Genomic DNA, 144,179 nt, shown 5'->3' with positions numbered 1-144,179 from the left:
CTCCCGTGACCGCATTTTACCCAGCCAGTGCAGCCGAAGTACCACTTGTTGCTGTTATACTGCAGCCACTAGAGGTGGATTTAAGCCAGCAATGTAAACATTACAGGTTTAAAACGACAGGGCCACGAACAAATATTGTACAAAGAAACAGAAGAAAAGATATTAAGGGATAGAAAGTGTGAATATATATATAAAATAACTGTGGATAATATCAGCTGGTTTATAAAAGATTGCTCAAGTAAGAATCAATTTAATATTGAAATCTTTATGCAATATAAGTATATGTGTTGATACAAAACCCAGTTAAATCATAATCAACAAAGTAAAAAAAAAAATATATATACAAAAAAATGAGAATCTCCCAAACTCCCTCTTTATACTGTTCTCTTAAAGGAGAACACTAGTACCTCCTAAATAAAAGTATCCCCTTTAAAAGGGAAAGACATCTCTCCTACATACAAATTATATATAATGGTTAACTAAGCTCTGCACAAATAATTATTAAAGGAAGTACACTCCATAACCGCTTCCTGAAAAACAAAAGTGGAAAAACAAACAGAAAATAAAGGAATATAACGTTTTAAAATAAAGGAAGAAGAAAGGTAGGAAAAGAAAAGGAAGAAAAAAAGCTGATAAATTGAAGTATTATTATAACCACTTCAGGGAAAAGGAAATCTATAAGTAAAGAAAAGAAAAAGAGAAAGAGAAAGAAAAGAGAAAAAATAAAAGCTGACGAATATTCTCTACATAACAAAGAAAAAAATCCCCTTAATGAAAAGATAAGTAAAATCTTTAGAAAAACATAAATACAAGTAAATCTAACAACAAAATATAAAACAACAAGCAAGCAATAACAGTAAATAACAGAAGTACCTAAGTATAACTCTATCTGCCAAGCACCATGGCTTGAAAAAAGGACAACGATAAAGACAAAAATCCCACTACAATTACTATACATTCAACTAAGCAAATTAATACTGATTACTCTCCAAAAACATCGTCTTCAGAACTTAAGAGAAGATCTTATGCTAATGAACCGATTTCTTCCAACGTAGAAATAGATCAACGTATTTATAATTAAAGAACCGGTATTATCCCAACAAAATATCTCAGAAATGTTAGAAGGGCTATATAAAAAAATCAAGTACAACTTTAAATCTAACATGCAAGATCTAAACAAGGAAGTTTCTCAGCTTACAGCAACTCTATCTACACAGGTAGATGTTCTTAATAAGATCCAATCTGATTACAATACACTCCTAATGTAAAATGAACAAGTAAATAAGAGAATGAAATATCTGGAGAATAAAGTAATATATTTGGAAGACAGAGAAAGAAGAAAAAATTAAAAAATACGAGGGATAAATGAAGATATTTCCTATGACCATCTCAAACTATATCTACAAGAGATTTTTGAGTCCTTGATAGCCCCTGAAAAGCTAGATCATCCATTTGACAGATACCATTGAGTTATTAATTCTAAAACAACAGATAAGAAACTACCAAGGGATACCTTCGTTCTGTTTTCTAGCTATTATACAAAAAATTTAATAGCTCAAGCGGCAATAAAGAAAAAATAATTTTGAGATAAATATAAATATATTCGAATATTTCAAGATATTTCCTATGCAACTAGGACAGCATGATTACAATTTTCAGAATAGACACAAAATTTGAGATTTAATCAAATAAGATATAGATGGACATTGTCCCCTATACAGACACCCAGGCAATCACACTTTCTCACAGTGGAGGTATATATTCCTTTTCAGACCCTAAAGATCTTCACAAAAAGCTTAATCTATGGAATATCGTCAACAAGAAGATTTAAGAACTTAAGAATTTGAGACAAGGAAACGATATTGTATTGAACAAATTATATTTAGTTGTTTTTTTTATCAACATGTGGTTTAAAGGTCACAATTAAGAGGTGGGCATAAAGAAAAACACATAACTTAATTACATACTAGTAAATAATAATAGAAATAACACAACATGTTTGATAATTATGACACTAAATTCTTAAATAATTTATTAATTAGATAAGATATATCCTACTTTTGTAGAAGAGATTAATCATATAATATACACCATTATATACACCACTCTGGGAAACCAGAGCTAATTAGTAGAACGTTTTACTCACATACTAGTTTATAAAGGATATATGATGGTTACTGAATCATTAATCTTAGTAACACAAAAGACAAATAAGATTTGAATTGTTAAGTCACAAATATAAAACATACAACTAGTAATTAATTATTATAAGAAGAAGGCACTTATTATTAATATCACTTTTGTAGAAGGGAATAACTATATATACACCTAAATTTAAATACTTCATTACTGGTAACTAAATATAATTAATGGAAAGTGATATCTATATATCAGATGACAAAGGACGCACTTTTATGAGTAAGGTAATATTGCCATTATTAGAACTATCATTGTAAATTTAGTGAGCTTTCTATATTTTTTTTTTACATTTTTACTTGCCTGCTCTAATCCAGAATTTGATAAAATAACTATAATTACTAAATCTCAACCTAAATCTTACCTCCCACCTAAATTCTAATTCATATTTAAAATATATCAACTCAGCACTCAAGGTATTCCTGCGGCGGCAGCAGGGTATGAGTTGCAAAATGTTAAATTTAAACAGCTCTGTAACGGAACCGCTGTCACCCCGACCGGGTACCCTCCGCTGACCAAGGTATTCCTGCGGCGGCAGCAGGGTATGAGTTGCAAAATGTTAAATTTAAACAGCTCTGTAACGGAACCGCTGTCACCCCGACCGGGTACCCTCCGCTGACCAGGGTCCAGCTTCCAGTAGGTGGACCTCTCCGAATTCCAGAGAGCAGGAACAGGAACAAGCTCTTAGCAGAGCTCAGCGATTATACCCTGGGGAGTATAGTGATTATAGCAATCCCCAGAGTGTAGTTCTCCAATCCCCGAAACATGAGCCGAAACTTTATGAAGGTACAAGATGATCTGAGGTGCTGGCACACCCAGTCTGTTTTTTATTACAATCTTTGCCAACACAGGACCACCCATCTCAGTTACAACCCACAGATTCCCTCCCCTTATCCTGGGAGGTAACACAATTACACATACAGTTAAAACATACTTTTTACCCAACTTTCATAACTCTAAAACCATACATCCAATCTCCATAAATTACATATTCACAATCAATCCATTCAGGGGAACAACATATTAAAAAATGGCACGAATCAGACCAGTAGTTCAAAAGTTAAGGGAAAGTCCTTTGTGACCAAATGAAGCATGGCTTTTCTTCCCCAAACAAGTTCCACAGAGTCTCTATCCTGGAGATAATTGGGAAGTAATCCAATTATCTCCAAGGACAGAGGCAAAACTCTATTAGCCACATGGCAGACAAAGGACAATAAAAGACATAAAAATACATACTGTTACATTTATCACATAGAATCTACACATTTACAATTTACCGAACACATAATAGCATACATAATATTGAAGACAGCCTGAATGCAATCTGCTACACAGTCTTAAAGGGACATTGTTCCTAAAAGTCATAATATGTCCACGGATGTTTTTTAAAGGGCCAGCAGCAGCACCATACAAATCCAATATGCCCAAATGTTGCACCTGAAGGGCCAAATCTCCCAGGGACCATAGTCAACAGGTAAGAGGCTGGCAATCAGGCTCCTCCAACAGCCAGGGGTAAAGGGCAGCTTGTCACCAATAAACCCAGTGACAAAAGGCATTTTGTCACAAGCTCTATGTATGTGAGAATGATATGTAGTGTGAATGGTTTAGTTTTATATTGTTTTAGGGTTTTCTGGGTAGAGAGGGAGACTCAATTAAAAATGCTTAAGATTAAAATCATGTCAGTAAAGTTTGCTAGTCGCTACATTGAACGTTAGAGGTTTGAATATTCCTCAAAAAAGAGTTTGTTTATATCATCTTTTAATACAAAAAAATTTATATCATCATGATTTAGGAGACACATTGGATCAACGGCTATAATAAAATCTGGAAATTTAATAAGTATCCAAATGTGACCATGCAAATGTGTTAGGTTCAAAGAAGAAAAGAGGAGTTGCAATTATTATATCAGATAAGATCAAAGTTGAAGTAATACATCAAGTTTTGGATGAAAATGGACGTTATCAAATTCCTAGTAAATCTATATAATAAAATAGAACCTATGATATCTGGCAGATTAATTATAGGAGGATATTTCAAGTATGTCCCGCCTAGGCCCTTACGCTCTACTGAAGACTTACGTATATCTTTTGTTCGTACTCCCACCTCTGATGCTCGCCTTCAAGACTTCTCGAGGGCTGCCCCGTTCAAGGTGGAACTCACTTCCCTTCTCCATTAGATGCTCACCCAGTCTCCACTCCTTCAAAAAAATCATTAAAAAACGATTTATTTTAAAAGCATATCAATTAAACTGTTAATAGCTCCCAAGTGATTCCTCTCTTGCAACTGTCATTAGTTTAGTACTATCCTTACCTTTTTGTGTCACTTTACCCCACTCCCTCTAGCAGGTAAGCTCATTGAGCAGGGCCCTCAACACCTCTGTTCCTGTGTGTCCAACTTGTCTGGTTACAACTACATGTTTGCTCATCCACCCACTGTAAAGCATTGCGGAATTTGTTGGCGCTATATAAATAATAACATAATAATAATAGTGTAGTTAATTCCAAGTTAGGTAAAAACCAAAGTTATAAAGTTTCAGAAAAATCTGTAAATAGAGCTATTAATACTGAATTAAAAAAATAATAATATCTAACTCTTTATACAATTATTGGCGTGTATTACATCCAAATGACTGTGAATATACTTTTTTTTCTGCGGTCCATGAATCATATTCCCACAAAGATTATTTTTTAACCTCCATGAATGGTCTTGAATATTTAAAAAAAAAAAGTGGAAATAGGATCTATAATCTGGGTGGACCACACTCCAGTATCTCTGTAGATTAGTAATAATAACAATTATAAGACTAGAACAAGATGGAGGTTAAATGAAATTTGTTATCTTCCGAATCATTGAACAAATGAGTTAGAACTCAAAATTGGGTACAATCAAAAAATATATATATATAATAGAACCTGAAAACTGTGTATATATTTATTTAAAGATCATTGTGCCGGAATGCCCTAAAGTAACATGGACGCAAGTGAACCGGAAGTGACGTTAAGGTAAACGCCGTTTACATTCTCTTCAGGTGTATAGCTGCGATTGACCAAATGATTGTAGGAACATTCGGATTGGATAATCAAAATTTGAATGGACCAATGGAGAGTTGCAACTGGATATTTAACAGACAGAAGGAAGCAGTGAAGAGATCAGACCAACTGAGGTAGCCCAAATGTCAAGGAGCTCATGTGGACAGTATTTGAACATTTTATACTTTTTTATACTTTCTAGTATTTTTTGTATATTTTAGCTAATTTTATTTTAGTTTGTTGGAAATAAAGTACTATTATAGTCCACTTTGACTACCATCACTACTGCTTCTATATTAAAGCGGGTGGTGTCCCCTATACAGACACCCAGGTGATTACACCTAGAGCCATGCTTAAAAGGCTCTATAAAAGATGAGCAACCATTTGATCTACATATCTATATTCATATTAGTCCTAATATACTTCACCAGAGAGTTCTTTGTATCTATCTTGTATCTATCTTTTGAGGATTACCATCTACGCAACAAAAGGGTAAAGTGCCACCAGACAGCACAGAAACGTGTGTGATTTGAGCCTGTCCTAGCGTAGGCTCTAATAAATGTGAGTTGAACCCATTTATTTATAATTTCTCCTAAATTATTCTCACAGTGTTGTACTATATGACTTTTTTCCTTTTTCTCTTTTATATACCGAAAATATACCACATACATATTGTATGTAAGTAACCTACTTTGGCACTTATATCACTTGAGCTCTCCACTTCAATATATTTCCGAAGAAGGGTCCATGGCATATATTTTTTTACTATATATACATATAATGTCCAGCATATTTTATTAAGACGCTTTTTGCTCCTTTAATCCTCACTGGATATGCAGTCAACCGTTCTAGATTTCTCCAACACTTCTAGGAAGGTAAAAGGACCAGAAAGGGGGGGGGGGTGGCAAGGATCCCATCCCCAGTATCGAGTCCTCCGAGGAGTCTGAGTACCCGTCCATGTCTGCAGCCATCTTGGGCCTGCCTGCTCTGTGGGCCTGCCGGAGTAGATCCCCTATGTTCATGCCCGCTTTGGGCTTGTCGGGCTTTTGCTTTTTCAGCTTGCGGCCCATGACCACTATTAGCACCTGTGGTCTGATTTGCCAGCTGTGGTAAGGGGTTTGAAATTGCCAAAATACAGCGATTGTCGGAGCTCATCCGACATGCTTCCGTCTCGATCAGCAGCTTGGCCCCGCCGCCCTATTAAATTCTAATTATCCAATACCGAAGAAAATAATTAAACCTACACCAATACATAAATGGGAATCTGAACTAAATATTGTCTTTCCAATGGAAGATTGGTTCAAAGGAATTTCTCAAGTGTCTCGTACGATCCACTGGTTTTCTATAATGGAATTGCATTATAAATTAATCTACAGATGGTATCTGACTCCTACGAGTCTTAATACAATCTCTAGAAATAATTCAGATAAGTGTTGGAGATGCCATCTAGAAAAAGGTACTATAGCACATATTTGGTGGGAGTGTGAAGAATTAGAAAAAAATACATCTGAAATTAAGTCCTGTTTACGAATAATATTTAATTGTAATAAATTGACTCCATATATGTTCTGATGGAATATAGATTTCCCACAGTGTAATAAAGCACAAGAATATTTAGTAATACAGATACTTTTTGCAACTAAAATAGTAATAGCTCGAAATTGGAAAACCATAAATTAAAAATGAACAGCTATATATGATCAAATATTATATCAATACAAAATGAAACGCAGTTTCTTCTTAGTAAATGGTACATTGGAGAAATACTAGAAATATTGGGAACAATGGAAGAAATATAAAATTATGCAACCATATAACCCACAAGATTAAAATACCTAAACTACCTCTAACTATTCTATGCAATATAAATAACGAAGCTTATGAGATTTCATACCTCCCCTCCCCCAGACACTTATGTATGAATGGATGTATGCATGTATGAGAAATATATTTGAAATAATATATGTCTACATACTGTATTATACACTGTAAAATTGTACATTATTCATATGTGTTAAAATCCGCATTATTTAATAAAAAAATAAAGAAATATTATATGAATAATGTCTATGTATGAGAAAGAAAAACTTGTAAAAAAGAAAGAATTTATAAACCAAAAAAAATGACAGGGCCATTTCATTGAGATAGCTTTGAGATTGCTATCCGGGCTCCATTTGGGGGTCGTTATTTTATGGTATGTTATATAGCTAAGTGTAGAACTTTTTAGCAATATCTTCTCATTTGTGTGCTAGGCGCCCATCTGTGTTCCTGGTTTTAGAGATATATATCAACTGATGCCTTTGTTGCAGTGCCTGGGCCAATTGTCTGCAACATTTGTTGCCATCTTGGTAGTAGCTGTGTTTAGTTAGCTAGTTTACGTCTACAGGGAGTGCAGAATTATTAGGCAAGTTGTATTTTTGAGGATTAATTTTATTATTGAACAACAACCATGTTCTCAATGAACCCAAAAAACTCATTAATATCAAAGCTGAATATTTTTGGAAGTAGTTTTTAGTTTGTTTTTAGTTATAGCTATTTTAGGGGGATATCTGTGTGTGCAGGTGACTATTACTGTGCATAATTATTAGGCAACTTAACAAAAAAACAAATATATACCCATTTCAATTATTTATTTTTACCAGTGAAACCAATATAACATCTCAACATTCACAAATATACATTTCTGACATTCAAAAACAAAACAAAAACAAATCAGTGACCAATATAGCCACCTTTCTTTGCAAGGACACTCAAAAGCCTGCCATCCATGGATTTTGTCAGTGTTTTGATCTGTTCACCATCAACATTGTGTGCAGCAGCAACGACAGCCTCCCAGACACTGTTCAGAGAGGTGTACTGTTTTCCCTCCTTGTAAATCTCACATTTGATGATGGACCACAGGTTCTCAATGGGGTTCAGATCAGGTGAACAAGGAGGCCATGTCATTAGATTTTCTTCTTTTATACCCTTTCTTGCCAGCCACGCTGTGGAGTACTTGGACGCGTGTGATGGAGCATTGTCCTGCATGAAAATCATGTTTTTCTTGAAGGATGCAGACTTCTTCCTGTACCACTGCTTGAAGAAGGTGTCTTCCAGAAACTGGCAGTAGGACTGGGAGTTGAGCTTGACTCCCTCCTCAACCCACAAGCTCATCTTTGATGATACCAGCCCAAACCAGTACTCCACCTCCACCTTGCTGGTGTCTGAGTCGGACTGGAGCTCTCTGCCCTTTACCAATCCAGCCACGGGCCCATCCATCTGGCCCATCAAGACTCACTCTCATTTCATCAGTCCATAAAACCTTAGAAAAATCAGTCTTGAGATATTTCTTGGCCCAGTCTTGACGTCTCAGCTTGTGTGTCTTGTTCAGTGGTGGTCGTCTTTCAGCCTTTCTTACCTTGGCCATGTCTCTGAGTATTGCACACCTTGTGCTTTTGGGCACTCCAGTGATGTTGCAGCTCTGAAATATGGCCAAACTGGGGGCAAGTTGCATCTTGGCAGCTGCACACTTGACTTTTCTCAGTTCATGGGCAGTTATTTTGCGCCTTTGTTTCTCCACATGCTTCTTGCGACCCTGTTGACTATTTTGAATGAAACGCTTGATTGTTCGATGATCACGCTTCAGAAGCTTTGCAATTTTAAGAGTGCTGCATCCCTCTGCAAGATATCTCACTATTTTTGACTTTTCTGAGCCTGTCAAGTCCTTCTTTTGACCCATTTTGCCAAAGGAAAGGAAGTTGCCTAATAATTATGCACACCTGATATAGGGTGTTGATGTCATTAGACCACACCCCTTCTCATTACAGAGATGCACATCACCTAATATGCTTAATTGATAGTAGGCTTTCGAGCCTATACAGCTTGGAGTAAGACAACATGCATAAAGAGGATGATGTGGTCAAAATACTAATTTGCCTAATAATTCTGCACTCCCTGTAGTTTCGGTTAATTGAGTCATAGTTTTGGGGGAAAGAAATTGTTTATGTTCATGATCTAGTTGTTGTAGTTTGTGTAGCAATGTGTGAATTTCTGTGTTTTCTTTTTTTTTTTCTTACCTTATTTTAATAAATTCCCAACGGATTACGCATTTATGTGCATTCCAGAAAGTGAGGAGTGACAAGTGATTGGTGTAGTTTTACGCAAAATAGTTATTAAAGGCATCTTTAATGCATCATTGTATCTCTGGAGAAGTGAGGAGATATTTGTTTAGCTCCAGAAGCGATTGAATAGTTGTGATGCCTCTGGACTTGTGGAGAGAGTAATCATTGCGTGGTCTGACCACGTGATGGGAGCGATGGATGTGTGAGAGAGTAGGTGCAGATGTCTATGTGTAAGAAGGAGGAGATCTATGTGCAAATAAGATTGTTTGGCGTGGGTTTTGGACATGCCAGCAATCAATGAGTTTATGAGAATGTAGTAGGGCCCTTATTTTACATCTAAGTTCAGTCGTGCGGTGACTGTCAAGTTGTCTAGCCGTGGGTCCAGTGTAATATTTAAGTTGCTTCCCAGTATTGTGATCCCTTCAGCAAAAGTTTCTAATGTGGTCAATATGTGGGATAGGGCATTATGTTGTTTAAAGTTAGGGGGTAGATATTCACAAAGATGTCCGTCTTATTGGCAATCAAACCCTTGACAAAAAGGAACCTCCCACCTGGGTCTGTTTTACTGGAAGAAGTTCAAGGACTTTGAGAAGAGAATCACGGTGCATCTTGACTTAGCCTAGGTGTAGTTGATGTAATAGCCTAATGGGAATCTATGGTTCCTAAGTACAGGGGTATTTGGGCCTTTAAAGTTAATTTCCTGGATAAACACCACCGAGGCTCTGGCAGCATAACATTTTCGTAAGGCACACGCCCTCTGCTCCGGGACATTGAGTTCCCTAGCATTAATCGAAACAACGTTTAGCTTAGACATTTTGGTGTAAAAATTGTGTGAAGCCCTATGAATCCAAGGTGTGCAATTGCCTGATTCGGGAAAACGGGGATAAGAACTAAAAGGCTAAAGTGACCACAAACAAGTATATACAAAAGGAAGAGTATGACATATTTGCAAGAGCAGCATAATCCTAATGTAACTATAGTCGAAATGTAGAATCAACATTAACAGTAAGTCTAGACTGTTTGGGGGTAAGGAGATGCTGGATGTTCTCAGGCCAACATGCGGCTTAAGAGCTTCAGGTAGCACTAGGCTCCTGAGTAGTGAGATTCTGGGATCTGACTAGAGATTTGGTCCCCTGCAGGGCGGCATCTATGTGCTCAGATCCTGTGGTTTTACAAGTGTATCCCATGCTACCATATACCAATTTGCAGAGATCAAAGCGACATTCCCACATCCCATCAAAAAGAACCGCTCTGAATTCCAGCCCTGGGTGAGTCGCAGAACCCCCATGTACTGGTTGGTCTCTCGGCCCAGCCGCGGCGACCTGGAGCCCCATCCCTCCATGCCTCACAACAGCCCCCCCCCCACATGCCCCACACATGCTCTCCTATCACGTATCACCCAGCCCCTCCTCCCCCTCTCCCCAAAGAACCTTGTACCCCCGGGCTGGACTCAGCCAGTGCTGGAATTCGGAGCGATTCTTTTTGATGAGATGTGGGAATGTCACTTTGATCTCTGCAAATTGGTATAGTGATATCAATTGCTTATTGACTATTATGAAGATAATGATTCACTCATGGTGAGCATAGCATCCATGTCTTTCGTCGGGATGACACCATTCAGGGGCATAGTCCTTTTTTAAGTTACAAAATGGTTTGCATTGTAATTGGGCTTATACTTCCTAGGTTCAACTTCAGTGGTCTGGGTGGGTTTTGGGTTTTTAGAGCACTGGACCAACTTTGTGCTTGGGTACAACCTGTATAGTCATGATGGATTGCACCTAAATGGAAGAGGGTCTGCTATGCTGCGGGATAGGATGGCTAAAAGGAGGAGACTTTAAACTAGTGGTAGGGGGGGAGTGACATAGATATCTACAAAACTTAGATATGACAGAAAGGAGATGGGCTTTAGCTCAGCATAAGCAGGGTTGAGATGGGGGGAGGGGCAAGACTAGAACAGGAGAGGTATACAACAGCAATAAAAAATTGCTAATGATAATATTAAATGTATGCTTACTAATGCAAAGAGCCTAACTAACAAAAAGGGGAACTAGAGTCAATAGCATACACTAAGCAATATGATATAATAGGCATAGCAGAAACATGGTGGCATGAGACACATGACTGGGCAGTTAATTTAAATGGGTACACATTATTTAGTATGGATAGGAAAAACAAGAAGGATGGTGGGGTATGTTTGTATGTGAACTATAAGTTAAAGTCAAATCTTAGGCATGTGGAGTGTGATGAGGAAAATGTGGAAACTTTATGGGTAGACAGGGCCGGACTGGCCCACCGGGATACCAGGAAATTTCCCGGTGGGCCGTCGGCACCTGGGTCTGGGAAGGCAGCTTACTCACCTGTGGCCGCAGAGGGAGCGCTATTGGCAGCCGCAGGGGGAGCTGGCTGTTCTGTCTCTGCTCCCCTGCCCTCGCGCGCTAGAAAGAGACCGGGGCCAGAATATGAGGTCATATGGGGCTGGCATAGATTTTTGGCTATGAGTTTTGGAGCTGGCATAGATTTTTTTTCCAGGGCTGCTTTGGAATCCCCAGTCCGGCCCTGTGGGTAGATATCTGCTTGGGGCAAACAAAGATAAATCAATTATTGCTTGGGATATGCTATAAACCACCTAATGTAAATATTAATGAGGAAGTACTGTTAGAGCAAATTGGGAAAAGTGTACATCTGGGTAAGATGTTATATATTGGAGATTGTAATTACCCAGACATAAATTGGGATAGAGGGACTAGTACTTCAGCATGGGGAATCAGGTTTTTGAATGTTATAAATGACACAACTGGTACAAGCACCAACTAGAAAGGATGCGTGTCTGGATCTTGTTATAACAAACAATAATGATCTTTTGACCAACATTCAAATAGGGGAGCATTTGGGAAATAGTGATCACAATATGGTATTTTTTTAAATAAACTCAAAAAAGCAAAAGCACGTTGGGTATTCTAAAATTAATAATTTTAGAAAAGCCAATTTTAGTAAGATTAGGGCGGTTCTACAACATATTGACTGGCATAAACTCCTTAGTAAAGAAACCACTGAGGATTAATGGAATCTCTTCAAACAAATATTAGAAAGGTACATTTCTCAGTATGTACCATTGGGTAATAAATATAAAAGAAACAAATTGAAACCGATGTGGCTCAGTAGGGAAGTAAAACAAGAGCTTAAAAAACAGAAAAGAGCATTTAAAGCTTTTAAATCAGACAAATTAGATACATCCTACATAAGATATAAGGAAGCCAATAATGCTTGCAAAAAGGCAATGAATTAAAGCGGCTAAACTAGAAAATGAGAAATTGATAACAAAAGAAAGCAAAACCAACCTCAACAAATGTTTCAAGTACCTCAATTCTAAAAACAAAAACAAAAAATGAAAGTATAGGTACAAGGGAAACAGAGGTGGGTCTGTTAGTTAATGGAGACCAGGAAAAGGTAGAACTTTTAAATAACTATTTTTCTTCATTATATATTAATGAGGATCATATGGCAAGAGATTGCTGCAAAAAAACTTGCAGCTAACTTGTAATTGGATGACTCAAGACAAGGTGCTACAGCAGTTAAAGAAAATTTATGTAAATAAAGCTCTGGGGCCTGACAGTATTCACCCACAAGTACTTCAGGAGCTAAGAGGGGAAATAAGTGACCCGCTGTATTTAATCTTTCAAAATTATTTTGTTTGAGGAATTGTACCAGAGGATTGGAGGAAGGCAGATGTTGTTTCTATATTTAAAAAAAAGGTTCAAAATCCTTGCCTGGAAATTATAGACCTGTGAGCTTAACGTCTATGACTGTGAAAATATTGAAGGGCTACTAAAGGATAATGTTCAGGAATTCATTGGGAAGAACTTTGTTATTAGCAATAATCAGCATGTTTTTTATGAAACATAGGTCATGTCAAACTAACCTAATTGCATTCTAGAAAGTAGAAGTATAGATCAGCGTGTTGCAGTAGATGTGATCTACTTGGATTTTGCCAAGGCATTTGAAACAGAACCTCACAATAAGTTAGTGTTCAAGCTAAAATAAATTGATCTAGATGAATATTATTGTTCTTGGTTAGAACATTGGCTTAAGGATAGTAGAAAGAATTGTCATTAATGGTAAATCCTGAAGCTGGACAAAAGTAAGTGGTGTACCTCTTGTGGCTGTTCTACTGCAGCCACTAGAGGTGTGTTTAAGCCAGCAATTTAAACATTACAGGGTTAAAATGACAGGGCCACTGCACGCAAGCCACTTCATTGAGATAGCTAGTGGGCTATCTGGGCTCCATTCAGGGGTCGTTATTTTATGGATCTCCCTTACACGTTAACTGTTCCTTTGTTCCCTGTTGTCGATATGGGCAATTTAGTCCTGCTGTTTTGATACCTGCTGCCGGAGCTCTTCCACCACAGTGAGGGTTAGATCTCATTCGTCCTCAAGGTCTATTACTCTAGCTCCCAGCATTTCCACCCCTCCACAAATGGAAGTGATGTAATTTCGTTTCGAGGCCTCCATCTCTCTGAACATTTCCATAATATTAGCTTTTGTGAGGAGTCTCTTTAGTAGAGATTGTATGTCGCCGTCTGTCTCTATATTTTATGAGTCTCCAGAGTCAGAGATATTGTCTCCACCGGCCTCCGCCATCACCCTCATTTTCTGTTTCCACCAATAAGTGCTTCACTTGCGTTTCTATTTCGCCCACCGGGCAGTTGGGCCCATCCTTTGCTGTCTTTTATTGGGCATAACACGGTAGTATCTCAGTGCTGTTACAGTGCTTATCCCCTCGTGCCGTGGAGCTCAAGCCTTATGCGGCCATCTTGATTGCTAGACGGACACCCCCCAATGCTATATGTTATTTTTATTAGGATTACCTGCCAGATCAAGAATTTATGCATATTTAAAATATGAGAAGTGAGCATAGCCAAAATGAAACAGGAATAAAATTATTTTTTTTCACTCAGAATTGTTTGCTGTATAATGCAAAGATATTAGCAGGAACAATGTATTTAACTATAAATTGTGTTTTTTACACTTGGGAAATTACAGATTGGGCATAAAAGAACATGCGTCAAGCTGTCATATTGAATATACAAAGAAAAACATCCAATTAATGAGTGCAGAGTGAGGGCCCTAGTTGTGTTTTGAATTCACAATTTCAAATAGTCTTTTGTAACATTATAGTTACTTTTCATTTACTTCCAGTTGACAGAGAATATGGAAGGGGAGCACATTTTCTATAATATTAATGAATATAGTAAAAAAAAAAGTTAACAAGATGAATGTAAAAAACACAGTTGAAAAAGTCACCATGACATTGTATGTTTTCTTTTTAAAATGTTCCACCTTACAGCCCACCTGCCACTTCCCTCTTAGAATGTATCACCTTGTAAAGAGAACAACATTTTAGTTTGAAAATGTTCATTATTGTAAACTATTATGTTGATGTTATTCTCTTTCTTGAAGCATACACTTTGGATTTTATTAAAAGTGGTGTTTTTTGTTTTACATTGGATTAACATAACTAATAATAGAACCTTTGGGATTTAGCCTTTAGAATCCTGTAGCCAGACTTTGTTTGATTTTATTGATGAAAGAAATTAAATAAAATCAGGATTATAATATAATACTAGCCCCAAAGAGTTATCAACTCAACCAAACTTCTGCTAACACCAAAATGTTTCACTTTTAGAAATTGACCAGTTCATCAATATGCCTTAGTCAGCTGGTAATAGTCTTATAATGTGGAAATATATGGGAGCACCTAATGTTTAGTCATGAAGTGGTAAGCTATTCAAGCGTACATGTCATTATAATCATTTACTACCACATGACTTGAGTAATAATTGTCTCAGGTCAGTTTCAGCATTTACAGCTGAGTTCTAAACTGCCTTAGAAGTCATTTTAGCACAAAAAAAACTGTACATAAGGATGTTAATCAAGTATGTTTCATTTACTGAGCATGGCCCAGTAGACTTTGATTATTGTTTCACAGTCCCAAGCTTCAAAGACTATAGTGACTTCATATTCTGGAATCTTGGGCACAGTCCCAAGCTTCAACGTCTATATGTGACTTCATATTCTAGAATCTCTGAAAAATTACTCTGGTTTTGGAGATGCCGGTTATTATTATTATTTTTATTATTATTATTATTATTATTATTATTATTATTATTATTATTATGTTATTTATATAGGGCCAATAAATTCCGCAGCTCTTTACAGTGGGTGGACTTTACAGTAGGTAGAACTCTACCTGCATCATACCAAATGTAAAGTTTGGTGGCAGACAGATATTGTCATATCAATATATATTATATTATATTAATTTGTATTAATAGCCAGACTCATTATGTGATCATTAATATTTGAACATTTGCAGGGGCAGGGTCTGACTATCATGGTGAAGAGACTCATTACGAGCGAGCTGACTACAGACTTATATGGCTTGAGTGGCACACACCAAGTAAAGTGTCAGCTCCTTGACTAATTCGACATACTGTGAAGCAGCTGGCAACCTGTCAGGAGCTTGTCCACTCCACTTCAGCAAATGAGCTTAGTGAGCACAGGGTGGGAGAGGCGGCTGATCTCACAGCCCAGAGGTTCCCCCTAAGCAATTACAACACAAGAGCCCCGTAGCCCCCCCTCCCTCCTTTGGACCAGTATGGGTGCACCTGGTCCATACCTGGGAGGCTACCAGGACCTGGCAGGTTTAGGAAGGGAGACCATCACAGCTGGCAAAACCAACAGTAACTCACCTTATATGGCGGAGTCCGCGTGGCTCCCAGCCCCAAGCAACGCACGTCATGATTTTAGGATCCGGCTGGACAGAATCTTTGCCAACTTCTGGCAATGGCTGGAGAGCAAGATTAGTAAGCTCCAGCATGGAGATGACCTCCAGGGGCTACAAGCATGACCTCCCAAGAATCTCCTGCTCCGCTTCCAGCGACGGACGTAGCTCTACGACAGGTGCGAATCTGACAGCTGTGGAGATGGCAGAGACACTCTAGCCACCACAACATCATAGAGGCAGGACACCACATGGCAACATACCAGCATGATCTGCAGCCCTATCCTGCTCCATCTAGAGTTTTAAATTTTCCGCAGAGGCATTTAATATCACAGTCAGGCTTCTGTGTACGCACCAATCTGAGATACTTGTGGCCTTCACCTAGGCCCGTCTACCTGATGACTGCCTTTCCGAAGTGTAACTCTGGTATCCCACAGAGGGGTATGGGAAGACTTGGAATTGGGAATCCTGCTGGCTTGTCTATTGCCTCTAAAATTTTTATTTTTATTTACATTAATCTAAAAGCTCCCAAACAGTGTGATTTTATTATTTTCATTAAGCTTTAGATCCGCTAAATGACAAAAGTTAAATGTTATACATGTGATGCCTGATAACTGATCATGGTTCTGGGGGGCCTCCTGGGTGTATTGATATTTACAATATCCGTGTCAGGGACACAATCCTTGTATGAAAGCTTACTTACATCTAATGTTCAGACACGTATGTTATTTCTGCTTATTTTAATTTACAAAAAAATGTGCAGACTCCTTCAAATGCCATCAAATGTTGGGTCATGTCTTCAGTTGCACTTGCTATTGAGGCATTGCAAGCATGTTTTGTATCTTTGTGCACAACAAAAATAAAGATTTACAAATGTTATGTATGTTTTCAACATGATCTAAAGGAAAATTTTATAATTAATGTAATAAGGCACCCTTATACTCTCAATATCATTACCCTATGTGATTGCATTCTGATTCACTGTGGGTGCACTTTCACTTAAAGGGACACCATAGGCACCCAAACCACTTCATCTCATTTAAGTGGTCTGAGTGCACTGGCCCTGTCCCCTTAACCCTTCAATGTAAACCAAAACCAGCAACGAGGGACCTTCGTGCTTGAATCAAGTAGGTGTCTAACCCTTTTTAACATTTTTTGACCCTTTGATTGCCACAAGGAGATGGGGGAGCAGAGTGACACTATAGTCTTAGGAATACAGGATTGTATTCCTAACACTAAAGTATATTGCTAACTGTATTACACTATGTTATATTTTTCCTCTTCTAGGTTACAGCTGTATCTTTTTGTATTTGTGATATAGATTTGATTTTGGGGGGAGGGGTACCTACTGGGAAGGTCACTAGGGGTTGCTTGGTCCTGCCATTCTAAGAAAGGGTACACATAAATAATATTTGTTGTGATCCAGGTTTGTTCTTACCCTTTCATGACAATAACGTTGTTCACAATTTAACTGAAAAGACACATTTTGATAAATAACACAGTAGTTTATAGAACACATGAATTGAAATGGATTTGCAATTCCATTTTTATTTTATTTTTTTAATTTGAAATGTTTTATTGTTGGTAAATGTATCACCTCTGCTTATGTGTCTATATTGATCTATTGGAGATTAGTGATGTCGCGAACATAACATTTTCGGTTCGCGAATGGCGAACGCGAACTTCCGCAAATGTTCGCGAAAGGGCGAACCGGGCTAACCGCCATAGACTTCAATGGGCAGGCGAATTTTAAAACCCACAGGGACTATTTCTGGCCAAAAAAGTGATGGAAAAGTTGTTTCAAGGGGACTAACACCTGGACTGTGGCATGCCGGAGGGGGATCCATGGCAAAACTCCCATGGAAAATTACATAGTTGATGCAGAGTCTGGTTTTAATCCATAAAGGGCATAAATCACCTAACATTCCTAAATTGTTTGGAATAACCTGCTTTAAAACATCAGGTATGATGTTGTATCGATCAGGTAGTGTAAGGGTTACGCCTGCTTCACAGTGACAGACCAAACTCCCCGTTTAACGCACCGCAAACAACCGCAAACAGTCTATTTGCACAACCGCAAACTCCCCATTTGCACAAGGTTGGATACCAAGCTAGCCATTTCCCGTTCCTTGTCCTCACTGATGTCATTGAAGGTCTCTCTTCCTCCACCCAGCCATGTACAACACCAAGGGTCCCCGAAAGGTGACAACAAGCCCCCTGGGTCGCCTGTTGTGTTTGGTCTTCCACCTCCTCAAAGCCACCTTCCTCCTCTGACTCCTCTTCTTCAGACTCCTCTCTCTGCGTTGCCTCTCTCTGCGTTATTATAAGGTGTGTTAAGTAGTACTATTCCTATCAGTTTAATCCCTGTTACGTCCCCTATCAGGGGACGTGTATATAAGGCATCGATTTTAGGAAGCGGGAGATGGAAAAACATGCTTGGTCGGTCCTCCTACTTCAAATTTGGGGCACTGTGCATGCAATCTAATGTGCCACCAGATAGGAGTGGTGTGTTAAGTAGTCCCCCTCATCAGGCCTTTTTTAGTTGAATGTATCGCCCACTGTCAGTCCCTTCGGGATCCATCCCTCATTCCTCTTAATAAAGGTGAGGTAATCTAGACTTTTTTGACCTTCTCAGTGACTTCTCTTCTCAGTGACAATACCTCCTGCTGCACTGAAGGTCCTTTCTGACAGGACACTTGAAGCGGGGCAGGCCAGAAGTTCTATCACAAATTGGGTTAGCTCAGGCCACAGGTCAAGCCTGCACACCCAGTAGTCAAGGGGCTCATCTCTCCTCACAGTGTCGATATCTGCAGTTAAGGCGAGGTAGTCTGCTACCTGTCGGTCGAGTCATTCTCTGAGGGTGGACCCCGAAGGGCTGTGGCGATGCGTAGGACTTAAAAAGCTCTGCATGTCCTCCATCAACAACACGTCTGTAAAGCGTCCTGTCCTTGCCGGCGTGGTCGTGGGAAGAGCAGGATTACTTTCACCTCTTCCCCTGTTAGATTCCCGTTGTGCTGTGACATCACCCTTATACGCTGTGTAAAGCATACTTTTTAATTGATTTTGGAACTGCTGCATCCTTTCCGACTTGCCGTAATTCGGTAACATTTCCTGCACTTTCTGCCTTTACCGGGGGTCTAGTAGCGTGGACACCCAGTACAGGTCGTTCTCCTTCAGCCTTTTTATACGAGGGTCCCTCAACAGGCACGACAGCATGAAAGACCCCATTTGCACAAGGTTGGATGCCGAGCTACTTATGTCCTGTTCCTCATCCTCAGTGATCTCTCTGAAGGTATGTTCTTCCCCCCAGCCACGTACAACACCACGGGTACCAGATAGGTGACAACGAGCACCCTGGGATGCCTGTTGTGGTTGGTCTTCCTCCTCCTCCTCAAAGCCACATTCCTCCTCTGGCTCCTCTTCCTCACAATCCTCTTCCAGCGTTGCCGCAGGTCCAGCAAGCGATGCTGATAAGGCTGTTTCTGGTGGTGATGGTTACCACAACTCTTCCTCTTCATGCTCATCTATGGCCTGGTCCAGCACTCTTCGCAGGGCACGATCCAGGAAGAAAACAAATGGTATGATGTCGCTGATGGTGCCTTCGGTGCGACTGACTAGGTTTGTCACCTCCTCAAAAGGACGCATGAGCCTACAGGCATTGCGCATGAGCGTCCAGTAACATGGCAAAAAATGAAAATGACCACACACCTTCCTGGCCTGCTTAAGGACATCCTGTAAGCCTGGGTACTTATGCACAAAGCGTTGTACGATCAGATTACACACATGTGCCATGCACGCCACATGTGTCAACTTGCCCAAATGCAATGCCGCCAGCAAATTTCTTCCGTTGTCACAAACCACTTTGCCGATCTCCAGTTGGTGCGGAGTCAGACACTGATCCACCTGTGCGTTCAGGGCGGAAAGGAGTGCTGGTCCGGTGTGACTCTCTGCTTTCAGGCAAGTCAACCCCAAGACGGGTGACACTGCCATATCCGGGATGTGGAACAGTACCGGTGGAGCTGGGGGGGTGCCATTGATGTGGAGCAAGAGGCAGCAGCAGTAGAGGACTCAGCCGAGGAGTTTATGGAAGAGGATGGAGTAGGAGGAGTAGAGGAGGTGGCAGCAGGCCTGCCTGCAAGTCATGGCGTTGTCACCAACTCCTCTGCAGAGCCACGCATTCCATGCTTGCCAGCCATCAGCAGGTTTACCCAATGCGCAGTGTAGGTGATATACCTGCCCTGACCATGCTTTGCAGACCAGGTATCAGTGGTCAGATGGACCCTTGCCCCAACACTGTGTGCCAGACATGCCATTACTTCCTTTTGCACAATCGAGTACAGGTTGGGGATTGCCTTTTGTGCAAAGAAATTTCGGCCGGGTACCTTCCACTGCGGTGTCCCAATAGCTACAAATTTTTTGAACGCTTCAGACTCCACCAGCTTGTATGGTAAAAGCTGGTGGGCTAAGAGTTCAGTCAAGCCAGCTGTCAGACGCCGGGCAAGGGGGTGACTTTGTGACATTGGCTTCTTACGCTCAAACATGTCTTTGACAGACACCTGACTGTGGGCAGATGAGCAGGAACTGCTCAAGGCGAGAGACGGAGGGGCGGATGGTTGAGAGGGGGCAAGGAGGACAGCAGTGGTTAACGTGGCTGAAGATGCTGGACCAGGAGGAGGATGGCGGCTTTGAGTTTGTGTGCTGCTTGTACTCATGTGTTGATCCCATAGGCGTTTGTGATGTGAGATCATGTGCCCTCGCAAAGCAGTTGTACCTAGGTGGGTGTTGGACCTCCCACGACTCAGTTTCTTTTGGCACAGGTTTTCAGAGGCAGACACACAAAAAAAAATGCCACACTGCTGAGCTCTGCAATGACGGCATTCTGGTGGTGGCAACAGCATGCGTTGATTGGCGTGCTGTTTGGCTGACCCCGGGTGCCGATGCATGCTGTCTGACTGTGCCACTAGCTCCTTGCGACGACCTCCCCCTGCTTCCAACTCGTCTCCTCCTCCTCCTCTCTGTCTCCCAATCTTAACTTTCCCCCTGTTCTTCTTCTCTTCTAGCAGGCACCCACGTGACATCCACGGACGCATCGTCATCATCAACCTCTTCACTTGTATCTGACAACTCAGCAAAGGAAGCAGCAGTGGGTACAACATAATCATCATCACACCGTACGTGTATAATGCTGACTGACTGAGACATATCCCTGTTATCTACATCCTCTGGCAATAATGGTTGCGCATCACTCATTTCTTCCAACAGATGTGTAAATAACTCCTCTGACATACCAAGTGAAGCGGCTGTGGTGCTAGTGTTGGTGGTGGCGGCAGGCGGGCGAGTGGTAACTTGAGAGGTGCCCGAAGCTAAGCTGGAGGAGGATGGTGCGTCGAGGTTCCGAGCGGAAGCTGTAGAAGATTGGGTGTCCTGTGTTAGCCATTCAACTATGTCCTCAGAACTTTTCAAGTTCAGGGTACGTGGCCTCTGAACACTAGGCATTATTCTAGGGCCAAAGGGAATAACAGAACCACGACCACGACGGCCCCTGCGGGGTGGCCTGCCTCTGCCTGTCATTTTTTTTTCGATTAGTGGTACTATGCGTGCAAGCTACTATGACAACAGATATGAGTGGCACTGGTGTGACACTGTGCCCTGGCAGGCCCTGAAATGCACACTCGTGAAGGAAACTGACTGGTATTATATTACAGTCCAAAAAGTTTAGTTTTTTTTAAATGCAAGCTATTGGGACACCAGTAAGTGAGTGGTGGCACTAGGCAGGCCCTGAAATGCACACTAGTGAAGGAAACTGACTGCTATTATATTACAGTCCAAAAAGTTTTTTTTTTTTAAATGCAAGTTATTGGGACACCAGATATGAGTGAGTGGTGGCACTGGGCAAGTGGGCACAGTATACGCTGTGAGCCTGACACACACGCTGGCAGACAACTAACTGCTATTCAATCTATTACAGTCAAATTTTTTTTTTTTTTTTTAAATGTACACTACTGTTACACCAGATATGAGTTGCACTGGTGGGACACTGTGCCCTGGCAGGCCCTGAAATGCACACTTGTGAAGGAAACTGACTGCTATTATATTACAGTCCAAAAATGTTTTTTTTGCTAAATGCAAGCTATTGTGACACCAGTGAGTGAGTGGTGGCACTGGGCAGGCCCTGAAACGCACACTAGTGAAGGAAACTGACTGCTATTATACTACATTAAAAAAAGGTTTTTTTTTGTTTAAATGCAAGCTATTGTGACATATGTTTCAGTTATCACACAGCTACCTTGTGCAATAGCCCAACCATTTAAATCCAAGCATCAAAAATCTAGACTATTTATGTGTTCTATTTGATTTCCTCTATTCTATCTGCAAAGTACAGTTCTACATAATATAATATATAGTCTAAAAAATGGATACATAAGTTGCTGAAATATTGTATAACTTTATACAATAATTATATGCACAAACAATTATGAACTATGAGCGAAAAGTTTTGTTTCAGTGTATGTGACAGATTACATAGGTTATGATCATCTACTTGATAAAAGTGTAGAAATTATCATGTTTTCATTTTACAGAACCTGCACCTGGGTAAAGACAGTAGACTAGATCCCTCTAGGAAACAAACAAGCATTTTTAATAAACACTGGCACCTTTTAAAAGAAGATTATATTATGTAATCTCATACCAGATAAACCAAAATTAATATTTAGAGGAGCTCCTAACTTAAAGATGCATTTAACAAAAAATTACACAAAGGCCACCCCAAGGTTTTTATAAATGTAATTTTTGTATGGCATATAAAAAGACGAAGCCAACATCCAAAGTAACTACTGTTTTTAAATCTAACAATACAGGTAAATCCTATAACATTGAATTTATCATCACCTGTAACAGTAAAAACGTTATTTATCTATTGGAATGTCCTTGCAGGTTCCAATACATTGGTAGAACCATAAGACCATTAAAAGTGAGAATAGCGGAGCACTGCAAGAACATAGAAAATGGTTATGTTCACCACTCTGTCTCATCATATTTTTGTACACATGAAAAAAAAAAACAACAACTTATATTCACGGGAATTGTTATTGTAAAAAATCACTGGAGAGGAGGAGACATCGTAAAGCAAATCGGGAAGACAGAGATGAAATGGGTGTACCATTTAGACACCCTACACCCCAAAGGTCTCAATGTAGACATCAATGTATTTAATTTCAGATAATCAGTGGTGTACAACCTGCCTGATGGCTTCCCATGCTCTGCCTCACTGCCGTGCTCCATGTGGAGCAACCCAGAAGTGATCGCTCCGGGGAGAGCGATCACCCGGTGTTCTCCAAAGGCCACTGGCAGTGAGGGGTATTGTAGCGAAGCCTCAACATCGAGGTATTGCTGCAATACCATTAGAGCTGCTGTAAGCGAACATGATCACTTCCAGCGCTCTAGCTTCTTCGCGCGTACGTATCAGGTACGTCCGCGGTCCTTAAGGACCGTTTTTTGTCGGACGTCCCTGACACGTCCATGGTCACTAAGGGGTTAAAAAATAAATAAATAACAAATAAGAAAACATAAATAGACCCCTCTCCATTGCAGTAGTTCCAAGGACGTTAGCCCTGGGGAAGAGATTCTGCTTAAAGACAAAAATAGACTTCTTCATAAAGATTGTATATAGAAACTATGCTCTGGGACCTGCCAATGTATTCTTCCTCTGATTATTTCTTATTGTTGCTTGTTGAATAGGGTTTCTTCTTGGATGTAGGTTATGTATTGAATTTAGTAATGCTTAATCTTGTTTAATCTAAACTGTGATTCAAACTATTGTACTTATTTGAATGTATTGCTTATTGTGCTTAATGAGATGTAGCTTTTTGTGTCTTTTGCATTGTATTGGTGCATAATGATTGCATTTTTTCCCTCAAACCCATGAGTTAACTATTGTCTCATTTTATTTTATTGTATTGTTTTTCATGCACAATTATGTTCTAGCATACTCAAAAAACACAATTGTTTTTGCATACAATATATCTATATACTAATTGTATTCACACTTCTCTGTGTATTTTATTTGTGACTCAGTCCTTAAAGATTAGCCTTAATTTTGTAAGAAATGATCACCCTCTTACAATAGTATCTAAAAACCTGTGAAGTTATGTAAAACTACTTTATTGCAACAGTCTGGTTAGAGCAAAGGTCTCAGAACATGGAATATGTAAGAGGCTTAATTCCTCCCTGCATCCCCTGCTTCAAGTCTATTATAATCTAAGATTATAAAATAAATTTTCACTGATCTCAACAGGATGTTTGATGGAGAGGTGTTATCCTGGGAGGAATAGTGTTGTTTCTTCACTTTAATGGTTTAACCATGAAAATATGTTTTAGGGCCTAGCCTAGTATACCATGGGGATGAAATATATTTGTGAAAAACTAAAATAATGCTTTGAAGAGCACAAATGAGATGTGTGTGATGTAACAGAACCAACGCTGTATGCTCTCTGACTCCAAGGGTGATATAAATAATGTTTTTCATTCTTGTTCTTTTGTGTTGTTCTATCTTCAGTTTTTGGGTGGCTGTAATATGTTGGTTTCCTGCCTTAACTTGTCCCAGTTCATTTTCTTCTTGTATGTAATCCTCTCCATCTTCTGTGCAAAACCATTGACCTTGTTTGTGTAAGTTTCTCTCCTTAATAATCTTCTCTCATACCATCCACTTTAGCAGGTGAATTATTAAGAAGGAAGAAGAAATCAAATTTGTTTTCTACATGCAGAACTTAAGAGCTGTATACCAAGTCTTCCATTGCAAAATAGATTTTGTTCTGCTCTGTTTGGTCTTAACAGACTAAATATCCTAACAGAAAGGGTTATGGGTAGAGGATCCAGAACTTCACAAAATGCATGTATCAGTTTATAAGTTCTAAAACACCCGGTGCTCACTGGATTATCAATAGCGGTGCATCAACTCACATGGCATCTAATATTCAATTATTTGATGCATTTAATGCAAGTGCAAATGGAACCATGTGTCTAGCTGATGTAAACTCAGTTATAATCAAATATACAGGTAAACTGAAGCTGAAATGCAAGAGTAATAATGGATACAAAATGGAGTCATGGAACTAAAGAGCCGATCTCTAATGGACACTGAAAAAACTACTTATGAACTATGGCATGGAATAAGTATGGCACCTTAGAGTATTTGGATCCAAAGCATATTCTTATGCGCCATGACAGGGGATAGCTAAGCTAAACTCCAGAGCTGAGGGGATTTTGGTTGACTAAACTCCACTATGCTCGAGAGCTGAGGGAACTGTAGTTGTCTATGATCCAAGATGTTTACGGTACAAAATACCAAACTCAGTCTCCTATAATGTCCACAGACTTAACATCTGTGAGAAACGCTTCCGACTCCTACGCGACCTAAAAACATACCATGCATCACTGGCATTTATCCAAAAAACACACTTTCATGAACAACGGGTGCCTTCCCTGCGGGACCGCAAACTTTGCGCTGGGACTCTTTAATAACAACCCACTACGCCACACCCGTGGATTGGGAATACTGTTCACCAGATGGATCCCCTTCACGAAACAAGACACGCTCCGATGCCCACAGGGCAGATACATCTTCGCAAAAGGAACCATTCATGACCAGACATATACTTTTGTGAATATATACGCTACAAACAGTACCATATCCTCCGCACAACCCTCACCAACTTGATGGCGTTCACGGAAGGCACCCTGATCATAGACAGGGACCCCATCCTCCCCCTACACCACCAGGACACCTCCACGGACCTCACACCGATGCCACATAACAGACATGCAAAGACGCTTCAATTACTCCACCACCACCAACTTACAGTCTGCTGGAAAGTGCTGAATCCAACGGCACGGGACTATACATTCTACTCCATGACACATGCCACCTACTCAAAGCTGGACTACTTTCTCCAACCCTACTGCCAACTGACTCTCCTCGTAGAATCAAAAATCCTGCCCATGACCTGGTCAGACCATAACCCCATCCGCATACGGCTCAAGTCACCTCTATTCAGACCCTGCCAGGTGTCCTGGCGCCTCAACGAGTCTATCCTTGCTGACCCCGCCCTGGTGGCTGCAACCAAGCAAACCATACAGGATTACACCACCAACCAGACTGGTGACACAACACCCTTGATGTGCTAGGAAGCACACAAGTGCTCAGAGGGCATTTTATCGCACTCTGCTCGGAGTGGAAAAAGACACACACTTAGGCGGTAACGGACCTTAGCAAAGACATAGCACTACTAGAAAACCAACACAAACAGACACTGGAAGCATCAACATACAGAGACCTCCTTCTTAAATGCACTCACCACACACCTGAACCATGCTATGCAATGCTCATTACAACACTTCCAACACCTGATATATGAGCACGGGAACAAGTGCAGCAGACAACTGGCTAATCTGAAAAAAACGCAGAACCCAACTTTACATCCTCAAGATTAAAGATACAACTCAGTGAATTCACCACCTCCCAGATCAGATCTCTGCTATGTTCCTCCAATACTACAAAGACCTCTACAATATACATCAAGGAATGCAAGACACCGAAGCACCCAGCAGGAGCAAAGCCACACACACTTACCTAGCTATGTCCGGGCTACACCAAATAGCTGAATTCAACCGCAAAACCCAAGATGCCTCCATCACACCGGAGGAACTAACACTCGCTATCAAGAAGGCGAAGACAGGCAAGTCACCAGGACCAGATGGTTTGTCTCTACTATACTATAAGACCTTTCTGCCAGACCTCTTCCCGAAGCTGCACGCAGCCCTGAACTCCATCCTGGAAGGGGTGACCCCCTTCGGCACAATTTACAGTCACAAACATTACTCTCCTCCTGAAAGAGGGCAAAGACCCGAAGTCTTGCCAACGCTACCACCCGATCTCGGTCCTCGATGTCGACGTCAAGCTATTTGCCAATGTTCTAGCCAACCGCCTACTCCCAAGACAACACCATTCGGTGATGAACCTGATCTCCGTGACCACACAATCCAAACATCAGTCCCTACTCCTCTCCACAGATGCCGAGAAGCCTTTTGATTGGGTAGACTGGGGATTCCTGTTCGAAACACTCTGGAGCCTGGGCATAGGACCCAAATATATTCACTGGGTGGAGGCACTCTACACCAACCCTGACGGCACGACTACAAATCAACAGGGCCCTCACAGACCCATTCCAAATCCATAATGGAACATGCCAGGGCTGCCCCCTGTCCCCCCTGCTTTTCGCACTAACACTGGAACCCTTCCTTAACAACATCAGACGCAATGAGGCAATATACAGACTGAACATAGGCCGGACGCACCATAAAGTCCTGGCCTACGCGGATTACCTCCTCTTCATAGTGCAATGCCCGGCCACATCACTACAAGTGATTACGACTGAATTTGAGATGTATGGCCACGTCTCTAACCTACGAATCAACTACACTAAATCTGAAATCCTAGACCTTACCATCGGATACCCTCAAAAACAGGCACTTAGACATAGCTTCCCCTTTCACTGGTGCACAATCCAGATGCGATACTTGGGGATATGGCCATGCCAGACCCAGCAGACCTCTACGCCAACAACTTTGCTCCACTCCTTAAAACCGCATAGGTGGAACTACACACCTGGAATTCATATTACCTTTCCTGGCTTGACCGAATAAACGCTGTTAAGATGACCCTACTCCCCAAACTCCTCTTTGTCTTCCAAACTGTACCAATCACGGCACCCAAGAGCTTCTTCACCACCATCCAAGCGGCAGTCTGCAAATTTGTATGGAAAGGCAAATCCCCCCGAATAGCCCATTCCCAACTGACACTACCCAAACGGTGGCCTAGCCCTCCCAGATTTCAGAAAGTACTACCTGGCGGCACACCTCACAAGAATAATCAGCTGGTCAGTGGTAACACGGGACAAACCCTGGGTACAACTGGAGGCGGATAGCACCAACTGTGACCTCAATGCCCTGCCATGGATCACAAAGGAAGCACACAAAAGCATCAACCACGCAAACCCATTCGTGAAAGCCACTCTCCGTATCTGGCACCAAAACGGTGCCAAATACTACTTTAGACTGACCCCGACCTCTTACTACCTCTGAGAGGCAGCCTGGACTTCCTGGCAGGAGACGCTCCCACGCACGGTGAACAGTAACATGTTACCCCGAATGGCAGATGTGCTATCAACCCCGTTCGCAATCCGACCGACAAATTCCTTGAACAATGACACACATTCCTACACACTATGGCGAGGGAACAAATATCACACTACGCGCACTCGATCCCCCAACAACCATCCCTAACCCGGGACTGCACAGAGTTCGAGTCCCTCTGCTTACAAGACACCTCCAAAAGCGATATCCCTGATCTACACCTCGCTGGCAACGGACCGATACCTCCTCGCGCCACCATGCATCAGACGATGGGAGGTAGATTTTGACAAAGCACTCACAGACGCGGACTGGGACAAGATCATCACTCATGTCCAAAAGGGTACAGGAAAACACAAAGTTTTCACGAGATGGTACATCACCCCTGCCGCCCTCCACGCACGAGACTGCTCGACGCCGGCCACCTGCTGGCGATGCGTAGAGGAGAGTGGAACTTTCCTCCACTTATGGTGGGGCTGTGCCCTCATCCGACCATTCTGGGAAACAATCGGCCGACGAAACCAAACCACAGATCCCGGCCTCTTTTCTTTTACACCATACGACAATTCCCACACCGGCATATAAAAGAACTGTTATTCCAAGACTCCTCAACGCAGCAAAAGCTACAATCCCCATATTCTGGTGATAGGTGGTGGTGATAGATGGGTGGAGGAGGTAGAATACACATGGAAATTTGAAGACCTGAAGGCAACTACAATGAATGCCAAAGAAAAATACACAAAAATATGGTTCTACTGGCTGAAACATATCTCCACTAACGAGTTCATGCAACTTCTGAATGCAGCATGAACACCTGGAAGAACAAACAAGAGATGCCTGGATGACTACTCCCTCCCCTTTTTTTTTTTAAATTGAAATTTAAATATTTTTTCTACCTCTCTCCATCTCCCCCCTTTCTTCTAAATCCCACCCATACCAGACCCCCAACCAGGACCCGACACACAATCCTGACGCGAACCGCACCACAGACTCCCCCCAAGGGGACAACTAGTCCAATTTGCAGACAATCACCACAAGCACTGCACCAACTTCTGATACCCACTCTAGAATTACACAACTCCGCACCACAAACACCTCACAGCTATATGAGCAACCCATCGCAAACACAATGCTACCCATTCATTAGAGACCAGCCACCTAACCTGGTACCGACAAACACGGATTCCACACAACATACGTTGCCTTGCAAAACTATTCACCCTCCTTGACTTTTTACCTATTTTGTTACATTACCGCCTTAAGTTCAATGTTTTATTAATCTGAATTTTATGTGATGGATCAGAACCCAATAGTCTAAGTTGGTGAAGTGAAATGAGAAAAATATATACATAAAACTATTAGAAATAGAAAACAGAAAATTGGCATGTGCGAATGTATTCACCCCCTTTATTATGAAGCCAATAAAAAGCTCTGGTGAAACCAATTACCTTCAGAAGTCACATAATTAGTGAAATGGTGTCCACCTGTGTGCAATCTATGTGTCACATTATCTGTCATTACATATACACACCTTTTTTGAAAGGCCGCAGAGGCTGCAACACCTAAGCAAGAGGCACCACTAACCAAACAACGCCATCAAGACCAAGGAACTTTCCAAACAAGTAAAGGACAATGTTGTCAAGAAGTACAAGTCAGGGTGGGTTATAAAAATATATCCAAATCTTTGATGATCCCCAGGAGCACCATCAAATCTATCATAACCAAATGGAAAGAACAGGGCACAACAGCAAACCTGCCAAGAGACAGCCGCCCACCAAAACTCATGGACCGGGCAAGGAGGGCATTAATCAGAGAGGCAGCACAGAGACCTAAGATAACCCTGGAGGAGCTGCAGAGTTCCAAAGAAGAGACTGGAGTATCTGTACATAGGATGACAATAAGTCGTACACTCCATATAGTTGGGCTTTATGGCAGAGTGGCCAGAAGAAAGCCATTACTTTCGCAAAAAAAAAGGCAAATTTTGATTTTGCGAAAAGGCATGTGGGAGACTCCCAAAATGTACGGAGGAATGTGCTCCGGTCTGATGACACTAAAATTTAACTTTTCAGCCATCAAAGAAAACGCTACGTTTTGCGCAAACACAACATATCACATCACACAAAGAACACTAGTGAACAACAGTGAAACATGGTGGTGGCAGCATCATGCTGTGGGATGTTTTTCAACAACTGGGAAACTGGTCAGTGTTGATGAAAAGATGGATGTGCTAAATACAGGGATATTCTTGAGCAAAACCTGTACCACTCTGTGCATGATTTGAGGCTAGGATGGAGGTTCCCCTTCCAGCAGGACAATGACCCCAAACACACGGCTAAAGCAACACTTGAGTGGATAAGGGGAAACATGTAAATGTGTTGGAATGGCCTAGTCAAAGCCCAGACCTCAATCCAATAGAAAATCTGTGGTCAGACTTAAAGATTGCTGTTCACAAGCGCAAACCATCCAACTTGAAGAGGCTGGAGCAGTTTTGCAAGGAGGAATGGGCAAAAATCCCAGTGGTAACATGTAGCAAGCTCATATAGACTTAGCCAAAGCAGCTTGGAGCTGTGATTGCTGCAAAAGGTGGCTCTACAAAGTATTGACTTTAGGGGGTTGAATAGTTATGCACATTGACTTTTTCTGTTATTTTGTCCTATTTGTTGTTTGCTTCACAAGAAAAAATAAACCATCTTCAAGTTGTGGGCATGTTCTGTAAATTAAATGATGCAAATCCTCAGACAATCCATGTTAATTCCAAGTTGTGGTGCAACAACACATGAAAAATGCCAATGGGGATGAATACTTTTGCAAGGCACTGTAAACACAACAACAACAAACCGATACGTCACTCAATCACACACAAACTGATCCAAACACAAATGATTTGACTCACGCTCGCACCAGCAAAGCCACTTCAGAGCGTAACCACCAACACGCACAGGATGAAACAGACGACGCAAATAACCACCCAGAAGGCAAATCAAATGTTGCATGTCAGGTCAATTAAGTCAAAAACTTGTCCTTAATGTTATTAAGGATTTCTCTGCAATGTAAAATTCCCAGGTTAAACTATGTATGCTAGCTTATTCACATACATGAACTTTCAAAGAGTTCCACACTTATAGTCCGCTTTGTATAATGAATGCTCTCATCTTCACAATTTAGTCTAAATACGAACACGTTTCTTATATCACATTGCCCTCAGGAGCCTTAGCTTAGGGTCATTTACTATAGCGCACTCAGTTGCAAACCGTATAATACTTACCTTTTGCGGTGGCCTGTTTGTGCCACTGTCTGGGCTACATAGGTGCATAATTGTTACGATTTATTACATGCATTGACACATTACAACATATCACTCACGGGCTAAAACATATATTGAAAGTTATCTATCAGCGAACGACACACCCCCAATGCATTGGATGCTTGTCATAACATACAGTTGACGTTGGTGTTCTTTTTACGCATTGCTACCCAACAACACTCTTCAACATAGTCTTCAACCGCAACTTTTTATTTAAGTGCAGACCAGTTATTGACACGCTCACACTATATGCCCTAAACACATTATGCTCACTCGGTTTGCTTATTTAAATGATCTCTGCATGGGAAACAGGAATATATATATACTTGTCCAGACAAACTGAACCATGCTCTACCCCGGCAAACTTCTGGAATAAAAGGGAATCATGACATGTCTCCTTCCCACCCGTCCAATCCCCAGTTGCTGAAGGGGTGAAAACCCCTTCAGTCACTTACCTGAGGCAGCGGCGATGTCCCTCATCGCTGTCTCCTCCTCCGTGCCGCTCCTCCTTCTGATTCCGTCGGCCGGTGGGCGAGACTGATCCCGCCCACCGGCCGAGGAGACCTAATCCGCAGTGCTCCCCATAGGAAAGCATTGAAAAAGATCTTCAATGCTTTTCTATGGGGAAATGAGCGATGCTGGAGGTCCTCACACAGCTTGAGGACATCCAGCGACGCTCTAGCAAAGGAAATCTTTGCTAGAAATCAGGAAGTTCCCTCTAGTGGCTGTCTAGTAGACAGCCACTAGAGGAGGAGTTAACCCTGCAATGTAATTATTGCAGTTTATAAAAAAACTGCAATAATTACAGTTGCAGGGTTAGGAGTAGTGGGAATTGGCACCCAGACCACTCCAATGGGCAGAAGTGGTCTGGGTGCCTGGAGTGTCCCTTTAAGGGGTTAAGTATGCAAAGTTCACGCATGCTTGATTAATATATTTGTTCCTGTTTTATTCATAGACGTATGTGCCTCTGCGTAGGCGACCATATGCTTCTTCCAGTAACTTGTTTGATGTCTCCATTCACACTGAGATGAAAATAGAAAAACATTTAAAACAAAATACCAAACCCAGAGACAAATAGTGTCACAGTATACGGCGTATTACACTTCAATGACAGTCACCAAAATAGTTACAAAAACTATCCAGATAATGACTTTTCAGAACTTTATGAAGACAGAAAAAGAACAAGATGGGAGTGTTGTTATGGATATATGCAAATATTCCAACTTTTAAGAATGAAAAGTTGGATTTCTTAAACTGTGTACTTTGTTAAGAAATTTTGACAAGTTGCTTAAAATTCTTCTTCTTCTTCTTCCTTCTTCTTCCTTCTTCTTTCTTCTTCTTTCTTCTTCCCAGAGACAGATTTGTGACAAAGAAGTTACTCTGTGAGGCCATTAGCATTTCTAAACAGATGGGTTTTGAGGCATTCTTAAACAATTGGAGAGTGGAGACTAAGGAGAGTCTGATGGGGGTACACATGCTGTTCCAAAAGAAAGGAGCTGCCTGTGAAAAGTCCTCCAAGCGTGAGTTAGCAACATGCTGGATATTAGGCACAAAGGTGAGGCAATGATCGAAGATAACACCAAGACAGAGAGCTTGCAAGGATGGACTGATGCAGGTACCATCAACTTACAGGGAAACCGAATGAGGAGGAAAAATAAGAAGCTCTGTTTTTCTTTAATAAATTACCTCTTACCCAGAGTCAGTAAATATGATGTTTAGAATTTAAGACGCCATCTTGTCCTAGGTTAGTGTAACACAAAGTCAGAGCCTTACCTACGTCATGTCCAGTCTTATGTTTTAGTATAAACATACATAAGATGTCTAGGCTATGACAATAGACTAATTAAGATGTTACCATGTGAAATTACCAAGTCAAGGCTATGTCATGTAATGTTCAAGCTAAGATGGATTAGGTTTGTTTTTCTATTTTCCTAACATGACCTAATTGAGAATCTAGATTATAAATATGAGTGTTTATAAATATTAGAATAAATAATGGTCCAGGCACTCCAGGATAACAAAAATAGCAGATTGTTTGGGGCAAAAGCAGCAATGTTTTGAACCTACCGGGTCTTTATTAAGCTTGATAAAGACCCGGTAGGTTCTAAACGTTGCTGCTTTTGCCCCAATAAAGCTGCTATTTTTTTGTCCCCAAGTGCCTGAACCATTATTCAGTCTGCATATCTTGAAAAGGAGGCCTGGCCAGCCCTGGCTTTAGAGCACCTGGGTTATTTGGTGAGTGCGGTATCCAGTATGTCTCTTGTTATTAATGTTAGAGGCACAGTAGAGAGTTTTGGGTGCAGGGACGCTGCTCCATTTTATCAAGACTAAGAGTTGACTTGTTCAAGAGTGTATGTTATTCAATTTTACTGGTATTGCAAGCATATACTTGCAATTATAAACTCTGCTCTAAATTTGTATAATGGATTATTTCATTTTTATATGTCTATATTGATATTTTTAATTAATAAAATATTTTAAAAGACAAAACTTTATTGCTTCCAAGACAATCCCCATTTTATTGCATTCTCAATTATTTGTATATATTAAATAGAGGAACTCTTACTAACTATATAATATTATAGCTAAGATATCTGTATGGCCAGCCCTGCTACATTCTATGCTTTAAGACTTGATAGTGGTAAATAGGGGAACCACAGCGGTTACATTGCGTAGCTTGATAAAGACCTATTTATAGGTCAAACATTGCTTTGCTTTCATGATCCAATAAGACTGACTATGGCTGAGTGCCTGAAGATTTTTTCTTGTTTTACCATATGTGGTTTGGATTTGCTGGTCCTGTTTTGGTGCACCCAGTTTTAAATGGAGGTGAGTGTGGTTCCTTTTCTTCTGTTTTACATTTTTTTTCTCAGTCAGAAACAAAGGGTTCTAGAACTGTATGAAAGCTTTGGACTACAATATGTTAAAATGATGCCGACACCAATGGAAGTGGGACTGGACTGCAGTCAAAAGGTTTTTTTTAGATTATTTCAAATTAAGACTGTCAGCCATCAACAATCCTAGACTTATAGGATACACTCATGCAGATTATACTGAGGAAATATCACATAATAAGTACATTAGTGGATATGCATTTTTTTTTAAGGAGATGAAAGCTGTGCAAGCTGCAATCAAGCCTTGGTAGCCCATTCTTCCACTGAAGTTGAATATTTTTCTGCTGCTGAGACATGTAGAGATGTCCTATGGGTTGGGCTGAATGTCCCATTAGGCAGAGTCGAAATCTACCTACAGACACCTGTCCTGTAGGTGGCGCCCATTTATAGCACTCATATATATGTGTGGTTTTTTTTTAGCTTAGTTAGGTAGTTCCAGAAGCCTTAACATTTATCCTCTGTAGTCCAGTCAGCCTCTTACGCTTGATAGTAGAGCTGGAGGAACACTTATAGTGGATGTAAAATGCAATGCTGTCCTAGGTGCTCCAGTGTTTGGGGCTGGACCAGAAGAAGAAGTGGTTTCCCATTCCCATTCATATCTGCAGACTATAAGCCTCTTAAAAGATCAAATATCTGGGGACGGAGTCGATGCTGTAGGCAGGCAGGCAGGCGGCTTAACAGGCATAACAGCCGGAGCAAATCGTTTTATTGATGACAACAGTGATCGGGAAGAGGTCCCATCAAAAAGAGAAGAGACAAGGGGACAAATCCATCCTTCTTCATGGCCAAAACGCAGGCTAAGTTGCAAGCAGAAAAGGAAGGCCTCCAAGATAGCGGCCGGGAAGGCAGGGAGAGCCATGAATCTAGGGATGGGGAAGTTTCACTGACCCTTACATTGCTCCAAAAGATTCTCAACACGCAAGCTGAGCAAATGATTGCCAAATTCCATTAATCCATACTAGATCTGAAAACAGAAATACAGGACATTGGCACCCGTACCTCGCACCTTGAGTTCAAAATGGACGAGTTCGCCACTGCTCACAACTCAGTAACTGACCAAATGCTAAAAATGGAAGAACGGCTAGCTGTGTATGACGCAAAACTGACCGACCCTCAGGAACAATCTCCGTCTCTGACGGAGGCTGTTTTGCACACTGTGCCCAGATTTTCCGGCAGACATGTTCCTTCTTGATAGGGTACACCGGGTGGCGAAAGCACGGGCGGCCCCACAAACTACACTATGGGACGTACTTCTTAGAGTCCACTATCACCACATTAAAGAGGCCATACTACGAGCCAGTAGAACTGCAAAGGAATTGTCAGTCGTTTATGCGCAGATCCAAATCTTTGCCGAAATATCGCCTGCTACTTTTGCTCAATGACGGAGTTTCACTCCCATCACTACAGCACTTTGGAAGCAACAAGTGACTTACAGATAGCGGTTCCCCACGCATCTGTTGATAAGTAGGAATGGACAAACTTACCAAGTGAAAAACCCAGAGGAAGGGTATTGTGACGAAACCAATCTCGCCACTGTGCATTGGAGGTGCCTGTTTGCCCACCTGCTGCCTTTAGACTATGGCCCCATGTTGAAACGCTTGATTTTCCCCTGCAAAGACACGACAGCCGGGTCATTCGGTGCTTGCCCTGTTTGAGCGGTGATACCCCAGATAGCTATGCCATGGAGCCCATTCGTATAATGAAAGACTATGGGAAAGACGTTGGCTCCATGGCAATTGAACTGTATGTGTGTGATCTGAGCGCCATTCAGTAATAATGTGCGCTCAGATCTGAGCTATCTGGGGATATGTTGAATGTACCTGTTTTATGCAATGGCTGCACAGTTATATATTTTTATGTATTTTATTGTCTTTTGCTGCCATGTGTTCAATGGAGTATTGCCTCTGTCCTTGGAGATAATTTGATTACTTCCCAATTATTTCCAGGATAGAAGACTCTGTGGAACTGGTTTTGGGCAGAAAAGCCATGCTTCATTTGGTCACAAAGGACTACGATCTATCTTTTGAACCACTGGACCAATTTGTATGATTTCGACGTATGTTTGTATTTGTAGTATGCTGATTCTGAAAATGTAAGTGAATGTGATGCATACTTTTAAAGTTATGAATAATGTGGAAAAACTGTATTTCTCTGTATTTCTCTTACCTTACACATTACCCATTGTGTAAGGTAATTGTATCACAGGCAAAGGGGAGGATTTTGTGTGGGAGTGTCTGAGTGTATTGTATGTGTTTATTGGTTGTTTTGCAAAACCCTGTGGGTGGTACTAATGTGTACATAAGAACAATAAACCCACAGCTCTGTCTGTTCATGCTTGACCCTCAAAACGGAGCCTTGTCTCGTTCTTGGGGGGATTTATTGTATGCTGTTCCAGTTTCACTGCTAGGAGTGTAAACCTATTTTTTCCTTTCGGCTGTTTACAGCATTCGTATGTTTGAGAGCATTCACATGCTTCTCCGGTTCGGTGTATTGGTTTCCACAGTAGCTGTGCCTGTGTCTCTGGAAGGGAAGATCTACTAAATGGCTTTTAACCCCCTTTTTTGCCTGGGGGTGCCGTTACAGGTATACTGTGCTGAGACAGTTGGATACACCATTTGAGAACCAAACATCTAGTCCAAACAGGCCACAGCGCCTATCCCAAGAATGGAAACCAGCGAAACGCTAACAGAAGTTGCTTCCCTGCTGCTAAAACCGCACAACAAACCACGAACTGCATGTAAATACACAAATTCCCCACATCGAAATGTGCTGACATAGGCCAAGCAACAGCGAAGGGCTGATTGATGTGGAATGACTACCACTAGAGTCATAAGAAAAACATGCACTGTACGTGAACAGGCAAATGCCTATTACCAAACTGTGTCGTAATAGACCTAAGAGATACAGTCCGAGACTGATTTACTTTTCCCAAAGCACCAAAGGTGGATGAGGTTCATGGGGTATCACAATTTCCAAGACCAATGATCAGTCTATACCTGAATCTTTTCCTGATTCGCAAAATCAAACTGTCAGCTCGCTACACTTAGATCTTGGCATTGTGCCCCTCATCGAATTCTAAGATAATGTTGGAGCATATTGTTTAATCGTTCGGGGCTGGGAGGACTTTAACTCAGTGATACCGCAATATAGTTGGTATGATAACAACGGAGTGCTGTCCACACATGACAGATGCGAGACTACGGACACGGCTTGGAACCGATTGATACGAAGCAGTGGGGGGAAGTCAAGGGGGCGGCCCTGTATCTGTGAGCATGCTTATCGTGTATTTTGTATAATTCCTTAAGCGCTGCATTCATTGAGAGTTAAACCCCTAAACAATGCCCATGGACCCACGAAACGTGTCATATAGCCCATAGCTAGCCAATACTTACTAATGCTCAGGGGGGGAGTATACATACACCTACCCACTTTGTATGTAAGTGTGGGCCAAAATCAGAATGGCTCATTGGACTTAGTTCTCCATACAGGTCCGGGAAGATAGTGGGGTACCCATGCCCTAGTTCTCAAGCAGGTATAATATGTGATACAGGTCACACTCAGTGGATAAGCACACAGCTGGGGGAGGTCAGATGAAGCAACTAATGTTTGGACAGTGGATGGGATCTGCACTGTAGTTAACAGGGTGCAGGTGGGAACCTTTGAAAATGTTGCCCCTATAACGCATTCTAGGAAGTTTTTGTTATATTTGTGTTTCATATACTATGTTTGGTTATACATTGCCTGGCTGTCTCGTCTGTGCGGAGTAAGCCTTGGTGGCGAACATGCCTGTTTGGTGTCCACCAAATACCCCCAAGGGTGCTGAAAGGTCTTACTCAGCACACTCAAAACCCACTGTAGGTCGCCAGAGGGCGGCCATCCTGATCAAGGTATGACCAGTATTCTTTCCTTCTCTAGGATATCTTCTCTTTGTTACCTTTCCATTTTCTTTTCTCTTTCTACTTTGCTTCCTCTGCAGAGACTACATTTAAGGAGGTTGGAGAGTAGAAGGGACAGATTTAGGAACCACCAGGGGTTGTACACATCCTTCATTACAAACCATGATATTAAAATCTCACAATGTTAAAGGACTTAATGCCGAATTTAAAGGCACACGCTGTGTAGAGAAATTACTCAACTAGAAGGTGACATTGTATGCCTACAAGAGAGGCACTATAAAAGAAACAACAGCATGCTGATTCCAAATTAGAAAATTCCTGCACCAGCTGACTCCAAATCAAAAGGGGATTCCATTTTGATCAGCCTCCAACTAACTTTCTCTCTGATAAAATCCATTAAAGACCCTGACGGTAAATTCATTATCATAGTAGCGAACGTCAATGGAGGCACATACACTATAGTTAACATATATGCCCCTAATGACAATCAGGTTAGTTTCCTCCTCAGTAAAGTATTCCAGAAAATAGAACAGGTACACCAGGACATGTTACTGCTATGCAGAGATTTTAATTGTACATTGGAACCAAATCTGGACTCTTCCTCACAAAAAATCCCTGCCAAGGCCGCACGACTACAGAGGGTAGCAAAATGCCTACACGCACTTTTTGCAGCGCATAACCTGTATGATGCATGGAGGGCGACCCACCCACCAGATAGGGAATATACTTTCTTTTCTGCAGTGCACAATAGCTACACGAGGATAGATAGATGATCAGCCTCCAGGGAATTTCATTGACACAGGTAGAGGACTGCTCCATAGGAAACATAGAATGGTCAGACCATGCCCCAGTCATCCTAGACAAATCTGACACCTTCAATTTTAAGGGTAAACCTCATTGGAGACTAAACGAGTCCCTCCTTCAAGACAATTAATTTACAAACAAGCTCCGAGGACAAATCAGGGAATACTTCTCCACAAATTACACATCGGACGTGTACGATGACACTATATGGCAGGCAAACAATGCGGTACTGAGGGGGCTAATAATAAAACAAGCATCACATGTCAAAAAGAAAGCTCAACTCAAGATTACCCAAAGACATTCGGACGGTGACGGTGATCACCTTTCCTAAACCAGGAAAACCCCCAACTAATTGTAAAAACTTTCGACCAATTTCGCTACCTAATTCGACACTAAACTATTCACCAAAATTAATTGCCAATAGACTCAAGGGAATCTTGCCATCCCTCATTCACCCTGACCAGGCAGGGTTCGTGAAGGAGAGACAGGGGACGGACAACGCTAGAAAGGTAATGGATATTTTGTACTCGATACATAGAAGCCAAATGATCTCCTTAGACGTAGAGAAAGCCTTTAACCACCTAAGCTGGAATTTTCTAGAGGCAGTGCTGCAGAAGTTCCACTTCCCAGCTAGATTTCTGGTTGTGGTCAGGGCTCTTTATAACCACCCAACAGCCAGTGTAGCATATGGTTGCTTTCTTTCGGAGCCATTCATAATAACGAATGGCACACGTCAGGGATGTCCCCTGTTGCCCCTTCTGTATGTTCTAGCTTTGGAGCCACTGGCCATACAATTAAGGACGGAAGCCAAAATAACAGGCATCAAAATTGGACATACTGAACATAAACTGAGTCTATTTGCAGACGGCGTACTCTTGACCCTTACGACGATATTACAGGATTACAGTAAATACTCATACTACAAACTGAACATGACCAAAACCCAGGCTTTACCTATACACATAGAACACGAAACAACACAACTCCTGAAACAAACTTACCACTATGACTATACATTGTATACCTTTGGGGTGAAGATCACCAAAAACCCTCAGGACCTCTTTACGGCCAATTATGGTTAACTTGCCTCCACAATTAGATCAGACTTAAAAAAATGGAAAGATAAACATATAACGTGGATAGGTTGCATCGCGGCATTTAAGATGATGCTTCTTCCAAAGCTACAGGAGTGCTCGAAAATATGCCCTTTCTGGAAGATGATAGCGGAGGTGGTGACGACTGTAACCGGTCAGACAGTGCAGCCGTCAGCTGAATGTTTCCTGCTCTTTATGCTGCCGGACACTCTAATGAAACCCCAGGGTGTGCTCGCCTTCCACATCCTGGTAGCAACAAACTTATCAATCACCAGGAAATGGAAGTCGACCACGGCACCACAGAGGGAGGAGGCGCTCCAACAGGTTACAACTAACGGTATGGTTACGAGAAAATGGCATATATGAGTTCCAGCAGAGTTACTTGCATTGTCATTGTACCGTTACCGCTACTTTGTGATTACTTGTGATCATTAGACTGCAAAAATAAAAGAAATAAAGACGTAAAAAAAAAAGGATCAAATATCTGAATAAAATTAAATACAAATAAATATATTAAGTGTATTCATGCTCATTGACTTAGCATTAAAGGTCAAAATAAATTAATTTTAATAGGATGGCCTTATATAAATCTGAATATGTAATCCTACTCTTCTCTTTTTTTTTTTTTTTTTAATTTATTTGATTTTAGTTGTCAGACATACAAAAACATACAAAAAGACAGTACACACTACACAATGCATTACCATCAACAGGAATATATATATATATAAAGTGCATAATTAACAATTTCTCTCTCCTTTGAGAGGATATTACTGCCTTATCCCTAATTCAAAATTAATCCGCCTATCTTGTACTCAGAAGTGTCATTACATCGTGAATCGATTCTTAGAGTTAAAGTGGAGTTAATTCTATATATGTGAATTTCTCGTATTCTTTTTTTTCGTCTCTCTTTCCTTTCTCTCACTTTCAATGCTCTCTTCTCCTCCCTCTTTACTTCACTCTTTATTCCTCTCTCTCCCAGTGGAGGCACTTCTTAACTATCTTATTTCATGTGCCTTCATTACTGTGATGGACTTAACATACACATAACACTAATATGCATTGCAAAACTCTTCTTGGGGAACATACGTGGGCCGCTGTATCTTAGTCTATGTTCAAAAAAGCAAAAGAAAAATGATGTTATCCTAATTGTTTTGTCCAGGAATTTGTCTAATCAATCTCTCTATTTTTTCCTTCCAGAATTTACTGACTTCTCTGATTTTTGTAGACTGGTACCCCAAGGCCTCCATAGTTAATTGGTATTGGACTTGTGAATATAATTGGTCCTGTGTAAAAATCGCACTACTCTTCCAATTTCTTGTGATTATTATTTTTGTTGCAGCAACAAAGTGGACATATATAAATCTTTCTTTAAAGTGAAGTAATTGTAGGTTTAAATGGAATAAGCCGTTATGCTGACCTCTAGGAATATTTGTCTCTGTAATATACTCCAAAGATTCAAAGGTCATGTACCACAAATTTTTAACTTTACTACATTCCCACCATATATGACCAAAAGACCCCTCTTTTTCGTTACATCTCCAACACAATGAAGAGTTAGAGGTATTCATTTTGGACATTCTGGTGGGAACTAAATACCATCGATTCATTAATTTAAATAATACCTCAAGAAGATTCAGACAGTGGATTATTTTGCCTGTTTGAAATATTACTTGATCCCATTCAACCTTGAAAATCTGTACATTCATTTCGCTACTCCATTTCTGCATATTAACATTCCTACTAGGTGCCTCAATTTGTAGGAGAGCGTTTCTTGCCTTCGACACTATTTGCGGTACATTATCATTTTTTAATAGAGCTGTCAAATTTTCTATTCCCTCTATGGGTCGATATAACAAAAATTGTTGGATAAAACCTCTGATTCTTAGGTAATTATACCACTCCTGCCTGGGTAGCGAATATTCATGTACCAGGGTTTCGAATGGTTTGATTTTATCTCCCAATATTATTTGATTTATAAAGTTAATACCCTTCGTTGTCCATGCACTTATATTTATATCCTTCATCCTTAGATGAATAATATTGAAGTTAAAATTTCCCAATATTTTATTACTTATTCCGCATTTCGTCCTCAACTTTTCCCATTCCATCAGAATTGATTGCAAACAACTATTTGAGGAACACACCTTCTTAATTCTTTCATCTTGTTTGGTTAACCAGATTAATTGGTACAAATTATCTGTTTCTGTCATCTCCTTTTCTAATTGGTACCAACCCAGTTCCTCAGAACTTAAGAGTTGTGTTTTATAAATATGAAACATCATATTAGCTACATAGATTGTATTAATATTCGGAAAATTTATTCCTCCTTTCCTAATTTTCTGCATCAAAAGTTGTTTATTCATCCTCGGCCTTTTTCCTTTCCAGATAAAATTATTTATATCTCGTTGTATCATATATAGCCATGGTTGTGGCATTCTCAAGTGCGGAATAAGTAGGACCATTTGGGAAGTAAATATGAATTGACCAAATTAATTCTACCCCACCAGGACAGTTCAGTTTGTCTCCATATTTTTAATGACTCGTGGGTTGATCTATATGTTTTTAAAAAAATGTATTTGCATTGTATCTTTTAAGTCATCAGTAATCATTATTCCCAGATAAGATATTATGTTTTTGTTACAGTTAAATTTATATTTGTCTCTTATATATTGGCAACATTCTCTAGAGATATTTATAGCTATATAAGTGGATTTATTTACATTTATTTTATAATTTGAAATCAAACCATATTTATCTACCTCTTCCATCAAGGCACCAAGCGATTCGACAGGGTCGGTTAAGGTCAAAATCAGATCATCTGCATATAGATTTAATTTGAATTCTTTCTCTCTATAGCTAAAGCCTTTTATTTGAAGATTATTTCTTATATTAATAGCTAGTATCTCCATTGTCATAATATATAAAATGGGCGATAGGGGGCAACCCTGTCTCGTTCCATTTTTTAGTGTGAACCAGTCAGCGCATATATTTGGAGCCACTGTTCTTGCTTCTGGACCTTCATATAGTGCCAGAATTGCTTTAAGCATCCACCCCTGTATGCCGAACTTTTCCATAATTTTCCTTAAGAAGACCCAACCGACCCTGTCGAAAGCTTTCTCCGCGTCTACTGCCAAAATAAACAGAGAAGTTTTATTCCTTTGAGCTGCATCTATCAAATCGAGTAATCTTCTAGAATTGTCAACTGGATCTCTCCCCTGTATAAAGCCAATTTGATCATTTTTTATAATCTTATCCATGAGTCCCTTTAGTCTATTGGCCAAAACTGATGAAAAAATCTTAACGTCCGTGTTGATTAAAGAAATAGGTCTGTAATTTTCCACCTTTAAGGGATCCTTATTTTCTTTTAAGATTGGAAGGATATTTGCTCTTAACATCTCAGGAGGAAATTTACCTACTGAGACTATTTCATTAAACATATTGGTTAAATGACAAACTATCTGGTTTTTAAAGGATTTATAAAATATATTTACAAAACCGTCTGGGCCTGGCGTCTTATCTGGTTTTAACTTGTTTATTGCTGCCTCCACTTCCTGGACTGTAATAGGAACATTTAACTTATTTCTTTGCTCCTCCTTAAGTTTAGGTATATTGCTGTTACTCAAAAAATCCTCATCATTCATTTTCGAAGGAATTAAATTATACAGGGCCTCATAATATTTATTAAATCTCTCACCAATTTTTTTCAATCTAGATAAACTCCTTCCTCATCCACTATCTTTACTATTTTATTGGAGCTGATTTTATCTCTTAATTTTTTTGTCATAATTCTGTTTGCTCGGTTTCCTTTATAATAGTAATTCGCTTTCAGTTTCTTCATAACCTTAGAGTTTTTTTCTATAAGGAAGTTATTAATTTTATTTTGGATTTTTTTCAGGGCATCTGCATTTAATTTAGAAGGAGACTGCTTATTCTCATTCGAAGCCTTTTTTAATTCCTCTTGAAGTTCCAGAAAAAATTTATTATTTTGTGCCTTATACCTTGTTTGTATACTTATTATATTGCCTCTAATGGTAGATTTAAATGCACACCAATTGTTTGTATATGAAGTGTCATTTGGATCATTTTCAAGAAAAAAAGTTTCAATTTGTTTTTCTAATATATCAATATGGATCTTAGATTTTAACAAATTATCATTCATGCGCCAGGTTTCACGATTAATCCTGGTCCATTGATTTTTCGTCTCCCACATATTAATACTGTGGTCTGACCAGGTATTATCCAATATCTTACAGTATTTGATATTTGATAATGCTGTTATGTTACCCCAGACCATATCGATTCGGGAGTGGGACAGATGCACATGCGAAAAATAAGTATATTCCAATGAGTCAGGATTAATCGTTCTCCATAGATCGAAATAGTCAAAGTTAATCATGTTTCTCTTAATAGATTTCGCTAACTTATCTGTTCTTTTTTGATGTAATAAAGTTACTGTCTTTTTATCTAGTATCGGGTCCAATACACTATTGAAATCCCCAGCTACCAAACACATGCCTATTTTAATAGGTTCCATTAAACCCAGAACTTTTTTTAGGGTTGGGGCGGGAAAATCATTAGGAAGATATATGTTCGTCAGTGTATATGGTATCTCATTCAGTTTACAGCGAACTATTACATATCTACCGTTCTTATCTATAATTTGATGTAATATGTCTACTTTTAGTGTGTGAGAAAAGACTATTGCTACACGTCTTTGCTTTTTCCCACTTAATGAGGAATGTATCACAGTAGGGAATTTTCCACCCCCCCAACCATGATTATCCGTATCTGACCAGTGGGTTTCTTGAAAGAAACCCACTTCTACTTTATTTCTTAGCATGTAGTTATATATTAAAGATTTTTTATTTGCAGTATTTAGACCCTGGACATTAACCGAAATCATCTTAACCATTTTAAATCATAGACCCTAAATACCACTGTCCCCAAGAGAGTTGCAATGCATTTACATAGAACACAAATAGTCCATTTATCATAGACCAAAAATAGCCTTATGGGCAATACACCCAGTCTGACCCAACACAGCCTAGCTCCTAGAGGGTTGTCTTTCAACCTGCCCCCAAAGGGCCATCTATGTCCACGTGATATGATATCTTTAGTTACCATATCTCGGTATTTGTGTCAACGAAAAGTTGACACTTGGTGGGGCGATATAGAATCGGGATGACCAAAAATCCTATCCTATTCCTTAATTTGGTAACACTCTACCATCTCGGATGACTACTTTTCCTCCCTTTCCCCTCTTTTTCTTTTTCTCCCTTTTCCCTTTAAAAAAAAAAAAAAAAAAGAAACGTGATTTATTTACATATATATTCCTCAAATTTATGTATACCCCCACTATATTCGTATGAATTTAAGTCAACTGAAACGCATAGCCAATCCACCCAAAAACTGTATAGTTTTCCCCACAGTGTAACACAATCAATCCTTTTATAGTAATAGTAATAGTTCTTCCCCTACTACTTGTGCATATTACCAATTATCAATACTGTTGGGTTTCTATTACATCAGTGTTTATATAAAAAAAAAAAAAAAAATTTCCTTAAGCCTTCTGTTTCGAAGCTTAGCAATACTACTTAAACCTATAACCGATATACCATTGCTTTTTATAAATTCCCTGTGTAAACTAATACATCCCTCATAGTACTAACTCTTTCCCAGGTTCTTACACGTATTTCCAATATATCTAACTTCCTATTGCATCAGTGCTTATTCTATAAGTGTTAATTGTAAAATTAAAAAAAAAAAAAAAAAAAAAAAATTTCCTTAAGCCTTCTGTTTCGAAGCTTAGCAAAACTACTTAAACCTATAGCCGATATGCCATTACTTTTTTTATAAATTCCCTATGTAAACTAATACATCCTTTATAGTACTAACTCTTTCCCAGGATCTTACACGTGTTGCCAATATATCTAACTTCCTATTGCATCAGTGCTTATTCTATAAATGTTAATTGTAAAATAAAAAAAAAAAAAAAAGAGAGAATCTTCCTAGTCATAAATAAAAATTATAATTGTCCTCTTTCATCCGGAGAGCGTCAGGGCTTCTGCAGTTAATAATTGTTATGTTGGTCCTGGTGTTAATGTTTCTTCCATCCATTTTCTCAACTCGACCGAAGTTGTAAATTTTTCATTTTTTCCTTTCCAGAAGATCCTTAAACATTTGGGGAAACCCCATATGTATTTCACTTCTTTAGCTCTTAACACAATTAATTCTTGATTGAAGCTTTTCCGCCATGTTCTTGTGTGAAAAGATAGATCTGGAAAAATCTTCAAATTCTTAAATCTCTCTTCCAAGACCGGATTATTTCTTAATGAACTAATTATTTGGTTTTTAATATGGAAAGATTGAAATTTAACAATTACATCTCTTGGTAATGTTTCTGCTATATTTCTGGGTCTGGGTAGCCTATGGAATCTATCCAATTCAGAATCTTTTAAATCATCTTGGGATAATACAGACTCGAAATATTCCATTAGAAATTTTTTCAATATAGAGTCAGTGACTTGTTCAGGGATGTTACGAATTCTTATGTTGGTTCTCCTGGAACGATCTTCCAGGTCATTTAATTTATCCTCTAGTTGTTCTACTCTTGATTGCAGATCTGTTGTTATTGACTCCATATGTGCATATTTTATAACAGTTTGCGTCAAGTTATCCTCTATAGATTCCAATTGGACTTTCATGGTTCTCAGTTCTTGTTTTAAATCAGATGAGCCTTTTTGGATGTCTTCTTTAATGCTCTCCTGAAATTTATCCAGGTAATTAATTAAGGTCTCTTCAGTGAGGGGTTTACCCACTTGTGCAGCATGAGAGGGATTGTGGTTGGGAATGGGGGGAGGGGAATGATCCTGATTTTCAGAAGGCAATTGAGATTTATTTTGAGAAGGAGAAAAATAACCTGATAATCTTTTCTCAATAACAAGATCTTTTTTTTTCTCTCTTTCTTTTCTCCTCCTGTGGTTTTCTAGTTGTCATTTTGTGTTATTACTTTATTTTATTTTTATATATTTTTCCTTTCTTTCTATTTTTTTTCCCCCCTTTTTTCTTCACTCTTTAGTATTTTTTTTTTCTGGCTTTATTCCCTCCTCCTTATTTTTCTTTTTTTCCCCCTTCTTCCTTATTATTTATTCTCTTTTCCCATCTGCTTTCTCTGTGCTTTTTTTTTTTAGTTTAATTTGTCTCTTTAACTGTCAGGGAGCAAAACTTTGTTTCTTGTTCTCGGAGAAAAAAAAAAAATGTGTATTCTTTTTTTTTTTGTATATCAGCTTTATTTAGTATTTTATGATCTCTATATGATCTTAAAGCTTCCGTTTTTTTTTTTTACTCTCCTCTCGTATCTCCTTTCTTCTTTGTAATAGTTGTAATAGTTCTCCGTGTTGTACTATCTGCCCTCCTCACGACCCACCACTCTTCTGCCCTCTCACTTCAAATTTTACAAGAGTAAAGAAAAACACAGTCACTTATCTTGTTGCTGCAGTTTTGCGGCTCCCTACTCCTCCTCAAGACCTGAGTACATCTCCAAACCAGGGGCTCCCAGACATCAGCTCAGGCAGCAGCATTCCGTCTTCCAGAAAGAAAAAAAATGTTGAACGTTGTCGCGCATGTGTCGAGCACTAAACAGAGACCCCGGTCGTTGCGATATTGCGGTTGCTGCAGATATCGTCCTCTCGTCCTCTCGAGCGTTCCCACCAGCCGCCAAGAAAGCTCCCGCCGGTCACCCACAACACATCGCCCCTCCTCCTCCGTTGACGCTCACACGCGCCCATGCGCCTACGTAATCCTACTCTTCTCTGCCTTCCCCTTAAGTATATGAAAAATCTCCTGATAGCAAATAAAAACCAAACTAAACATTCAGAATGATGGTCTCCATAAGTGAATGTATTGGACTAAACAAGTGCCAAAATGACAATAATATTTTATTTATCTTTCGTAAGATGTTGAGCACTCTACATTGCATATTATGTAAACTATATGACAATATGTCATGGGATGCAGAAAAGGTAAAGTATATAATTAACATCCTAGTTTGACTTTTTTCTATATAAATTTACTCAAGAATATCTAATCTAAATGATTGTAATCCAATATTTGTATGGATTTCATTACTATTAATACTAATTACATTATAATTATATTACTTATTGATATTACAATTATCTACCTGACTGTTCCACAGTCAGCTTTTTCTGGTTATTATTATTATTTTAATATGGCTGAGCTAGTGCTTAATTAGAAACATTCTTACACATTGTTTCAGACATTCAAATCGAATGCAGGTAAAACCAAGCTATACAGGTATACTGACACATTTTATTCAATATAATATCACAATAACATAAATTACTATGTGAAATAGTTGTATGGTAGAGCAAACTTCAGAATACATATTATTATAATGAACTAAATATAATCAAGAAAAATACATAAGGTTTCCGTGCTGGTTGTATTAAAGGATGAATTAATTAACAAGGTTAAGAGGCAAAACTAGATAGAGCAATAAGCATTGGATCAAACAAATGATTAAGGGGACACTATAGTCACATGAATAACTTAAGCTTAATGAAGCAATTTTGGTGTGTAGAACATGCCCCTGCAGCCTCACTGCTCAATCCTCTGCCATTTAGGAGTTAAATCCCTTTGTTTATGAACCCTAGTCACACCTCCCTGCATGTGACTTGCACAGCCTTCCATAAAACACTTCCTGTAAAGAGAGCCTTATTTAGGCTTTCTTTATTGCAAGTTCTGTTAAGTGATGTACCGAACATAGCGTGTTCGCATTCGCCGCCGCGGGCGAACACATGCGCGGTTCGATCCACCCCCTATTCGTCATCATTGAGCAAACTTTGACCCTGTGCCTCACGGTCAGCAGACACATTCTAGCAAATTAGCAGCAGACCCTCCCTTCCAGACCCTCCCACCTACTGTACAGCATCCATTTTAGATTAATTCTGAAGCTGCATTCTTAGATAGAGGAGGGAAAGTGTAGCTGCTGCTCATTTGATAGGGAAATTGATAGCTAGGCTAGGGTATTCAGTGTCCACTACAGTCCTGAAGGACTCATCTGATCTCTGCTGTAAGGACAGCACCCCAAAAAGCCCTTTTTAGGGCTAGAACATCAGTCTGCTTTTTTTTTCTGTGTAATGTAATTGCAGTTGCCTGCCTGCCAGCTTCTGTGTCAGGCTCACAGTGGATACTGTTCCCACTTGCCCAGTGCCACCACTCAAATCTGGTGTCATAATAGCTTAAGCTTGACATTTAAAAATATTTTTTTTTCACTGTAATAGATTGAATAGCAGTTAGTTGTCTACCAGCTTCTGTGTCAGGCTCACAGTGGATACTGTGCCCACTTGCCCAGTGCAACCACGCATATCTGGTGTCACAATAGCTTAAGCTTGACATTTCAAAACAAAATTCTTTTTTTTCACTGTAATAGATTGAATAGCAGTTAGTTGTCTGCCAGCTTCTGTGTCAGGCTCACAGTGGATACTGTGCCCACTTGCCCAGTGCCACCACTCATATCTGGTGTCACAATAGCTTAAGCTTGACATTTAAAAATATTTTTTTTCACTGTAATAGATTGAATAGCAGTTAGTTGTCTACCAGCTTCTGTGTCAGGCTCACAGTGGATACTGTGCCCACTTGCCCAGTGCCACCACTCATATCTGGTGTCACAATAGCTTAAGCTTGACATTTAAAAACAAAAAAAAATTTTTTCACTGTAATAGATTGAATAGCAGTTAGTTGTCGGCAAGCGTCTGGGTGTCAGGCCTTCAGCGTGTACTCTGCCAACCTCTGCCAGTCCACTTTGCCACTCATATCTGGTGTCACAATAGCGTGCATTTAAAAACAAAAATCTTTTTTTGGGGCGGGGCCTGACTGTGATGGCGGCTGGACGCATTATCAGAGAGCTCCGGGCAAATTGTTGAAATTAAGCGACTTACCCGTACTACCGGGGCTCTCCGAACCAGAAAGCGAGGTTTTGAACGCCAGGTGCAAGGCGACCGGCTCTGCACGATCGGTGGCAGCCGTCCAGCATCAAACCCTCAACGGGTCGGAGTAAGGCTTAACAAGCAGTGCGGAGGGGAGAGGCGGCCGCTCCCTCAACCAAGCTCAGGCAGACCTCTGTACAACCCTTGATGGCACCCTGCAACCCCTTTGGACTGGCGGGGGAGATCCCGGTCCCCACCCTGGAGGCTCACTCCCTCCACCAGGACTAAGCGACCCGGCCTCAACCAATATTGACACCCCACATGGCATAACCAATATGGCGGACACGGCGGACCTCACGCCTGATTATGGCGCTGTGATGCCCAGAACGATGGCCTTCCTGGACAACCTACTTGCCGACTTCTGGGGAGCGCTGTCCCCACGAAACCCAGTACCCGCCCAACAAATCTCACAAGAGCACCCATCCAAACCCGATCCCTGGCAGCCTCGAAATAAGCGTAACACAGAGAAAACACAAACAGGGCGAAAAAGACCAGGTCGGCGGAGCACAAAGGGTGGGAAGCACAGGCCTGCATCGGACAGTGATGCCTATGGAGCCATCAGCCGGAAAGCCAAGCAAGCTGAAGCAGAGAGAGGAAAGCAGGGGACACAGGAGAAGACACTAAACATTATGGACACTCCACCGACCTTTTCTGGGTCACTACACCTCAGGACTCATCCCAACACATGGTACTGTACCCTGCTCATGACGGGCATAGGCTGAAAGCACAGAAGGTCGCCGGACCCACAACCACACCACACACAGTCAGGAGAAATCAACCATCTCTACCTAAGACTGCACCATCTGTTCCACACATCCCCACACAAGCTCCTACTGATATAGTCACTCAAGGTGGTAAATCTCGTTTGCAAAATGCCTTTAAGATGTAACTGTATATGCACCATATATCAAACAGCTACTGCTATACTGAAAAACATGTTCATACATTATAATTACGCTAACATAGTTAACCTGTCAAGCACCAATCAACTTATTTTATGTACTGTTACTTTGACACACACGGCTTATAACTTGTGCCCTAGTATATGTTAGTTAGTATATGCTAAGCAAGCGTGACTCACTCTAGTGTAAGAGATAACAGCTAATAACTAGCCAGTATTACTCATTCTAAATGTTTATATGACCTATGACATCAACAGACTAGCTAATATGCTGACTAAGCCTAATCACAGTTTAAACTTACTCTTCAAAGTCAATTACTTAAGCTGAGTTTTAACGTTGAACCACTAGTTACTTAAAAAGTCTTCTTCATGCCATACTCATGTTATATTATGTCTCTGTATTCGCGCTTGAGACTGCTGTTGTGGCACTCCAAGCTTTGTTGTATTCAACTGCACGACAAAAATAAAGAATTTAACAAAAAAATATATATATTTTTTCACTGCTATAGATTGAATAGCAGTTACTTGTCTTCAAGCGGGTGTGTCAGGCCAACAGCGTGTACTCTGCCAACCTCTGCCAGTGCACATTGCCACTCATATCTGGTGTCACAATAGTGTGCATTTAAAAACAAAAAACTTTTTTCACTGTTATAGATTGAATAGCAGTTACTTGTCTTCAAGCGGGTGTGTCAGGCCAACAGCGTGTACTCTGCCAACCTCTGCCAGTGCACATTGCCACTCATATCTGGTGTCACAATAGTGTGCATTTAAAAACAAAATACTTTTTTCACTGTTATAGATTGAATAGCAGTTACTTGTCTTCAAGCGGGTGTGTCAAGCCTACAGCGTGTACTCTGCCAACCTCTGCCACTGCACAGTGCCACTCATATCTGGTCTCACAGTAGCTTGCACGCATAGTACCACTAATCCAAAAAAAAAAATGACAGGCAGAGGCAGGCCACCCCGCAGGGGCCATCGTGGTCGTGGTGCTGTGATTCCCTTTGGCCCTAGAATAATGCCCAGTATTCAGAGGCCATGTACCCTGAACTTGAAAAGTTCTGAGGACATAGTTGACTGGCTAACACAGGGCACCCAATCTTCTACAGCTTCCGCTCGGAACCTTGACGCACCATCCTCCTCCAGCTTAGCTTCGGGCACCTCTCAAGATAACACTCACCCGCTGCCACTGCCACCTCCTCTTCTCCTCCTCTAGTCCTCTTCTGCTGCTGTGTCTTGCTCCACATCAACGGCACCCCCCAGCTCCCCAGGTACTATTCCACATCCCGGATACGGCAGTGTCACGCCGTCTTGGGTTTGACTTGCTTGAAAGCAGAGAGTCACACCGGACAAGCACTCCTGTCCGCCCTGAACGCACTGGTGGAAAAGTGTCTGACTCTGCAGCAACTGGATATCGGCAAAGTGGTTTGTGACAACGGAACAAATTTGTTGGCGGCATTGAAGTTGGGCAAGTTGACACATGTGCCGTGCATGGCACATGTGTGTAATCTGATCGTACAACGCTTTGTGCATAAGTACACAGGCTTACAGGACGTCCTGAAGCAGGCCAGGAAGGTGTGTGGCCATTTCAGGCGTTCCTACACGGCCATGGTAAACTTTGCAGATATCCAGCGGCGAAACAACATGCCAGTGAGGCGCGTGATTTGCGACAGACCGACACGTTGGAATTCAACACTCCTAATGTTCGAACGCCTGCTCCCACAAGAAAAAGCTGTTAATGAATATTTGTATGACCGGGGTGCTAGGACAGCCTCTGGGGAGCTGGGAATTTTTTTCCACTTTACTGGACGCTCATGCGCAATGTTTGTAGGCTCATGCGTCCTTTTGAGGAGGTGACAAACCTAGTCAGTCGCACCGAAGGCACCATCAGCGACATCATACCATTTGTTTTCTTCCTGGAGCGTGCCCTGCGAAGAGTGCTTGATCAGGCTGTAGATGAGCGTGAAGAGGAAGAGGAAGAGTTGTGGTCACCATCACCACCAGAAACAGCCTTATCAGCTTCGCTTGCTGGACCTGCGGCAACACTGGAAGAGGATTGTGAGGAAGAGGAGTCTGAGGAGGAATGTGGCTTTGAGGAGGAGGAGGAAGACCAACCACAACAGGCATCCCATGGTGCTCGTTGTCACCTATCTGGAACCTGTGGTGTTGTACGTGGCTGGGGGGAAGAACATACCTTCATTGAGATCACTGAGGAGGAGGAACGGGAAATGAGTAGCTCGGCATCCAACCTTGTGCAAATGGGGTCTATCATGCTGTCGTGCCTGTTGAGTGACCCTCGTATAAAAAGGCTGAAGGAGAACGACCTGTACTGGGTGTCCACGCTACTAGACCCCTGGTATAAGCAGAAAGTGGCGGAAATGTTACCGAATTACAACAAGTCAGAAAGGATGCAGCATTTGCAAAATAAATTAAAAAGTATGCTTTACACAGCGTATAAGGGTGATTTTACAGCACAACGGGAATCTAACAGGGGAAGAGGTGAAAGTCATCCTACTCCTCCCACGACCACGCCGGCAAGGACAGGACGCTTTAAAGACGTCTTGTTGATGGAGGACATGTGGAGCTTTTTAAGTCCTATGCATCTCCACAGCCCTTCGGGATCAACCCTCAGAGAACGACTCGACCGACAGGTAGCAGACTACCTCGCCTTAACTGCAGATATCGACACTCTGAGGAGCGATGAACCCCTTGACTACTGAGTGTGCAGGCTTGACCTGTGGCCTGAGCTATCCCAATTTGCGATAGAACTTCTGGCCTGCCCCGCTTCAAGTGTCCTGTCAGAAAGGACCTTCAGTGCAGCAGGAGGTATTGCCACTGAGAAGAGAAGTCGCCTAGGTCAAAAACGTCTAGATTACCTCACCTTTATTAAGATGAATGAGGGATGGATCCCGAATGGACTGACAGTGGGCGATACATTCGACTAAAAAGGCCTGATGAGAGGAGCTGCCTTGGGCTAAAAATGGTCCACACGCTGCTGTATTTTAGCTCTGAATGCCGGTTGACTTGCGTGACTTATCCGCCACCAACTAGGGTTCAAGCTGCAATGGTTTAGGGCACTTTCTGCCTGGGAAAAAAACATGAATTTTTATGGCCGCTGCTACAGCAGCGGCTGCAACAATACCTAATTTTTCAGGCATGTGTACATGCCTAATTTTTCGGCCCTCTGGTGCTGCACTGTGGTTTCAAAAACCAAACCAAAAAAAAGGCACATAACAGGGATTAAACTGATTGGAATAGTACTACTTAACACACCACTCCTATCTGGTGGCACATTAGATTGCACGCGCAGTGCCCCAAATTTGAAGTAGGAGGACCGACCAAGCATGTTTTTCCATCTCCTGCTTCCTAAAATCGATGCCATATAAACGTCCCCTGATAGGGCGCCAGCTCGTTATTCTCTTGGGCGCCAGCTCGTTATTCTCTTTTTCACTTCACTAGGGACACTTTACTGCACTATGGGCACTTAGACCAACTCTTTGTCTTGCACACTGTTATTCCTAGCCAGCATCTGTGATGGGAAATCAGGCAGTCATCTAAACGTTTAGATTGAGCTTTAGCTTAGAACACCCTTGAAGGTGTTTAAGGAGATTAGGGCTAGTTTAGAGGATTCTTCTTAGACCTCTCTGGGTCTTTATAGCCCTTCTACCTATCCAGCATTTCTGGAAACTAGCTAAGAGAAAGGGTGGCTGTGTGTCTGTGATACATTTAACTTTATATCACCTTATTGACACTTTATCACTCCGGTCTCCATACTCTCTGCCTATACCCATCTATTTAGAGGGAATTTCCTTGCCCCTGCCAATATTATATAATAGGTAATAGTATTACCATTATTACACAATTAGGTCTCTGAGGACAGGTGTCAATCCATATCTGCCAAGTGACCCTATGTAGGGGGAACAGTCTCTATTCTGCTCTGTGTCAGTGTGAATCATGGTCTCTGAGGACAGGTGTCAATCCATATCTGCCAAGTGACCCTATGTAGGGGGAACAGTCTCTATTCTGCTGTGTGTCATTGTGTATCATGGTCTCTGAGGACAGGTGTAAATCCATATCTGCCAAGTGACCCTATGTAGGGGGAACAGTCTCTATTCTGCTCTGTGTCAGTGTGAATCATGGTCTCTGTGGACAGGTGTCAATCCATATCTGCCAAGTGACCCTATGTAGGGGGAACAGTCTCTATTCTGCTCTGTGTCAGTGTGAATCATGGTCTCTGAGGACAGGTGTCAATCCATATCTGCCAAGTGACCCTATGTAGGGGGAACAGGCTCTATTCTGCTCTGTGTCATTGTGTATCATGGTCTCTGAGGACAGGTGTCAATCCATATCTGATAAGTGACCCTATGTTGGGGGAACAGTCTCTATTCTGCTCTGTGTCAGTGTGTATCATGGTCCCTGAGGACAGGTGTCAATCAATATCTGCCAAGTGACCCTATGTAGGGGGAACAATCTCTATTATGCTCTGTGTCAGTGTGTATCATGGTCTCTGAGGACAGGTGTCAATCCATATCTGCCAAGTGACCCTATGTTGGGGGAACAGTCTCTATTCTGCTCTGTGTCAGTGTGTATCAGGGATCCTTAGGATAGGTGTCAATCCCTATCTGCCAAGTGACCCTATGTAGGGGGAACAGTCCCTATTCTGCTGTGTGTATCAGGGATCCTTAGGATAGGTGTCAATCCATATCTGCCAAGTGACCCTATGTGGGGGGAACAGTCCCTATTCTGCTCTATGTCAGTGTGTATCTGGGATCCTTAGGATAGGTGTCAATCCATATCTGCCAAGTGACTCTATGTAGGGGGAACAGTCCATATTCTGCTCTGTGTCAGTGTGTATCAGGGGCTCTGAGGACAGGTGTCCATCCATATGTCAAGGTGTCAATATGTCATATGTCAGGTGTCAATCCATATCCATTGTGATTTTGGAATGTTAGGTGATTTCTGCCCTTTATGGATTAAAACCAGACTCTGCATCAACTGTGTAATTTTCCATGGGCGTTTTGCCATGGAACCCCTCCGGCATGCCACAGTCCAGGTGTTAGTCCCCTTGAAACAACTTTTCCATCACTTTTGTGGCCAGAAAGAGTCCCTGTGGGTTTTAAAATTCGCCTGCCCATTGAAGTCATTGGCGGTTCGCCCGGTTCGCGAACGTTTGCGGAAGTTCCCGTTCGCGAACCGAAAATTTTGTGTTCGCGACATCACTACTGAACAACCTCATTAAGCTGAAGTTGTTCTGGTGACTATAGTGTCCCTTTAAGTATTTCACTCAAAGACTGTCGAGACTGGGGATTAAAAGTATTTCATTTTTTTGATCTCCAGTCTTGCCAATTCATCATATACCATCCCATTTAACCAATTGATGGGCACCCTAAGGGAATTATTATGGTGACTTTTTTATGATTTTTCTCCCGAGTTACACTTCTACCTCTGTGTCTTAAACACATTAAAGCAGCACTGTCATGCTGAACTTACCTTTCCTCGATCACTTCCTCTTCTCCCCCTCTCTCAGGATCTGTTCTTTATTTCTTCCTGTCTGCGCTAGTTTTCTTTAAAACATAAGACAAAGTAGGGACTATTTTGTCTTATTTATTTTTCCTACACTTGACCAGCTTTGACCCAGGGGAGAAGCAAAGTCCGCTCCATCTCCTGAGGTCAAAGCAATTTTCCCACAATTCTCACCTTCCTCCTGCTGCTTCATTCGGCGTTTGAACTCCGGCGAAACTACCGAATTCCGTCTTAACAGAATGAGCAGTTTGTCCATTCATGTTAGGATGAAATTCTGGACTTTTTTAAGATTGGAATTTCATTCAAATAAAATTCTGATCTATACAAAAGTCCAGAATTTCATTTAGGTTTTAGACTTCATGCCTAAATATTGGAGGCCACATGGGCACTCCGAAAGTTAAATAAAATTTTTTGTTTTACATGTGATAAAATAATTTATCTTATAAGTTTTGTTAGTAGTATTTGAGGTAAAAGGAGAAGTTTTGTTTTGCACTAGTCCCTGGGTGGTTTTGCATAAAATGTACTTTCTGCATTTAAAGAAACCTTTGGCATTTGACAAGGTGGAGGACTTTGTTATATTTCTTCTAGTTTTAAAATTGGGAGCACCTGTAAATATTAATGGGAAGGTTTTTATTTTAGAGTTTCAACTTTTTGTAAGATGTCCCAATGTTTGTTGATTATTGTTTTAATTTCGTTATTTGTATTGTTAAAATCAAATATGATTGGAACAGGGTGTGAAGTATTGTTATTATCTTTATATATAAAAAGGTTATTTCTATCATTTCATTTAACTTTACTAATAATAGTAATTTATCCTCTGAATAGTTTATTTCTAAAAATGGATTTTTTAAAACAGAAGTGTGGTGTTCAAAGTCCTCTGGCTTGGAGCAGTTTCTTTTTAATCGTAAAAATTGGCTCTTTTTTTTTTTCTTTAAGGTTCTAGTGTTAATGTTATCTTTAATAAAAATATAGAGATCTAAAAAGTTCATTTGTTTCTCTATTGTATTCACAGGTTAAAATGATGATTTTGTTTGAATTTAAAGTATCTAAAAACAAGTTAAGGAAACTTTAAGACCCATGCCATATAAAAAAAACAAGTTGTCTATGTAACGGAAATATGAGACCAGGATCACCTTCTATTCATGACAACCCTCCATTCATGACAACCCCAAATGGCCTCTGATTCCCAGTCAGGTAATAAAAGGTTAACATAACTGGGGGCTAACCTGGTTCCCATAGCCATACCTTGCTTCTGAAGATAAAAAGAGTCTAAAAAACAGAAAATAAATTTTTTTGGAAAATGATCTCTATGCCATCTTTGATAAAACAAATTTGTTGTTCAGAAAGCCTTTTTTCGTTAAGTGCTAAATGCAAGTAACAGGCTATAAAAATTACAGTGTACAAAAGATGGATGAATTAGGCGCTCATTATATGGAACGATAGGCTGCAGTACCCAATACAAGGAACCCCGACCTTGTGGAAAAGTGACGTGAAAGAAAAAGGGAAGAGACCGCGCCTTAAATATAAAGAATTGAATAAATATAAAAAAATTTATACGTACACGATGATAGGAGTAATAGTTCTCTTATACAGTATGACCTCAAAAATAAAAAGAGCATACAAAGGATAATAGTGCAATATGCCAAGTACAATAGGTATGTGGATAAGTAATACTAATAATTTTCCACTCACATATCCCAGAGCTAACTTAGAGCTCTGCTGTTAATACGCCTGGACGGAACAATTCCCATCTAAGGATATAAATGGAGTGGTGGTGGTCCCAATCGTCTCAGATGGAGTAATATGTGGAGAGACAGGAGAATCCAGATAGTGCAATATATATTGATAAAATAATAGATGAAAAAATGATATAAAATCAGTACTCACATTTACTAGAGCAGAACTTGCTCTAGTTTCTGTAGCATAGGTGGTATAGTCCCCACCAAGGAGCAGGATGATAACCAGGATGGAAAAAATAAAATTCAAATGTATATAGATGAAGAGAAAATGTATTTGACAAAAATTGAATAAAATAAATAAAAGTACTATGTAAAAAGTCTTTCAAAGTCCACTTAACGCGTTTCGCCTATCAAGGAGGCTTCTTCAGAAGTGTGGATATGTCCTGAAAGAGTCCGTTTATATAGGGGATTCCTGGATGTTAATTCCGTCCTGGTGTGTCTTGATTGAAGTGCGGTTCACCAATGGTGCGGTTCACCAATGGTCACAGGAAACAGGAAACTTCAATCAAGACACACCAGGACGGAATTAACATCCAGGAATCCCCTATATAAACGGACTCTTTCAGGACATATCCACACTTCTGAAGAAGCCTCCTTGATAGGCGAAACGCGTTAAGTGGACTTTGAAAGACTTTTTACATAGTACTTTTATTTATTTTATTCAATTTTTGTCAAATAAATTTTCTCTTCGTCTATATACATTTGAATTTTATTTTTTCCATCCTGGTTATCATCCTGCTCCTTGGTGGGGACTATACCACCTATGCTACAGAAACTAGAGCAAGTTCTGCTCTAGTAAATGTGAGTACTGATTTTATATCATTGTTTCATCTATTATTTTATCAATATATATTGCACTATCTGGATTCTCCTGTCTCTCCACATATTACTCCATCTGAGACGATTGGGACCACCACCCCTCCATTTATATCCTTAGACGGGGATTGTTCCGTCCAGGCGTATTAACAGCAGAGCTCTGGTGGAAAATTATTAGTATTACTTATCCACATACCTATTGTACTTGGCATATTGCACTATTGTATGCTCTTTTTATTTTTGAGGATATACTGTATAAGAGAACTATTACTCCTATCATTGTGTACGTATACATTTTTTTATATTTATTCAATTCTTTATATTTAAGGCGCAGTCTCCTCCCTTTTTCTTTCATATAAGAATTACAGTACCATGAAATACTACAGCATATTATTTACAAAAGTCCCTAGACCTTGGGGCTAAGGAGTCAGTTGATGGTAGTCTACATTTCTGCACAGTTCAAGAGAAACAAGCTGAATCTCTATTACAACTGGTTTATATTGCACATGGGTTACTTTCTGGGAGGTAACTCCCCTAGAGTAGGATGGCCTATGATGACCTATAATGGAAATTATCCCTACACACTGTCCCTAGTGGTGACCCTAAAGCGTTTACCTTATTATACTTTATTTATGGCATAAATAATTATTTTAAATCATAACATAGTGCAACAATGTATTTTTGTTGGTGTACATGTAGAAATGATAAAAGAAGCTATAGCAAAAAAATAAATAAAATGATAAAATAAAAATATAAAGGCTTTTTTCACAATGCTAACTTTTATTGTATTATTTATTTATTTTTCTATCAATTTTTTTTTTATGATCCAGTTTTTATTTTTTATTTTTAACGTCGCAGTGGGACTTTGCAATGGGATTTTGTTTGAGTTTTTTGGGTCTGAAGAAAATAAGATTTAGGAAGAAAGAAGAAAGCTGATAGCAAGTATCATTTTTTTTTTTTAACAGGCATTAGTTTTATTGACCTCCTTAACAAATATTAAGGTGAGAGGGAATAGGTAGGGTACTTTATTTGAATGAAGTTGGCTAAGGACTATTTTTTTTTCTATAGCTAAATAAATCCATCACTTACTTACTGAGCTTGCTCACTTGGAGTTTCTTGTATTGTAATAGTATATTGTAAAATTAGCTATTTTGTTCATGTTGTAGTTTGCTTCTCTAGATCTCAAATCTGAGATCCATATTGGCTAGTTTCCACTTGTGGCATAATAATAAAATCTATTCAAAAAGTTTGATCAGTTGATATGTACTCACAACAAAAATACAAAACAAATTAAATATAAACTACAAGTAATATTTTCTGTGCATCTCCAGTAACAAAAATAAAATCCCATCCAGCATGTGCCTTGAAAAGGATTTCATTGCCTTTTAAATAAAGTAACATATTTAGTTATATAAATTATTAAATATATATATACAGTATCTCACAAAAGTGAGTACACCCCTCACATTTTTGTAAATATTTTTTTATATATTTTCATGTGACAACACTGAAGAAATGACACTCTGCTATGTTGTATAGTAGTAAGTGTACAACCTGTATAACAGTGCTGTCACAGCCATTAATGTCTAAACCATTGGCAACAAAAGTGAGTGCTCCCCTAAGTGGAAATGTCCAAATTGGGCCCAAAGTGTCAAAATTTGTGTGTGGCCACCGTTATTTTCCATCACTGCCTTAACTCTCATGGGCATGGAGTTCACCAGGTTGAACTCACAGGTTGCCACAGGTTGCCACTGGAGTCCTCTTTCGCTCCTCCATGAGGACATCACGGAGCTGGTGAATGTTAGAGACCTTGCGCTCCCCCACCTTCTGTTTGAGGATGCCCCACTCATCCTCAATAGGGTTTAGGTCTGAAGACATGCTTGGCCAGTCCATCAACTTTACCTTCAGCTTCTTTAGCAAGGCAATGGTCATCTTGGAGGTGTGTTTGGGGTCGTTATCATGTTGAAATACTGCCCTGTGGCCCAGTCTCTGAAGGGAGGGGATCATGCTCTGCTTCCGTATGTTACAGTACATGTGGCATTCAAGGTTCCCTCAATTAACTGTAACTCCCCAGTGCCAGCAGCACTCATGCAGATGCAGACCATGACACTCCAACCACCATGTTTGACTGTAGGCAAGACACATTTGTCTTTGTACTCCTAACCTGGTTGCTGCCACACACGCTTCACACCATCTGAACCACATAAGTTTATCTTTGTCTCATCAGACCACAGGACATAGTTCCAGTAATCCATGTCCTTAGTCTGCTTGTCTTCAACAAACTGTTTGCAAGCTTTATTGTGCATCATCTTAAGAAGAGGCTTCATTCTGGGATGACAGCCATGCAGACCATTTTGATGCAGTGTGCGGCGTATGCTCTGAGCCCTGACAGGCTGAACCCCCAACCCCTTCAATCTCTGCAACAATGCTGGCACCACTCATATTTCTATTTCCCAAAGACAACTTCTGGATATGACGCTGAACACGTGAACTCAATTTCTTTGATTGACCGTGGTGAGGCCTGTTCTGAGTGGGACCTGTCCTGTGAAACTGCTGTATGGTCTTGCCCACCATGCTGCAGCTAAGTTTCAGGGTCTTGGCAATCTTCTTATAGCCTAGGCCATCTTTATGTAGAGCAACACATTTTTTCCAGATTCCCAGAGAGTTCTATGCCATGAGGTGCCATGTTTCTTTCTAACTCTTTATTTTTCTTGTGCATAAAGTAACAAACAAGCATGTAGAGCCATGACAGCAGCTGCAGGCAGTTTTGTAACATTCCATTGTGTGGCATATAGAACAGCACATTTTTTTTTAATATAGTATGAGAACAACAGGCTTAATTCAATAATAGTTGTAAGGAAAAGACTAGGCTAGACTTGCATATGACAGTATTAGTTGTGCTTAAGGCTGAAGGTATGTGGCATTGCGCTCTCGAGAAAATAAACCTTTATACTTCATTAAGCAGGCTATTCATGCATTAGTAAGTCTTGTGTGTGAGTTAACTATATTTGCCTAGTTATGTAAATTGAGTGTGCACCTTAAGCTTGATGTGGCAAAATTAAACTAGAAAAAGCATATGAGTAAACAAAGTTATATAATAGAGTCCCCTGGCCGAAGTCCCTCTCTGGGCAAGCTGTCATAAAGAGGATTGGCCTCCCAAGATTGCGGTGTGGTGCAGAGTGCCGTTTCAGGTCTCCCAATCCTAGAGCCGGCTTGCCGGTGCTCCCCTGATGGTTCACCTGATTCCGCATTGGGGCTGAGCAGAGCCCTGCTGTGGATGCCCCTGGAGCATCATTGTGGTGCGGTGAGCAAGCGGGTGTGGTTGGGGTCGATTGGCTGTACCGCTTGGCCTGTGCAGGGTCACCCTTGAAGCGGTGGGTGTTCGAGAGGAGCCAGTGCTTCATTTACGCGGTGTCTTCCATTTCGTTACCATGCGTGGGCAAGGTGCATGCCCGCTTCTCCACCACCGTCTCATGGCTTTAGACCCCATTGGGGCTGCAGGCTGATGCTTAGAGTCAGGTGGCGGCTGTTGAGGTAAGCAGCTTGAGGTGAGTGGTTGTAGAGCACCTTTTTGTAGTCTGTGCTCGAGCTTGAGCAAGAAGTCTTGGAAAATTCTGTCTATGTTGGACGAGGGTTCTTGTTGTAGCTCATGGCTGCCTGAGGGCTGCATGGCCTCTGCCATGTTAGGTAGGCCTCTCCATTCTCCGGCCATCCCTCAGCTGTTTTCACCATGTCAGGGGGGACCCCCAGTGGTGGACCGGGATAAGCCACAGCAGTCCAAAGGGGGGGTTGTGGGGTGCCCGTTTGTATCAGTTGGTCTCCAGGTGGCTCCAGGCTGGGAGATCGGCCGCCTCTCCCGCCCGGCGCATGCCAGGCCGCATGCCCTCGCGGGTATAATCTGCCGCCAGTTGTCTGCTCATGGGCCGCATTACCGCTGCATCGTGAGGGTTGATAACTAGTAAGTCGCTCGGAGTCGAGTGTTGTAGTTTGTTGGGATTCAGAAGTGCCTTTTTAGCCATTTTGGCAAAGATTAGTAGGGAGCTCCAGCTAGGCATGTCTTCCCCCATGACAGTCAGGTGCCCCCCATGAGGTGCCATGTTGAAATTCCAGTGACCAGTATGAGAGATTATGTGAGCGATAACACCACATTTAACACACCTGCTCCCCATTCACACCTGAGACTTTGTAACAATAACGAGTCACATGACACTGGGAGGAAAAATAGCTTTTGGGCCCAATTTGGACATTTCCACTTAGGGGTGTACTCACTTTTGTTGGCAATGGTTTAGACATTAATGGCTGTGTGTTAAGTTATTTTGAGGGGACAGCAAATTTACACTGTTATACAGGCTGTACACTTACTAGCTTACATTGTAGCACAGTGTAATTTCTTCAGTGTTGTCACATGAAAAGATATAATAAAATATTTACAAAAATGTAATGGGTGTACTCACATTTGTGAGACACTGTATGTATAAACCTAATCTAAGAAGAAGAAAAAGTTACATAGAGATAACTGTTTAATGATCTTTATATGGTAATATAGTTAAAAAAGGTTTCAACTTACTGACTGCCATTAAACTCTATAAATAAAATACAGTAAATTTGACAGCATCACTGAATTAACTTCCCTCCCCATCCAATAATTACTGCAAAACGTTAGCACAAGTTCAACTTACAATTTGCAGATAAAAGGTTAAAATTGTTCAAGTTAATGTAGAGAACTCTTGAAAATGAAATTATGTGAATTAGTACAAGGTTTCAATCAGCACAGCTTAGAGGAGACCTACATTAGTGAAGTAAATAGATTGTTTACATGATGCTTCTCTATGTTACAGTCTTTATTTTTGTAGTCTTCATTTAGTTTAAGTTTGCACCTGTTTATCATTTTAATGGCACCATGCATTAACAACATCAGTGTGAATAGCTTCAAATTATGATTTATATAGATGTATTCTTTGCAAGAAGGAACAATTAAGATAAGAATGTCTTTTAAATATAAGCATATAATGGGAATACTAAGACAACTGTACAATTGACAAGTCTTGTGAAGCTAAAAATATCATTATCCTTAAAAAGGGAAAAGTAACACGCTTAAAAAAAAACAGAATCTTGGTCTAAATTATATTAATTTGAAGTAGTCATGTCATTTTCCCACCATCCAAAATGAGTATTTCATAAAAATAAAATCTTTATAATATACTCATATTGAGTATGTTGGAATTTTAAATTTCAACCCAGTCTAAAGATATATTAAAACAACGTAGGAACTTCTTTGCCTTAATATTTTTCCTATGCTTGATAAGCTTTACGATAAGCAGAGCTACCTTTTGTCAAGCCATGTCAAGCTATGTCAAGTCCTCTGCCATCACTAGCGATGGCGAAGGGGGAAAAAGACTCTGAATCCCGCAGTTTTGAGGCATCCTTTATAAAGCTCAATGTTGTACTCTCCTACTATATTTTATTACTATTTTTTAGAAGAAAAAATGGCGTCCTGAATATAAGACTAGGGACAGGGACACTAAATAATCATAAATACATGGTTATAGTAATACAGCAATTCCTAATGCTATAGTATTCCTTTAAATTATGCTAACATATTTTTTGAAGGGGAACATGCATCGTTTTTTTCTACAGCTTTAAAATACGCAGTAAATTTTTGCACTGCCAAAATCAATTGATACAGGCCTTTTTTTTTTTTTTTTTTTACTGATATTTACTGTATTTACCAAAAGATGTGGTAAAAAAAAAAAATATATCCCCATGTCTAAAATAAGGGTTGAATAGGAACCAGTCAGTATTATATAGCCAAGGCATATTCAAACTGTCATCCTAATAATACAATTAATTAGAAATGCTAGGACACTTTAAACAGACTGAGTAAACCTCACAGCATCGCTAAACAAACTCACCCTATACCAAATTACTGCCTCAAACCCCTTAATTTTACACATAGGAAGATAATATAGAACTTCATGCACCCTTAAAACTTCTATCTGTATTCCTAAAACTATAGTGCCTTTTGGTCCCCCCTCCCTTTCACCCCAGCATGTAAAAGGTTAAAAAACGTTTTATTTATTAACCTGATTCCAGAGCCGATGTGCCTCGATGCTGGATTGGGGCTCCGCCTCCTTCTCCATGATCAACCAGAGGGGCAAATGCACATGCACAACGAGCACTGTGTGTGCATTAGGCCCTCCCCTTTGGAGAGCTTTGCCTCAACGCTTTCCTATGGGGGTTTCACTGACACTGGATGTCCTCATGCAGAGTGTGAGGATGTCCAGCATCATTTAGGTGACCTGGAGTCAATTAACAGCCAGAAAATACCTCTAGTGGCTGCATGATTGACAGCCACTAGAGGCAGTTTTAGTCCAGCAAGGTAATCATTGCAATTTTTAAAAACTGCAATGATTTAAATTTCAGGACTAAGTGGGACAGGGATCTTTAAATACACATTTTTAATACACATTGTCTGTTAAAGACAATGTGCTCAAAGAAGTGGTCTGGGTGCCAGATCCATCTAGGGTTAACCCTGCAGCTGGGTTAATCCAGCCTCTAGTCGCTGTCTCATTGACAGCCGCTAGAGGCGCTTCCGCACGTCTCACTGTAAAGATCACAGTGAGAAGACGCTGACGTCCATAGGAAAGCATTGAGAAATGCTTTCCTATGGACTGATAGAATTTGGGCGCGGCTTTTGCCGCGCATGCGCATTCAGCGCTGATGTCGAAGGAGGGAGGAGATTTCCTCAGCGCCGAGGGAGCCCGGCGCTGGAGAAAGGTAAGTTATTGACCCCTTCCTCCCCCTTCATCCCAGCAGGAGTGGGACCCTGAGGGTGGGGGGGACCTAAAGACCCTATAGTGCCAGGAAAACAAGTTTGTTTTCCTGGCACTATAGTGGTCCTTTAAGTCCACCAACTGATATTGTCTTCAGTTCTGGATGCCAAGCTGGTTGACACATTGAAAATTATGTAGGTACATAAAGAAAGCCCGTTAAGGACTGAGGCAGTTGTACAAGTTGTGATCAAAACAAAACTTAAACAAAAGCTTGAATTTGCGCTATATATCTCTTCAACCGTAATTCACCTCTGTCATATTAAATGCACCCACACTTATTATATATCATTTTGTTCAGGAGAAAGAGGTTGTTCATGCCACATCAGATATTGCTATGTTAAACATAATTTAATATAAATAAAATATAAAAATAAAATGAGAAATTAAGACATTTTGTTATTTTTTTAGTTCTGCATGGCATTTTAACTGTTAGTGTCATAATACTGTTAGTTTTTACTGCAGTAAAGTACACATATTTGTAATCAGATGACTCCTGAGTAAAACAGTACCATGTGCAGGTTTTATGGTGTTTTGGGAAGTTACAGGGTCAAATATAGCACATTAAATTTTTCAGTTTATACACATTGAAATTTGCCAGACTGGTTATCTTGCCTTTGAGACTGTATTGTAACCCAGGAATGAGAATTAACCCCATGATAGTATACCATTTGCAAAAGTAGACAACCCCAGGTATTACAAATGGGGTATGTCCAGTCTTTTTTAATAGCCAGTTAATTAGCGTTCATATTTGTTTGTGTGTGAAATATGAAAAAAAAACTAATTTGAATGCTAATGTTTCCCAGTGTTTGTGAGTAAGTGGCTACTAAAAAGACTGGACATACCCCATTTGCAATACCTTGGGTTGTCTATTTTTGCAAATGGTATGCCATCATGGGAGTAATTCTTATTCCTGGGCTACAATACGGTCTCAAAGGCAACAATCAGGCGAATTTCAGTGTTAAAAAAAGGAAATTTTATAGCATGACAGGAGGCTTCATATTTTGCTTAAGTCTCTCTTTACTAGAACTCCACAGCAGCACATTAACAGAGAGATAAACACCAAAGACAAAAACATAAGGCATCTATATAAGGCTCCTCCTAAGCCACCATTTCCTCTTTCTTTGCTGCTCCGCAGAACAGTACAGGTCAGAGTACCACTGCCTCCTGTTATATATGGGTGGCTTTGTGTCTATTATATGTCTATTATATAGACTATATATGTCTATTATATGTATATGTCTATTATATGTAATCTGTGGTTTTATGCTCTTGTCTTGGGTTTATAGTATTGCTGCATTTATTTCTGTGGCTGTTTCTGGGATTTGGGCTTTGCCCTTCTGCTGTTATTTTTGCCTCTGTTTTTTCCTCTCCTTTGCATGAGGTTTCACTTTAAATTTTTTATTTTTTTTTTTCATAGTTTTTATTGTTCTGGTTGGTTTTTCTTTTTCTTTTATTTCGTGCTGGTCTGGTTCTCCGTTGCGGTCGCCGGGAAGCGGTCTTCCGACCGCTCCCCGTGCCGACCGTCGGGACCGCGGAGAAAGACTCCAGCGGTCCCACGTGTCCCTTGTATTGATTCCCGCCCGCCGGCTTCGTCCGCCGAGCGGGAATCCTCTCATTGCCTCCCTGCCCGCGCCCCGGTCGCTTGTTGGCCGCTTCCCGAGCGGCGTGAGGACGGAACAGGGTGCTGAATTGTTACCGCGGGAGCCTCCGCTCCTGAATGCCCTTTACCCCGCGTCCACGTGGCCGGACAGTGAGGGGTTGTGGGCAGTGCATACATCTTTCTTGCAGATTCCAGTTATTGCTGTACGAAGTGACTTGCATGAGGTCACACAGGATTCTCCTATCTGAGCATAGCCCTGTAACCACTATGCCCTGGCCTGGCCGAGATTAGTGGGAGTTAGCCGCCATTGTAATTAGCAATTTTCTTTATTTCCAGATTCTCACTGAATAAAGGTTTTTATTTTGCAGGGTGTGCGGCTCTTTTTCGGTCTACTGCCGCGCACACCGTTTATTTCTTAAAGGCGCAGTGTCCGTTTTTATTGCACTGGCTGCCTGTCTGGATGCTTAGTTCCCTCTGTGTGGGGGATCATTACTACACATGTGCTGTGTTTCTCTGGGCAGGTTTTGGGGTTTTTTTCTCTACCTCTGCCTACAGTTTATTCTCAGTGCATGTGTTGTATGGCTTTGCAGGCTTCTTCTGTGGATGCCATTATTGCATGTGCCCTAGGGCTCTGGGTGGCTCTAGGCATTCCACTTCATGCCTCCTGCGTAGGACCCGCTTAACATCACCGCACTATCATGGACCGAGACTGGTCTGGAGGCCTAACTACACCTCTACCCTGCACGCACGATATGTCAAGTAATTCCTGCATATCTACCGTAAGGACCTACGTTCCTGCCTCATATACCACTGGGACGGTCCTACCCGTGCCCATATACTGGCCTGCTTTGTCTGTGCCCTTATGATTGGCCCGCTTTGTCGGTGCCCCTTGATTGGCCTGCTTTGTCTGTGCCCCATGATTGGCCTGCTTTGTCTGTGCCATATTACGCATGCTATTGACCTGGTGGCTCCGTATCCTGGAACAAGTTTTGTTGAGCCCGCATGCGTTTACTACTTGCCTCTGCCATACTAGGGGTGCTGCCCCTACTGCCTGCTAGTGATACCTGTTCTCTATTCAGTTAGGTATCACGTGCCGTCATCTCAGACGTTATGGAAGCCTCTGCACGGGAGCAGACTTTGCAGGCACTGTTTAATGCGGCTGTGGCCGCCTCTGTTGAGGAAGCTCTGCCTAGGGCCCTTCCTCATCCACGAATGGAAAGGGGTGCGAGAGGATCCCCCCGCTTGGCAGACGACTCGGCGGAGTCAGACTCTCAGGATCGAGAGCAGGCAAGTGCGCTAATGCGCTATTGGAAGGGTGAAGGCCCTGAACCATGCTCCCGGAAGGACAAGACTCCGGCGAAGCGACATGGTTCGAGGTTATAGAACCTCACCGGCCAGGCGCCGCCGTCTTTCGGGCGCAGGGGAGGTGGCCTCCTTACCCCCCCCTATATTGGCCTGCTGGAGGAGTGGCGGGCAGACCTGTCTCCCTCGGATGAGGGAGATGTTTGGATGAGGACCGTGGGGAAGGTCCCGGTCGGCGCGAGGAGGATGAAGACGCGCCGGCGACAGAGGCCCCCACGGCGATACTGGGAGACGATGCCGGAGAGCCTCTGTTTGACCCTCGGTCTAGCTGACACCCCTGACCCTCGGAATGGTCACTGCCCGACCACTTGGCACTATCCGTGCTCTACTGGACCCGCAGCCCCCTGGAAGGGGAGGCCCGCGAGAAGCTGTGGGCGGAATGCCCCAAGCCCGTCCTGCCGGACGAGGGGGCGGTGGCCCCGGATTTTGACCCCCTGGCGGCCTCGTAATTGAATAGTACGGGTCGGGACCCCACGAAAGGGGTCGAGCGTCACCTCCGCTTGACACAGGATGGACAGCTGGATAGGCTGAGCCCATTTGTGCAGGTTGTTGGCCCTGACAGACATGGCCTACACGGATGGTACGAGCCTGGACCCGGCCGTCAGACGAATTTGGGCGCTACGCCCCATTTGCCTTCTAGGCAATGCTAATCTGCACCGAACGCAAGTGTACGGCTCTGTTTCAGATGGACACCGAGCTATCGGAGCCAGGGTTCTAAGTATTGGGCCCCCGGCCAATAAGTCCTACTGTTCGGGGAACCTCTCATTAGGTGCTACAGAAACGCACCGACTTTTGCTTCCCTGGATAAAGCACAGTCCTCTATAAAGAAGATATTTCGCTCACGGTTATCCCGGCTGGTCTTCGGACCCACAGATCCATGGCCCGTCTTTTCACCACCATACCAGCCCGGACCTCTCTACACTCGAAGGGCGGGTAGAGGTCGTGGAGACCGTGCCAGAGGACGAGCGAGATTCCCTGCGGGTGAGTACAACTCCTGCCACTTTTCTATTTCCCTCTACTACGTACAGACAGTGCGTTTCGCTGCAGGGACAGGCGGCAGGAAGTGCCTTCAAACGCATGGGTCCATCGGCCTGTATGAGATTAGGTCATGGACTTCCACACCCCACTGACGCGGGTTGGACCTCCAAGTGTCTCCATCACCGCGAGGGTTCAACGTTCCTTGACAGGTTCGGAGGTTCGGACTCTGCTCGCCATTGGCTCGATTTTCTAGTGCAGATGGAGTCGGGGGAGTTCCTCCCGGTGGTCAATTTTGGGAATTGAACACCTTCGTTGTCTGCTACCACTTCAAGTTGGGGGACATTCACCTCCATCGGAACCTTCCCCGGCCGAGAGACTTGTTCATGTGACTAGACCTAAGGATCCTTACCTCTCCGTCCTGGTTGACAAGAGTGGTCGCGGGTTGCTTCGCTTCACCTGGAATAGCGTCTCTTGCCTGTTCATGTGCCTCCCGTGCGGCCTCAGTTCGGCCCTTGGTGCTTCACCAAGCTGCTGACGATTGTGGTCACCCGATTCTGGTCAGTGAGCGTCCGTTTCCTGTTATTTCTGGATGATGTGCTAGCCCTCTGCGAAGATCCGTCCTGGCTCGGACTTTGAACGCGTTCGGCGACCTCCTTATTGGAGCTCCTGGGATTCGTGGTTAATCTGAAGAAATCAGCTTTGGAACCTGCCCGGACGGTGGAGTCCTTGGGTGTCGTGGTCAATGCGACGGAATGCCTTCCCCGTCCGCCTCTGGCACTGTTGGCAACCACCCGGGAGGTAATGAGAAGGATATCACGGCAAGTCCGGATTCCCTTTCAAATGTTTGCTCGCATGGTGGGCCTCCTCTCAGCCTCGATACAGGCAATATACCCGGGCCCACTACACTACAGGACCATACAACGGTTAAAGGCCCATGCTCTACGCAGGTGACCTTCTTCAGACCAGATGATTTTCTGTTCCGGACGTGAGGACTGGACTGCGCTGGTGGCTCCTGCGCATGGTCGCATGGAACGGCAAGGCAATATTCGGACCAACCCCAGAGTTCGTACTGGAATCGACTGTACGCCTTTGGGTTGGGGTGCCACGTGCGTGACCGGGTCCACGGGCGGCCCGTGGTCGAACAAGGAGTCTGAATTCCACTTCAGGTGTCTGAATTGATGGCGAGTTCGTTGGCAGTTCGGAGACTGGCAAGTCACCTGTCAGACTGCTGTGTCCTCCTTCGGAGGGACAGGGTTTCAGCGGTGCAATATACCGACCGCTTGGAGGGCGCTCGGTCTCGCACACTGGAGGGGACGAAAGGGATTTCCAGTTTCTACCCCAGCGCAACATCGCATTTCAGGCGGTGTATCGGCCGTGGGAGTCAAACCTGACGTCGGATTGGTTCTCCAGACATTGTAGGATGCCAGCGACTGGGCGCTCTCTATTCGCCTCCGGGACGCCCATCGGATTCGGTCGTGCTTTGGTTGACTCTCGGTTCCAGCGTGCGCAGTGATGGTCGCGCTTCGACGAGTGCGGTCGTTTCTTTTCAGGAAGCTTAGGCGTTTCCTCCTTTCGCCTTTTTTCCCCGGGTGTTGCTTCTAGTTTGTGGTCGTCATGTGTCCTTGGTGTTGTTGACTCCGCTATGGCGAGAGCGGTCGGGTTCACGGAGCTTCTGGATTTTTTCTTGTCGGGATCCTCTTTTCTTACCATCCTCTCGGATTCTCCTCTTGGACTCTTTCAGGAGTACCTGGTATGTCGAGGCGTCGTCACTATCGGTCAGGGACCTTCTCTGTGTCCTCTCAACATGGATTTTCATAGTGTCGTTGGTGCTTAGGAGAAGATGCTGAACCCTTTTTTCTGGCCCGTGACCAACTTGCTGAGTGTCTTGTCCCTCCTCGAGGTTTTGAGATGGCTGTGCCATCTGGTTCTTGTGATTAGTCCTTTATTTAGGCGGCGCGTGTTCCGTTTGGAGGTTTTTTCCCATCGGTCAGGACCCGCTGGTCTGCAGATTTCTACGGGAGAGGAGGCTGGCACTTCCTCCGGCGCCTAAATACCCTTCCCTCTGGGAGGTAAGTATGGTTTTAGCGTTTTTCTTCGGGATTCGGCCGGAGTTCCTTGTTTTTCCCCTCGGACGTGTTTCTGATGTGCGATCCTTCGCCCCTGCCCAATCTCGATGGAGGAGATGGTTATTGACGCTGGTAGGGGTGAATGCTACTCTTGGAGTGCATTCGGTTAGCGGCGCTACTGCTTCCGAGTTTTTTTCCTTGATGGGCATTTCTCCTCGGGACGTTTTTTTGTAGGATGGCGGTCCGGTCCCGTGAGGAGTTTTTTGCGCCAGTTTATTTGGACCGTCGGACTATGTTTCTCTTGCTTTGCTGTCGGAGCGTTAAAACAGCAAAATATGAAGCCTCCTGTCATGCTATAAAATTGTAGATTATACTAGCTTTAGTGTAACTATAATCTTAATTTTATTAATGACAGGAGGCGAATATTTCCCACCCAGTTTGGTTTCTCCCCCCCTTGTTTTGGATGGATTGCATTGATTGTTTTTCTGTCGATTTGTCTGATTATCTGGGCTAGGTTTGGTAGTCTGGGGTGATGTTGTGGGAAGTGCATGTTATATTGTATTGACGGTCATTAGTGATGAATTTCATGTCTTTATTCTGTCAGTACTGGATCGTGGGATTTATTTTTTATCTGTACATTTCGTTCACTAATCAGTGTTTTCGATTCTGTTTATTTCGTTTCAGTTTAATGGTTCGACTTCGGTTCATAGGATCGGCTGTTTGGCAGGATGAAGTTCAAGTTCATCCATTATCCGAAGTTTTTCCTGATGGCATTCATTGTTATGTTGAAATATTTTCTTTATTTAGTTTTTGTTATTATTGTGTACGTTACTTTGTCGCAGCGTGAAAGAGGAAATGGTGGATTAGGAGGAGCATTATATAGATGCCGTATGTTTTTGTCTTTGGTGTTTATCTCTCTGTTAATGTGCTGCTGTGGAGTTCTAGTAAAGAGAGACTTAAGCAAAATATTCGCCTCCTGTCATTAATAAAATTAAGATTATAGTTACACTAAAGCTAGTATAATCTACAATTCAAGCCTTATATTTGACTCAATAACTTTTGAAAACACCATAAAACCTGTACATGGAGAGTACTGTTATACTTGGGAGACTTCCCTGAACACAATTATTAGTGTTTCAAAATAGTAAAATGTATCACAACTATTATATCGTCAGTGAAAGTGCTGTTTGTGTGAGAAAACTGCAAAAAACTGTACTTTCACTGACTATATCATCATTGTGGCAAACCTAGCCACTTCTGGACTATAATGTAGAAAGGTTGTCTGTAGGCTGTACTGTGTGCTATGTATATTTTGCTGTGTGTGTACTGTGCTGTGGTAATTCGCATGCTGGCAGCCGTAAGCTACCAGCATGCAAGTACTTCGTTCGACGAACAGCGGTTATCCGGGCTGTTCGTCAAACGAATACGGGCTCCCCTGATAGACCACACACTTAGAGTCGTGTGGCGCCTGTTAACCGATTGCAACAATGTTGCAATCGGTAATTAGAGGCTCTCCTAGGTGGCCGTCGTTCGACTACCGACCATGCGGCGGTCGGCCATCTTGGATTCGCTATTCTTCAGTGGTGTTTGGTCGTCGAGCGTCTGGAACTGAAAACGGCTACTCGACGACACGAACACCGCTGTACTTCCAGACCGTTCGGGAGCCCGGTGTTCGGTAGGATCGTTCCCCTCAGTACGATTGACAGATTGAGGGGAACTTCAATGTATAACCTTATTTGTTGTGGCGTTCGGTCATTTCAGCTGGGAGCTGAGCGGTATTCTCTCAAAAGATGCGCTCAGACCCTAGCTATATACCGAACATTTGGTTATGTCAATATACCGAATAAAACTCAAAAACTGTATTTTAGTGAGAATTGTCAGTTTTGCTGCACGAGGGGATAATCCACTTAACCGTCCATTTTAGTGGGAGTATCCCTCTCGTGCAGCAATGCCTGTTGGGAGAATGATATTGCATGATGGGATAAATCCCCTGAAATCCCTGTAAGGAAACCCCTTGCATGGGGAACTGTATAAATATGCAAGCTTGTGAATAAAGCCAGTTAGTTGACTCCCAAACTGTGTTTCATCCGGTTATTGGGAGGATTGGGATATTGCCTTACTTTTCAGCGCTGACTGTGGATTTACCTGTTATACCAGCGGAGATCGTGGATTCTAATATTGTACTCCGCTACAATTATTATGATATGTTTTGCTGATTTTAAACACCAATATTTGTGTTCAGTGAAGTCTCCCGAGTAGAACTGTACCCACCATGTACAGGTTTTATGGTGTCCTGGAAAGTTACAGGGTTAAATATAGGGCTTGCAAGCCAAATTCTCTGGACTTTCTGCCTGGGTTTTCAGGCAGTCCCCCAAATTGTAATTAATAAAATGACTTAATTATGTAATAATATTATATAAATATATTTGTTGAATTTAATATATATATATATATATATATATATTTTAATTATTTTTATTTATATATAGCTCTCTCTCTCTCTCTCTCTCTCTATATATATATATATATATATATAAATATTATATATAGATAGATAGATACATATATGTATTTATAACATATTCTAAATGTATTTTGAATTTTTATATATATATATATATATATATTAATATCAAAATACAGTTAGAACAAATTTAAACTGATATATAATTTAAAAATATATATTATTATTATTATTTGATTTATTTGATTTTTTCATTTTTTTTCAAATCATTTATTGATTATTATTATTATATATGTATATAATTAATTCCATTCTAATTGTATTTTAATATCAATATATTATATTTATATATATATATATATATATATATATATATATATATATATATATATATATATATTTATATTAATATTAAAACACACTTAGAATAATGGTTTACGTATGTGCATATAAAAGTACTTATAATATATATATATATATATGTATGTATATATATATATATATATAAAATATACAGCAAGAAGGCTTGCACTCACGGTCTGTCTCCTAAAACTGATCCTGATGAAAGCCACAACGGATGGCTGAAACGTTGATGAATTGTATCATGTTTTAAGAATACTGGAATAAAGAGGAATATTTTACTAAGAGACAGACCGTGAGTGCAAGCCTTCTTGCTGTATATTTTAAATTTTTTTTGGCTATGGCTATATGCACCCGACATTTTGTTAATTTCTGAAAGTGTGTGTGCAGGGTACCAGTGGCAGATTTTATATATATATATATATATATATATATATATATATATATATGAAAGCTGATGAAAGCTCTGTACAAGAGCTGAAACGTTGACTGGAACTGTAAGAATAAAGAAATAACCTCTTTTTTTTTTACCAAATCCTGGAGTGCCGGTATTTCTTTCATTATTTATTTACATATATATATATATATATATATATATATATGTATGTATTAAGGTCGTTTGGCCTGTAATTGTGGGAGGGGCTGATAATTATACACTTACGTATATAAGGTACACCCCTTACCTGGCTTCATACCGTTCGAGGTCAGCATCTGAATGATATCCACTTCCGGTTAATCCAGACGCCATTTTCGGAATACCTTTTGCTCCATTAGGTCTTCCAGCCACAGGCTTTTCCATCCGACCAGCTTCTTTCTTCAGTCCATCATTGCGCATAGTGTCCAAGTGACTCACAAACCGTAAGTTGACCTACCCATTACGCCAGGCATCAGTCCCACGGCATCATTCATGGGTCAGGTCTTCACTTTACGGTTACGTTCATCTATTTTCATACTTACTATGGCATGTTCGTATCACATCATTTGTTTAAACACTTTGTATATACATTACTTGCTCCGTTCGGGCATTGGAAAACTCCTGAACGTGAATCTGCTTCGTTTCATTATCTATCATACAGGCAATGCTGTTCATGCATTTATATCTCCCGAATGGGAACACTGCTGCTTTCACTTATTCCTGTCATACCAGGCTTACGTTTTCGTGCATTTATCTCCCGAACGGGACACAGCTTGTCATACACTGAGCATTATAACAGCTTACGTTCGTGCGGTTAAATTCCCCCGACCGGCATCACTGTTTTCACATTGCCTGTTATACCAAGCTATTATTTTCATATATATTTAAGCTCACAAATGGGCACTGCTTTTGGTTTTCTGTCACTAATACGTTGGGCCTATAGCCCACGAACAGCAATCTCATCATGCCTACACTGACCCCTACAGGTCACTCATAATATATCAGGTTAATTTACATTATGATTCAAGGGATTCTACCACACTTATGCTTACTGACCCCTTTCGGTCAATGGCCATAATAGCAGTTTCACATATCACATAATTTTTTCAACTGGTATAAATTTCACATATTGGTTAACAATAGCCAGTTATTTTTCATGAACACATATACAGAGAACACTGCTTACATCATGCATTCCCCCTAGAAGGGGGACATACAGCATACAAGGTTTGTCCCAACACCTTTCTTCTACCACGGGTTCATGCTGCACATAATAATGTGTGAAGATTGGCATATATTCAGTTATCCATTATTGCATACAGTGTTTAAGCAGTTCACAGGTTATGGTACCTTGCTTTATTTTGTACATATTTCGCATATTTGGATAAGCTTGGTATATGCCATACCCATTATGTCATACGTTGTTTTATCCATTCAGGTTACAGGTACTACTAAAACTTATACGGATTTTCAGTTTCAATACATGAGCAGGTACGTTCACCTGCTCATGTAGTATTCATATCCTATTTTCCCTAAAATAGTAAATAGCCTACTGGCATTTAGGGATTTTAAGGGTCCAATAGGTATTCTCCTTTTCTCTGCATTACGCTGTTCGATTAGTGGTCCCGCGAGGTCAACACCCCGCCTCACACTCGGAGGCATACACCCATCGGGCCACTCGTGAGCTAGCCGCCTCACATAGTAACATAGAGAGGGCCTCATCTATCACTCTCTTTCCTATTTTTCTGGTTACAGTCACCGAGAGGCCTACATCCCGCCACTATGTTTGGTGGCCACAAAAATCCCCTTGTGCCAACGCATATATAGAGCCTCTCAAGCCACTTGGAAACTAGCAGGGCCTCACCAGTCACTAAAACCAAGCTTTAACTGTTTCGCCTCATGGCTTAGGTGGGGGAAGGCACCAGCAACACCAATTCGGGTGACATCCAGGCTATGATAGCCTCACTAATGAACTTCATGAGCAAAGTAAACGATAGACTGGCAAATCTTGAGTCGGTCACCACAGCCCTCACAAAGGCTGGGCCTCACACTAGTGTACAACCAGAGAGAACTACCGGAGACAAACTGGGTCGTACCATCAAATTCTTTGGCAAATCCAAGATTTTCAATAATTTTAACGTGGGTACGTGCAGCTTTAGTGCATGCAGACTATTGCATATATGTTCTAAATGTTTCAGGGCACATGCAAAAACCATGTGTCCCAATAAAATGTACCCAAAACCGTACTTAACGTCTGTCAACATTCATGCTTTTTCAGCACTACTGACATATCACCCTTCCAGACATTTAGTAGATTTCCTTATATCTGAATTTCCAGAAGAGTTTTACAGGTGTCGTACATATGCCCTCAGGGCATCTAGAATGCCCTAGCTTGCAGTCAGCACAACAGAACCCAATGGCGGTAGACTCACTCATAGCCCAAGAACTGGCAGCGGGGTTTCTATTTGGGCCTTTCAAATCACCACCATTTACAGCATGGCGCACAAACCCCATTGGGATTGTCACAGGGAAATCTTCCCTCAAACAAAGACTTATCATAGATTTATCAGCACCTAACACATCTGCTACCCCAAGTCTCAACTCCCTCATTCCCTCCAAGGAGTTTCCCCTACAATATGCCACCATAGACCATGCCATTACAGCTATCACATAAGCAGGGGGCGGAGGTTTGTTAAGCAAGAAAGACATCAATGCTTTCAAACTGCTACCAATCCACCCTACACTCCAGCATTTACATGGCATCAAATGGGCAAACAATTACTATTTCTTCTCCCGTTAAGCTTTGGGTCAAAGAGTAGCCCCAACTCTTTGCTGGCTGTTACTAAACATATCCAGATGCCCCACCATCATACATTACCTAGATGACTTCTTGTTGGTCGAAGAAAACACTTTTCCTCCTAGAAGCCTAAAGGGAGCAATTAGTCTGTTCGACTACTTGGGCGTACCAGTATCCCCTAAGAAAACTGAAGGCCCAGACACTATCATTACATTCCTGGGCATACAACTTGACTCAGCATCCATGCAAGCAAGCTTACCACAAGAGAAAATAGTCAACATTCTCTACAGCATAAATCACTATATCATGCTGGGTACCTGCAACTGCAAGGAACTACAATCTCTTCTAGGTTCCTTAATTTTTGCTATGCGCATCATACCACAAGGTCGGGCTTTCATATCCAGACTTATTTGTCTTTTCCCACACTTCCGACATGACGACCATAGAATGTCCCTAGATATTCAAGCCACAGCAGACCTGTACATGTGGAAGAAATTCTTAGCCACATGGAATGATAAAAGCTTGTTCCTCCCAGGATTGTCTGACACATCACCAACCATATGGTCAGACGCGGTGTCTACCACGGGTTTCGCAGCAATCTTTGGGGACGAATGGCTTTGGGGTAGTTGGCTGGAGGAAGTCCAGGATTTGGAAGGTTTTTTCACTACCTCAGCTCTTTTTAAGATCTACCCTATTGAAGCAGCTGCTGTGGCATGGGTTCATTTATTGTCAGGGTCATCAGTTCGTTGCTACTCAGACAACCAAGCCACATGTCATATCATCAACAAGGGCCGCTCATCATCTCTAACGATCATGAGATTTCTCAGGAAACTCACTTGGTTGGCCGCACGTCACAATTTCTTCTTGGTTTGCTTTCACGTACCAGGCATTTGTAACATAGCCGCTGACAATTTGTCTCGATTCAAATTTCAGACATTTCGTCAAGCACTTCCTACAGCCACTCAAGCCGCCACAGCCACTCCTTGGTTCCAGCAACTAATCATGGATTAGACATACTTATGCAACATAGCAGGGATCTGTCCAAATTAGCATTGTCATCTAACACTCGTAGGATGTACAACAGAGCCTTCACACTGTTAAAAAGATTTATATTGGAACACGACATATCACAACCTTACACCATGACATCTATCCTGGGTTTTGCTTCTTTTTGCCATCTAAACTACAACTATCTCACAACACCATTAAATTATATTTGACAGGCGTACAACACCACATGCTAACCCTATTGCCAAACAACACTAGCTTTATGTCATCAAATCAAATAAAAATATACTATAAAGGAATTCAGAAATCGGTTCCACCACGTACCTCTCAGAGATTACCAATAGACAACAAACTTTTCCAATCCCTATACGATCTATTAGATTGAAAACCATTTACTGCTACCACCAACACAGTAATGAAAGCGGCCATGTACATAGCCTTTTATGGCTTTCTCAGGCCAAGAGAATTCACTACCATCACCACCACTCAGACTGATACATGTCTTCAACGATTCCACCTACGCAAACACATGGATCACTACATATTGGCTCTACCACAGTCCAAAACAAGCCAACATGCACGACCGACCAGTAGAAATCACATATTATCCTACCCACAATAAATGGTGCCCAGTTGCGGTCCTAGACTCATACCATCAAAATCCTACCTGTACTAGAATCTTACTCCATATACGGCTATGTGCCCCTAACACAAATATATATATATATATATATATATATATATATATATATATATATATATATATATATATATATATATACAGGGAGTGCAGAATTATTAGGCAAATGAGTATTTTGACCACATCATCCTCTTTATACATGTTGTCTTACTCCAAGCTGTATAGGCTCGAAAGCCTACTACCAATTAATCATATTAGGTGATGTGCATCTCTGTAATGAGAAGGGGTGTGGTCTAATGACATCAACACCCTATATCAGGTGTGCATAATTATTAGGCAACTTCCTTTCCTTTGGCAAAATGGGTCAAAAGAAGGACTTGACAGGCTCAGAAAAGTCGAAAATAGTGAGATATCTTGCAGAGGGATGCAGCACTCTTAAAATTGCAAAGCTTCTGAAGCGTGATCCTCGAACAATCAAGCGTTTCATTCATATATATATATATATATATATATATATATATATATATATATATATATAAAAAAGCCAAAAATAATCAGCACCAGGATTTGTTGAAAAAAACTTCTCTTTTACTCCAATCGTCAACGTTTCAGTTCCGCTTGGGAACTTTCATCAGGACAGCAAGCAACCTATCAGACAGCCACTAGAGAGACTTCGGTGTTCTTAGAGTATGAAAAGGGTTTTAAACAATGCTGGACGTCCTCACACTATGTGAGGACCTCCAGCGTTGCCAAAATCCCTATAGGAAAGCATTGAATAATGCTTTCCTATGGGGAGGTCTAATGCGCATGACGTCAGCGGGGGAGGAAAGTAGGCATTGCTGAGGCTGAGGCATTGCTGAGGTAAGTAACTGAAGGGGTTTTAACCACTTTAGCAATATGCGATGGGGGGTGGGAGAGGGGCACTGCAAAGTCCTGCAGTGCCAGGAAAATGGATATGTTTTCCTGGCACTGGAGAGTCCCTTTAACTCCTGCAGTGTTCTTACAACTTCAATGAAGCCTTTCATCATTTGTCCAGTACTGAAACTCTTGTAAAATACTTTTTTATCTGAAGAACTTTTATTTCCTATGAAGGTATTGCCTTATTTTCCGCTTCTATTTTGCATTTGTCTGTCCAAATCTCTGCATACTGAGCCCATTCACACCAAATCCGTGACAAACGTACTGTAAAAAAGGAAATCTTGTAATGTCCTAATAGAGTTTAGAAATCCACCGGTAACTACTACCTCATTGGGACACTTGCTGCAGTAAAGTTTAAAAGATGCTAAAAGCTCAGGTTTCACTGTCTAAGTATAGAAAGAGTCAGATTTCTTAGTAATCACCCCTGTAAATCTGCCAAAAGGCTGAGATTTAAGTTTCTTTTAAGCTTCACATCAACATGTGCACATGTAAAGGAAGAGAGCAACTGCCGATCGGCCAATAAGTTGCTGATTAATCCATGAAATGTTCCTGGCAGACTTTGTGCAGTGAGTGCTTGGTGGGCAGTGACAGAAGAATGGAGAAGATGGTCTGAACTGTATCCCTCTGCTGAGCTCACCCTGATTTACTGCCTTGCTCTTGAGGACAGCAGCTTTCGGACCAGTAGCTTTTGTACAGTTGAAATACTGGTTGTAATATAATAATAAGCTGGTGGTCTTTGAAGGGAAGTCAGAAAATAGCCTCTGTGTACATCAAAGATTCTGCTTGGAATCCTTACACGCAGTCCCAGCCCTACTCTGTGCCAATCTGTCTATTTTTCACTTTACATTTCCCAAATGAAGATAGGGTGCTAGGACAAGTGGAAGAAGCTGGGGGCACAACATGCTTATTAACTCTACTGCTAGTCTTTGTAGAAGGTACTCTCATGTTATCCTTAGAATGCTGTGTAAGTTTCCTGTGGAAACGTCTGCTGGTCCTGCGCCTAGCTGCACCTGATTCTTGCACAAGTGTGCCACAAAAAATCAAGACCAAAACACCGGCTTCCTTGGTGATGGTGAATGAGACATAGCAGCCATAAGTTGTAAAATGTATTGAGGCACAGACTGAGTTACTAGCATTAAGAGTACTACTGGTGAGCCGGAACTCCATATATGGAATGCATGAACGGACTAAGAATAAGCTGTTTGTAATCGAGTAATTGGATTAAAAGACCGGCGGGAAGATTTAAAAGGGAATTGGAAGCCCCAGAAGGTTTGAAGCACTCCACTACTCCTGAGGAAGTCTGGTGATCCGGACGAAACGCGTAGAGACTGACAGTGATTGTTATTTGCTATTTTATTATTTTATCATTGTACATGTGTTATGCCTGCCTGAAATCTCACCAAGGACGTTTGGCTCCATTTTGATGGGAAAAACAGATTTGTGCTGATGGGCCTTTTTACAATTGTTACACTGTAAGTGCAACCATTAAAGCTGTTATTTTATTTTTAACAACGCTATACTATGTCAATTTTTATTTTTTACATGTCCAAACTACTATTCTGACCCTGAGGGATCCAAGAAAATTCATCTAATTGATGTGCCTGAAAACCACATATATCTTGTGAGTGTGACACAAACATAAGGGGCATTTGTGTTTTTACGTTAATCCCCTATGAGCGTATCTTTTCTTTTATCTTTATATGTCTAGGTACATTCTATTTTGTTTCTACTACTGGTGGTGGCTGGAATCTGATCCATTTTCACTTTCCTTGCAGCAATCTGAGGAGTATCCATTCAAAATGTATGTATTTATTTCTTTAAAAACATGGGATTTATATATGTAAGACTTAAAAAAACAAAAACTTTTACATAGTTACATATTTGAAAAAGACATACGCCCATCAAAGTTCGGCCTCTCTAACATCTGTTTTTGCTGCTGATCCAAAAGAAGGCAAAACCCAGTCTGAAGCCCTTTTAATTTTGCAACAAACTAAAAAATTAATTAATTCTTAACACCGGAATGGCAGTCAGATATCTGCTTGGATCAAGAAGCTATTACCCCACTAATTAAAAATGTATATTTAATATACATCATATATAAAATAATTGCCTTTACCTTAGTCTAAATCTCCTTTCTTCCATTCCAAATGCGTCACTTTGTGTCCTATGTGTAGTCCTGTTTATGAATAGATTTCTAGACAATGATTTGTATTGGCCCTGAATATATTTGTATAATGCTATCATATTCCCTCTGAGGCTTCATTTTTCCAAACTAAAGAGTTTTAAATCTGCTAACCTTTCAAATAACAATAATTTTCCATTCCTTTTACTAATTTTGTAGCCCGCCTCTGCACTTTTTCTACTGACATAATATTCCTTTTTAAAACAGGTGCTTAAGATTTCACAGAATATTCAAGGTGTGGTCTTACCAGTGACTTATAAAATGACAAAATTATATTTTCATCTCTAGAATTAATGCCCCTATTTATATATAACAACTTAGAGAACGAGAACTGACCTTCGCAACAGCAGATTGACATTGCACATTGTTGTCTAGTTTGTGGTCTATGACAATTCGCAAATCCTTTTTGTGTGTTGATATCCCTAATTAACTACCATTTTAGGTTGTAAGTTGCTTATGCATTCTTTACCCCAAAGTACATAACTTTGCATTATTCTACATTAAATTTAATCTGCCATTTGAGTGCCCTGACCCACAATCTATCTAAATTCTTCAGCAGCAAAGCAATATCCTTCTCACGTCATATTACTTTACAGTTTTGTCATCTGCAAACACTGAAAAATGACTTTCAATGCGTATTCATCATTTATAAATACGTTGAATAGAACCAGTCCCAGAACCGAACCTTGCAAGACACCACTTACCACTTTTGTCAATCTTTAAAATTTACCATTCATGACAACTCTATGTACTCTATCTTTAAGCCAATGTTCTAGCCAGAAGCAAGGATTTTAATCTAGACCAAATTAATTTAGTTTGAACACTAACCTGTTGTGAGGAACCGTATAAAATCCTAGTATATTACATCCACTGCAACACCCTAATCTGTACTTCTACTTCTTCATAGAATACAATTAGGTAAGTTTGAAATAACATATGTTTTATAAAACTATGCTGATTATTGCTAATAACAAAGTTCTTTGAAATTAATTCCTGAATATTATCCCTTAATAACCCTTCACACACTTTCCCAGTCACAGAAGCTAAGCTTGCAGATCTATAATTTCCAGGCAAATATTTTGAAAAGAGGAACCACATCTGCCTTCCTCTAATCTTCCGGTAAATACCTGAAAGAAAATAATTTTGAAAGATTAAAAACACAGCATCACTTATTTCCACACTTAGCGCCTTAAGTACTTGTGTGTGAATACCATCAGGTCCTCGAGCCTTGTTTAGATTAACTTTCTTTAGTTGATTGCAGCATCTTGTCTGGAGTCATTGAATCACAATATTTCTACAAGACCTTTGCAGCAATCATTTGCATGTCTCTTTTTATAGGATTCCCCTTAATGTATACTGATGAAAAATAGTTATTTAAAATTCCTGTCTTTTTCTGGTCTTCATTAACACACCCGGCTCTGTTTTCAGTGTACCTACACTTTCATTTTTGGGGGGTTTTATTCAAAAATAAAATTGGGGGTTAGTTTTGCTCTCTAATTTACCTACTAGTTTACCTACTCTAATTGCATTTTCCCATGCATTATTGGCTTTCTTATATCTTATATAGGATGCCACTTGTTACAAATCGCTATTTGTAACTGGCCCTTTAAATGGAAAATTGCCCTGCTTCCCTGGATTGTGGAGAAGCCTATTTGCAAGCCTCCTTCCTTATGACTATGGACCTGTGTGAGCGGTGATACCCCAGATAGCTATGCCATGGAGCCTATTCATATAATGAAAGACTATGGGAAAGACTTTAGCTCCATGGCAATTGAACTGTGTGAATAGGATCTGCGCGCCATTCGGTAGTTTTGTGCGCTCAGATCCCAGCTATCTGGGGATATGTGAAATGTCTGTGTGTTATGTGTAAAAGGTGACTTTCTGTATTTTAAAGTGTTTTATGTCTTTTTGCAACCATGTGCTCAATGGAGTCTGCCTCTAGCCCTGGATAATTGGATTACTTTCCCCTTTGTCTCCAGGATAGAGGCCCCTGTAAAACCTGTTTGAACCAGATTGCTATGCTGACAGCCAGGGGAACAAAATATATTTTTACTAACTTTTGAACCCCTGGTCTGATTCATTTTAATATGTTGTTCCCCTGAATGGATTGATTGTGGATATGTATTTTTATGTGAATGTGATGTATGGTTTTAAAGTTGCAGAGTATGTGTGGAAACTGTATTTTTACTGTATGTAATAATTATGTTAACTGCTTATCTGAGGGGAGGGGATGTGTGGGTTTTACTGTTACTTGATTGGTTATTTTATGCCTCCCCCTGGGTGTGTTCTGTATGTGCACAACCGTAATAAAAACCAGGCTGGGTGTGCCAGCGCCGCAGACTTCTGCTGACCCTCTAACTTGCAGCCTTGACTCATGTTTGTAGAGAACAGCTATAATCACTACAGGGATTGCTATGCTCTTCATACTCCCTTAGCTACTGAGCTCTTGTAAGAGCTCTTGGTCCTGATCCTGCTTCGCTCTACAGAAGGAAGAGGTTCATCTACTGGAACCTGGAGCCTGGTCGTAGGTCCAGGGCGCAGAGCAGGCGGCGAGATACCAGCCCCGCAGCGGTGGTTCGTGGAGTCTGCAGTACTTATGGTGGCTACGCAGTAGTTATGGTGTCTACGGTGCTGATGGTCCTTTTGTGAGCGCTAGGAGCATCCTTTTCTACGGTCCAACTTCCAGCCAGCCTGGAGGCAGCCGTAACACCACTGATTTATCAGATTTAAATGCTTTGTGCCATTTTCTGATTTGTAATCTTTTAGTTTGCTGTCGCACTAATCCACATTGGTTTTAATTTGTTTGTTTTATATGTATTACCCACTGGTGCATACTGAGTAATCTACCCTTCTAATATATGTTTGAAGATATTCCTTTTAACCTCAGTGGGTTTTTTCACTAAAAAGTTTATGCCAGTAAATATGTTGTAAAGCTGCCCTTATCTTATTGAAAACTGGTCTTTTTAAAAATTACATGAGTATACGCCATGTGTTTTTTTTTTTTTTAGTTTATTTGACAAGACACCATATTGTGATCACTATTTCCCAAGTGATCCAGTACTTGAATGTTGGTCTTACAATCAACATTGTTATAATCGGAATCCAAACAAGTGTCCTTTCTAGTTGGTGCTTGGACAAATTGTGACATGAAGGTGTCATTTAACACATTCAAAAACCTAATTTCCTTTGCTGAGCTACTAGTTCTTCTATGCCAGTTTATGTCTGGGTAATTCAAATCTCCAATAATTAGTGTGCTACCCAAATGTGCAGCTTTCCCAATTTGCTTCTTCCTCACCAATATTAACATTAGATGGTTTATAACATATTTCAAGCAATCATTAATTTCACTTCTTTTGCAGCAAGCAGATAGCTGCCGATAAAGCTTCCACATTTTCTTCATCACATTCCACTTGCTTAAGATTTGGCTTCAATTCATGGTTGACATACAAACATACCCCCAAATCTGTAATGCTCTTTCTATTCTTTCTAAATAATGTGCAACCACTTGACTGCCCAGTTGTGTGTCTCATCCCACCATATTTCTGTTATGCCTATTATATAATATTGCTTAGTGTATGCTATTGCCTGTGGTTCCCGCATTTTGTTATTTAAGCTCCTTGCATTACTAAGTATACATTCAATAAAATAATATTATCATTAGTCACTTGTACATTTCTCCTCTGTTCTGGTTTTGCCCCTTCCTCCTATTTGCACTCCCTTTGTGCTAAGCTAAAGCTTATCTCCTATCTGTCCTATCTCCATTATGTAGATTTCCATGTCCCCTCCCCCTACAAATATTCTTGTCATCCTGACCCCCAGAGCAGCAGACCCTCTTCAGTTTAGGTACAAGCCATTATGGCTATAAACATTGTACCCAAGCACAAAAGGAGTCCAGTGTTCTAAGAAGTCAAAATCCTCCTTCACACACCATGACTATGGCCATACATTAATCTCCCTAATCTCCCACTGCCTTTCTATTGTGGCGTGTGGCACAAGTAATATGTCTTCAACATTACCTTGGAGATCTTTTTTTTCAGTTTGCTTCCTAATTTCCTGAACTCATTCATAGGACCTTTCATTTTCCTCTGATTTAGTCATTGGTACCAATATGGAACATGACAGCTAGGTCATCCCCAGGGCTACCTAATAATCCATCCACTCTGTCAGCAACATGCCAGACCCAAGCACCTTGGAGAAAGCAAACTGTCCGGTCGAGATGATCAGAGGCAGATTACCACAACCTGTCTAGCCTTTTTTAAAAGGCTCAACCACAGCCTTACTAGAGGGGCTGTTCCTCTAGCTGTTAGAAGGAACAGCTTCCTCCGGTACAGCTACTCCTGAGCTGATGCTCCCAACATCTTCACTCAAACAGGAAAAGCTGTTAGTTTGCACAATGTCAGGACTAGCTAAACCTTTCCTTTTCCCTCCTTCCTTTCTTCCATATGATAATGTTACCCAGCTATGTGTCTTTAATCAACAAAACTAAAGTGTTAGTGTATTAGGACTTGTTGGTGTTGTGTATTTGGTGTTGAACTTTAATTTGGTGGTTTTTAAAGTTGAAACTTTAAAGTTGAAATATGTCTGCTACATTAACTCTCTTGTAAATACAGCCTAAAAACTATTATTTCTGACTGCTTGTGTGCACTGCAGAAATAAAAGTGGAGTATAACTAGTATTCTATACACATAGTAGAATACTGTGACCACTGCTGGTCCCCTACTTACCAGTATCTCAGCCGTAATATTATATAGTTAGTAAGAGTTCCTCAATTTAAGATACATAAATACTTGAGAATACAATAAAATTGTCTTTGTCTTTCAAAGATTGTCTTTGAAGCAATACAGTTTTGTCTTTTAAAATATTTTATGGGTAAGAGGTCATTTTTAAAAGAAACATTGTAAGAAAAACAATATTTTTTATTTCTAACAAATTGTCAGTTTCAAAAAAATCTCTTAGACAAACTACACAAGAAATACAACTTTTCATTCAAAAAAACTTGTAGTATTCACATATGCATATAACATACACATGATAGAATCTTAATTTTTTAAAAAAATAGAATTTGCTAAAATATTCATATACATTTCTAATATTACCAGTACAAATTTAAATCAACTCATACACCGCAAAGTACTGTCACACAATCACTGTGCTTGCACAAAACTTGCAAAGTGAAAACACCAGAGGATTAAATTCAATTTTGATTACACTAGTAGAGAGAAAGACATGAAGCAATTTAATCAAATCACCAGAATACAGAGCTATAAAATTGAATGAACTACAACAATAGCATGTCTAGGAATAGTGCTATTGCTGAGGCCATAGAGTAAATTTACAAAAATCAGTTTAACAATCAGTTTCAACTAACAATCACTTTTAAAGAGTAGTAGATCTAGAATAGTAATTATCTACTAGGGTAGCCTAAATTACCTAATCTAGTAGCCTACCCTATAGGACAACAGCCCTCAGGCCTCATAAATCCAAACTAATAGACTCTTTTTTATATCTAGCAAACTAGCAAAGAATAAGAGTGGTTGTTGCAGACAGGCATAGTGTGTGCAAAGCTGTTTCAAGCAGCACTGCATAGCACAGAAAGAAAGATGCAGACAGTAGGAAGTCAAGGTGTGAACCTTGCTCAGATAGCCTGACAACACGCCCACAGAAAGGGTGGCTAACAAGTCTGAACTAGGAGGGCACAAATGTTAAAGGCTCATCCTATCGTGTTAGCGCATCGTGTGAACATATAGACACCCCTAAAATAGCATACACCCTGTTCCAAATTATTATGCAAATTATATTTTTCTCATTTACCTAAATAATTGATGTAAATAACATTCAGCATAATTCTAATGTTATCAACTATTAAGAGTACAATTAAAATTTTATTGAACAAACCTCCTAATGATAACAGTATTTTTTTTTAAACATAAACTTACAATGCACTGTTCCAAATTATTACGTACAGTAAGTTTCAAAACATAGGTTGTAAAGAACTGAAAATTGTAATTTGTTGTGTTTGCAGCATATTTACTGAAATCAAAAGCTATTTCAATCAAACTTATAACAACATTTTAACTTTTTAAACATTTTAACAGGTACCGTTACATTTGAACATAGGACCCCTTATTTGATAGCAGCTTCACAAGTCTTACATGCATTGAACTTGTGAGTTTTTGGACAGTTCCTGCTTGAATTTGTTTGCAAGATGTCAGAATAGCCTCCCAGAGCTGATGTTTGGATGTAAACTGCCTCCCACCCTCATAGATATTTTGTTTGATGATGCTCCAAAGGTTCTCAATAGGATTGAGGTCAGGTGAGGATGGAGGCCACACCATGACTTTCTCTCCTTTTATCCCCATAGCAGCCATTGATGCAGAGGTATTCTTTGCAGCATGAGATGGTGCATTGTCATGCATGAATATGATTTCATTACGAAAAGCATAGTTCTTCCTCCTGTACTAGGGAAGAAAGTGGTCAGTCAGAAACTCCACATACTTTGCAGAGGTCATCTTTACACCTTCGGGGACCCTAAAAAAGCCGACCAGCTCTCTTCCCATGATTCCGGCACAAAACATGACTCCACCACCGCCTTGCTGACGTCGCAGCCTTGTTGGAACAGGGTGGCCGTCCACCAACCATCCACTACTCCATCCATCTGGACCATCCAGGGTTGCACAGCACTCATCAATGAACAGGGCTGTTTGGAAATTAGTCTTTGTGTATTTTTCTGCCCAATGCAGCAGTTTCTGCTTGTGAGCATTGATTAGTGGTGGCCGAATAGAAGGTTTATGCACAGTTGCAAGACTCTGGAGGACTCTACACCTTGATGTCCATGGGACTCCAGAGGCACCAGCAGCTTCAAATATATGTTTGCTGCTATGTAATGGTATTTTAGCAGCTGCTCTCTTGATCCGATGCATGGATCTGGCAGAAATCTTCCTCAATGTGCCTTTATCTGCACGAACCCGTCTGTGTTCTGAATCAGCCACAAATCTCTTAATAGTGTGATGATCACGCTTACGTTTTCGTGAAATATGTAATGTTTTCATACTTCGTCCAAGGCATTGAACTATTTCACTCTTTTTGGCAGCAGAGAGATCCTTTTTCTTCCCCATATTGCATGAAAATGGTGCTCTGCTTAATAATGTGGAACACCCTCCTTTAGTAGTTTTTCCTTAACCCCTTAAGGACCAAACATCTAGAATAAAAGGGAATCATGACATGTCACACATGTCATATGTCCTTAAGGGGTTAAATTGGGCTCACCTGGCAATCTAATTATCACAGGTGTCTGAGATTGTTTTCAGTGATCAAAAGAGCCCTGAGACACAATGCCATTCATGAGTTAAACTGAAAAACTAAATATTTAATCTTTGTGACACTTAAATAGAATTTGCATAATCATTTGGAACAGGGTGTAAAGGAGGCATAACAAAGCAGTGTCAAACACGTCTGTAGGAGATCCAGATACATTTCAGAACGTAGATGTATTTATCAAACTTAAAGGCATGATAATAAGTAAAACACACTACGCATATGAGCATTATAGACATAAGTTATAGATCATTAACAATATAGTCTAAGATGATTGCTAAAGATGGTATGTAGAAAAGCGAGAACACACTAATCTGGTCGTCTTGGAAACAGACATGCGCATAGTAAAGTACTTGCCAAACATATATATGAAGTTAGGATTGATCGGTGCCTTAGTGTATCTATTAATTCATCACTTTAATTAAAAATGTGTCCAGAGAAAGAAAAATAAGTTATATGAGGGGCTAGGGATAAGTATCACAATATGTCACACATGACAGAAATGCACAATCGGATGCAGGCAAGTACAATATACAAATCGAGAAATTAACAGTTTTACTATCATAGGGAGGCAGCTAGTGTGCTCGTATAATCTGTTTGTATAATCTGCCACCTAGAGTCTAGGGGGCACTTAGAAACACAATGAATCACCCATTGGAAGACAGTTAATTCAGGATATGTATCTAAGAATAACAACTTCACATGAGGAGGCAACCTGTATACTTGTCCAATGCATCAATAGGAGTTGAAGGGACACTTAAAGACATATAGTGGTTGTTACAGATAATCCAAAAAGGGGCATCATAAGTACAGGAATTAAATTTTATTACACTTAGAAAGGCCACAAATGTCCACACAAGGATTGTTTTGGGACTTACTGCTGGTAATACTCAGATCCCTAGCCAAAAATCAACACAGAGAAAAGAGGAATTGGGGGGGCACACCCGGAACATGCATTTCTAAGTAGTGGTATTGCTGTAAAGACCAAAATATATACACAATACAGATTAAGGAACAGTGCACACACAAAAACAAAAAATGCAGTTTGCTTCTTTGGAGGTGACCAAAGGAAATAATACATTGAGGAGTCTCTAGAAGTAGTTTAAGCAGTAAGTATTGCAAGTAAGCATCTTAATCTCTCATGTTAAAATTAGTGTAGGACACACCAATATTGGGGTACTGTGATGTAATGGTGGGCTTAACAAAATATGGCCATATGGTGTAACTGAATCCCCATATTTGTTTTTACTTTGGTTTTAAGTGAATTTAAGTATCCTCATAAAATGTAAAACTGTAATTTTGTTTTTGTGTGTGCTTTGTTCTCTCATCTGTATTTAATCAAAAATAAAGTTTAAAACTGGATCCTGGTCATGAATGGCAGACAGGCAAGTGGGAATGAATTAATACAACGGCTAACAAAAACTTCAAAGATGAATAATAGTTTCGGCCATCAATCCATAGTGGCTTCAATAAAAAACAACTTAGCGATTTTGGCACAAATTTTTTTATTTATTCAACAAATAATAAACAAAAAAGAGTCATATATATGTACAGACCGGGTCATAAAAAAGTAAATGAATAATAGTGGTAACATTGCATCTACATCATAAAGCAAAGTCAAGCAAACAAACAGAGAATTAAAGGAAAAACCCTTCATTCAGGCCCATCAGGCTTAACATTTACAGGTGATACATCCATATGGATTTTCTGGACCCTTTTTAAATTATAGAGTTATTTAACATGAATTATGAGTGCACTAGGAAAGCTTCCACTCATGTCTCAGTTATTTACACATCACTGGGTGATGAATTAATAGATACACTAAGGCACTGATCAATCATCCCTTATAAATGTTTTGAAAGTTCTTTACTATGCGCACGTCTGTTTCTACGATTACCAGATTAGCATTTGCTGGCTTTTCTACATACCATCTTAAGCAATCATCTAATACTATTTTGTTAATTATCTATAAATGATGCTCATAATGCTCAAATACATAGTGTTTTTTACTTATTATTTTGCCTATTATCTTTGATAAATACATCTACATTGTGACATGTATCTGGTCCTCCTACAGATGTATTTGACACTGCCTTGTTACGCACCCTTAATGCCCATATTCATCATTCAATTATTTTAGGGCAATCTATGTTTTTCCTTGAAAAGTTAGGATAGAATTAGACTTTAAAGATTGTTCCCTCCTAGTTCACTCTTGCAAGTTACTCTTTCTGTGGGCATATTATCTGATTATCCGGGTAAGGTCCATCCCATAACCCATCCCACTCTAGTATAAGAGTGACTTCCTATTCTTTACATCATGTCTAACTGTTCCCTGATTGGCAGTTATGATAGACACCTCCTCCCTCACCAAGCCTTTTGGCCCATATACATGTGGCTAATCAATTTTTTGACAATCTTTATTTATATATTTTCAATACAAAACCTCAAGGTAGGCAGTCCAGTAAAACAGATACTATGTATTAGGAGCCAAATATCAGGAGGTCAGCGAATACAGGTGGTCAGACATGCATCGATGAATATGCATATGCATGGTGTATTATGGATGTACATGAGTAGGACCATTTTACAAAAGGATGTGCATTTTTTCCAGTGAAAGAAAAGGGGGCAATATAAACACACATTCTCCAGGAATGTTTTAAAGCGTTATTGCTGGGGGGACATAATGGTTCACTGTAGGTAGACTATGTACACAGCACTCTCACAGGTGCTCTGTCGCGCCATGTCGCACTGAAGGAATGTATAAAGAAAAATTAAACTTCATGGTCTGACTATGTGGAGTATATACAACAGGTCGTAACCTCAACAGGAGGAATCAAGTACTGGGTTAGCAAGCTTGGGAAGTTTAAGGAGTTAATTTGCTAAGTTGCAGGTCAGCGTCTCCAGTTTATGGGGCTATTTTGGTTGGAGAAGTGCCCTGTAGCTTGCATACACATGTAGTATTTGCGTTTCTTCCTCATGTCAGGTTCTGACTAAGTTTGGTAAAAGGTCCCGTCTAGTGTAGCGTCTACTCTTTGTGATGTACTTAGTGGGATGGGGGGAGGGGGTGGAGAGGCAAAGGGGAAGGGAGAAGAAAAAGAAAACAAAAAGGGTGGATGAATGATAGAGTGGGGGGAAAGGAATGGAGGGGGAGGGCCCTGCGGCAGCTCCCCCACAAGCCTCCATGTACTGTAGGTGTTTTCATGTCATGTGTCAAAACACCCTTGTGATGTTTTAGTTCGTCCCTTTGGGGACTCTAATCCTAGGTTTACGTCAGTGGTTCCCCTTTACGCTGGTCCACTGTCGGTGGCGGGGTGTGTGTCCAATGTTACTGAGTGGGAAGTCGCATCTGGGAGTGGAGGTGGCTTAAAGGGCCTCTCTCTCTTTGGGAGATATAAGTAAGCCAGGGAGTCCAGAGTAGGGTGCATCGTTCGGGGTTTCCGCGAACATCCACTGTGAGGCTTTTCATTCTATGGATCATCTCCATGTGTGTCATCCATTCGTGGACAGTTGGTGCGTCTGGTTTACTCTATTTCGCGGGTATGATGGCTTTAGCGGCATTTAAGAGATGTCTCGTAAGGGCTTTTTGTAAATGATGGAGTAAGATCGGCAGTGGTTGAAACTCTATGTCTGAGTCAGTTATTTCTTTGAATAGGCTACGTATCCTCTGCCAATATGGGGCTCTCTCTGGCAGGCCCACCAGATGTGTAAGGTATCCCCAGGTGCACGTCCGCATCTCCAGCACATTTCTGAGTGGTTCGGAAACATTCTATGCAGTTGAGTTGGGGTTCTGTACCAGCAAAAACGATTGACGAGAAAGTGAATACTGCGGTAGAGGAAATACAAAAATGCACTAGTGACCCCTCTTTCCAAACTCAAGAACAGAGGTTACAAGAAAATCTCAACAAATATCAAAGCGTTATCAAACTACGCAAACATAAGAAGTTTGTTAGAGATAACGATGATTACAGATCAGGGAGAGTCTACAGACACTTTAAGAAAATCTCAAGAGTCGACTCAGACTATTGCACAACGTCAGAATACGAAACCTCAGATACAGACAGTGAAGTAACATCAGCACCCCAGACTAGACAAAGTACTCAAAGAGGAAAAGGGATTCTTAGAAAAGGAGTTTCTTTTTTAGGACAACTCCCCCGGGAGGGGGAACAGCAAACGCAATACAGGCAAACACGCAACAGGGGGAGAGCGCGCAGACGTTACTAGAAGGGGACACTAGAATCATTAACATCTCAGATACTCCTCTCACGATCACACAGGAGCAAGTTATTATGAAGGGCTTATCTTTCGTTCCAACTCCACCATTCTGCAAATTCGAATGGATTAAGGACATAAACTTATTTGGGAGGAAACTTGCCCTTCACAAATTCTTCCAGATAAAAAATGAGAAAAAGGCCAAAGACTTAGGCTTTGACAATAGGGAATACCAATGCCTTTTGGATTTAGTATCCCTCCTTGAGTCTAATGACAATGTGTCCCCCCAACCATACACTGATCTGCATCCTAAGAGTAAATTCACTCCAAATATCCGGGATTATAAAAATATTGACATGTTCGTTGAATCAACCACCAATTTGATCAGAAATCTAGATATAGATACCCTAAAGATCAAACCCAGAAACAACCTTAGTAAAAAAGAATGGAAAGCCATGACTGATCTGAGAGACAACGAACATGTCATTATCAAACCAGCAGACAAGGGGGGTAACATTGTCATTCTCAATAGACCCCACTATATTCAGCTGGCTGAAAGAATCCTGAATGATGAAAGTACATATAGAGTTCTACCATCCAATCCTACTACCAAATTTCTGTCTGAGTACAAAGCCTTACTAGACAGAGCATTTGATGACGGAATACTTACAAAGGATGAACATGCAAGCATTTATGTGAAAAATCCAGTAATATCGACATTCTACTGCCTCCCTAAAATACATAAGGGGTATGAACCACTTACAGCCAGACCTATTGTGTCAGGCACCAATAACCTTACATGCATAGGCAGTAAATATGTAGACAAAATCCTTCGTCCGTATGTGGAGGAATTACCGTCCTACCTTAGGGACACCAAAGACACCCTAAGATGTATTGCATCTATTGAAGTACCCCAGGGAGCCATGTTATGTAGCCTCGGTGTGGAGGCACTGTACTCCTCAATACCACATCTGGGAGGAATACAGCATACAGGCTCTTTTCTCGAAACAAGGGGCCCCAATCACTCACGTCACACCACGTTTGTCCTCGACCTCCTTAAGTTCATCTTGACCCACAATTTTTTTCTCTTTGACAATAAATTTTACCACCAGGTGCAGGGGACTGCGATGGGGACATCTTGTGCCCCCTCATATGCGAACCTGCACCTTGGCTGGTGGGAAAAACATATCGTTTATTCCGAACGTATGAAATGCTATATGGACTATGTCCACGTCTGGAAACGTTATATAGACGATATTATGGTCATCTGGACCGGTACAAAGGAGCTCTTTATCGAATTTGTGGGGGTGCTGAACGAAAACGATCTTAATCTACGTTTAACTATGGAAATTGGGACATCCTCATTGAACTTTCTTGATTGCACTTTCACCATCACGAGCGATCTAAGGATACAAACCTCTCTCTACCGCAAACCGACATCAACTAACAATATGCTCAATTGGCATAGTTACCATCCTAACCCTCTGAAAAGGGGTATCCCAGTGGGACAATACCTTCGACTAAAAAGGAATTGCTCCACTGAGAAAGACTTCATAGAAAAAGCAGCACTACTAAGAACAAGATTCAAAGCCAAGGGCTACCCTAACAGGTGCCTTAAACAGGCTTATCAACGGGCACTTCTTAGTGACCGTGAAGTACTGCTAGACAACACCCCTAAACCTGCACCACCGAAAGTAATCCACTGTGTGGCGAATTTCGACGCTGGCTGGGATATATCTAAAAAAATTATGGCTAGATTCTGGCCATTACTCACACAAGACAGACATCTTAAAGATGTGATTCCATCACACGTCTCCATAACAGCTAAGAGGGGTAGGAATCTAAAGGACTTGCTAGTTCCAAGCCACCTGTCCAAACACAACAAACATAAGAAAAATTGGCTTAATGTCTATGGTACCTACCAATGTGGACACTGTGTAGCCTGTAGCTACATAGATAGAGACTCTAAATCCATAACTGACTCCTCTGGTGCACATAAGACATTGATAAAACAATTTTTCAATTGTAACTCAACTGGACTGGTTTATCTCCTTACCTGCAAATGTGGTAAAAAATACGTAGGGAAAACAATACGTCCCTTCAAGAGGCGCATGATGGAACATGTTCACTCAGTCTCATCAGACAGGGACACCCCTGTAGCAAGACATGCTAGAACACACCAGGGGGATACTTCTAGAGGCTTCAAATTCGCAGGGATAGAAAAAGTCCATGTGGGCAAAAGAGGGGGAGACCTGGATCTCATCCTAAGGAGGAGAGAATGTTTCTGGATTCAGACATTAAACACCATGTCCCCTAATGGCCTCAATGAAGGTTTCACCTTCACCCCCTTTATTTTATAATGAGGAACTTTCTTTTCTCTATAGTCATTTATCCTTCACATTTTGTTATACTTGCGGTTTGCTATGGTACACATTCTTCTGTACATATCACATCTTTATCAGGCCATCATCATGAACTATACTACTAGCGGCCAAATTCAAGTTCTACCAGTCAGCAACTAATATATAGTACGTAGGTATCCATAGGATCCTCTCCAGTTATGAGGCTATATGGATACAGTAAGGTTTTTATCCTCGGCTGGGTAATATTTATTGAATTCCCAGTCTGTCCTAACTGTACTAAAATAGAACGTCACTTCGGCTGGGCAATAGTCAATAAGTTCCCAGTCAGTTCTATAAATACCTACACAGGACGTTACCATTATGTACTACAAGTCCACCATTGGATTACCCCCATTGATGTTTTTTAACTAGTCCACTGCTGTTATTCCCATAAGGCGTTTTAGCCGATGATCCTGTCAGCACTATACACTGGATTTCGGCTTCGGCACTTAGTCCCGCCCCCGTCTGCTCTGATTGGTCAGAGCACTTAAGACGGACAGCTCGAACACACATCACCACTGGTGGGTGTATCTAAACCATAGCTCCGGCATTGAGTCCCGCCCTGGACCCGCCCTGAGTGGCCGGAGGCTGTAAGACTGATGTCTCTGACAGCTATCATGAGAGGGGGGCGGATTGAACTTTAACTCCGCCCATGTCGTTGCTGATTGGACGAATTTCGGCTCTGATTCATACTTAAAAAACACTCTCGAGCATTTGCTCAATGACAGCCTTTGAGAAAGGCGCTTTGTACAGCGCCGAAACGCGTTAGGCAGACATGCAGAGAATTTAGATGATTTTATAATCACGGTTTTCTCACTATTTTTCACTACACTATGTTAGGGGTATTGTATTAAGACAAGAGGAGCTGGGGCCTGTTTGGAGATTTTTTGGAGGGAATAAGGGATTTGTACTATAATTACTACTATTTGTTGGATTCCAGCTAAGATAAACTAAGTGTGCAATACGACTTTATTAGCCTTGCTATTAGCCTTGCTTTGATCAAGCAGTGCATACAGCACTGTGGCTAGTTCCAAGTATCATTGAGTCCGTTTATATTTAACAGGGGAACATTCAAGTATCCCAATCTACACTTTCTACCAGTCAGTGCATACAGCACTGGGGTTAGTTCTAAGTAGTGTTGAGCCTGTTGATATTCATACAGCACTGTGGCTAGTTCCAAGCAACATTGAGTCAGTTTGCATTTAACAGGGGAACATTCAAGTATCCCAATCTACAACATCTACCAGTCAGTGCATACAGCACTGGGGGTAGGTCTAAGTAGTGTTGAGTTTGTTTATATTCTATAGGGGAACATCTAAGTATCCCATATCTATACTATCTACCTAGTACTTTATGTTACTGTCTTGCATCTAGCTTTTCAGGTGTGGCTATATGAATATTTCCGTAACAACTTTTGTTGCAGTACCCTCTAGGGTTACCTTGTGATGGCTACAGGATCCACTTGTGGCCACTAAGCAAGTATGCAACATCACCTGTTGCAACACCGTGAAGTGTTATATTGTTAGGAGCTCATTGTACCTATACCTCCACAAGAATAGACACTTCTGCGGTTTTATGCTGCACTCCACAGTTGGAGTATCATATTAGCGGTTACTTCCCTTTCCAGTTTTAAGGGTTTGTTTCTGTTTACGAATCAGCAGGGTAGTTAAGTGTACATTGGTACCTCCCATTCATATTCCCCAGTAATGAGTATACATCTAGAGCACTTTTGCCTAAGTTGATATCTCATCAATCACTCCCTGAGCCCCTTTTGATCTCCTCTTGCACCGTTTTGGGTGATTTTTTACTTTAAGTATTCACATTTATGTTGTTGTATTTGTTCATGGTTAAGTATACCTAATTAAAGATTATTTATTTTAGCAGACTTCTGAGATCTGTATCTCACTTGTGTTACCTAGACCTTGGGTCTTAGGTATACACTACCTTTACTGTCTGTACCAGCAGGTGATAATTTTATAGTTGAGCTTTTGTATTTTAGTGTTGACTATTCCTTGCTAGGCCAGGACATATATTTTCTCCCACTGGCCATCTGTTAGTGTGATCCCCGTGCCCCTTTTCCATTCTGACATGTAGGCCATCAGTTATGGTTTGGTGGTCATTAGGAGTAAATTGTAGAGGATTGTTATACTATGGCTTAGGTGTGCCCTGGTGGTGCATAGGCTCCCTATTGTGGTGAGGTCTCTGTGTAATAGGTGCATGTCCAGTATGGAGCGGAATTGTTGCACTATTTGGTGGTAGCGGTATTTCTGGAGTCACTTGGGGGTTCATTTTCCTGGCAATGGTTTTGAGGGTAGGGCTATCTGTCCATTGATGGAAATATATCAAGTCTGAGTATGTGTCAGGGTCTTACCTGGGTTGGGAGTCTGTAGCGCAGATATGTTGCTCACCCTTGCAGATAGCCACAGACCAAGGTGGTCAGGTAAGAATTCACCCGGCCTGTGGGTCTGTGCACGGGGGCTGTGCAGGATGCAGTACCAAATACGCAGGACAGGCAAGGACTGAAGCAGCAGGATAGTCGAGGGATAGCCGAGGTCAAAGGATGCCAGAGGTCAGGAACAACGAGGAGTAGCCGAAGTCAAGGGATGCCAGAGGTCAGAATAAACGTAGTCAGAAGCCGAGGTCAAATATATGAAGCAGATAAACTGGAACACTGGTACGACACAGGAACACTAGAACTTTGATGCGTTTAAATACCCTGCTGATGATCGATCAGAGTCAGGTGAGACACAGACAAGTCAAGGTGCAGCCCCCGGTGTAGTAGCCATGCCAGGATCAACAAGACCGGAATCAGTAGTCTCTGTGTAAAGCTGCTGTGGCTCAGAGGCAGAAAGCAGGACTAGGAGTGATAAGTTCCCCGGTTCAAGTCCCCTGTAGGGAATTCCAGGAGCGACCACGTCTGGCCGTCTGTCTAACAGGTTAGAACCCTGACAGTACCCCCCCCTTTAAAAATGACCCCTGGGCGTAAGTTGGTTCTCCATCGAAATAATCCACCTCTCCAGGGTCACTATCAGAATCCATTGAGTCCCCATAGTGAAAGTCCTCAGTATGGAATCCCTTATTAGCTCGGGATTTCCCAGTACCAGCTTCTGGTACGGCTGACGATCTGTCCAGGGGTCAAGGGATGCCAGAGGTCAGAATAAACGTAGTCAGAAGCCGAGGTCAAATATATGAAGCAGATAAACTGGAACACTGGTACGACACAGGAACACTAGATCAAAGACTTGACCCTGAGCACAGGGCGAGGCTGGGTTTAAATACCCTGCTGATGATCGATCAGAGTCAGGTGAGACACAGACAAGTCAAGGTGCAGCCCCCGGTGTAGTAGCCATGCCAGGATGAACAAGACCGGAATCAGTAGTCTCTGTGTAAAGCTGCTGTGGCTCAGAGGCAGAAAGCAGGACTAGGAGTGATAAGTTCCCCAGTTCAAGTCCCCTGTAGGGAATTCCAGGAGCGACCACGTCTGGCCGTCTGTCTAACAGGTGAGAACCCTGACAGTATGTAAGTCCTTTCAGGCCAGACAGCGTCAGTCCCCTGGCTACCTACGGATTGTGTGTGATTGGGGTCATGGGTGAAGGGCTTGAAGATAGTTGTAGCGTTCTCCAAACTGAGCATCAGACTTGTACGGTTGCACTAATGAAAGGGTGTTCATGGGCGGCCGCATTTTTCAGCGGGTCATTCAGACATGGTAGGGCAGGGAGGGCGCCATGGATCTGGGCCTTCTCCAGTGGTATCTACATTTTCTGAGTGTCCCTCGCGTGCCAGCCTATGAGTTAGAAGAGGTGTGTTGCCCGATAGTATGTCTGGATGGAAGAGAGACCCACTCCGCACATCCGCCTCTGCATGGTCAGGTGTGTCAATTTTATTCTCGGTGAGCTTGATTCCACACGAACCGTGTCAGGGCAGAGCATATGGATTGGAAAAAGGCTCTTGTGAGTACTATCGGTATTGTTTAAAGTAGGTAGAGTATTCTGGGTAAGAGGTGATGTCATTGATCCAGCAAAACTAGGAGATGTACAGACCTACCCATATTTTCAAGTCAACACATGAGTACAAGCAGCACACAAACTCAAAGCCACCATCCTCCTCCTGGTCCAGCATCTTCTGCCACATTAACCACTGCTGTCCTCCTTGCCCCCTCTCAACCATCTGCCCCTCCGTCTCTCGCCTTGAGCAGTTCCTGCTCATCTGCCCACAGTCAGGTGTCTGTCAAGGACATGTTTGAGCGTAAGAAGCCAATGTCACAAAGTCACCCCCTTGCCCGGCATCTGACAGCTGGCTTGACTGAACTCTTAGCCCGCCAGCTTTTACCATACAAGCTGGTGGAGTCTGAGGTGTTTAAAAAATGTGTAGCTTTTGGGACACCGCAGTGGAAGGTACCCGGCCGAAATTTCTTTGCACAAAAGGCAATTCCCAACTTGTACTCGATTGTGCAAAAGGAAGTAATGGCATGTCTGGCACACACTGTTTTGGGCAAGGGTCCATCTGACCACTGATACCTGGTCTGCAAAGCATGGTCAGGGCAGGTATATAACCTACACTGCGCAGTGGGTAAACCTGCTGACGGCTGCCAAGCATGGAATGCGTGGCTCTGCAGAGGAGTTGGTGACACCGCCACGACTTGCAGGCAGGCCTGCTGCCACCTCCTCTACTCCTCCTACTCCATCCTCTTCCATAACCTCCTTGGCTGAGTCCTCTTCTGCTGCTGCGTCTTGCTCCACATCAACGGCACCCCCCAGCTCCCCAGGCATTGTTCCACATCTCGGATACAGCAGTGTCACGCCGTCTTGGGGTTGACTTGACTGAAAGCAGAGAGTCACATCGGACCAGCACTCCTGTCCGCCCTGAACGCACAGGTGGATCAGTGGCTGACTACGCACCAACTGGAGATCGGCAAAGTGGTTTGTGACAACGGAAGAAATTTGTTGGCGGCATTGCATTTGGGCAAGATGACACATGTGCCAAGCATGGCACATGTGTGTAATCTGATCGTACAACGCTTTGTGCATAAGTACCCAGGCTTACAGGACGTCCTTAAGCAGGCCAGGAAGGTGTGTAGCCATTTCAGGCGTTCCTACATGGCCATGGCGCACTTTTCCGATATCATAGAAACATAGAAACATAGAATGTGACAGCAGATAAGAACCATTCGGCCCATCTAGTCTGCCCAGTTTTCTAAATACTTTCATTAGTCCCTGGCATTATCTTATAGTTAGGATAGCCTTATGCCTATCCCACGCATGCTTAAACTCCTTTACTGTGTTAACCTCTACCACTTCAGCTGGAAGTCTATTCCATGCATCCACTACCCTCTCAGTAAAGTAATACTTCCTGATATTATTTTTAAACCTTTGTCCCTCTAATTTAAGACTATGTCCTGTTGTTGTGGTAGTTTTTCTTCTTTTAAATATAGTCTCCTCCTTTACTGTGTTGATTCCCTTTATGTATTTAAATGTTTCTATCATATTCCCCCTGTCTCGTCTTTCCACCAAGCTATACATGTTAAGATCCTTTAACCTTTCCTGGTAAGTTTTATCCTGCAATCCATGAACCAGTTTAGTAGCCCTTCTTTGAACTCTCTCTAAGGTATCAATATCCTTCTGAAGATATGGTCTCCAGTACTGTGTACAGTACTCCAAGTGAGGTCTCACCAGTGTTCTGTACAATGGCATGAGCACTTCCCTCTTTCTACTGCTAATACCTCTCCCTATACAACCAAGCATTCTGCTAGCATTTCCTGCTGCTCTATTACATTGTCTGCCTACCTTTAAATCCTCAGAAATAATCACCCCTAAATCCCTTTCCTCAGATGTTGAGGTTAGGACTCTATCAAATATTCTGGACTCTGCCCTTGGGTTTTTACGTCCAAGATGCATTATCTTGCACTTATCCACATTAAATGTCAGTTGCCACAACTCTGACCATTTTTCTTGTTTACCTAAATCATTTGCCATTTGGCTTATCCCTCCTGGAACATCAACCCTGTTACATATCTTAGTATCATCCGCAAAAAGACACACCTTACCATCAAGACCTTCTGCAATATCACTAATAAAAATATTAAAGGGAATGGGTCCAAGTACAGATCCCTGAGGTACCCCACTGGTGACAAGCCCAAGCTTCGAATATACTCCATTGACTACAACCCTCTGTTGCCTGTCACTCAGCCACTGCCTTACCCATTCAACAAAATTGGAATCCAAACTCAAAGATTGCAGTTTATTGATAAGCCTTCTATGTGCAACAGTGTCAAAAGCCTTACTGAAATCTAGGTAAGCAATGTCTACTGCACCACCCTGATCTATAATTTTAGTTACCCAATCAAAAAAATCATTAGATTAGTTTGGCATGATCTCCCTGAAGTAAACCCATGTTGTCTCTGATCTTGAAATCCATGTGTTTTTAGATGTTCAACAATCCTATCCTTTAACATGGTTTCCATCACTTTCCCCACTACTGAAGTAAGGCTTACTGGCCTATAGTTGCCCGACTCCTCCCTATTACTTTTCTTGTGAATGGGCACAACATTCGCTAACTTCCAATCTTCTGGGACTACTCCTGTTAACAATGATTGTTTAAATAAATCTGTTAATGGTTTTGCTAGTACACCTCTAAGCTCTTTTAATAGCTTTGGGTGTATTCCATCAGGTCCCATTGACTTATTTGTCTTTACTTTTGACAGTTGAAATAGAACCTCTTCCTCTGTAAACTCACGTGTAATAAATGACTAATTTATCCTTTTTTTTAATGGAGGTCCCTTTCCTTCATTTTCAGCTGTAAATACCGAACAAAAATATTCATTGAGGCAGTCAGCTAGACCTTTATCCTCATCTACATACCTTCCTTCTTTTGTTTTTAATCTAACTAATCCTTGTTTTACTTTTCTTTTCTCATTTATGTATCTAAAAAAAGTTTTGTCCCCCTTTTTTACTGACTGTGCTATTTTCTCTGTGTGTGATTTGGAAGCTCTTATAACTTGCTTAGCCTATTTCTGCCTAATCTTATAGGTCATTCTGTCTTCCTCACTCTGGTTTTTTTTTATAATTACTAAATGCTAACTTTTTGTTTTTTACTATTTTGGCCACATCTGCGGAGTACCACAGTGGTTTCTTGAATTTTTTGCTTTTACTGACAAGCCTAATGCAATTTTCTGTTGCCTTCAGTAGTGCAGCTTTTAAATAATCCAGCGGCGAAACAACATGCCAGTGAGGCGCTTGATTTGCGACAGCCCGACACGTTGGAATTCAACACTCCTAATGTTCGACCGCCTGCTCCAACAAGAAAAAGCCGCTAACGACTATTTGTATGACCGAGGTGCTAGGACAGCCTCTGCGGAGCTGGGAATTTTTTTGCCACATTACTGGACGTTACTGGACGTTACTGCGCAATGCCTGTAGGCTCATGCGTCCTTTTGAGGAGGTGACAAACCTAGTCAGTCGCACCGAAGGCACCATCAGCGACATCATACCATTTGTTTTCTTCCTTGAGCGTGCCCTGTGAAGAGTGCTGGATCAGGCCGTAGATGAGCGTGAAGAGGAAGAGTTGTGGTCACCATCACCACCAGAAACTTATCATCGCTTGCTGGACCTGCGGCAATGCTGGAAGAGGATTGTAAGGAAGAGGAGTCAGAGGAGGAATGTGGCTTTGAGGAGGAGGAGGAAGACCAACCACAACAGGCATCCCAGGGTGCTCGTTGTCACCTATCTGGTACCCGTGGTGTTGTACGTGGCTGGGGGGAAGAACATACCTTCAGAGAGATCACTGAGGACGAGGAACAGGACATGAGTAGCTCAGCATCCAACCTTGTGCAAATGGGGTCTTTCATGCTGTAGTGTCTGTTGAGGGACCCTCGTATAAAAAGGCTGAAGGAGAACGACCTGTACTGGGTGTCCACGCTACTAGACCCCCGGTATAAGCAGAAAGTGCCTGAAATGTTACCGAATTACGGCAAGTCGGAAAGGATGCAGCAGTTCCAAAATCAATTAAAAAGTATGCTGTACACAGCGTATAAGGATGATGTCACAGCACAACGGGAATCTAACAGGGGAAGATGTGAAAGTAATCCTCCTCCTCCCACGACCACGCCGGCAAGGACAGGACGCTTTACAGACATGTTGTTGATGGAGGACATGCAGAGCTTTTTAAGTCCTACGCATCGCCACAGCCCTTCGGGGTCCACCCTCAGAGAACGACTCGACCGACAGGTAGCAGACTACCTCGCCTTAACTGCAGATATTGGCACTCTGAGGAGCGATGAACCCCTTGACTACTGGGTGTGCAGGCTTGACCTGTGGCCTGAGCTATCCCAATTTGCGATAGAACTTCTGTCCTGCCCCGCTTCAAGTGTCCTGTCAGTGCAGCAGGATGTATTGTCACTGAGAAGAGAAGTCGCCTAGGTCAAAGATTACCTCACCTTTATTAAGATGAATGAGGGATGGATCCCGAAGGGACTGACAGTGGGCGATACATTCGACTAAAAAAGGCCTGATGAGGGGGACGTAACAGGGTGTCGTGGCTGCCGGCCCGCCGCATGATATTTAAATCCCTGTTGTGGTTTCCTGTTCCTGGTTTCCTGAGAGTGCTTTATCATTGTGAATCTGATTTCCTGGTATCCTGATCTTGGCTTTTCCCTGGTTATTCTGAATTCTGCATTCCCTGACTTGGCTTGTGTAAACGGTATTGTGTATTTTCTGGCTTCCTTGACCTCGGCTTTCCCTTTGACCATTCTCTGTCTCTAGCATATTAGTCCGGCCATTCTAAGGTCCGGTTTACGCTCTGTCCTTTTATTTTCCTTTTCTTGTCTATGTATATGTTTACATAGTTTCTGCGTGCTGGTCCACACTAGTAGTCATGACATTGTAATTAAACTGATAAGAGTAGTACCACTTAACACACCACTCCTATCTGGTGGCACATTAGATTACACGCGCAGTGCCCCAAATTTGAAGTAGGAGGACCGACCAGCATCTTTTTCCATCTCCCGGTTCCTAAAATCGATGCCTTATATACACGTCCCCTGATAGGGGACGTAACAGGGATTAAACTGATAGGAATAGTACTAAACACACCTTATAATAACACAGAGAGAGGAGTCTGAAGAAGACGAGTCAGAGGAGGAAGGTGGCTTTGAGGAGGTGGAAGACCAAACACAGCAGGCGTCCCAGGGGGCTTGTTGTCACCTTTCTCGGACCCTTGGTGTTGTACGTGGCTTGGTGGAGGAAGAGAGACCTTCAATTACATCAGTGAGGACAAGTAACGGGACATGGCTAGCTTGGTATCCAACCTTGTGCAAATGGGGAGTTTGCGGTTGTGCAAATGGACTGTTTGCGGTTGTTTGCGGTGCGTTAAACGGGAAGTTTCGTCTGTCACTGTGAAGCGGGCGTAACCCTTACACTACCTGATCGATACAACATCATACCTGATGTTTTAAAGCACGTTATTCCAAACAATTTAGGAATGTTAGGTGATTTATGCCCTTTATGGATTAAAACCAGACTCTGCATCAACTATGTAATTTTCCATGGGAGTTTTGCCATGGATCCCCCTCCGGCATGCCACAGTCCAGGTGTTAGTCCCCTTGAAACAACTTTTCCATCACTATTGTGGCCAGAAAGAGTCCCTGTGGGTTTTAAAATTTGCCTGCCTATTGAAGTCTATGGCGGTCCGCCGGGTTCGCCCGTTCGCGAACATTTGCGGAAGTTCGCGTTCGCCCTTAGCAACCCAAAATTTGTATGTTCGCGACCCAAAAATGTTATGTTCGCGACATCACTATTTGTAGGTCTCTATAAGTACCTTGTAAACGTGTTCCGTTTGGGTGTCCTTGTGTTGTTGTTCCAGGTTGGTTATTCTGGAAGTTAGGCCCTGTGTCAATCTTTTGTGTTCCTTTTTACAGGCAGTGCCAATTTTGACAAAATGTCCCCATAGTACACATTTGTGGGCCTCCCATAGGACCAGGAGGGCTGTTCCCAGTGTGTAATTTTTCCTGAAATATTGTAGTATGGTAGTTTGTGTCGCCTGTCTCTCTTCAATATCAGTGAGGGCGTGTTTGTTCAGTTTCCACTGGCGTTCTGATGGTTTCAGTAGGGGAGATTGTATGTGTGTCACAACTGGTAGTAGTATCGATCGTCCCTGTCAATACGTGCCAGCTATCTCCGAGACCAGTGACGCGTATCACCTTCTGGATAGTTCTGAGGTTTCTTGGGGGAAGGGTCCCCTGGCTATATTAAGATCACCTGTCACTAGAAGCAACATGACACGAGTGGGGAACCAATATGGTATTATGTTAGGGGCATAGATACTTGCAAAAGTATATTTGCAGTCCGCTATTGTTCCCTTCAGGAATAGGTATTGGCCAAATGGGTCTGCCAGTGCATTGGAATGGAATCAATAAGGAGAACAGTATAGCAACCCCTACTTTCTTTGTGTCCCTGTGATTGGCAAAGTAGCCTGTCAGATATCTTGGGTCTCTAAGCACAGGGTGATCTTTTTCAGGAATATTTGTTTCCTGGAGGAAGGTCACTGAGGCCCTTGCTGCCCACATTGTTCTTATTAGATATGACCTTCATTCTGTTTAGGCCCCGTATGTTGTTAGACCAGAGGTGCAGCAAAGAGGGTGTGAAACCCGAGGCCATGGTGGTGCCGCCCTGGTGAAGGGATGAGGTGGGAGAGAAGGAAAGAAGAGGAAAGATTAGAAAGAAAGAGAGAGAAAAAAGGTGGGGGGATATGGAGGGGTTCCTGGGAGGAGGGGGGGGAGGGGATACTGCGAGAACCACAGTGAACTACGTACAGATAGTAGGTGAGACCAAGCACCCAGAGCTGTAAGAGGCAGGAGGTCTGAAATAATATTAACGGCCCCTGCACTCCTTAACAAAAAGGGTGTCTGTTTTGGAAGGCGAGGCCTTAACCTTCGCAGTGGTAGAAGTTAAGAACCAGAAAAAGGTGTACTAAAACCTTTGTTTTGTTGTCAATAAGTAAGTGAGGAGCCATGTGTGTGGGTGCTCCGGCCCTGGCCGAGCATTTGTGGCTTGGGGTTATCTCTCCTGGTCTGGTGTGCGTCTGTATGGTGTAGATGCCATGTATTATGGTGTTGTTGTTCCCTCCCCATCATGTGAGTCCTGTGTCACGTCCCCCAGGTCGTCCCTAGTCCCTGGTCACCTCTGTTGATAGGATGTGGTTGGTGACACCTGGCTTCCCAGTGTGTGGGACCTCATGGTTATGGGCAAATAGTATGGCTCGCTCCGGGTTAGGGGTTTGCATACGCCTTCAGGGGGACCAGTAGACAGTAGTATCGGGGCCTCATCTTTTCTCATCACATTGCTTTTCACCTATTAGACATTACAGGGTGGATAGAGGGTGTGTGGATGTGTCTGACTGTAAGTCGGGCCACATTTAGATTTACAATAGCATGGCATCAATATGTCAGCGGCAGGAATTTTGTGCGTGAAGTATGGGGGCGGCATGCGGCATGCGGCCGAGCAGTGAAGGGAGGTTCCCCAGGGGCAATGGGCCCGTCTTGGGTAGGAGGTCTGGAATGTGCGACCCAAGGTTTCAAAACTAAGCTTATCTTGTTTGACCCCTTGTTTTTGGGGTTAGTGTGTAATAGGTGGGAGGTGTATACGCTCATCCTCCTCCTTTACCTCCCCTTCCAACACCACGGGGATCCAATCATCATAGGGGGACCCCCCTTCATTCTTCTGCTCATGCTGGGCCTCCCCAGCGCCTGGGTGGAGATAAGGTCTGTGGGGGTCTTGTTGAGCCCGAAACTGTGTCTGGTCTGCAGGGGGCGATCGGTTCCTCCAATAACCAGTTGCGGATCTTTGGGGACGGTAGGCATATGCTCTCATGAACCGGGGGACATCATCTTGTCATCTAATTGACTGCCAGGTGGTCCCCTGGCATGCCTTTAGTCTAAATGGGAATCCCCAGTGGTAGGGTATCCCTTTGTCTCTCAGCGTGCTGGTGATGGGGCGCATTGCTCTTCTGGCATCTAGCGTCAGTCCTGAGAGGTCTTGGAACAGGGATTCTGTGGCATTCTGGAATGCAATCGAGGGGGTGTCACGAGCAGCTGCCATAATGTTTACCTTCAGCCTGAAGTCATGGAGGCAGCATAGAGCATCTCTAGGTCTGCCGTCCTAGCAGACCGGGGAAAGGGCTCTGTGTGCCTAGTCAAACTTGATCTCCGCTGTGGCTGCCGGGCCGAGTATTTGGGGGAACTGGGCCTTTAGTGTGGTGGCTACTGGTGAGGTATCCGGCTCAGGTAGGATGCGCACTCTAATGTTGGGGTGCCTGCTGCGATTCTCTAGGTCTTCCACTTGCCTTTCAAGGTATAGCAGCATGTTACCTTGTCGCATTTCCGCCATTTCAGTGGCCCTGTAACTTTGTTGGCATATGTGTACCTCCATTTCAGCGACCTCGACTCGGGCATCCAGTGCACTGAGGTCGGACTGCAACCCAGCCAGTTTCTCGCTCATCGCCATCCGGAACTCCTGGATCAGCATGCTCATGTTTTCTCTTGTGAGCATGTTCCCCGATATCAGCTCCAACTCGGATCTGATTTGCATCAGGGCCTCAACCTATGGGGTCTCTTCAGGTGGACCTTCCCCTGTGCTCTCTGATCCTGGGGAGGAGGGCGCCATCTTGTCTGTTTGGTTGCGGCCTCTCACTATTAAAATCCTCCCCATATTTGAATGTTCTTTACCTCTTTAAGTCTACTTTATAAGGATTAATACATTTGTATTTACTTTTAATTGGCACAGTTAGACAGTCCTTTATAATGACCTAGGCAAACTTAGGCACTCCAGATGTTGTGGACTACATCTCATATAATGCTTTTATAGTCATAATACTGGCAAAGCATAATGGGAGATGAAGTACAAAATATATGTGTGTCAGGGTACCTGTGGTCTCTACCTCCAAAAGAGGTAGAGACTTAGCTGTTCCACCATCCAGACGGTCTGATGACTCCCTTCCCCGCGGTCTATCCGGTCATGCAAGGCCGGCCGCGAGGGAGTGACTGCCTTTTACACCATCTAGGCAGGAAGTCATCATCAGGACACTCCCCCGGATCGACCTCTCAGTCAATTGCTGCAGGACCAATCAGGACGTCTCGGAGGTGTGGTTACTGCTCTGAACAGGGTATTTAACAGAGCTTCCTTCATTAGCTCATTGCCCTGTCGTGGTTCTAGCTTGTTCTAGTCACTCAGTGCTTGTGTATTCTATTTTCTCTTTTGGTTTTGACCCGGCTTGTTTACCTTACTCTGCTTATCTCTGTTACCCTTGATTTGGCTTGTCTCTCGCTTACCTGTCTTCTGTTACCCTCGACCTCGGCTTGTCTTTGACCATTCTATACGGTACTACTTACGTTAGTCCGGCCATTCTAAGGTCCTGTATACGTATCTGGCTACTGTTTGTACTCTGCGTGTTGGATCCCTGTCCCGATCCTGACAATGTGGTCCCAAATGTTGCCTACCCCTGTGCTAGACCATACATAGGACATATACACTTTTATTTGTGCAGATTAGTGTTTATTATTTCCACTGTGTGTTTTGTTGGTGGGCTTTTGGTAAATCTTTGTACATCATATCTATTAATAAAGATTGATTTTAGCCCTTTCCTACACCCTTCACCATCTCTGTTTGTCAGATTTTTGTCAAGGTGATTTATTATTTTCTTTGCTCTATGTTGAACTAATTTTGATTCTCGTGTCTTCATTTATTGGGGCCTTGGTTTTCCTGACTACCTGATGGTTTATTGCCTGATCTGACATTTGTTTCGTTGTCATTTCACTTTCCCCTGATATTGACAAATCAATAGTATTATTTTTGGCTGCTTTCCTTTTTGGCATCTATAAACATGGAGGAGTCCAGTGACGAGTACGAACAAATTATTCTTTGATTTTTATAATTTTTATCCCATTGATTGAAATACATAATTTTCACATTCTTTTTGTAAAAATATGTTATATAAAACAGTGAATAAAATAAAGTGACCTTCTAAATGTGTCCTTCCATTTGAAATGTGAAAATGTGAGCCTTTTAGCTTAACTGATGCTTCTGATAATCTATTGGCAAAATTATAATTGCTAAACATATATAACCCAATGATTATGATTTCAAAGAACCTTTTAGCTTGTAATGTGTATTTGACCAGCTAAACTGTCATTTCTCAAAAGCAAAGAAACCTTCCATCAGCAAAGAATCAATTTCTATGCATGAAAACAATGGAACTGACCGTAGAGGAATAGATATTATTCCATAGATAGGAATACTATATGTTTTAGTTAAACAGTACCAATGCTTTAAAGTCTTTGACAAACAACAAGTGTTACAGCCAACTGGGAAATCATCTAAATAGTGGGAAGGCAGGCTCAATCATTTTCTTTTCTTCTCTTAAAAATAAAACTCTAATTCAAGTGCAAATCATTAAAAATAAGATCTCGATAATGACATCTTAGAGTGACCAAGGCTTTATCAAACATTTGCAGTATCAGATTTTGCAGACCATTTCTATATTAGAACTATGTAACCTGAAATTGCATTGTGTCTGAAATAGACGAAGATGGATAAGGGGACTGTGCCCACCTACCCCATCTACACTTTCATATAACTTTCATATAACTTCTCATTTCAACTTACTCTCCCACATATAATCCAGAAAATATAAAGAGTAATATTATATACTGACTATCTCTGGTCACTGTCTTTATCAAAATTAATACTTATCAGTTTATCACTGAAAGGAGAACAACTGTAAAAAGAGTTGATTTTTGCCCTCTAGGTTTGATGCATAAACTATAGGGAATTTTTTATATTTTCATTATCTATCAGGAGGTTCAATCCAATGAGTCTCCTGAATAAATGCTACATCAATTGAATTTTCGATTAAAAAATTGTATACTGCTCCCTTTTTTTGAGGTGAGTTTAAGCCCTGGACATTCCAAGTAATTATTTTAAGTGACATCACTATTCCAAAAATCCCTGTCCCGTCCCAGACCGAGTCTCATACATTTAAAAAAGAAATTCATAAAAGAATTTTTTTTTTTTTTATTGGATTGTGAACCTTAAACCACAATGGGGAATAAATCCCCCTCCCTCCCTTAATGATCCAAGAGGAGATCATTCCCGTATCCCCCTTGGACTAGCCTGCCCAGATATGCAGGAAAATAAGGCTCCATTTGGGAATAGAAGAAACGCCTTAGTAATGCAGGTTTTAGCCATAAGCCAACACTTTATCTACTTCTACAGCTGCTATCATATTTTCCCCATTAATATCGATTTTACTTACCGGTACAAATAATGGGGAGTAATATTATTTTATCTCTAGGTTTTCTTTATATATATGTATCTATATAAGACACATATATATTAGGTAATTCATCTTATATTCATCTTTGATTCCCCATAACATAAAATGTAAACATCCTATAGCTTGTAGCAGAAAGTTTATATCGTTGATAACGTTATAATAAGAGAAGAGAAAAAAAAAAGAAATATATATATTTATATATGATAACATCGAGAGTAAATAACAATTTCCCTTTCTTTTCCCCTCCCTTCCTCCCTTCTTCCTCCTTTTAAACCATCTAGTTGTGACCCTTATAGGGCCTTGTTACTTTTAATTTCATTGGTTAATGTTAACTAATTCTTAACATATTAAACTAATACAATGTTAATTAGCTTATTCCTATTACTACCCCATTGTTACACTATAGTGAGGGGGGGAGGAGAGAAAATATAATAAATAGATAACCTTCAGTACACAGTTGTTACCTTTTACCTTAATTAGTCCAAAATGTTATAAGTAGTGAAAAGTATATTGTATTATTTTTAAATGCCCTCTTCCATATTATTATTAGTGAATGATTTAGAACAAGTCCAAACCTTATACATTATATATACAAAGTGTTAAAAAAACAACCCAATGTTTTTGAGATAATCATGTAAAGCCCCATCCCGTGAAATCAATTAATTAAATTTTAAGTTAAGTTATACAAACCATTTGAGTCTTTAAATTTAGTGTGTTGTAAAGTATCAATGTACATCCGGTTCTATTCATTTAGTGTATATCACACTATCCTCACTTTCTCATTAACATGTGCATACTATAAAATATATTACATAATAATATAATAATAATAATAATTATTATTATTATTCCCCTTAACATAGGTAGCCCTTTAGTGGGGCATTTCACTTCTTTTCTCTCTCACTCCCCTCCTCGTAAAAAAAAAAAAAAAAAAAAAATCCTGCAATTAATATTGTTGCTCTATATTAAGTTCCTTGTTTGGATAAATTGTTGTACATCTTCTGTATTTTTTAGAAAAAATTGTTGATCTTGATAGTAAACTTGAAGGGCCGTTGGAAAGCTCCATTTGTATGGCAGTCTGAGTGGCAATTTTTTTCCTTGTTTGACGAGTCATCATAGATAAATCAGAGAATAGTTTTATATCTTTAAATTGAGGGTCGTCAAATCCTTTATTCTGCATAGCTTGCATAATCAGATTCTTCACGTGATTGTTGGAGAAACATACTATTGTATCTCTAGGTTCTTTAGTTGTCAAATGCTTTGGTTTATTTAACCTATGGTATCTTTCGAATGGTAGATCTCCTAGAGGCCAATCTGGAGTAAGTTTTTGGAAGAGGGTTTTTAAAAACTGTTCCAGTTGGTCAAATTTGATATTTTCAGAGATCCCTCTCACTTTGATGTTATTCCTCCGTGAACGGTCCTCTAAGTCTCCCATTTTTGTTTCCAAAGTTTGTATTTTTCCTTCAAGATAACTACATTTCTTCATCAATTCTTCATTATTAATTTGTATTAGCCTAAGACTATCCGTTTGAGCTTGCAAATTCAGAGATAAGTTTGAAATCTCCTCTTTTAATATTTTGGAGTTATCTTCTGCATCTTGTTTCAATTTAAGATATACGTTTTCCAGGGCATCATTCAGTATTTGCAGAGTCACCTCCTGAGTAGATATCTGTGTTAGTTCTTGAGCCGAGGAAATAGATTATCTTCGTTCACCATGGGATAACCTACTCATAGTGCTCCTTTCTTGAGGTTTAGGGGAATAAAAAATATTAATTCCCTTAGTTTTATCCGTTGCTATATTGCTGTTTTTCTCCTTTTCCTTTTCTTTTTTTTAGGAGGCATTATTTTTCCTTTTCTTTTTCCTTCTCTCTCCCCCCCCCCTTTTTCTCTTTCTTTTTAGAGTAGAGTAATCAAATCCTTCTGCTAAATATAATATGTAGCTGTTTCTTTAAATATGTTCTACTTAATAGGGCCAATGTAGCTAATTAGCTGAGTTTTACAAAATTTCCTTTTTTTCTTTTCTTATCCTTTTCTCTTTCTTCCCCCTTTTCTTTTTTAGGCTTTAAATGCCCATAATCATACTGTGGGGATAAAATTTAATATTCCAAATAGAATCACAGTCATCTATATTAATTGCTGGATCTAATCAGATGACAATTTATAATCAGGTTATATGTATTAATTCCAGCAATAATCCACCAAACGATCTCCAAAATCATATGTATGCACGTGATAGATGATTATTAATCTTTCCCCTTCTTATCTTTTTCTTTCCTTCTCTTTCCCTCCTCTCCTTCCTTCTTTCCCCTTTTCCTTACCCATTTCTCTTTTCTTTTACGGCACCAACCTTTCAATATAATCTTTACGTCCTCTGCCTTAATATTCCGCAATCAGCTGTTAATAGTCAGCTGTTAATGTCGGTATTTTAGTTGGGGTATAGATTCCGCTGTTGTCTTAGGGGTTGCCGCTGTACTGGGCTGAGAGAGGGCCGCGGTCGCAGTTACAATCGCTGGGTAATCGCTGTGTTGGTTCTAGCTGCTGTGTCCATGCGGGCGTTTCCTCCTTCCTCCTGGAAGCCTCGTGGAGCGCGTACGTGCGTGCGTGGGTATCACGTCATCACGCCCCCCAAATGGGTTAAGCTTTACATTTATTCAGGGCAAGAAGAAAAAAAGGGGAACAGCTATTATTATTTCTAATAGACTTAATGTTGAAGTTATTCATTCAGTAACTGATGGAAATGGTATATATCAGGTTTTGGTTATAAAAATTGATGGTTTTACTTATACTTTAGTAAATATATATGCTCCGAACTATAACCCATCAGATTTGCTAGACCAAATTATGGATATTGTAGATGAAGTTGCCTGTGGTAGCATTATAATAGGAGGCGATCTCAATAGTGTCGTTGACCTAACTAAACATAGAAGTTATAAATATTCTGGTAAGGGTAACCTAAATAATATAGGAATATCTGGTCTATCTGATTTTTTTAGTTAATAATTCCCTTTATGACTGCTGGCGTATTACGAATCCTCAGGAAAGAGATTACACATTTTTTTCGCAGGTACATCAAACCTATTCTCGTATTGATATGTTTTTTGAGAAAGAGGGCCTCCTAAAAAATATTATTAAATCTACAATTGGTTCTATAGAAATATCGGATCATGCCCCAGATGCCTTATTTAATTTTAGTTTCTCTATCGCTATTATAGAGTTTCTCTATCGCTATTATATTCAGTTTAGTTTATATTATAATATATTCATATTTAGTTTCTCTATCACTATTATATTCCCTAAATATCAATTTAATATTGATATTAAAATATTCTCAAGTGTTTTGGCTAATCGTTTAAAAGAAGTAGTGGTGGATTTGATTAATTGGGATCAGTCAGGATTTGTGAAGGGAAGAAGTACCTCTGATAATACAAGGAGGATTTTCAAGTAAACGGACAATATAAGGAATCTGTTATTATTGCTCTGGATGCCGAGAAGGCCTTTGACAGAGTCAGTTGGAGATTCCTGGACTCTGTCATGGGACACTTCGGGTTAGAAGGAGCATTTAGGAAAAAAACCTTATCCTTATATAAAAATTCCTCGGCAAAAATTAGTAGCCCCTATTGTGATTCTGCCCCCTTTGATATTAAAAATGGAACTAGACAGGGCTGTCCGTTGGCCCCTCTTTTATATATTCTTACAATCAAACCTCTGGCTATAATGATTAGACAGAATAACAAGATTAAAGGGATAGAATTTCAAGAGGAATACATTAAGATATATTTATTTGCTGATGATGTCCTACTTACTCTTGCTGATCCTTTATTGTCAATTCCGCCACTACTAGAAGATATTTCTATATTTAGTAAATTCTCCAATTACAAGATCAATATTAACAAATCTCAAATGCTACCATTTCTATTGACCAAGATACAATTAGATATATTATCCTCCTATTTCTGTATGGAATGTATAAAAGACAAAATAGATTATCTAGGTATAAAGATATCATTTGACATTGATGGGACCATATCAATGAATTATGATAACCTATATAAAGTTCTACAATCTCAGATATATAATCTGAAGAGGTTAGAACCATCTTGCATAGGGAGAGTCAATATTGTAAAATCGTATTTGATGCCAAAACTCCTATATCTTTTTAGAACAATCCTATATAAAGTAGATCGAGGGATCCTTAAACGCTTTCAAAGTTTATTTTCTAGTTTTATATGGTGTGATAAACCACCTAGAATAGCAGCGGAAATTCTCTGCAGAAGTTATCGGAAAGGCGGTATAGCATTCCCTGATGTGACCAAGATGTATGAGGCAAGTAGGGCTTCCCAGCTTATGTTATGGTTAAATTTGGATCAAAATATATCTAAATCTTGGATTAGAATAGAACAGGAATTAGGACCAGGACAAAAGCTATACATCTTAGGGTGGCAAGGACTTTTGAACCTAGGGGTCTCTGAATCGGAGCAATTCTCCAATGGGATTATAAGAGATATGGTGGACTTTGCAAAACATTTGAACAATAAGTTGGAACTTAAAGGAAAATTACTAATACACCGATTGAAATACTTCACTATGTTATGTCAGATATGAATATTAAAACCTGGATACATCTTGGAATAAAAAAAATTGGAGATTTATATGAGGGACTTAAATTGGTGACATTTACACAATTACAATCTAGATATGACCTTTCACCTAAGGAAATATTTCAATATTTAAGGATTAATAATTTTCTATTGACTAAGACGCTAATTAGAGATCATTATCTGAATCCATATATTATTTGTAGTGAAAAGAAGGGAGGAATCTCTAGATTCAATAAACCGATACATGAGATAATGTTACCCATGTTCCTCCATTTGACAAATGGGAAAAGGATATGGGAAAACCCCTTCCCTTGTCAGATTGGATAAATGCTACTTCCCTTGTAAAACAAAGTATACATAATATATCTTTATTAGAAACACATCTAAAGATTATTAATTAATTATATAGTCCCAGTCAGACTCCATAAAATATCCCCAATATATCCAAAAGACTGTTGGAGATGTAGAAAAGAAGAGGGTACTATGTTTCATATATGGTGGGCCTGTACGGGTCTGAATAATATCAAGACTCAAATGTTAAGACTAGTGAAAAGTATTTTTGAAGAGATTGATGTAATAAGCCCTGAAATGTTTCTGTTTAATATGGACTATAAATCAATTGATAAACATCAACAATATATTATGACACATATATTTCTTGCAATAAAAATCAATATAGCCAGGGCATGGAATTCATCTAATTCACCATCTTGGAAAGAAATAATGGAACAGATAAGGTTCCAATATAAGATGGAATCCAATTTGATTTATAGTACATCAACTAGGAGCTTAAGAGATCTTTGGCTACCCTGGACTTCCAAGTTTCCTATATAATAACGAACTACTTGTATAAGGCCCTACCCACACCGAGTCTCGGATATATATATATATATATATATATATATATATATATATATTTTTTTTTTTTCTTCTTCTTCTTTACCTCTGCCTTGTGAAACCTAAGTAAAGCTATAGAAGATTATTATGGTAAATATGATTATTGTAATATAGATAAAGATCTATTATAAAATGTAATCTAATATATAATTTTCTATCTAAGAAATCTATGGTCTATTAGTTTCAAGTGACCATATATAACAATGAAATTGTAACTGTTTCATCATTGTCACTTTATAGTTGCTTTCCTTTACTCTTTTTGGATTGTGATGTAGTTTTGACTGTAAAACAAGGATGTATTATGGAAATCTTATATAATCAATGTGAATATGATATACATATACTAAAATGAAAATAAAAATTTATAAATAAAATAAATATAAAAAAAATAGTTGATTTTCTGATATGTTCACTTTAATTCAATGTTTAATAAAAACAAATCTTCTCTGGTGATTCCCTCCCCTCCCCTTCTACATTTCCCTTTTCCTTTAAGGGACACTGTAGGCAACAAAACCACTTCATCTTATTGAAGTCGCCTGGGCACACTGTCCCTGTACCCCTTAATCCTGCAATATAAAACATAGCAGTTTTTGAGAAACTGCAAAGTTTACATTTCAGTACTAAGGTAGCCATTAGTGGCTGTCTACCATCTTCACATTGTGCGTAAGAACATCCAGCATCAGTGAAATTCCCACATTGATTCAATGCTTTCCTATAGGGAGGGCCTAATGCACAGAGGAGGCAGAGCATCGACCCAGCGCAACATGGGGGGAGGGGGGGGGGGGTGGGAACAACATCAGAGGGCCTTATAGTTTTAGGAATAGAGATTTGTATTCCTAACACTATGGAATCCCTAACACTATGGAATCCCTGCAAGTATCTTTTTTTAACCCCATGTGTTCCTTTGTTGTATTCCTCTTTTAGTCTCATATTAGGCTCTTGTTTTGAATACAGTCTTTATTTTTGCTCTCTAGTGCACCCTGTTAATGTTGCTGACACTGCCTGATGCAAGGTGTGCAGGGACGTGACTTCTTCACATGCATTGCTGAATACCGAGCAGCTCAGCAGCAGACTATTAGCAAGAGAAAAATTAGTCAATGTTTATAATATGCACTAAAGAAGTATTCTGCTCAGTGTTGTAAGTAAAAGTAAGTAGTCACAGGTTACAAAACACCAAAGCAGCCAAGGACAGTTGTTTTAGCTTAGCTGTGGGGGAGGGAGGGTGGTCCACCCGAGGAGGCACTTTTTGGTGGGCATCTCTGCCCAGCCCTCTGTAATATTGCACTGGACAGAAGAGTGGCTTCCGTTGTCACTTTGTGAGTTGCCCCGGGACATGCTAGGAGGAAGTGAATTAGTTCAGATCACTTGCACCCAGCAAATAGGGCGCCGCATGGGGAGGAGGTGTCTTTGTGTCATTGTACATATGTGTCAGTGTGTCTGTGTACTTGTGTGTCAGTATGTCTATGTACCTGTGTGTCAGTGTGTCTGTATACCTGTGTGTGTATGTACCACTGTGTATATGTGTACCTGTGTGCCAGTGTGTTTATGTACCAGTGTGTATGTACCTGTGTCAATTTCTGCATGTACCTGTGTGTCTTTGTATATCTGTGTATCAGTGTGTGTATGTACCAGTGTGTTTGTGTACCTGGTACTGAAGATTTGTATTCCTAACACTATGGAATCCCTAACACTATGGAATCCCTGCAAGTATCTTTTTTTAACCCCATGTGTTCCTGGTACTTGTGTGTCAATTTGTGCAACTTTGTGTCTGTACCTGTGTGTCAATGTGCGTACCTATGCGTCAGTGTTTGTATATATCTGTGCAACTGTGTGTCAGTGTACCTGTGTATATGTTTACCTGTTTGTCTGTGTATGTGCACCTGAGTATATGTGTGTATGTGTCTGTATACCGGTGTGTCAGTGTTTGTATGTACCAGTGTGTCTGTGTACATGTGTGTCTCTTTGAATGTGTACTTGTGTGGCTGTGTACCTGTTTCTCTGTGTGATTTTGAATGTTTGCGCATATGTGTGTATCTATGTGTGGCAATGTATACATTCCTGCATTCCAACATCAACACAGTACACAAATATACCTTTGAATTTCAATGCTAACTCTGCACACAAGTACACCCTTGCATTTCAAAACTAACACTACAAATACACATGTTGCAGGCTGTGTGGAGGGGACGGGGATATAAATCACATCATATCCCTGCTTTCTGTTTTCCTCACAGCATGGCTGGTGCAGAACCGCTTTAGTGAGGAGGCCAGCCTGAAAGTGGCAGCAAAAGTTAAGCTACGCGGCTGGCCAAGAGTATTATGGACATGAGACATACATGAGACTATTAACTAAGGTATGCTTAAGAAAAGAGGATATTGAACCTGTAATATTGATAGCAAAATTATCTGTCCAGTACAATAGGTAATTCATTTTTTTCTTCTTCTTGTGAAATACTAAAGAAATGGCCACAGGACACAAACAGGAACAGGCACAGCATGCATTCTGAATCTTGATAAAACAATAGTAGACCCTGGATTCAGTAAGAATTACTACCAAGATTTAACCAGGAATAACACACTGCTTATGTGTCTGGAACAAATATAGACATAGCCGATTTCTATTGCACTGGACAAAAAATATGCTTATTTTGAAAGAGGAAAAATAGGTGTCAAAGGTGTGGCTTAATGGTGGAATTGATCCATGGAATACACATTAATGAAAATGGTATTATGATTATTAGTGTCTGAATGGAGCAGAGCAACACATTTAGCTTGACCAAACTATCAACAAATAATGCCCTAGGAATCAGAAGCAGCTGCTAAAGTGGCGCATTTGGCATAGACAAAATTGTAGATTCTGGCAGGAGTGCATTTTCTATTCTGCCTATTTTGTGTTATTTGTTTGCTTAGCACAAAGTCAAAGGTTACATTTGAAGTCGAAGTTAACATGGACTGGATGAGGAGAAAGCTCAGTCCAAGTAGTGCATGTAGCATGCTGTAAGGATATAAAAAAGGATTTAGGGATTACCCGGTTGTGATGATTAGAGTTGAGCGGACACCTGGAAGTTTGGGTCCGGCGAGTTCGGCCGAACTTTGAAAAAAGTCCAGGTTTGTGATCGAACTTGACCCCGAACCCGAACCCCATTGAAGTCAATGGGGATCTGAACTTTTGGCCACAAAAATGCCTCTAAAAAACTCCTGGAAAGGGCTAGAGGGCTGCAAAAGGAAGTAAAATGGGGGTAAGAGTAGAACAAGTGCCCTGCAAACAAATGTGGATAGGGAAATCACTTAAAATAACATAAAAATAAAAAATACAGCTGAGCCATAAAATACCACTAGATGGAATCTTTGATTTTAGCTTTGGAAGAACATAAATCAAAATCTAAAGCATGGCTGTCAGGAGGATCACCAGAATTATCCATTTGAGAGAGGGTTGGAGTGCAGGGTATTCTCTTTCATTGTTCAAACTGAGCTCAACTCCTGATGCATGGAGAAAAGGCCTTCACAAGCCTCTGCTATTGTGTACATAGTTTATACTAAATGACCTATAGGTTGAGGAGGCGGTGACCGTGGCGGTGTAGGTGGAAGCAGTGGTGGAGGAGGAGGAGGAGAAGGAGGTAGCCAACACTGTTTATATTTATATATTTTTTATTTTAATTCGGGTAGCACCCAAAATATTGGGACATACAAAAAAATAAACATTTGCGGCCTGCGGTGCATTTCTTGCAGTCCTGATGCATGGAGAAAAGGCCTTCACAAGCCTCTGCTATTGTGTACATAGTTTATACTAAGTGACTGACCCATAGGTTGAGGAAGCGGTGACGGTGGAAGTGGCGGTGGAGGAGGAGGAAGCCAACACTGTGTGTATATATATATATATATATATATATATATTATTTTAATTGGTGTAGCCCCTAAAATATTGGGACATACAAAAAAAAAGAAACATTTGCACCCTGCGTGCATTTCTTGCAGTCCTGATGCATGGAGAAATGCTCAACTCCTGATGCATGGAGAAAAGGCCTTCACAAGCCTCTGCTATTGTGTACATAGTTTATACTAAGTGACTGACGCATAGGTTGAGGAGGCAGTGACCGTGGCGGTGTAGGTGGAAGCAGCGGTGGAGGAGGAGATAGCCAACACTGTTTAAATATATCTATTTTTTATTTTGATTGAGGTAGCCCCCAAAATATTGGGACATACAAAAAAAGAAACATTTGCGGCCTGCGGTGCATTTCTTCCAGTCCTGATGCATGGAGAAAAGGCCTTCACAAGCCTCTGCTATTGTGTACATAGTTTATACTAAGTGACTGACCCATAGGTTGAGGAGGCGGTGACGGTGGAAGCGGCGGTGAAGGAGGAGGAGGAAGCTAACACTGTTTATATATATATATATATATATATTAGTTTAATTGGGGTAGCTCCCAAATTATTGGGACATACAAAAAAAGAAAACTGTTCCGCAGAGCGACTGACCCGTGCGTGCTGCATCTGAAACTCCACTATTGCCTGCTGCTGCTCGCACATGTCTCATGAGGCGGTGAGCGGGAAGGCCGTAGTTACGCTGCAGCGCAGACAGGCAAGCAGCAGCAGGGTGAGAACGCTAAAAGCGCGCACAGACGGACCACACTTTCTGCAGGAGCTCTGATATATCTGTGTATACACCGTGGCATCACAAGGGCCACCCAGAACTGGCCCAACTCCCATCAAGCCAAGTTCCCAGAGGAGATCACCCAGCTCATCATGCTTGAGCACTTTTTCAATGCGCTCCCCAACGGAAGGCGACAACGCATTCGTATGTCAATCCATATCAACTTTCAATGCCATTGACTGCACCTACCATGGTGACCACGGGTAACAGGGAATCAGGGTTCGATTCCGTACAGGGACCCTGACAAACGGCTACCACATGCAAGGAAGGCAGCAGGCGCGCAAATGACCCACTCCCGACGCGGGAAGGTAGTGACGACAAATAACAATGCAGGACTCTTTGGAGGCCCTGTAATTGTAATGAGTCCACTTGAAATCCTTTAACTCTGATCAATTGGAGGGAAGTCTGGTGCAGAGCCACTGACCCGTGCTGCAGCTGAAACTCCATTATCGCCTGTTCCTGTTTAAACAGTCTCTCCAGCATGTGCAAGGGGGAGTTCCACCTTGTGGGCACGTTGCATATGAGGCAGTGAGCGGGAAGCCCAAAGATACGCTGCAGCGTAGACAGGAGAGCAGCAGCAGGGTGAGAACGCCGAAAGCGCGCACAGCCTCTACTGTGAATGTCACATCCTGTTCCAAGTTGCGGATCAGTCTGGTGATGGCTTCTGGTATCCAGTATTCATTTTACTGAAGCTGCATCAGGGTCCTGGTATGTGGTCGCACAAGCGCTTTTGCTCAACACCAGGGGGCGTGTGGTTACCCTGCACCAGAACCTGCTAATCCATTCCACACTGTGACTCCTAACTTCTACATCAGGCATACTGGGTCTCGGTCGTCCGACCGCCGCCCAAACAGTGTCTGGGTCCCGGTCACTGAACTGCGAAACTGCGAATGGCTCGTTAAATCTGTTATGGTTCTTTTTATCGCTTCAACTATTACTTGGATAACTGTGGGAATTCTAAAGCTAATACATACCGACGAGCGCTAGGGGACGCCCGCTCCGCTTTTGCACCCTGCTCCCTCTTATGCTGTGCTGGTGCCTCTGTGCGACCAGTACCTCTTCCTCCAAACTGCACACGTCACTCGCATGACCTTGATTCCATGTGGGGTCTAGGACCTCATCATCATCCACATCCTCTTCCACCCACTCCTCAACCCTGCCCTCCTTGCCGGTCTGCACACTGCAGAAAGCCACAGCAGTTGGCACCTGTGCATGTAAATTCTGCAAAGGACATATGGAAATTGTTTTAGAATTGTATCCAGGCAACAGTTTTCCCTATAAACTGACCTTGACTTGTGAGGGTATTGCCCCAGAATTAAAATTTTGTTTAAGTACCTCTTAGCTATTGATAACTGGTTTAAATATAGCAGCTTGTTATCTGGTAATTTCTAGTGTAGAAAATATCAATCTGTTAACTGTGTAACAAGTGTTGTAGGTGTGAAACAATATTACAAGTGACCGATGTAGTAAATTTGAATCAAAGTTACGCTTCGATTTGACTCTCAGATATGAAGAGTAGGCCGCAAAATGTACTATTTAGCAGATTAGCAGCAAAACAAATAGAATGTTTACAACTGCGCAGTAAGCACACTATGTCACGCTTTGATTTGACTCTCAGATATGAAGTGTACGCCCCAAAATGTACTGTTTAGCAGATTAGCACCCAGAAAATTAGAATTTTTAGAAGTGCGCTGATTAGCAGCAAATTTAGCAGATTAGCAGCAAAACAATTAGAATGTTTACATGTGCGTTGTAAGCACATTATTAGACGCTTCGATTTGACTCTCAGATAATGAAGAGCAGCCCCCAAAATGTACTATTTAGCAGATTAGCACCCAGAAAATTTGAATTTTTACAACTGCGCTGTAAGCGCACTATTAGACGCTTCGATTTGACTCTCAGATATAAAGAGCAGGCCCCAAAATTTACAATTTAGCAGTTTAGCACCAAAACAATTAGAATGTTTACAACTGCGCTGTAAGCGCACTATTTGACACTTCTATTTGACTCTCAGATATGAAGTGCACCCCACTAAAATACTATATAGCAGTTTAGCACCCAAAAAAATTTAAGTTTTAAAACTGCAATGTGACAGCAGTATTTGATGCCTCTATTTGATTCTCAGATATGAAGTGCACCCCACTAATGTACTTTTTAGCACCCAAAATATGTTACGTTTTAAAACTGCAATGTGACAGCAGTATTTGACACTTCTATTTGACTCTCACATATGAAGTGCACCCCACTAATGTACTAGTTTGCAGACTTCTTTCCTAAGCTGTCCCTCACAGTGGCAGCATCCTCTCCCTACACCAATAAGACCTCATGTGCTTGTGGTGCTACGCGACTCCAGCTTACATATAGAGGCTGGGTCACATGCTGCACTGGCCAATCACAGCCATGCCATTAGTAGGCATGGCTATGATGGCTTCTAAGGGCACACGAGTCAAACTCTTGTTGATTGGCTGCCCTGCAGCCTTTGAAAACGCGCCATTAAATTGAACACCGAACTCCAACCCGAACATACAGTGATATATCCGTGTTTGGGTCCGGGGTCCAAAAAACGTAATGTTCGGTACGTAACCAAACTTTACAGTCCGGGTTCGCTCAACTCTAGTGATTATGTTTTTATAAAGAAAAAAACACTTTAGACACAAAAGGGTAATACTAAATCCTGCACTCGTAGGGGGTAGTTGGTTGGGAACCCTCTGCTCTACTAGAGCGCCACACTGGGAACTATGAACCTTGAATAACAGAGGTCAATATACACTGGGATATGACACAAGTCCCTTGGGACTTACATTTGCATATACCCCATCACAAATAATAGCTGCAGAGGTAACTATATTGCTGAAATAGAGTTGTTTTCTGAAACGTGAGCTACTTATTGCTCTGGTAGTAGGTTTGCATTGTTAGATTCAGGAATCAGCCCTGATACTAGCAGAAGATGCATTATAAGAGCTGCCTCTGTTTCCACTGAGACAAAAACCCTTCTGGAGCTGCCAAAAGGAATAGTGCTCCAAGAGCTAATGTTGGTATTGTTTGTTGGAACTGTGCTTCTGGGGTGATTGCTGATTCTGACTGAAGATGCAATGCATTATTAGTTGTTTCTAAGGATGGCAGAAGAATACTATCCCAGTGATTCCTCATGCCACTTGTAGAAGGATTTTCTGGTACTTATAAAGGGAAAACATTTTAGGATCGTCTTCAAGGTTGTCTCACTCTTAAAGTTAACTTGGGTTCTAACGTATTTCATAAAACAGAATCCAGAGCATAGAACATCTGCTTTTTACAGCTACTAAACTTGGAGAGTGGCAGAGAAGGAATGGTAATACATTTTGATCAAGTGTTTTTTCCAGGTTAGACACAGGTTTCCTGGTGTGTTGATATCAAAGGCATTACAATAATGTGATAAAAGCAGAAGATGCTCTCAAAACACTGTCTTTGGGAGAAAATAATTGAGACCAAATGTTTTCTTATTCTGTGTATGGAAACACAATTACTTTAATGGTATAAGATGGTGTAAAAATTAGCAAATGCTGATGTAAGAAAGAACAGAACAGATTACGGTATATTATGAGGGGATTGAATAGAATAAATCACATCCCAGGATCCTCAAGGTTATTTGGCGATCCAGCTCACGCACCCAGTGGACCTTGAAACAGCATTGTGTCAAAATTAGGGAACTGCTTGAAAACCATTTGATTGCAATTACTTGTCATTACTTGCTGTCTGATCATTTTTTTTTTCTATGCAACTTATTTTTTAATTTTCAATTTGGCTGCTAGTAAAGGTATTTATATATTTAAATTAATATTTTGCATTTAATTTTAACAGGAAAATGTTGGCAGCAAATTAGTTGTTCGGTGAGTAAACACCTATGTAACTATCTTCTGGTGCCTTTCAATACCCATACAATTTCACAACTGCAACCTTTTTATTCTGTTTACAAAAGAAAAAATGTTTTATTTAGAAATTATTGTTTTTTTCACTTCACATATTGTTCTTGAAGAATTCTCTTAACCTTAATAAGAAAATCAATGCAGTGTGTAATTAAACATTTAAGAACAACCTGTGCAAAGGTTTGGCATTAAATAAATCAGTCTGTCAGGACTGTTGGGTAATATAATACTTGAATATAGGCCATGAAAAAAAAAGTATGAAGAATATTTTAATTGTTAAACATACCTTTTAAATAAAATATATTCCATATATTTGTGGTGCCCTCTTTGCAACTATTTAATTTTAACTCTTGTCATGTGTTTTTTTTTTTATTTTATTTTTTTTAATAGATATGTACACATATAAAGTGCCTTAATAGAAATGTAATTTAAAGCACTTTGGCTTCACTTTGCATATTTTATTAAACTTTCAAATCATTTTGTCCTCTAATATAATGTTAGTAAAAATATATGTCGACAGGTAAAAGTTTTAACTAGTCATAGTCCGATATTTACTTGGATCAAGAAGCAATTACCTCACTAATTATAAATTATGTTTTTGCAAATATTTATCTAACTGCTGGATAAACATCTGTATAAATTCTGACAAACCACCTCTTCTGACAAAATTCTGACTACATCCTTATTGCCTTAGACTAAATCTTGTTTTTGCAGTCTAAATGTGTGACTGTGTCCTATGTATAGTCCTGGTTATTGAAAGATTTCCAGACAATGGTTTTTATTGGACCTGAATGTATTTGTATAATGCTATCATATCCCCTCTGTTTTCTTTAAACTAAAGAAATTTAAATGTGTTAACCTTACCTAAAATGCTCCATTCATTTTATTAATTTTCTAGCTTGCCTCAGCACTTTTTCTACTGCCATAATTTTCTTCTTTAGAACAGGTGCCCAAAATTGCAAAGCATATTCAAGGTGCCATCTTACCAGTGATTTAGGAAGAGGCAGAATTATATTTTCATCCCGAGAATTAATGCCCCTATTTATACATGAAAATACCTTACTAGCCTTAGCAACTGCTGATTGATATTGCACATTGCCATGTTTGTTGTAATAACAATTCTGAAAGCCGTCCCGTGTGTTATTCCTAATTTACTACCATTAAGAGTGTAAGTAGAGTTGAGCGGATAAAAATAATTGTGCATGTATACTATGTTACAAATAGTATAACTTCAAATGTTTGATTTGAATGTTGTGGCTTTGCAATCCTCTTATACACTCCTGCACACAAGAATTTAAAAAAAAAAATACTTTAAAAAATATAATTAAAACTTGCATATCAATACTCTCAAATATAAATGTTTTCAAATTTATTGAAATGGAAAAAGGATTAGGGCTTTTTCATATATATATATATATATATATATATATATATATATATATATATATATATATATATATATATATATATATATATATATATATATATACTAAGAATACTTTCACTTTTTTACTATGAGAAAAAGCAGATCCACTTCACAGGTGCTGTCAGTAATAACATTAAAAACTATTCACATTACATTACAGCTATATTCTGCATTGCTGCCTGAGTGTGTTATTACGTCTTACATTTTAAATAATGTTTTAACAGCTGCATATTCAGTCAGATTTTAATTGCCTAATATTTCCATGTAATTACTTATTTTCTTTACTGTTTATAAGTGATTATGTAGCACAGATACAGATGAGCAAATTTTCAAATGTGAAAAAAGGAATGGTTTTAATTATCTATTTTTTATGCTATAAGGCTTATAGTTTAATATATACTTTCATTTTAACCATGTTTCATGGACTACTAGTTAGGATTTGAGAAAAACCAGCACGATAGTGAATATTTGGACAGATATATTAAATACAGTTCCATCTACCAGAGGAAAACAGATTTGATATTTATCTTATGTGTACATATATATATATATATATATGTTAAGCATTATTTAATAATGCAGTGTGCACTGCACGTACAGTGATCAGCCACAATATTAAAACCACTCACAGGTGAAATGAACAACATTGATTATATGGTTACAATGACCTGTCGAGGGCTGGAATGTATTAAGCATCAAGTGAAAAGTCAGATCTTGAATTTCATGTATTGAGAGTAAGTAAAAAGTTCTGAATGACTTTGACAAGAGACAAATAATGATGGCTAGATGACTGGGTCAGAGCATCTCCAAAACAGAAAGCCTTGTGGGGGGTGTTACTGGCATACAGTGGTTAGTGCCTACCAAAACTGGAACAAGGAAAGATAACTGGCAAACCAGCATTAGAGTCATGGGTGCCCAAGGCTCATTTATGCACATGAGGAGCAAAAGCTAGCTAGTCTGGTCTGATCACACAGACAGGCTGCTATAGCTCAAATAGATGAAAAATGTAATGCTGGCCATGCTAGAAAGGTGTCAGAACTCACAGTGCATGACAGTTTGCTGCATATTGGATTGCATAGCCACAGACCAGCCAGAATGTCCATGATGACCTCTGTCCTCTGTCTAAAGAGCGCTTAAGGGTCAGAACTGGACCACAGAGTAATTATAGAAGGTGTCCTGGTCTGATAAATCATTTTTTCTTTTAGATCAGGTGAATGGATGGGTGTGTGTGCATGGCTATGTGGAGAAGAGATGGCAGCTGGAAGCACTATGGGAAGAAGCCAGGCCTGCAGAGGTAGTGTTATGCTCTGGGCAATGTTCTTGTGGGAAACCATGGGTCCCCCCCATTCATGTGGATGTTACTTTGACATGCTCCACCCACCTAGAGATTGTTGCTGACCAAGTTCACTCCTTTTTGACAATAGTGTTCCCTGAGGGCAGTGGCCTCCTTTAGCAGGATAATGCCGGTCACGCTGCAAAAAATTTTCAGGAAACGTTTTAGGAACATGACAAAGATCAAGGGGTTGCCTTGGTCTACAAATTCCTAAAATTTCAATTCAATTAGGCATCTGTTGGATGTGCTGGAACAGGAGATTCCACCTTGCAACTTGCAACTTGGAGAATTTAAGGATCTGCTACTAATGTCTTGGTGCCAGACACCACAGAACACATTCATAGGTCTTGTGGAGTTCATGCCTTGATGCACCAGAGCAGTTTTGACAGCATGAAGGGGACCTGCACAATATTAGATAGGTTGTTTTTAAACATTTTTATTGTGAATGTAAGACACAGTATACATGTAACATATTGTATCAGCAACAATAGATTTGTCATAGAATAGATCTTATGTCTGAAGTGTTTTGTATCCTAAGCACTCACGCTCAATTTTCCTTTTTTTCAATTTAACAGTACAACACAAGTAAAACAAAGTAATGCATCAATTTTGTTACTTACAACACAGCTATGAATACATTTTCAGGCAGTACAGTTGTAATGGAGGTCGGTAGGATCCCATTGAAATATGTCACCATTTATAGCAAAAGCAATATTTGCATCCAACCTTGGTCATGTTAAAAGAAGTATGTAATGGCCAGGTCAAAAATAGGAATACGTAAGTGAAAAACAAATAACTAAATACATTGTAGAGGATTTAATAAGGAAGAGGGGGTGATACCTTTATTGCCTTGGGCAGTGGGTATGAGGTGCCAGCCATTATTTTAGCTGAGCATATTCTAATGTGTTTCTTAACCTTGTAAAGATGCGTCTAAGGCATGAACACTGCACTCCCATGGGGTCACAAATGCCATGTCCCTACCCTTCCATCTGTCTTTCAAATATCTGCCAGGAGTACAGTTGTCCTGATGAAGGGAGCAGAGGCACACCTACTGAGATAACACAAAGATTGGCCCTATAGAGAGCGTACGGAATTTTTTAAAAAAAAAGTGTATTGGAGTTATTAACACTAGGTATAGTGCTCTTACATGGGTGAATTACATTTCCCTGTGTTGGGATGTGGCTCATAGACTTTAGACAGGACCAGCGTTAACCACGTTACAAAATCAATGAAAGTTTAACCTAAAACTTGAAAAAAAACTTTTCGAAGTCAACAACTATATACAATTACCGGTCCACTTAATGGTGTGGCTGATCAGCATATATACTTACCCTCAGGAGGGGGGGAACCTTTTTTTTTTTTTAACAGTGTTTAATAGACATGCCCCTACTCACAGTATAGCGAGTAGGGGCATAATTTACTTATTAGTATTTAGGGCCCCCACCCACCGCTCAGGGGTGGGGGCCAGGGAAGATGACATTAGGTCCACCCCCCCTTATTAGTATTTAGGTCCACCGCTCAGGGGTGGGGGCCAGGGGGAGGACAATAGGTCCCCCCCACATTATTTTAAATTAGGGCCCCCACCCGCCACTCAGGGCTGGGGGCAGGGGGGACGAAAGGCCCCCCTTTAGTTTAAAAGCCCCCACTCGCTCGTTGCGCATGGGGGCTCGTGAGAGGTGACCTTTTTTTTTTTTAAAAGTGAGCAGCCACATGCACCTACTTGCGGTATAGCGAGTAGGGGCATAATTTACTAATACTAAGTAATCTTTACTTAGTATTAGTAAATTTGGCTGAAAGACCAATTTAGGTCTTGCAGCCTTTTAGTAGATAGCTCCCTAATACCGTGGGAATTAGAGAGTTATCTACTTATTCAATCCTGTCATTACATTGACTGGCCAAGTAACTTACATTTTATATGAATGTATGTTACTTGATTGTTTTAAGTGTTGCAAATGCTTCTTCTTATTTCACTGGGTAAGTATATTAGTACTTGTGCAATACTGTGCTTCGGAACTTCGGGAACTTTGGCACTTCGGCACTTTGACACTTTGGAAATTCGGTAACTTCGGACATTTGGAAGTACCCGAATGTCCGAATTGCCCAAAATTCATCCGAATTCATATTCGGACCAAAGCGAATTACACATGTCTAATCTTAATGCAATTCTTCAACAGGTCTTTTCCTTCCTGAAGTTAAGAGTGCTGGCCATGTTGATATCCATGGAGTTATACAAAGTTCTGATATAGTCTAACAAGTAACAGCTAGGTAAGTATTGATACATAGCATACTTCGAAATGTGAAGGACATAGGTAATTCTGCATATTCGCTAACCAGAACCCGAATGTCAGCGGCCTCTTGGTGGGGACATTCAGTTGTGAACAGCGGTTGGGAGCTATGAGGCATATTGCACTCTTGAAGTCACGGGAGACCATTGCAACCCTACAGGTTTCATACCCTTACATGTTGAGGTACTCCCAATGAATAGGGCACAATATTAATTATAAAACCACATTAAACATAAGAATACTTAAGGAAACTCAAAAGGTAACAAGGAAACCAAAAAATTGAGATACTTGCTCTACTATTTCATTTTGGAGTAGTACAGAGCGCAGACTCGTCACCCATATTTAACTCACTCAGGGGCTGGGCCTGACATGTGTTCACTCGTATGGTTAGGTGGAAGGTAGTGGTGTGGTCTATCACACGAAAAGCATTCAGGATGGCCACAAGACCTTTATGTCCATGTGGACCAGATTTTTCATACTTCTCTAAGGTGCCTGCAATGGTACACAAGTTGATTTCCATAGGGTGGCTATACAGAGTTTTGAGCAACATATGGAGTAGGTAACTCTACGGTAAGAGTGGCAGGAGCTTCCCCGTGCTTTTTTCTATTAATAGATGGATTTGTCGCCAAAAGACTGTGAGTTCTGGGCAATGCCAGAAGATATGGCTTGAGGTGCCTATGTGCTAAAAGCAATACCAGCACATTTGGTGGGCGCCTGGATATATCTCTGGGGGGGTGAGGTACCATCTCATCCACATTTTATAAGCTGCCTCTATGTGATCCTAAAAGTGTGTAGCTTTTTTCACTTGCATCATGGCTGTAAGTCATCTTCTCGGCTTGAAACTACATCCAAGCTCCCTTTCCCATTGGACCCAGTTTTGGAGGTCTGTCCAACTCTGATACTCATTGGTAGCATAAAAGAGTGGCTTAGTAAGATCCAGGCATCCTAGACACATTGTATCAAATGCGCACAGCTGTTGAGTATCTACAGTGGTCAGTCTGGTACCTCCCAAAATATGGTTTGTACGTAGGTATGTAGATAGCTCTCTGCTAGGCAGTAGATGGGTTTGTTGTAGGTCGGGAGAACGTTGTTTGTCTGTCTATAAATTGTGCCACTTTGGTAACCCCTCTCTCTGTCCATTGGTCCAGTAGTAGGTTGTGCATTCAATATTTTAAGCTATCTAAATAGGCATACATGCTCATGGGTTTTGTCACCATTTTGGGGGCCCATTTTATTCAGGTACATAGAGATACCTTGGTGGGCGATAGTAGGCTTATTTACTGGGGGAAGGAATTGGACAGTAACCCAGATTAGATGTGGTGCACTGATTGCATTTTGTAACTGATGCTGCAGTGGGTTCTATGGCATTGACATGAGTCTTGCTGTCTGTGCCAGTAAGGTAGCTAAGTAATATTTAGAGATGTTAGATACTCCCTCCCATACCCAATCTTATGCTTGACAGAGAGACCCATAGCAATTTATTTTTCCATATGTGTGCTTTCAGTAGGCGTTGGAATTGTGTCAGGATGGTTTTGGGGACTTCAATTGGTAGGGTCCTGAAGATGAACAGTACTTGTGGGAGAATAACGAACGGAATCCATTTATCTCCCAAACAAGGACCACCCCTGAACCCTGTTAGAACGTTAACACCAACTATCTTAAGTGCGAAAGGGAAACAATTAATTAGTGCTTGTCCTGGGTGGCCGCCATTTTGTATAACTGAACACGTGGCTGGGAGAAACTAGGCCATCTTGTCTCCCGAACGAGGGCAGCGGTTCTTGCTCGTTGAGTGCCTGGAAATATTTTCGCGCAAACACCCATAAACTGTCGACCGCTGCCCGTTCCTGTTCCACCTACACGAACAGCGTTCGGGAGATATAAACGACCGAACTGGGGGAGCATTCATACCCTGAAAGCGAGCGATTCCCTTGCATGGTTTTCACTCGGGAGCCACACAAACGGAGACCGGCCAAGACACACATTTCCATGGAAATATTTTGGGCTAGCGTCGCTTGTCTGGCTGGTCAAAACTTCCACACAATGGCATTCCCGTTCTACCAAACTGATCTGAATGATTCCTGTATATTTTGGTCACTCAAATAAGGGCTATCGGGGAATGGGGTTTTTGTGTGGTTCCCAGGTATGGTTGGGGGACTTTTGGGCATGGGATAGTTTGTGGATTTTTTGAGACTGAGATATAATTAAATTGGAGGAGTTTACTCAGGCAATTATCTTCTCAGGCACAAGAGATCTTGGGATTGAAACCCTTGCATTTTCTGTATGTGAAACCCCTTGCATGGGACTGGGCATAAAAGGTGTGTATGTATCAATAAAATTCAGTTATACCCCCAGAGCTGAGGGTCATCCAGTTGCTGGAGATGTGGTGGGAGGTTCTTGGATTACATAGATGTGCCTGACTGTTCCATTGGATTGTTTTACTTGTTTCCTGAGTATATTTTGGAGTAACCAGTGAAGGAGAGTCCCTGCTAGGACTAGGACTCCGCTACAGTGAGTATTAGGCCTTGGGTTCTGTCATTAGTCTTGAGTTCTAATATGTCCAATGCATGTCTTCTACTTGGCGTTCTGGAACAAAACCCGCCTCTTCAGGGGAAATAAGCTCAGCAAGCAGGGGACGTATCCTGTTTGCCAGGACCTTAGCAAACAACATTGTGTCTGTGTTTAATAGAGAGCGCAAGCAATAATTTGTGTAGAAAGTCTTTGGTTTGCCTGGTTTTGGGGTGGTCTCTAACATTGTGGGCGGTATATAACCTGTCTCTAGAATGTCATTTAATATTGCTGTCAGGTGTGGGAATAGTTGGTCTGCCAACACCTTGTAGTAATGGGTAGAGAAACTGTCAGGGCCTGGGGCTTTATGTCGTAGAGTGGCTTGTAATGCCTTAGCTAGTTCATCCTCAGTGATTGCTCTGTCCAGTTCTGTTGTCTGTTTGCTGGAGAACTGGGAGAGGCCCACCCCATTGCGGAAAGCTAGGATTTCATTCTGTGACAGCCAATGCTAGAAGGAGTAAGACTAGAGGTAATACAGTGATTCGTAGAATGCAGCAAACTCGTCTAGGGTTGGTCAATTTAGCTCCTATCCTGTCTAACAGATAGGGTATCCTCATTTGGGAGGTCCTTTCTTTAGATTTTTAAGGCCAGGAGTTTACCCTGCTCTGTACCCCTGGCTATAATATTCAGTTTTTAACTTACGGATCGCTCTCTCCACTTGCTGCATTTGGTGAGCTTCCAGTTCAGTCCTAATCTTGTGCATTAGGGTTTTATTTGCCTCAGTAGGCAAGTTTTTGTGCTGGTCTTCTACCACTTTTAAATCTTTAATGAATTTGTTACTTTTTTTCCGAACATTTACGTCGCAGTCATGTGGCGTGTTTGATCAGTAGCCCTCGCACAGCTGCCTTGTGGGCAAACCAAGTTATAGTGAGAGTCGTATCAGTATATTGGTTATCCACAAATAAATTGGCAAGTCTCCTTCAGACTTCCCCTGCTTGTTCTTTGTGGTTTATAAGTGATGTTGAGTTGCCAAGTTCCCCGTCTCCTAATTGGATGTAGCATAATTAAAATGGTCAGGAGGGGTACGTGGTCCCACCAAGTGATAGGGGTAATAGTAACCCCATCCAGTGGTTTCTGCATCAACTAGGCACAAGTCTATGTGGGAGTATTGGTTATGGATCTTTGAATAGAAGGTGTAGTCTCTAGTGGCTGAGTGTAGTGAGTGACATGGGTTGTGTAGGCCCTGAGAGTGAAGCAAAGCTAATAGCTTTGTGCTGAGGGGTGTGGAGAGGGAGTGGGAACCTGGGCTTCCAGTTCTGTCTAGTTCTGCCAAGAGGGGTACGCTGTATAGATCCAAATTTTACACCTCCCTGTTACCTGTTTCTACTATCCACCCTCCAATCTTCTGATGGCAGTATCACTCCACCTATTAGACCACTTCTATTCAAAGCAATACCCCACACTAAAACCAACTTAGATGCACCATTCAAAGTCTTGAAAAGCTCGGTGCCACCGAGTACACATCAATGGTCAGACCTAGAACGTCATAATAACTTACAAAAATCCAAGACTTGGTCTGAAAATACAAACACACAATGTAAGGGGGCTTAACACCCCACATAAAAGAAAGACCCTCTTAGAGTCATTGAAGAGATATCATATTGACATAATGTGCTTGCAGGAAACTCATTTTAAGCATAACAGAATATAAGAATTCGGAAGCAGAGACTACCCCATACAGTACCATGCGACACACTCATCCAAGTCAAGGGGAGTGTCCTTTCTCTTTCATAAATCTCTTACATTCAAATTATTACAAATAAATAAAGACCCACAGGGCCGTTACCTCATAATTCATTGTATTATCAACATGACTAGATACACGTTAGTGGGGGTATATGGACCGAACACTAATCAAAGTAACTTCATGCTGAAAGTCCTTAATAAAATCCCGACCACACAGAAATCATCCATGATACTCTGCAGAGACATTAACCATGTCATGCATCCACTTTCAGATACAACACTGACTCCAGGTTCTGATAGGGCTAAATCCTTAGCACGGCAATGCACAACACTCGCAAAGCTGGTATCAGAACATAATTTATATGATGTATGGAGAGTACACCACCCAAGCGAGAAAGGATACACGTTCTTCTCACAAGTACATAGATCTTACTCCAGAATAGATACAATATTTGTTACCTCTGACATCCTACAGAGAGTAACAACCAGCTCAATTGGGGACATTGTGTGGTCGGACCACGCACCGGTGCATATAGCCTTACAGACTAAATTTTACCACAGAGGGAAAGCCCCGTGGCGCCTAAATGACACCTTACTTGGCAATGCTGATTTCAAAACAACATTACACAATGATATCGTGGAATATTTTAAGATCAACTCACTTCCTGAACTACCACCTACAACCACCTGGCAAGCACACAAAGCAGTAATTAGGGGAATACTTATTAGCAGAGCCTCCCATCTCAAAACGATTAGAGAAAAGAAATACCTAGATTTACTGAGAACACTGAGAGACCTTCAAGCTAGCCAGGTTATAACACCCACTACAGAACACGCAAACAAATAGCCGAAACCACTCAACAACTCAATGAGATACTCTTGGGAAATACGGCACACGCACTACATAAACTTAAACTATGCCATTATACTCAAGGCAACAAAGCTGGGAAAACACTAGCATCCATGCTGCGACAGAAACAGGCCCAATCAAAAAATCTATATTTATTTAGTCGGACGGGTGGGAAAATATACAACCCACAAGAAATCCTAGTAGAAATGGACGATTTTTTATTTTTTTTTTAATTCTTTATTTTTGGTGTGCATAAGAGTCGTAACAAGCTTCAATGCGCCACAACAGCGACATCAAGGTACAAAATTGAACATTGCATTACAGGTTGCGGCAAAAGATTGTCAGGCACAATTTTAGTTAAAGTAATATGTTAGCAATCATTTAGGTTCTCGAGTAGCTGAAGATTTTAAGCATGCAATGTAGCTAACATGTATAAACAAGTTTGACTCAGTAGCTTAAAGTAAGTATTAATAGTATGAACACACTGAAACTACGCTTGCCTGTGCTTAAGAGAGGGACATGCATTACATACATAAAAATCTGGGCTGATTAATCTTACACCCCCTCTTTGTAAAATTATATGACTAGCTAGGTACACAGCTGAGTGAAATGAATGACATCAAGCTTATATGTTTGGTAGATGATATACTATGTTGAGTAGTTTAAAGTTCAAGCACATTGTTAGGTTCTGGCATTGCCCTTAGAGCAACCTTACATGAATGAGACAGACATATGTAAAATAACGGTATGTGCAGAACAAAATAGATCAATGAAAACTGTGCTCATCTGTATAAGGCACAACAGACAAGCTAGATAGGGGGGGTGTACCCCTGTCGGGGCCAAGGAGCAACTAGTACTCTGTGTGTTGGCCATTGGTGGAGTCATGGGAGTTGGAGTCAGAATCCGACCCAGCTTGTGGTGCTGGCAGGGTTTTGACTCGTGAGACCATTAAGTCTATGGAGTTCCTGCCGCCTATTGACCGGTTGCTTTAGCCGATTCCAGCCAGGGGGAGCATGTCCACTCCCAAGTGTGGCAGTAGCTGGATTCCGCAGCAGCCCCTGTGGGGATGACCCTTCCGTTCTGGGCATCTGTCGTAGCTCAGAGACCATGAAGTAGGGTAGCTTGCATAGGTGGTGGCACACTGGGAGCGAGGTAGGTTCTCCCTCCAGCCCCAGGCCGGGAGAAAGGCCGGCATCTGCGGTCCACGGACCCGGTAACCCTTCCGGACCGAATTCCTCCTGGGGTAGGAGTCGTGGGGGGTCCCGATGTTTTGCCGCCGTTCTCGGTGGTGGGCCCTCCTCCTGTGCGGACGGTGCCTTCGGGTCGCGCCCTTAGCGGCCCTCGGCCCAGGTAGGCCTGTAGTGGGGGATTCGGGCAGTTGTGCTTTAGTTAGGCCCTTGGGGGTCCCCTCTCCTCTCTGGCTCTCACCTCCTCTAACAGCCACCCACGATTGGGGAGATGACTGTGCTTGGCGGTGCTCTAGGGCTTCCCAGAATCGCTTAAAATGCTCGTCAAGCCTTTGTAGGAAGTAATCTACAGAGCTTTGAGGGTTTGTTGCAGTGTCACTGCTTGATTGCACTTGAGAGTTCACAGTCTCCGCCATTTTTAACAGGCTGCTGTAGCTGGTTCGTCGCTTATGATTGCCAGGATGTCCCCCACCGGCGGGGGGGGGGGAGGTAAAATATTCCGGGGAGACCTCGAGCCGAGAAGACTGCTGTGGCTGAGGGATCGGCCGCCTCCCTCGTGTTTCGCCGGTTGAGCCCTCTGTAGGCCTCTGGTCGATCCCCGGTGCAGGGTCATCGCTTGCGGTCGGAACTCCTGTTGCTTGTTGCCGCTTAGGGAACTCCCTTTTTTCTGGGGCAGTCGTACAGGTGATTTTTAAGGGCTTTGTCCGTTATTTACAGCGGTATGTGGGCAATTTGTGTCGGAGCCCATGTAGTTTGCGACCGCTCGGCATGGCTGCCAGGCTCCGCCCCAGAAATGGACGATTTTTATACCACACTGTACAACTTAAAATCAGACCCATACACCCACCAACCGTCCTCATCAGAAACCGAAAATTTCCTATCCGCAATAACCTTACCCAGGTCATCACAAGAACAAAAAGAGCAACTCATGAACCCCATAACCCTACCCGAATTATTAAAAATAATAGGCACGCTACCACATGGCAAATCACCGGGACCGGATGGTTTAAGCAATACCTACTATAAAATGTTTAGCCAAATGCTAGGACCACATCTGGTGGATACTTTTAACCACATAGTGAAAACTGGCAATATGCCGCAAGAAATGCTATTGGCGCATATAGCCACCCTGCTGAAGCCAGGCAAACCGCCTAATAAACCACAGAACCTGAGGCCCATTTCTTTATTGAACACAGACACTAAAATTCTAGCAAAACTGTTCGTTACCAGAGTAGTAGATATCATACCCACTATAATCCGACAGGACTAGGTAGGGTTTGTTAAGGGCATGCAAGGTGCAGACGGGACAAGGAAATTGCATAGTTTGATATACCCAAAACAAGATCGGGAGGAGCCCAGTGTGTTCCTGTCACTAGATGCAGAAAAAGCGTTTGACAGGCTGCACTGGGACTTCTTAAGAGAGGTCTTGCAGAAGTTTGAATTCCCTTAACAGTTCTTAAACTTGATCTTAGCATTATACTCCAAACCCACGGCTAGGGTTACCAACGGAGGATTTGTATCCCCGCCTTTCCCCGCCGCTGTCACCTCTCCTGTACATATTGGCCTTAGAACCACTGATGCAAGCAGTCAGAGAGGAGAGATTGGTCACAGGTGTAAAAAGAGGAGGGAAAGAATATAAAATAACTGCATTCGCGGACGATGTAATGTTATCACTATCACACCCACAAACCTCCATCCCAGCCTTCAACAATATACTGGCGAAATATAGCGCCTGCTCATACTATAAATTAAATATTACAAAAACGCAAGCCATGTGCCTACATACACCACCAGGAATAGCAAAAATACTAAAGTACTCAAATGCATATGAATGGAGGCAAGATCACCTCACATTCTTAGGCATCAAATTCACTACGCACGCACACAAATTACTAAAAGCCAACCACACTGCACTTCTTCTTAGTATAAAAAAAAAACAGCTCACAAGCTGGAAAAATAAGTATGTCACATGGACTGGCAGAATAGCCGCCGTAAAAATGATGATACTTCCTAAACTCCAATATCTTTTTCGAACACTACCCATACAACTGCCCAAAAGATATATCCAAGAGGCACAAAAAACAATTAATTCCTTTATATGGGCCCACAAGAGACCAAGAGTAGCAGCACACATACTTTACCTACCTGAAAAACGAGGAGGTATGGGTCTCCCGAACATAGACCTTTATTATAAAGCAGCACTCATTAGTCCTATTGTGGCAGCTTTCCATCAGTACACCTCACCAGGGTCCAGTTGGAAGCGTCATATACTGAGGGGCACGAAATTACGGCAATAGCAGGGATCCACCAACATTACAGGAAAAAATTCCAAAATATGCTCCCCATCACATCACTGTCGTTGAAAGAATGGGACAAATATAACCAAACCCTCAATCCTACTAAAAAGATCTTCCTAATTATGCCTCTTTGATCTTTCAAAATCGTGATACCTCATCTAAACATGAGCCAATGGTGTAACTTAAGCCTAACACACATACACCAACTCAAAGAACAAAACTAACTCATCCCCTTTCAAACACTACGAGATAAGTTCAAACTCCCAGTCTGGGCCGAATTCATTTATAGACAAATAAGCTCATGGATAAGGAAACACAGAGAGTCAAACAGTATAGGGAATTTTGAAGGGATCATGTCGATATCTGAACAACTATGCAAAAACTATGCAAAAAAAAAACAAAACGCCGGGTATTATCTCCAAAATATATGACAGTTACCACCCCCTCAGAGAGATATGGCAAATGGCCTTTGTAAAACAGTGGGAAATAGACATAGGTAGACAACTTCCGGACGAAGAATGGCGACAAATTTTTGTGACAAATACATCACTAACCCTCAGTTCATCCCAGATAGAAATGTCCAAGAAGATGCTATATAGATGGCATATGGTATATGTACCTACAAAATTGAAGCACATAGACTCCAGATATACAGGAGCATGCTGGAGATGCGGGCACGACATCGGAAACACTTAACACATCTGGTGGACATGTCAAGCTATCACCCAAATATGAAAAGATGCAAGGGACCTCATACAGACCATGGGAAAATTGCAATACCATTAGCGCCAGAGATATTTCTCCTACAACATATCCCCCCACATATACCCAAACCTCAAAGGTACCATATCTACCATATCACCATGGCGGTAATCACCGCTATAGCTAAAGCCGGGCTCCAAAAAGACCCACCAACCATAGAAACATGTATTCCACAACTTGATGTAATCAAAACATATGAGTGCACAGCTAGAGCATACCAAGCACCCAAAACATTTTGGACAGTAGCATGGAACCTATGGGACAAGCACATACACCCTTAAAGCCCACCTAGCATACACATGAACTGAAGGGCAGGCACATGAGCAAAGTAGACAATAAGCAAGCATGCAGAGTAAAGCAAGATAGTGTATATACCGCAACTCCATGTGAAAATATACTCTCAGATGAATAGCAGCCGAACACAGAAGCATAAACCCTTACACGTCATGTTTTGCATCCTTTAGTGGTCTCTCCTGAAAACGTAGAGGAAAAGAACAAGACGAATGACCTACCATACGGCATAAAAAAACACGATACATACAAAACTAGAAAAAGAAAACGCTAATAAGAACATTTGTACAACCCAGACAACCAACAAAACAGGCGCACTAAGTAGGAAATCAAAAAGGAAATATACACTCGGGAAATCCCCCGCCCCCCTACCCCCCTTGGACCACTCCTCCCCCCCTTCTAACCCACCCCCCTGTTCAGTTTGTATATAAAGGTTAAAATAGGTACGCACAGAAGCCAAGTTGAAAGCTGACACAAGGGACACGGGAACTAGGTCATGCATAGAAAAAGACTCTTAACAGGTATAACACTAGCGAAATGTAAAATGCTGAATGTAATAATGCACCACCTGTAATTAACATGTATATGTAGTCAACTTTGTGTGTACTGGATATTTACGATTGTGCCAGAATGATGATCCCTTTTGTATCTGTACCTTATAAAATACAAATAAAAAATAAAAAAAGTCATTTTTGTAAATATCTAATAAGAAATAATGAGAAACAGAGGTGTTAGGGCCAAAAAGCCTCTGGTGCATGATCCCAGTAAATATTGTGTGACCCTTTCCAAAAGTCAAAGACTTGCCTCTCCTAAACTCCCAAATAGATGCTTTCCAAGCTCCATCCCACAACTCTTTTTTTTACACACTCACAGATACATACACACATGCATACACATAGACACAGATGGTAGGCAAAGACACATGCAGACATGCACAAGCACATACAAGTACAGACAGGTACACAGAGACAGGCATAGATAAGTGCACACACAGAAAGATACAGACAGGCACACATATGCGCATACATACTCAGAGAGGCATACACAGACACAGAAGAATACTCAAAGATAAGCACACAGGTAGGTACACACATGCACACCCTTGGTACCCACATCATTTATTTGTTTCACATACCAGAAATGCTCCCACCCTACTTGATTCCTTTAAACATAATGCCCACTTCCTTTTTTTGATAACCAGTGGTCTAGAATAATTCAGATCCCCTGGAGCTAAGAAGAGTTATACTGTTGAAATCTTGTCAAAATGGAAAATGCATTATTTATATTTTTTCTCATTTAGTAACTCTTTCAAAGGCCTTGATTGTTTGGCTCAGCATTTCAAATGATCTCAAACTGGTAAAAAAAATTTATAAATAAATGAGTTGTCTACAAAGATTTACATAAACTTTAGTGACTTTGCAGATGATAAAAATGTTTTTTTTTTTTTTTAATGATTTAACAGATTGTGATGATTTGAAATCCTGATCCAAAACAATCAGTTCATAGTCTTTATTTGACAATGTAATTAATGTGTTAATAATTATAAATTATAAATTATTTAAATTCATGTATAGGGTCTAAAGGCAATGGAAATAAACATGATTTGGAGAGAAAAAAATTGACATAAGATGAAATCAACAGAATCCGTGTATATTTTATGTAGTTGAGTAATTGATTTTACGTACATTATGTGTCATCTTGCCAATGGAGATAAATAAAAACAGATAATTGACACAAAGTGAAAATTACTATGGCATATGACACACTATACATGAATCAACATTTTTGGCACATGCAAGTGTTTTTCAAATAAAGAAATACAACATTTCAATCTGAGTGCTGCATCTAAAATTCCTGTTTGCGTTACACAAAGTCTACAAATATGGACATGACTTGATCAATTTTTGGGGGTTATAAACTTAACTCTAAAGAGAGATTCAATGCTGCCTAAACTGAATTTCTATATAAAAAAAATCCCATTGTTATTTTTTTTATTGTGTTCATGATGGATAGTTATGCATTGCATTGTCCTAAGTATTCCCCCCTACATATAAATATTTGATAAGGGTTTTGCTTAGAAGCAGTATTGTAGTTTCGCTATTCTTTTTTTGTATGCATGTTTATAACAGTTAATATAAGTTTGCAACTAATATATGTTTGCTCTTTTACTGCCACCCGCACCAACCTACCCCCCCAAAGAAAATCAAGTATTTCATAAAGATAAAATTCCATACAGCATTGTCTATATAAGAATTTCCCTTGAGTTACAACTACTCATCTTAGATATTTTTTCTCCACTTGACATGACAAAAGGTAGAGCTTCATCTAAGTGGTGTTGTGCAGAGTAAACAGAATATGGGAATTTTGAGGGATGCAGGGGAACAAAAGAGTCTGGACTGGCTGACTATAAAATAGTTAATGTAAAGCTGACTTTGCGCACTATGCTGCTCCTACTTCTCTAACAGCATCTCATCATTGTGTGTCATTGTGGCATGTGCCCTTTTTGCTCTAATCACTACATTCAGAAGGGAGGAACAGGAGTAGACAAGTGTGTCCTGATGAGAGAGGATTCAGAATGTGGTTAATGAGAGAGAGAGAGAGAGAGAGAAGATGAGAGCTGTCAGGGTTTGTAAGTAGATTGTTTTGGGAGGTGGAAGAGAAAGAATGATACTGGGTATGTGTATCTTGACAGTGTTCCTCCACCACAACCTCTTCCATTTAAAGACCCTTGGGAGATATGATTGTTATTGTGCTTTTTATCAGAAATATTCTGTAATTACACCCCTCATAATCATCACCATCACCAAGCTCAATACAGTTTTAGTTCAGCACCTTCAGAAGCCATAACACACTTTTCTTGGTCTTAATTTTTTTTAATTTCACTTTTTAGATCTCTCACCTTTAGATCTCACCTTTAGATCTCTCACCATTTTCTTTGAGGATATTCTCCATCAGCGTATTATTACAAGTACTTCCATTTATAAAGTGACAACATATGCCTTACAATACTATATTGTACAGCGACAGTACTATGTTGACAGACCGTACAAAAAGTAACCCCGTGAGCTGAGATTGAAGCTCTTGTTATTACAAATTATTTAGTTAGATAGCCTATGGCAATTTAAAGGATAAAATTAGATGTTAAGACAAGATGTAGCAGGGTGAATTTTAAGACAACGACCTGAGGGAATTAAGAGATTTGCAGCCACTGGTAACATGTAAAGGGAATGAGAAAGTACTCAAGTGAGATCTAAAGCAGCCAGAGAAGTCTGCTATTAAGTCGGAAGGCAAATGCCTAGTGAAA

Source organism: Pelobates fuscus, chromosome 6, assembly GCF_036172605.1.
Source record: "Pelobates fuscus isolate aPelFus1 chromosome 6, aPelFus1.pri, whole genome shotgun sequence".
Lineage (NCBI taxonomy): Eukaryota > Metazoa > Chordata > Amphibia > Anura > Pelobatidae > Pelobates > Pelobates fuscus.
Note: the sequence above shows the minus strand (reverse complement) of the source record.